Below are 144,179 nucleotides of genomic sequence, written 5' to 3' on the forward strand. Positions count from 1 at the left end.
GTTAAGTGGAGATGGAGTCTCTTGGACTTGTCTGCTTAAGGTAGCTTTGAACCATGATCCTCAAGGAGTCAGCTTCTAGAGTAGCTAGGATTACAGTCATGAGCCACTGGCACCTGATATCATGAAGCCCCTCCCACTGTGGTGGCCCAGGCCTGCATAACACCTGTGCTTCTGATAATGAATAAGGCCTGCTGCTCTGATGCGTGCACCAGGACAAAGTAAAGGCAGGGAGAGAGCGCCTCACCTAAGCGTTTGTGGGAATCCTTCAGGAATGAGATCCTTCTTCAAAAGAGGCATGTCAACTGTGCTTATCGCAGCATCATTCACCATAGCTAAGATAAGGAACCAACCCAGTGCCCCTCAGTACATGAATGGATCGTGTGTGTGTGTGTGTGTGTGTGTGTGTGTGTGTGTGTGTGTGTGTGTGTGTGTGTGTGTGTGTGTATGAACTCTATGCTTCCATCAGAAAGAATGACACCGCCCCATCTGTCAGGAAATGGAAAGACTTGGAAAAAATCATATTAAGTGAAGTCAGATGCAAAGAAATATAGGTCCCATGGTTTCCCTTATTTGCAATAACTAGTATGTGTCTAGGGTAATCTTATCAGATGAGCAGAAAAGCTCAAAAGCTATGTATATATGACCATACAAGATGACACTAAGTGAAATGAACCCCAAGATATGGACACTAGAGGTTTATCTATGTTGTTGTTTGTTTTTAATGTACTATGTGATTTTTTTTCTTTGTTTCTTTTGTATGTTCCTCCTCCTATGGTATATCCCTGTTGTCACTGTATTTGATTTTGGTACCCTGCATCTTGTGTATACATTTATCTAATTTGGGGAGAGGAAGGGGAATAACAAAATGCTGAAACAAGGACACAAGATGACCCATTGCAACAATGACACCCACAAAACACTATGTTGGAAATGATCCTTACAACTTGAGTGGGAGGGGAATGTGAGAGGTAGGAGAGAGAAATGATAGTGGGAGAAAAAGGAGGGGGTAATGATGCCTGACAAGAAATGTACTCATTACCTTACTGACGTAACTGTAACCTCTCTGTACAGCATCTTTACAAGAAAATTAAGAATTGAAAAAAAGACATAAGGAAATGAAAACAAAAAAGAGGTGTGTGTGTGTGTGTGTGTGTGTGTGTGTGTGTGTGTGTGTGTGTGTGTGTGTGCTCATGCACATGCACATGTGTTAGGCAACCCAAGGCAATGCAACAGTGAAGACAGAAGGACAGTTAGGGGTGAAGTTACATAGATATGAAAGAGAATGACAGCATCCAAAGGAAACCTAACAGCCAATGTTTGCTCTGTGTGTTTTGCTCACACTGTGTGTTTGGCTTTCCCCTCCCTCCTGATGACTCTATGACAGAACTTAATAACTGACTCATCAGCAAAGCTTTCTTGTTTGCCTCTACGTGAAACCTCACAGGGAATCCTGCACTGTGACAAGTTCCTTTCCTAATTCCTAGGTTTTGGTCATCCTCTTTCAACGTGGGTGCTATTCTCCAGAGGCAACCTCTAATTATGGGTAGAGAATGTGTTCTAGAGTCCTAAGATCTTGATACCCAATGCTACCAATTGTGGTGTGACACCACACTGTTTACTTAACTTCTCTAAGCTATACTTTCCTCATCTACAAAATGGGCATAATAATGTCTACTTAATAAAGGAGTCGTAAGGATTAGGAATAACATTTACAAGCCAGGTGTGGATGGCTCATGACTGTAATCCTGGCTATTCAAGAGGTTCAGACCTACGGGATCGCATTTCAAAGTCATCCCAGAAAGACAGAAAAGTCTGAAAGACTCCAGTTCCTAAATAACTAGCAAGAAGCTAGTTATTTAGAAGAGTGCCAGCTGAGCAAGCAAGCTGAGCAATCCCTGAGTTCAAACCCCAGTACCAGCAAAGAGGAAATAGCATTTTCAAAATGTGCTGCCCATAGCCATGTTAGATCACAATTAGCTCCCCAAATTGTGATCTGTGCTGTTCTACCGTGGCTGCCCACTGCTGCTTTTGGAGCATGGCTCTTCCCTGGTGAAGACCTTGGTGGCTTTCCTCACTGCTCTACCAGCCAGGACACTTTGTCACTTCCACAGAAACACATCTCCATGGAGTTTACCCTTTGCTCTTAGAAGCTTTATAAGACTAATTGTCATGCATGAACAAGCCCTTGGAATCCAGAGTCACCCCCTTCACAGTCAGAGCTGCTGCATGGATTTCAAACGTGCTCCCAGAGGTCAGCGATCAAGGTCAAAACTATGACTATCCTAGATTTAAAAGCATGTTCAATACACAGTTTTTTGGGTTTGGGGTTTTTTTTGGCAAAAGATTAAAAAATTAAGTTTTGCTGTCCTCTTCTCTGGTAAGAAAAGTGCCAAGAACATGACCTTGTTGGGCAGGAATGGCAAACCAGCTAACTCTTCAAAAGGGTGCCAGCCTGAGGTAGACAGCCCTAGGAGGGAAATAAGGGGGAGAGCGTCCTGGAGTCCCCTCGGTAATCACAGAAGTCTAGATGGACACCACTGCTTGCCACTTCAGTCCCTTGTGTCCAGGAGGAGAGCCCATAACTGGACCCTTTGTATGTTGGGTTCAAAACAACAGGAGCCCTGGGATTCCCAGGAGTCTGTGCTGCCCAGGCTACTGAGACCATCTGGCACCTGGACAAACACTGTGAAAGGAAACTGGCAGCAAAGCTCAGCTGAGCTGCAACCTCGTGAGCCCTAGGGGGTGTTTGGTGGGGGGGGGGTCATTCCTGGCCAAGGTGAAGGCTGCAGGAATGGGGTCATCCTCCTGGGAGAACTTCAGGACTTGTGTGTACACAGACAAAAGAAGCTTTGTGGAAAGCTGAAGGACCATCCAACAGTGCCACCTTGTGGCAGTGAGGGGCAGTGCAGGCAGCAGGCAAAGCACCTCTCTGCCTGTTTGTCTGGCTGTCTGGCTGTCTGGCTGGCTGTCTGGTCTGGCTGGCTATCTGGTTGACTCCCCTGATCTTAGACTTAATTGAACAGGTAAGGGAAGAGGCTCAGGAAGAAGCAGGTTTTCTGAAAATAGAGCACATGGATGCTACTTGCCATGCAATTGGAAAAGCAACAGGATACAGCCATACTTCCAGCTCATGTATGTGAACCATCCCTCACCATTATAGTTGATGACCTAAAGACAATCCAACCTGAATGGCCTAAGGACTACTTAAGCACCAGGAATGTCCAGTCCCTGTGATGCTTCCCATTTCCTGGCGCCTCTTGTGTGCAACAGGTGTTCTGTGAGTCCCAATCAATGAGCCAGGAAACGAGAGTGAAGTGAGGATTTTTGAACTGACATCCACCTCACCATGCCACGCTGTTAGGGAAGACCTGTCTCAGTTCCATGTGAGAGGCAGGCATGGCTGAATGCAAGATAGCTCTCGATGGGCAGGATTCACAGAGGACATGCCTAGAGCTGGGTCTGGTTCTGAGTACTGATCCTTGCTTGAGAATCTGGAAGGATCTGCATGAAGGAGAGAGAGAAGAGCTTGGGAGGACATTGTCACCAAGTCCTTGCATCATCTTCCATGAGTGAGCAAGGAGCAAGGGTGGCCTCCTTCACAAAAGCCTGGGGAAGGGGCTTCTGGAGAGGAGATCTTTGTGGTAAGACATCTTGACTTGTGCTCCATAGGCAGGGTGAACAGGAAATGGGCGCCTCACTCACATTAAACAGCTTGGACAGCAGAGGGAATAGGCCCTTCTCCCAGAATTCTTCAAAACAAGGATATACGTTTCCTGGACCTGGATGATGTAGGAGAGCCAGGCTAGAACAGTTTTCAGTTCTTCTGAGCATAGAACCTAGTGAGATTTGGTGCAAAGTGGATCACTATCAACCCTGGGACTTGAGGTGGAGGATAACAAAAGGGACAGGAGACACTGCCCACACCACAGGGACCTGGGTCAAAAGGATTGTTGGGACATCTCTGAAGAGCTCAGAAATGTAGCCCAGTCAGAGTCTGCTAAACATATCTGACTGACGAGGAAGCTACATAGACACAAGTCCCACTGCAGGAGGCACTGCCCTTGCTAGGCAGCCTGCTGGCATGAGAATAGAAATAGTTACCACCAAATTGCTATTACTTGAGTGAGAGCAGAAAAGACAAACGTTCAGGCCTAATATGTCTCAGAAGAATGATAGAAGACCCAAAACTATAGATGTGTTGTAGTCATGACTCATTGGGAATGGTTTGATTTGAAGATTGCAATATATGCAACTGTTGTGAACTGGATTTCAAATGTCTCCCTGAAGGCCATGTGTCGAAGACATGGTAACCAGCCTGTAGTAATATTGGGAGGCAGTGGAACCTTTCTGGGGTGGGACCAATTAGAAAAAGGTTAGGGGTGGGGATCAGAGCTTAAAAACCCTCTGTGCATTGCTTTTCTTCATGCACTAGTGAATGTGCTTCTGTAGGGGACTGTCTCAGGACATTGTGAATAAGTTTCTCACAGGTAACAGAGACACATGTCCTTTAAGGGTCCTATGTGCTAGCAATGAACCTGATGGCAGTCAAAAAATAGGGTGCCAGGTTGAGAAAAGAGGGAGCAGCAGCCCAGCTACGTTGATTTCAAGGTCACACCGCTGGAACTTGTGCTTACGTACGTGTACTAAGTACTCATGTTTATGTTGGAACCCAGAGAACTTTGTAGTGTTACATTACACAAACATAGCACTCTTCTGCTTATCTAGATTTAATTTTCCAAGAAAAAAATTACTGTTTGTTTCAAGGTGGCATTGCATTTCATGTGACTCAGCCTCAGGTGGATGCCAAGCCTTGTAGTCCCCCATCTCTACCTGCTCCTGGGGGCCATGTCAGTTAGGCTTTGAGAAATCAGTGCATACAGCCCATTTCTACTTGGCAAAGCTCCAAAAGATACTTCTGCTTATTTGTTTTTCTCACAAAACACCCAGCTTCACTTTCAAAATCGCAGCTAAACCTAAAGCAAATACATTACAAGGAAAGAAAGGACAGATCACTAAATAACCATTACCTGATTTGTCCCCCGCTGCTGCCTCTCCTTTGGCTGTATTCTCCAGCTCAACTTGGCAGAACTTTAGAGTCATTCAGCCAATGGCCTGAATCTCCAGCCCTGGGACCTCAGCCAAGTGAAGTGTGGAGTAGCCACAAGATTTCACACTTGGTGGACATTACAACGGATGCTGATGGAGCATGCTCACTGGCAAGCGAGACAAGAACATTCATCATGTCTTGTTTCAGGCTGTTGTATACTTGTTATGATAATGCAGGGAGAGGGGCTGGGAATAAACTAAAATCTTCGGGGTTTTCCCTTTATATAACGAGCTGAAATTAGTTGAAAACTGGTAATTTGAAAAAATTAACACAAAACATAGATGTTTAAATACATGTGCTAATTTGTTAATCACAACTCACAGTTACAGGTGCTCGAGTTTGGGGCAGTAGGATAAATTCCACCATGTGGCACCAGGCAAAGAGCCATCACCATTTCAAGACCAAATGCAATGGTTTCACCTTCAGGGATCCCTCCAGTTCAAGTCTGTGTGAGATGCTGTTCCTGAGTGTTCTCTTAGCCTCCTGTAGTCCAGCAACCACCCTACAGTATTGTAATGGCTTTCCTATACAAAGCTGAGACTTCTTTTTGGTGCTAAGATTGAATCCAGGACCTCATGCTGCCAAGCCCACTGGCTACCACTGACCCACACCTATAGGTCCCACTAATCCCTTTAAGGAAGTTATTCAGCATCTTGTTCTTAGGTCTACTGGCTGAATAACAGTGATGTGTGATCCTGGGCTCCTCTCTAAAACCTCAGTATTCTCATCATTAAAATGTGGATAAGTGTGCCCTTCCCTAGAGTAGCTATAAGGATTAAATGAATGCATTGTGCATTGACAAGAGCTAAGAGACAGTATACTCATAGAAAGAGTCTGTGTAATGATCAATCCTGGGGTGTACACCTCACCTTTCTTCTCCCACCCCTTGTTCTGTGCTATTTGCTAATGCAACAGGAAAGATATTTTTAAAGTGACTTTATACAAGCAACAAAGAAGACTTGCACTGCTGGTAATCCTAGCTACTCAGGAGGCTGAGATTTAAGGATCACAGTTTTGATACCAGCCAGGACAGGATAATCTATAGAGAGACAGAGACAGAGACAGAGACAGAGAGAAAGAGACAGAGAGAATCAGAGAGGACTGTGTGCATATGTTTTTGCCTTGCTGTGTTACATGAGAATGTGGCGGTGTTCAAGCTGCCCACTAGTGCTGCTGGGAGCCCCCTCAGAAGGCTGCCTACCCAGAGGAATTTCTGTCTTCCTGATTCCTGCCTTGAGAGGACCCTGGTCCTCTCTCAGTTACTACACAGTACTGCTTTCAGTAGCAAAACTTTCATTTTGGTTACTTTCAACAGAAAGCTTTCTCACCTCTATGTGTATCTCAGCACAGCATTGTAGAGTTTTAAACCAATTTCTGTCAGGTTGGGAGCACTATGTTTTATACTGTCAAGTCTTAACTTCAGATGCAAATAGTTGACACATGACAATTACTTGGACCTCAGGATGATCACCTTTCTGACTGTTGTACCGCACTTTCTCATTACATCTTCACAGCACTTATGGAAGAGGGGTGCTCTTGTTTCCCCATTTTCCTAATATGGAAACTGACACTGAAAGAGGTTATGCGAGGTGCACAGGGTCACAAAGCATGACCTAGAAGCCCTAATACCATTGCTCTGAGGCCCACACATTCATCCCTATACTACAGGTGCATGAGAAAGAACGCAGGCAGAGAGAAGAGCTGGGTATAGACTGCACTCATTTCTGAACATGGAGAGTATCCATTATAAAGTGAGCACACTCAGATTATAGGGCATATTGAAAGTAAAGCAGAAGAGAGGGGAGACCCAGATCCACCACCACTAACCGGCAGCAACATTCGTGATTTGCTCATAGTACCCAGTAGGAGAAGGTGGAGCAATTTTGCAATCCGTAAAGCTAACACTAGATGTTCCTGTGATAGTAAAATAATTATGTATGCCAGGTGCTGGTGGCCCATGCCTGTGATCTTAGCTACTCAGAAGACGGAGATCTCTGGTTGAGGCACATTGTATTCATCAACTGCTTTATTGAATGGCGACTCCTTTGTACAACTACTTAAAGATAACAAAATTAACTTTTTTTAAAAAGGGCTTAGATCTGAGAATTGAGGTTTGAGGCCAGTCTGAAAAGAAAAACCCCAATTCAGTGACAAAATGCCCCAAATAGAACTACAACTCAAGAAGTGGAGCATCAGACTTGAGTGAAAAAAGCTAAGCCAAAATGCCCTAGCCCTGAGTTCAAGTTCTAGTATCAGCACATAATAACTAACTAACTAACTAACTAAATAAATAAATAGAATATATGATAAGAAGATTGTTGTTGGGCAAAGGCCTGCAGAGTCTATTAAGATCTTAGCTAAACTGGATTAAACAAGGATCTATATATTGCTTTGCCTCTGTCCCTGTTTTCATCCTTACAGTGCTCTGAAGGTCTCTCAGACTCCTCCTCCTGGAAACAATGGAGAATTTTCTCCCAGTCCACATGAAGCATTCCTCCTCTTGGATGAAGCTACTTCAAAATGCCTTCAAATAGGAATGAGGGCTTGTAAAGTTATTAGAAATATTGAGGGTCTAATATACACAGTACTGAGATCATTTCTTGCCACCAAGTCCAGACACCTCACCGTGCTCCAAGGCACTCGGTGTTTGCTTTGGGTGAATTCATTCATTTCTCCATGTAGTGATTCTCTGAGTCATTACAGTGGGTGAGGCTCTTACCCCTCAAAGGCCAGGCATCTAATAATAGAAGAGTTCAACATTAAAAGCTGATGATATTGTACAGGTAAGAGCTACATGAAGGACCATGAAGGAAAAGCACAGGTAGCTCTGAGAAAGACAAAAACACTTACAGGGGAGCTAGATTAGACAAGAAAGAGGAGTGAGGCCCACGTGCTCCATGCCCTAGCTGAGGCCATGTGTGTCCTGAACTGCCTCAGGACTTCTGCAACCAAGAAACCCATTACCAGTCGCAACCCCTTCACCTTACATGCCCACAGCCATGAGTCATAGTAAACCTCTTTTCTTTATAATTAAAAACAAAAAAAGGAAGGAGAAACACTTAAGGATGGATGAAAGTTCTTGCAGACAGAAGGGAGCAGTCAGTAAGACTAAAAACATGGCTATTAATATACATATATATATATATACATACATACACATATATGTACATGTAAACCAGGCACTCCTGTAATCCTAGCTACTCAAAAGGCTGATATCTGAGGATCTTGGTTTGAAGCCAGCCCAGGCAAGAAAGTCTGTGAGGCTCTTGTCTCCAATAAACTAGTCAGAAAAAGCCAGAAGTGGTGTTGTGGCTCAATTTGAGTACTAGCTTGGAGCAACAGAGGCTCAGGGACAGCACATAGGCCCTGAGTTCAAGGCTCAGGACTGGCAAACACACACACACACACACACACACACACACACACACACGTCTATGTACATATATACAGGGTCATTAGTACTATGTACACAATCATGTTAACTAAAGCATATGCAGGGGAAGATTCCTGTGGTACAACTCCCTTGACTAACTTATAGTTGAACAAAATGAATACCAGGAAGCTTGGAACATGTGTGTGGGAGAGGTACTCAAAGAGAAGGAAGGCAGGCAAATGGAGAGAGGGTGTGCAGATGCAGTTAGAATTGTCAATGTGCATATGTGAAAATGGAATTACAGTCGGTAAATTGAGGGGCTGGATGAGGTTAGGAAACATGAGGGAGAATAGTGGATAAAATGACATTGATCAAGAGGCATTGGACTCACAAATTGACACACTGAATCAAAACCCCTTTGTGTAACTCCTTAAGGATAATTAGAAAGATTGAAAAAAAATGAAAAGGCGTGGCTATTGAGAAAGAAGCCTTGTCAAGAGGAGTATCTGAAATAATTGCCAAAGGCAGGCATTGGGTGGGGCAGGCATTATTAGGTGGGAGCAGGCGTTAGTCCCTCTACAGAATTTGGGATTACTGTCTAACTGCAATGAACAGTCAGTGAAAGGATTTGTGCAAAGAAGTAACAGGCAAAAGAAAACACCAGCCTTGCCCTCAAGGAATTCACAATGGTGTAATTAGATTAGGAGCTCCAGATACTTTAATTAGGCCCCAGTAAAAGGATGAGAACACAGAAATTGTGCTAATGCTTTACTAGAGGGCTTGGGAAGACGCAATGGTGTTGACATTGACTTCTGAGAATTCCCTGTTCTGTTTGGGCCATTGCTTTCCCTGGTGAAGAAGACCAGGAGCAAGCAGGCAGGAAACACTTACATTGTGGGACAACTGGAGCAGAATGAATAGAACAGAATGTCCAAATTGGGAGCAGGGAGAGGGAAGGTTCTCTTTAAGTTTAAGTGGACACAGGTTATTTCTTATCATAAATTAGTTTCTCTTTCAGTATTGATTGACAAGGATGAAGAAACTTCAGGAGATATTCCTTCTTATCTTCTCTTTTTACTTTTCAGTCATATTTGGCATTTGTCATTACCTCTGTTCTCTTAGGCCATTAGGTTAAAAGTCTACAGCCCGTGGGCCATGTCTGTCCCTATGCATTTTTAGACAGTCCCTGTGTGATGTCTATTGTCTTGTCTTGTCCAAATGATGATGCATTGGAATCTACAACCTCAGTGACCCTGAAGGCACGGCCTTTTCCAGGGTTACCTCGTTCCTAGACATAAGCATGCTCCAATACAAACCACCCAAGTCCAGAGCCTACAACGCCTACTACCTCCTCTATTGGACCCTTCACACGTCAGTCCTCTGTCCATCTGCCCAAGACCAGGAAAGCACTTACACCCTAGGGCACACTAAAACTATGAATACTAGCCGTATGCTAATTCTGCTTACCCTGCCCTGCCTAGTCTTCCCCATAAAGATTTCCATATCCTTCTCCACCACTGATCAAATCCTCTGTGTGGTACTCTATAATATGACATACTGCCTCCTTTGGGGAACTGTGGGTAACACCCTATCTTTGTGGTGGCAATGGTCTCATGATCTGTTGCCTTGCTAGACCTTCAATCTTCTATTTATATTGCTTGTTTATTTGTTGATAATTATATGTTTTGAGACAGAGTCCTACTTTGCATAGCAGGCTGGCCTTGCATTCAATATGTAGCTCAAGCTTATCTCAAGTTTATGATCCTCCTGTCTGAGTCTTCCAAGTATGGGGATTACAGATGTGCACCACCAGGCCTCGTTATTGTATGATATTTTAAAGCGCTAGGAACTAAGCATAGAAGTATGCAACTATAGCCATAGCTATTCAGGAAGATGAAGCGGGAGGATGGCTTTGGCCTAGGAGTCAAGACCAGACAGGAAACATAGTAAGACCCTATTTATACGAAACACCACAAACTAAGAATCCATTTTATATTCTTAAATGGTTGGAAAAAAAATCAGAAGAAAATAGTTCCTGACTGATGGAAATGATGTAAAATTCACATTTTACTGGAACTTAGTCACACTCATTCCTTGGCATACATGTGGTGTGTGGCTGCTTTGGGATTACAAATACAAAGTTCCCTAGCTGTAATAGAGAGGTTAGAAATCCTAACATATTCATTATCTCTACAGAAGTAATTTGCTGACTCCTGCCTAATCTACAGAACATGTGTGTTATTGTATTTGTTCATTTAGGTATAAATGTGTAGCTATTGCTTTCTGTATGTATGGTTTAGTGCCACTTGTAGCCTGAAAGTTTCCAAAACTCTAGGTCTCTCTGTCTTTCTTGATTTCTAACCCAAATAACTGAGCTTCTAGTTTCTTAATTTTATCCCAAATAACAAAGCCTCTATTGAATTTTTTAAGAAGAATATTTTACACTGTGACTCAAAACACCCATGTGAGTAACACAGATTTCATGCAACATTACTCATCCATAAAATGTGTGAGTCACTTCTATTGTCTCTGGTCTTTTCAAGTTTATTTTTAAATATACAAGTCAAAATCTACTCATTGTACAGCCCATTCATGGATTGATGTACTCATGACAATAATCCTGAACATACAGATACAAATCTAAACAACAGGAAATGTTTTCTTTTTCTGGACAATATAGTAAGGAAGACAAAGATAGAAACAGATTATAGGAATAAGCACAAAGGATAAAGTACAAGTTTTAAAGAAGTGTCTAGAAGCAAAGAGAAAGGGGAGGGTTTTTTTTTTTGAGATATTGAGTGATTTAATCAAGACAGTAAGACTTGAATTTAGCCTTAATAGATGATCAAAAATTCCAGGTGAAAAGGCCATGTGTCAATCATATCAGGTGACATGTCAATGGTAGAAAATCCACAAGACTAGAATCTAGTTCTTACCCAACAATGCTTTAGTTCCATGTCCTAGCATGCAGCTTGTTCCCAGTTTGGTGGTCAGTAATTTTCATAGTCTCACAAATTACCTCAGGACCTACTTGGGCCCAATGCTGCCTCTAAAAATATAAATCTGATGGAAATGGCAGTATGGCACAAGTGGTAGAGCACCAATTTTGAGTGGAAAAAGCCAAGCTAAAGCACAAGCCCCTGAGTTCAAGCCCTGGTACTAGTGCGCACGCGCACACACACACACACACACACACACACACACACACAAGTAAATTTTTTTTTAATTTAATTTTATTTTATTTGAGAACATACTGTACAGAGGGGCTACAATTACATGGGCAGGATAATGCATACATTTCTTACCAAGCATTGCAGCCTCCTCCCTTGTTTACCCTTCACCTCCTTTCCCAGCCTCCCCCCTCCCCCCACCCAATTATACCCCCCTCCCCCCCCACACCGACATTGTAAAGTTGGTTTTGACATGACATTTTGTACTTCTCATTGTTGCAACAGGTCCACCTGAATCCTTAAACGACTTGTTTGTCCCCATCTCCTCCACATGTTATACTGATATCAAATATAATGAAAGCGGGGGTTACATTGTGGGGGAGGGACATACAAAGCAACAAAGAAATAATCTTATAAATGCATTAGAAACAATTATTTGCACATTTTCTAATAAGCAAATTGGATAGTTGTTCAATGCATGAAAGAAATGAAACCATTAAAATACATATTTAAGGGTTCATTTTCCTAACATCACATTATCTGACCTTTTCCGCTTGACTCATACCTATACTAGATACTGCAAATAAGGGAAACCATGGGACCTATGCTTCTTTGGGCCTGGCTTACTTCACTTAATATAATTTTTTCCAAACCTTTCCATTTCCTAACAAATGGGGAAATGTCATTCATTCTGATGGAGGCATAGAATTCCATTGACACACAAGTAAATTTGACTTCCTGTGTTCCATTTGTTTATACTCTTAACTTCTTTTAGTGTCTTTTCTTTAAATTCACAAATCTAATGTAAACTCTAGTGCACTCTCCACTATTCCCGAAGATTCTTCATAGTTTCATTATCTTCACTTGGCATATTTGCTAAAGACTGGCAATCTTCCACTTGAGCCATACATACCTCCACTTGGGGCTTTTTTGGTGGTGAATATATTTTTTTTTGGGGGGTGGGTCCAGTCGTGGGACCTGAACTCTGGGCCTGGGTGCTGTCCCTCAGCTCTTCAGCTCAAGGCTAGAGCTCTACCACTTGAGCCACAGTGCCACAGCGGCTTTTTTCTTTTTTGCTTATGTGGTGCTGAGGAATTGAACCCAGGGCCTCATGCATGTAAGGCAAGCGCTTTACCACTGAGCCACCTTCCCAGCCCTATATATATATATTTTTTTTTTTAATTCCACATGTGTGAAATCATGTGGTATCGGTCGTTCTGTGCCTGTATTCTTCCAATAACAAAATATGTCTCATTCCATCTACATTGCATAAGTGACAGGATTTTATTCTATTGTGTATTTACACCACATTTTCTTTATCTACTCACCAGCTAGCAGGCACTAAGGATCCTTTCATTTCTTGCTGAATTGTAAGGTAGCTCTACGTTTAAGTTTTTGAGTAGCACCCTAACTGCTTTTCATAATGGCCATGCTAATTTACATTCCCATCAAATATATTCAAATGTTTTCTTGTCCCCCGTCCCCCCACATGCTTGGTAGTACTTGTTATCTTTAGCTATTTTTTAGGATAATAGCCATTGTTACCCATCTTCTCTTCACCACTACTTAGAAACAATGGAGCCAGACTGAAACCTCAGAAACAATGAGCCCAAATTGATCATTACCGTTTTTAGTTGATTTTCTCAGAGTTTTTGCCACAGTTTTGGAAAGCTGACAAACATACTATACTAGGTAGGTGTGTAAGTTCCATGAAGTTCCATAGAAGGGCATAAGATCTGGTCTCAAGATTTGGTTCAGAACCTGAGATGGTTCCAGGGGTTCTACTTTGCTCCTTGATAACTTGGGTCTCTGACCAGAATTTAACTCTGTTCTAACACTACATGTGAGAGAGAAAAAGAAAGAAAGAAAGAAAGAAAGGAGAGAGAGACAGAGAAAGAGAAAGAGAGAAAGGAAGGAAGGAAGGAAGGAAGGAAGGAAGAAAGGAAAGGAGGGAGGGAGGAAGGAAGGAAGAGAAGGAAGAGAAGGAAAGGAAGGGAAGGAAGAGAGGGAGGGAGGAAGGGAAATAAAAATGAAAAGAAATCATATAACACCAGAACAAATATCCTTGATGAACACACAATAGAAAAATCCTCAAAACATATTGGGAAACCAATTCATCAACAGATTAAAAAGATCATTTACCAGGATCCAATTGGTTTCATTTGAGGAATGCAGTGATGGTTTGACATATGCAAATCAATGAGCGTACTAGAACATATAAACAGATTTGAGGATAAAAAAATCACATGACAAATAAAAGGCTTTTGATGACTTTGAAAAAATTATATTAAGTGAAGTAAGGCAGGCCCAAAGAAATATAGGTCCCATGGTTTCCCTTATCTGCAATAAGTAGTATATGTCTAGGACAAGCAGAAAAGGTCAAAAGCTATGTACATATGACCGTATAAGCTGATGCTAAGTGAAATGAACCCCAAGACAGGGACACAAGAGGTTTTATCTTTGTTGCTGTTCTTTTTAATGTACCTATGTGGTTTTTTGTTGTTTCTTTGTATGTTCTTCCCCCATGGTACAACCCCTTTTGTCACTGTATTTGATTCTGGTGCCCTGAATTTTTTTTTTTTTTTTTTTTTTTTTGGTCAGTCATGGGCTTGAACTCTGGGCTAGGGCACTATCCTCAGCTCTTTAGCTTAAGGCAAGTTCTCTATAACTTGAGCCACAGTGCCACTTCCTGTTTTCTGAGTGTTTTATTGGAGCTAAGAGTCTCTCAGACTTTCCTGCCCGGGCTGGCTCTGAACCACCATCCTCAGATCTCAGCCTCCTGAGTAGCTAGGATTACAGGCATGAGCCACTGATGCCCAGCCTGCCTTGCATCGTATATATACATTTTTCTAATTTGGAGAGGGAAAGGGAAATAACAAAATGCTGAAATAAGGATACAGGTTGACCCATTGTAACAATGAGATGTACAAGACACTATGTTGAAAACGAACTTTACCACTTTGGTGGGGGGAAGGGAGGAGTTGGGGAGGTGGGAGGAAAGGGATGATAGGGAAAAAACAAATGAGGGGGTAACAATGCTGGATAGGAAATGTACTCATTACCTTACTCATGTAAATGTAACCCCAACGTACAATATCTTTACAATAAAAAATATATTTAAAAAAGAAAGGGCTTGGGGCTGGGAAGGTGGCTCAGTGGTAGAGTGCTTGCCTTGCATGCATGAGGTTCGATTCCTGGGTTCAATTCCTCAGCACCACATAAGCAAAAAAGAAAAAAGCCAGAAGTGGCGCTGTGGCTCAAGTGGTAGAGCTCTAGCCTTGAGCTGAAGAGCTGAGGGACAGCGCCCAGGCCCAGAGTTCAGGTCCCATGACTGGATCAAAAAAAAAAAAAAGAAAGGGCTTTGACAATATCCAGTATTCCTTTATGATAAAATTTCTGATGAAACTAGGAATAGAATAAATGCACATCAATAGGTTAAATGTATATACGACAATACTATATCCAAGTGGGGAAAACTATATCTAAGTGGGGAAAAAACTGAATGTATTTTCTCTAAAATTTAGAGGTGAGCAAAATATGTTTACTTTCTATGCACTTGGTTAGAAAACTTTTTTCAGAGCAATCAGCCAAGAGAAAGAAAAGGTGTAAATATGTTAAAGAAAGTAGACAAATTAAACATATTTGTAGGTGACATGATTCTATATTTAAAAGCTCCTGAAAACTTCATTTAAAAACACTTAGATCAAGGACTGGGAATGTGGCGTGGCTCAGTGGTAGAGTGCTTGCCTAGCATGCATGAAGCCCTGGGTTTGATTCCTCAGTACCACATAAACAGAAAAGGCCAGAAGTGGCACGGTGGTTCAAGTGGTAGAGGGCTAGCCTTGAGCAAAAGAAGCTCAGGGACAGTGCCCAGGTCTTAAGTTCAAGCCCCAGGACAGGCAAAACAAACAAACAAACACAAGACTTAGATCAGAGAGAAATAAAAAAAACTTCAACAAAGTACTAGAATATTAAATCAACATAAAAAATCAGCAGCAACAATGATACTCACAAGACACTATATTGGAAATGAACTTTACAACTTTGGTGGGGGGGAGGAGGAGGGAAAGAGATGGGGGAGGGGAGGGATAGTGGGAGAACAACAAAGGAGGACAATGTTTTTGACAAGAAATGTACTCACTACCTTATTCATGTAACTGTAACTTCTCTGTATAGCATCTTTACAATAAAATTAAGTTAAAAATACCAGCAGCATTTCTATATACCACTAATATAAATGTTGAGAGAAAATTACAAAAACTATCCCATTCACAATAGCTAAATACCTAGGAATAAATGTAAGGAAGTAAAATATCTCCAAAATTAAAATTATGAAAGAACTTGAAGAAGACACTAGACCTCCAGTATTTATGAAATAGAGAACTACCATATGATCCTACCATACCACTCTTGTGCACATATCTGAAGGAATGTAAGTCAGCATAGAGTGAGATGCCTGCAAATGTTGGTTATTTTTTAATCTTTAAAAAAGTTTTCTATTGTAAAGGTGATGTACAGAGGGATTATACTTCCATAAGTCAACTATTGAGTACATTTCTCTTTAAACAGTGTCATCCTCCTTCATTTTCTCACAGCTTTTTCCCTCCCAACCCCTCTTTCCCCCAAGTTACATAGTTCATTTTTAACATAGTGTCTAATGAGTCTCACTGCTAAATAGGTTCATCCTTTGTCCCACCATTTCTGTGTTTCCCCTTCCTCTCCCCAAATCAGATAAACTTATACACAAGACAAAGAGTACAGATCAGAAACAGCAACACAAACAAATACACCAAAGGAAAAAATAAAAGAACTGTGAACAGTACAATCAAAAGCCTTTTAATTCCATTTCTTGGAAATAGTTCAGCTGAACTAGCTGAACTAGGGTATTGTTGTTTGGATTTCACTCCGAAGAATGGAATCTTTACCCATTCTTTATGAATGAATAAAATAAATGAGATTATACATGCAAATACATTTGTAATTCTATAAGTTCAATTTGTACATATATGCATATATATACACACATATGCATATATGTGCTTATGGTTGCATTTATGGAATATTATTCAGCCATATTTGAGAATGAAATTATGTAGTTTGCAAAAAACTGAAGAAATAGATAGTCATGTTAAACAAAGTAGACTTCAAAAACCAAATATTACATGCTTTCTGTTGGAATCTTGACTTAATCTCTAGATGCTGGGGACTAAACCTAGGGCCAGGAACATGCTGCATATTCCTTATCCTTGATCACCTTTGTGTGTGTCTGTGTGTCTGCGTGTTGGTCTTGGGGCTTGAACTCAGGGTCTGGGTGTTGTCCCTGAGCTGTTGTGCTCAAGGCTAGCTTTCTATCACTTGAGCTATAGCTCAACTTCTTACTTTGGGGTAGTTAGTTGGAGATAAGAGTCTCACGGTCTTTCCTGCCCAGGCTGGCTTTGACCCATGATCCTCAGATCTCAGCCTCCTGAGTAGCTAGGATTACAGGCGAAAGCCACCAAACAGTGTCTGACTCCCTTATAATCTTTTTAAAAGGAAGAAACTATCCAGATTGAGCAGTTAGCTAAACAAGTTAATATAAAAACTGAGAAGAGCGTGATATAAGTTGTATTCTCTGCCTCTCACTTATCCAAAAACAAAAGAGAACAGCAATTTAGGAACTCAGTCTATCCAAGCACAGTAAGTGTTCTCAGTGCTAAAGCTAGCGGTTGATTTCAGGGACAGAATTACGTACCGGAATAATTTTTTCAAGTGGCAGATATCTAACTAAATTGCAAAAGAGCGATCCATTAAGGCTACTGTTAGAGTGCAAATATGAAACATCCCTAAGGGCTTGTGTGCTGAATGCTTGGTCTCTAACTGGTAGTGCTATTTGGGGAGGTACTAGAAAGTTTCAGAGGTCCCTTAGTTGGAAGCAATAGATCACCGAGGATGTAACCTACTTTGAAGGTTCTACTTGCTCTATGTCTCTTCCTGTCTCTACTTTCTGCTAAACCACCACATCTCCATCTCTACTGTTTTCTGTCTCACCACCATCCCAGAATCAATGCGGCCAAGGACTGTGGGTTGAAACCATCAGCTAAAATCAATCTGCCTTACCTTGGTCCATCCGATATTTTGGTCACAGAGATGCAAAAGTGTCTAACACAGAAAATTCCTGACTTCTCCTCTCCAGGAGAGACAGAAGCTGAGGGCTCCTAACTGATGGATCTCAGCCCCACCTTCCAGGAAGTTTCATCAAGTCAAAACTATGCTCCAGATGATTCTCTGTGTTAGATACAGTCCTTCCCAAACTATAGAAAGATCACTGCATTTAGTAGCTTGTTCAAGGTCCCTTTCACTCAACTAAGTGAGCAATTCAAAAACAAACAATGAAATCCTCTAATTTGTGTTTTTCAGGGCAGAGAAGAAAATTTGCTGCAGGCAAATATCTGCAGCTGGAACACCAGCTAACATTCTTTCCAACCTAGCCACAGCTGCTCTGATCCTGTCTATTTCATAGATTGACCATCTGGCTGAGATTATAAAATGTGTTTGCTGGTTTAAAAAAAAAAAGGAAAAAAGAAATCTGCCTTGTGCTTCTCTGATATTTGGATACTGAATTTAATAAGGGAGATGGTTAAGATGTTTATTATAAACATTCTCAGCCCATAATAGTGGGTCTCAATTCTTCTGTTCTTAATAATCTTAAATGTGGGTGCTCCTTTAATCTTGAGATTCCTAAACCTCCCTCAGAGATAAGATTGAATAGGTCTGGGCTGAGGCACAGGAATTTGTAGTTTCAAAAGGTACCCTGAAAAACGGGATGCAGGTGGTAAGAAAATTGCAGTTGTTTGGAAAACTGAGACCTTTTGCGGGTGTATTGGGGGGGGGAGGAATAAATGTTCTCAGGAAGCTGTAGATGTGGTTTAATCTTCCCCATTCAGCATAAAAGTGACCCTCCCTTTGGAAAGCCTTCTACGAATGATCTAGCCAAGTGATTTGTCTGAAATCATGGGTTTCTTCCATGTTTTGAAGTGGAAAGAGAAGATGGATCTTCAGACTGAACACTTAACATTACACCACAAAGTTCCTGAATGCAGAGTCTTACAGAGAACAGAGAGAGGTTGTTGCCCAGCCAGTAGAAGGAAACCATAAAGTAGAAGTTACAGGGTCAAAATAGAAAGAGAAATCACTCTCCTAAACGAGACTAAGAAGTTTAATCTAAGAACAACAACAAATAAGGCTTCTGATCTATAAGTCACGGTCTGAGAACTACCCATTGACCATTGGTTGCTTTTGTATCCCTTTCTGCTGTGAAGTCTCCAGAGTTATGGAATTGTGGAATCAGATAGTAGTATTTAGTTGAGCTCTGTGTGCCATGGCAGGTGTGCCATGTTGGTATGGTCAAGATCCTGGGAGAGGCCCACATTGAGAGTCAGGGTCAACTCCAGATTATCTGGGTGACGTATTTTGAAGGTCCTAAGATAGCTTCACTGGGGGGCATGGCTACTTTAGGATGACCTGACCGCTGATCAGTATATTTGATGGGACATCTCTCTCAGATACTACTAATCTAGAAATTTAGGCATGAGTGGCTTCTACACCCTAGAGGGAACAGCGCCATTTACTAGTTCCCTTATTTACTAGTCTTCTAGGTGGAGGTTTCGCTATACCAGTTCTTTTTACATATGTATAGGCTCCTGACTTGCTCCATATTTCCATGGTCTGTCCTAGCATCCTCAAATTCATTATGTTCTAAGGTGAATTATTAAATTACTAAAACATCTCATCATCTTTATGGAGGAACTAGACACCCATCTGCCTAAGCCACAAGTGTGGGGATCTTTACTGAGCCCTCCTTTTATCCCCTGGATCATCCCACCATGACCAACTTCATAAACATCCCTTACATACCTTGTTTCAGCCTTTTGCCCCTGCTCTAGTTCAGTCCTGATCATTTCTGCAGAAAATTCACAATACCTCCCTTGCCACTCTCTCCTCTAGGATTTTTCCTTTTTATTAGCATATGTTAGTTCCACACTGTAATGGATTCCTTCAGGACACTTTCTTACATACAAGCAGTAGTCTTTTTTTTTTTTTTTTTTGTCAGTCATGGGGCTTGAACTCTAGGCTTGGGCGCTGTCCTTCAGCTCTTCAGTTCAAGACTCTTCTACTACTTGAGCCACAGTATCACTTCTGGTTTTCTGAATGGTTTATTAAAGATAAAAGTCGAATGGACTTTCCTGCCCTGGCTGGCTTTGAGCCTCCATCCTCAGATCTCAGCCTCCTGAGTAGCTAGGATTACAGGTGTGAGCCACCGGCATGCCCAGCACAAGCAATATTCTTAAAGTGTGGTCTCCATCCCATCACCCTCTTTTGTCCCTTCCCTCTCTCCCACTGGTGTCACCTCCCCAAAATAGTTCTCTTCCTACTTTCATGTCTTGCTGTTTCTTTTTTAAGTTTAGATGCCAGCATCGTGCAGGACATGTATATGCACACACACACACACACACACACACACACACACACACACACACACACCAAGACATCCGATGATGTCGAATTCCTTGTATAATCATTGTTTGTCTTCTGTTACACTTTAAAGTCACAAATAAATCATTGTTAATAATTTCAAGGCATATAAATATAGTAGGCTTTTTAACCACTAGGCAATGTAGGCAAACTCCTATATTAACATACCTTCAAAGTATCCTTTCTTTTTTCAACTAAAACTTTCTGATGAAACTAGAGTATGACCAAAGGCATTCCTGTCTACTATCTTTATAACATAAACTGAACATGCACAGAGGTATTTCTGCCCACCATTTTAAACCTTTGGAACACCTGCTCCATGACCACAAACTACGCATGCCCAACAGTGTACCGGCCATCTTTTCTTCTTGAATTGTGACTTTAAAGTGAGTATGCTCAGGAATGTGTCTGCCTCTAAAGTGCTTCTTATGTAAATATGTATAAGTTCCCCTAATAAAACCCACATGCCTCATGTGTTTGAGGAAACATTGCTTTGCCAATAAATCCCATACTCTCTTTGCCTGCTGGAGATAATGTCTTCTTTCACTCATCTTTCTTGGTTATGCTTGTTTTGGCTTTGCTCTGACCAGAATGCAAACCCAGTGTGTTCAGTTACAGTTTCCTTCCAAGTGTGGTACACATATCAAGCAATCCTATTTTCCTGTTGGTTTCATTTTGAATGCTAATATGGGGGTTTCGTTAGCTACAGCTTTAAAAATGCACACAGGAACCACCTAATTAATAGTCATAGCAAATGCTGGGTTAGTTTCCATGCAACCTTCTGGTGTTCTGCAGAAAACACTTGCCTGAGATTTCCCTGAGTTTGATTTCCTGGGGGCCGTAGGTAAGTATACTCATTCTCTATCAGGTTGCTAGCCAGTAGCAACTCATTCCATATTCAGTAAACTAAGCAGAGGAAGGATTGATTAACCATGAATACGCAATGAAATAAAGTAATGAGACTGGAAACACTCTATAGCTTGAAGCCAGGGTTCTCAGCTTTAGACCTGAGGGTGTGTGTTTGCTGAGATCAGTCCTGATTCCAATCCATTTTTTTGTGACTTGCTAAAATGAAACAGCATACTGGGAAAGAGGCAAGAGCTTAGAAACAGACTATCTTAAATAGGCTCCGTTACAAAACATGTCACCATATTCATCTTTGACCTATGAGAAGGAGAGACATGGAAAAATGGAGGAATGGAGGCAGGCTTGCTAATTAACACAGCGTGACAGAATAATCCCAGCTGCAAGTAGTGGGTCCAAAAGTAAAAGGCTAACTTCAGCTAGCCAAAACAACTGTGTCACAGTTTAAAAAATATTATCACCTCAATTTCCAATGTGGCTCCACCACCTGCTCATTAACCTGGCTCAATTCTGCATCCAAGTTTTACAACATAACTACTTTCGCTTTCTGGGCCCTGTAAGTAAGAGGTAGGTTTCTTGGTAGTTATTATTAACTAGATTTACTGTAGTATGGTTAGGGAAGATACACTTTCATGGTCTGTTGAGCTCCTACATGCTTTGCTGGGTAGATGAAAAACATAAATCATGTCCAGAAAGGATGAGCTTTTGTCATTAAGTTTCGTTATTGCTTGCTATGAAGGCACTGCATTTCATGCCTAGGCTCAGTGCTCCTCAGCTAAGAAGCAAATGCATTGGTACCTGTGGTATCACCCAGGTGTGACTTGAAAACAGGAATGTTGTACAAACATAATGACATATGGAATAAACATTGGCCCAAGAGACTTAATGCTTTCTAAAACATACACAAACCAATAGGTTATCTTATTCTCTTTTAAGTAGCTTCAAATACAATCCCAGTTCCATCCAGTATGCATTTAGCATATATATATATATATATATATATACACATATATATGGTTAAATGTGAAATAAAATGTCTTTTTCTAGCAAATTGCTACGATTTTCTTGTTCACATGGTTTAAAATCCATTGATTTTTCTTCTCTCAATGAATACCTTAAAAGACAAAAATTGGGAACCTAAGTCGTTTGCTGCTGTGTACATCTCCTTTCAGATAAGAAAGTATATCCTCAGCATTCAACAAGTTGTTTTCTCATAAATATCATCCTCGTTTGGTGTGAGGCTGATCCTGCAGTGAGTCCACCTTGCTACTGGGATCAGCCTGGGTGTGACTCCACCTTAACTCCATTCCCCAGAACCCTGCTACTGGGCACCAATCCACCCCAGCTCTATTCCTCAGAAGCAGCTCTGCTCGGCCCAGGGGCAAGCTTGCAGCTTTAAACATCCATCACTGACCTTTTGCCTCCAGGGGAGAAACATGCTGTCCACATCCAAGTTCAGATCATACCTCATGGGGAGAGGAGGCAGGAGGGCTTCATATCCTGTAAACACAAAGGAGACTTGCCTAGAGTTTGGTGGGGAAAGGAAGTGTTCATTTTCTCCTTCAACAGGATTTCTCTAACATTTGCTCTTAAATATTGCCCATCCCTCAAGTCCACAGGCTCCTTAAACACCAACATAAACCATCAAAGCAATATGGCTTCTTACTGGACAGTTCTCCTACTGAGGTCCTCCTCACTCTACCCTCTGCTACTCTTTCTAAAGGCCACTTTCTGTCCATAGCCTTCTACATTTATTGACACTTCCAGAGTCCTTCCCACCCTCTCTGGCTGCTGCTTCTCTGAATTCTTGATATCCTGGCGTGTCCCCTAGGAGTTTTGCATTGGTGTCTCTTTCTCTCCTATCCACAGTCTGTACTGAGTGGCCTCATCCCATAGGTGCAGTAGCTGCAGACTCTGCCCAGTTCTGTCTCCTGAGTTCCAGATACTTCCAACTCTCAAGGACCTCTTGGCTCAGTTTCCACAGATCCTCCACCTATACCCAAAATGCATTCCTCTTACCCCTGGTCTCAGCAGACAATTCACAGGAAGGAATCTAGCAACTTCCCAAATGTTCTGCCACCAACCAGTTCTTGTTGGTTCTTGTTCCTCAAAACTCATGTATACTGCCACTACTTGTATCCAGAGCACTGTCACACATCTGTGTTCTTTCTGGATCCTCTTCCCTGCCACTAAATTCAGCTCCTTGAGCTTCAGCTTCAGCCTACTTACACTCCACAGCAACAGGGAACTTTGTGATATACAAGTCTATTCTTACCACTCTTTCAAGAAAAGGTTCTGAGCAATTGTCATTGCCTTAATCTTTTTTGTTTCAAGAAAACAGACTAACCTCCCACCATTATTTTCTGCTCAGGTAAAAATGCAAATGGAGACAAGCCAGTGTCCAGATTTCATGATGTGTAGTCTAGCAAAACACTGCAGACTCCGTTAGGGAGGATGGTCCCTGAACTTGGCCTGCTATGTTCTGAGATGGAAGCCAGCAGAGGAAGAGACACAAACTAAAGGGACATTATAATGTTCTGATTTCTTTTGGTACTAAGGCCATCTGTAAAGCAGTTTGAAAGTTCTTCTGGCTTGAAAGTGCTTCTGGCTTGAAATATATGTAAATTGCTCAAAGCAGCAACCGGCAAATTTGTTGATCAATAGCTAAAGGCTGCAGAACTGCCAAGGGTTGAATGTGGTATTTTGCATCTGGCTTTTCAGTGCAGTCTCCTGGGTACATTATTCTTTGATCTCTTCTAGTTAATCTTGATCTCTTCAGACTTGCTCCATTGAACATTTATCCTCAGGGCTCACTTCAATTTTCCTTTGGGGAAGGTTTCCAGGCTGCACAGATCTGGGAAAAATGTACTCCCATGTGGTATAACTGTAGTACACACATGCCCCAGCGATTGACACTGTGGAACACAATGCGGCCTTAGAGTGAGTTGTCTCTCCATGTCCATCTGTATGACCAGCTCATAGTAGACACATGACATTTGCTGACTATGTGACAGACCCAGGGAATGTACCATGAGGCGTTTGGTGAAGCATTGTTCTCTTGTGAACCTTGTGTCTGTCGGTTTTCCTCACTGTGACAAAATACACGAGAAAATCCACTGAAAAAGGGGAGGATTTGTTGTGCTTGACTATCCAGATATTTCAGTCCATGGCTGGCTCAGTCCTTCACTGTGGGCTTGAGGTGAGACAGATGCCTTGGCAGCTGTAATGTGTGGTACAGTAACCTGATCACCACAGGGAAGCCAAAAAAATGGGAAAGAGAAAGGTTGTGGATATGATCTACCCTTCAAAGGCCCTTCTTAAAGCCCATTCTGTCATGATCTCATAGCATTAATCTGTTAGTGAGGTTAGTACCCTCATAAGCCAATCATAGAACTTCTCTCCATAGAACTTCAGAGATGGGGATCGTCTTTAATACATGAGCCTGTTGAGGAAATCACTTCAGATCCATACCTAACATACAGATTTCTCATCTTCTTAGGATCATGTAACCGACAACATTGTGAAGGGGCTTACCAGTGTTTTATACAGGTTATCTCTTTTGATTTTTTGGCACTTTTGGATTCTTGTCTTTCTCCTTGCTGGGTAGTTGTAGTATTTGAGCATGGCTCCAGCTCCTTTTGCTCCCTCTCTCTCTTTTCTCCTTCTCCATCTCTTTCTCTTTCTCCATTTTCCTTCCTTCCCTCCCTCCCTCCCTCCCTCCCTTCTTCCTTCCTTCCTTCCTTCCTTCCTTCCTTCCTTCCTTCCTTCCTTCCTTCCTTCCTTCCTTCCTTCCTTCCTTCGGTACTAGGGCTTAAACTCAGGTCCTGCTGCCTTGCCAAGGTTATACGCTACCACTTGAGCCACACCTCCAAAACTCACCTCTTTTATTTTTTTTATTATATTTTTTGTTGTAAAGGTAATGTACAGAGGGGTTACAGTTACAGGAGTAAGGTAATGAGTACATTTCCTATCGAGCATTGTTACCTCCTCCTTTGTTTTTCTCCTACCATCCCTTCCCTCCCAACCTCCCCAACCCCTACCCCTCCTGAAGTTGTAAAGTTTATTTACAACATAGTGTCTTGTACATCTCATTGGTACAATGGGTGAACCTGTATCTTTGTTTCAGCATTTTGCTATTTCTCATCTCCTCTACAAATTAGAAAATGTATATTCAAGATGCAGGGCACCCAAATCAAATACAGTGGAAACAGGGGTTATAGCATGGAGGAAGAACATAAAAGAGAAACAAAAAAATCACATTACATTACATTAAAAACAACAGCAACAAAGATGAAACCTCTTGTGTCCTTATCTTGGGGTTCATTTCGCATAGCATCATTTTATATGGTCATATGTACATAGCTATTGACCTTTTCTGCTTGTCCTAGGCATATAGTAGTTATTGCAAATAAGAGAAGCCATGGGACCTATCTTCTTTGGGCCTGGCTTACTTCACTTAATATAATTTTTTCCAACTCTTTCCATTTCCTAACAAATGGGGTGGTGTCATTCTTTCTGATAGAGGCATAGAATTCCATTATATATAATATAATTATGTATAACATATAATATATATCACATTTTCTTGATCCATTCATCTACTGAGGGGCGTCTGGGTTAGTTCCATATCTTAGCTATGGTAAATAATGCTGCAATAAACATAGTTGTGCTGGTAGCGTTAGTATGACCTTGTTTGTGATTGTTTCAGTAAATGCCCAAAAGTGGGATTGCTGGGTCATAGGGGAGCTCTATGTGGAGTCTTTTGAGGTACCTCCATACTGCTTTCCAAAGCCCTACCTCTTTTTGGTGATGATAAGGGTTAGCTTTTTGCTTGGGCCAATTTGGACTGCAATTTTCCTACTTTATACTTCCTGCTGTAGATGGGATGACAGATGTGAGCTACTGTACCCTGCAATTTGTTTGAATGGGGTCTCTGTATATTTTACTTAGATTGGTCTTGAAGAACCACAGTCTTCCTGATTTTGATTTCAGCTTTTTGAAGAGCTAATATTACAGTAGTGAGCTATTGAATTTGAGGTTCTTTAAAAATGTTTTATTGTTATTATAAAGTTGATGTCCAGAGGGTCTACAGTTACATAAATCAGTTAAAAAATACATTTCCTTCTGGACAATGTCACCCCTTCCTTTGCTCTCTGCATTTGAGTTTTATGTGAATTACTAAGAAAAAACAGGATTACTATGCACAAATAAAAGCCAAACAAAGAGACCAACTTGTAGCATATCAGACCTTGCATCAATGCTCTAAAGTTTTTCTCCAGAGTGTCTTCTGGAGTGTTGGCAGAAAGTACAAAACATTCAATTATAAAAAGACAAATACTAAAAGGAAAAGCTAGACTGGATCTCTAAGGTCCAGCCTTGCTTTGTGGTACTGCGTCCAGAAGAGGGCAGAGTTGTACATACTTTTTGTGCAAAGCCTTTCACAGCCCCCAGGTGCCATGCTTTCCAGATAGCTGAGAAACAATTTTTCTCCCCAGGTTTCTAGATAAAATACTTTTATATATTAAAAAAAAAACAGTCTAGGGCTGGGAAGGTGGCTCAGTGGTAGAGCTCTTGCTTTGCATGCATGAGACCCTGGGTTTGATTCCCCAGCACCACATATGCAAAAATAAAAAAGCCAGAAGTGGCGCTGTGGCTCAAGTGGTAGAGCGCTAGCTTTGAGCTGAAGAGCTGAGGGACAGCGCCCAGGCCTAGAGTTCAGGCCCCACGACCCGGACCCAAAAAAATAAAATAAAATAAAAAATAAAAAAAACCAGTCTATTAGTTTTGGGTTTTGTTTCCAAAAAAACCCATGAATACTAGGAATGGGAGACAGGAGAATGAGGGGGACACACAAATGGAGGGATGCAAGGAGAGTAAATGCAGTCATTATATTTATTGTACCTTTTAATGTAATAATTGAACTGTGTAACCTGAGGGGGATGGGAGGGGGAATGTGGGGAGAACAATGGAAGGGGTGGCATGGATTGAGAAGCATTATACTCATAACCTGGCATATGAATTGTAACCTCTATACAACGCTTAATTTAAGAAGTATTAGATTGTCTCATAAGGGTTGCAACTAGATCTTTATCATGGTTTCCTTGTGAATTGGTCTTAATTTCTCCCTCTGTAGTATATGAATACCAATACAGCTTTTTAGTCATTTTGTGAAGAAAATTGTGTAAAGAAACTAGGAACTGGCATAGTCTCGAGTTCATGTGTGGAAAAAAAAATGAATGGATTTCTCAGAAAATGTAGATGGAAGGATAGAAAGCAGATTCCCTGAGCTCACCCTCAATCTGTGCCTCATCAGTTATTCATAGTAGCTGCAGGGAGATCTCAGCAATACCTTGGCACACCAGCAAAATCAGCTGCAGGGCAGGAAGTACTTTCAATGTAAGAGTTCAGAAGGGAGGGAAGGTTGAAGCTCCCCTAATGCTCAGAACTTATTACCCTGTTTTGAGATTATAAACCTCACAGCAGCCTTTTGAGTCCGCTTCTACCCCATTCACCTGCTTAGGGCTCCCCAACTTAAAAAAAGAAAGAAAGAAAGAAAAAGGAAACCCAAATGCTGCGTTCTAAGTCTTTTTCCATTATGCTCCAAAATCAGAATGGATCAACTTGTATTCCAGGGTTCCATGGGCCCTGAGATCACAGGGCGATATGTGTGAGGTTCAGCTGAAAGGAGGTGGCCACTTGGTTCAGGCAGAAAGGAGTTCATTGGGAGAATAGCATACTGTCAGCCTTCACAGGGGATGCAGGGGGTGCAAACGATGCAGGGGAAGGGAAAGAGCAAGGAAGGGGGGGGGGAAGGAGCAAGGAGCAGAACTAATGATGGAGAATGACTATATAGGCAGAGGGCAGGAAGGGTGTATGGCCACAGCCATACCCTCCCACTCCTCCCCCCACCTTCCTCCCTCCCACACACACACTGTATGCCAGTTACCTGGGTGGGAATGGTGACTTCTAGGAGAGGGGCCATGCATCCTTGCAAAGGAGAACAAAGGAAGGGACCATTTTTCTCAGGGGACCTAACAATATGTACACACATAGCCTAGAAGCCTGGCCTGTCAGCCCTAAGATCACTAAATCTACTTCAGTAGTTTGTTTAATCAATTAGAGCCAATTCTTCGGGCTTGTGGATGGGATACTGTGGTCCTGGGTAAAAACAATGTGGTTCTGCCCTGGACTAGCTTACAGCACTTAGAAGAAAGAGAATTAGAAAATTATCACCATATTGTGACACGGTTCTCCAAAGCCATGTGTGGGATGCTGTGGGAATGTGCATGAGGGAGGGCTTGGAGTCAGGGTGCTGTGGAGGCCCCACACATAAAAGTTCACAGCTGATCGGACACCTGGGAGTATAGCAGAAGAGAGAAGGGGCATTGCAGACAGGAAAATCTAAAGACTATCACAGTCTTGCAAGCCTGTATGGGAAGAGTGAGATGAGACAGGTGTGAAAGGAGAGATGAGCAGGGGAGGCCCAGAATCCTGGTCTCCAGAGCCTTCCAATAAGGTGTTAGGTTTTTGTTTTTGTTTTCTTTTCTCCCCTTTCTTCAAGTAGCCAGGAAAATGACAGAAGGGAATACCCAAGCAACTTTCCTCTGATTTCCATTAATTCCTGCAGCAGAGTGTTTTCTCCTTTCTGTCTGTGCTTATTGGTAGCTAAGGCTTTAATGTACCAAGGAAAATCAATAAGGTGCTGACCTTGCCTTCAGTGAGCGCTCAGGGAAAAGGACAAGATAGCAAATCCTAACACAATGGAAATCCTTAAGTGACTTAACGTAAATATATACACCGTGTCCTTTGAAAGCAGAGTGACTTAGTGAGATTGAATGATGAGAACTGGTTTTTGGAAGAAAGGCTGAATAAATTGGATTCATGAAATCACACACGTTGAGTGAAGAGTTCGGAAGCAAAAAAGGTCAACATAGCTTTTTAATTTTTTTTATTTTTACATATTCCCATCGACAGTCAAATTCAGCATGTGTATGCTTGGCACACGTAGTAGGGGCAGAGAAGTTAAATATACTACTATAAGAGTCCATTGCGTTGCTCGGTTAGTTGTGCCCTGTGTCTTCTTGTTTTACATATAAGTTCTTGGATCTGCCTTTGTCATTTTCTCTTTTCTACTTTGTGTTTACCTTTAGTGCTAGGGATCAAACCCAGGGCCCGTACAAGTTAAATTAAAACTCTACCATTGAGCATCACATTATCCTTCTATTGTCACTGTCTTAACTGTCCTAGCCTTCAGCATTCCCATTCATAGTACCCTGAACACACTGGATTCCAGGATTTCTAAGATCTCAGCAATGGCTCCCAGTAGTACATCCAATAGGACCTAACTTATGCTTTAAGAAACAATTCCACAAATTTCTGTAAGCAGATCTCTATCTGTGTGCTTGATAACTGTAGTTCTCTGAGATGTACAAGACATTATGTCGAAAAACAAACTTTACAACTTTGGCATGGGGAAGGGGGTGTGGGGGTGTGGGAGGAGGGGTGGAGATGGGAAGGGATGGGAAGGGAAAACAAAGGAGCAGGCAACAATGCTTGATAGGAAATGTACCATTACCTTGCTCATGTAATTGTAACCCCTCTGTATGGTATTTTCACAATTAAAAAAAAAAAAGAAAATTGTAGTTCTCTTCTACCAGATGTCTCCATGACCTGTGCCCTCACTTCATTCAGTTATCTGCTTACATTTCCCATACTATTCTCTTACCTCTCACTGCATTACTGCTGCCCAACACCATTGTACATACCTTATCTGTGTCCTCCACAACAGCTCTAGTTCAAAGAGTACAGTTGTCTGTGTGTAGTGCAAATACCAGTTTGTGAAACATAGGAGGTCCTCAATAATTATCAAATGAGCTGTCATTAACCTTAGGTTGACTTTATGCATTAAAAACAATGTGAGATTCAAGCCTTTCTACCAAATGTATGTGGGGTGTGTTTGTGTTTGTGTGTGTGTGTGTGTGTGTGTGTGTGTGTGTGAAGGAAATTATGAAGTAAGGTTGCTATAATGTTTGAGGACATTTTACTGAGACAGTTAAGAGCACATTCAACATTTTATTGGAAAACTTTATTAAGAAGATAAGAAATTTAACTGTTTCCATATATATGTAATTGGTAACCAGTCAGCTCACATTTTCTCCTTATTTATTCCAAGGAAAGGGAAGAACTAAATGGTGGTGATTGCAGACTTAGACAATGAAACAGGCTTATTTCTACCTCTTTCTGGCTCTGTCCTTTTCATAATTCTGCATGTTATGTAAAACCTAGAGTAATACAAGCAATTATTGTCCACAGAAAGTGTTTGGTGGAATGGACCAATCATCCCATGGCAGGCATTGTCAGTTTATTTCAGCATTTTATCTGAATGTAAATGTAGTACAGTTTGAAATTATATAGGATTCTATTGATTATGTAATATTTAAATGCTCTACTCATTCACCAACGAACTGGATGGAACCATTGACATGGGCCTTTTATATGTGTATGCAAGCCATGATTTTACTTTTCAAACAATTATCACTTTACATTGGTATCATTCTAGAAAAATGTCAAAAACATATTGTTATAGATTGCAATGTACTTCTTTAGCAGAGGAAATCACTTTAATTTTCCTGATGAAGTTAATTTTTCATCCTCTCATTTATTGGAAGAAAAAGACTCTACAAAACAAACTCTTCAAACAGGCAGAGATCAGCAAGGTATTCTTAATGTTGCTGGAAATTCATTCTTGCTTCCCAAAATTCAGGTATTTATGATTAACATGTTCCTGGTCGACAGTCACGGAGTAGTCTCTTGTTGATCCTAATGTTTGGCAGCTCATAGCTGTGGTTGGGCATTAGAACAAGAATGAAGAGACATTGAATTTGTTGGTAAAGCAGAGACAGAAGATAACGTTTTCCTTATTTCTTTATTTTTAGGAAATATGTGTACATATTTAAAAGCTGAAGAAGCTTAAAAGAATATACAGTTAAAAAATAAGATACCTTCCTGGGAAAAGCAAGAATGCATGTCATGAATGAAATCAGCTGGCCTTTGACTGAAACCTCTAACATTGCAAAAATAAATCTCCCCCCTTTACTCTGATTTTTCTGAGACATCTTGTCAGAGATGGAAAACTGACAAACATAACAAAACTTTATTTCTTTATTTTATTTTATTTTTTTTGAGAACATACTGTAGAGAGGGGTTACAATTACATGGGCAGGATAATGCGTACATTTCTTATCAAGCATTACAGCCTCCTCCTTTGTTTACCCTTCACATCCTGTCCCGTCCCCCCCCCACCCCCCGACCAACGTTGTAAAGCTCGTTTTCGACATGACAACTTGTACTTCTCATTGTTGCAACAGGTCCACCTGTATCCTTAAACGACTTGTTTTTCCCCATCTCCTCCACAAGTTATACTGACATCAAATATAGTGAAAGCAGGAGTTATACTGTGGGGGAGGGACATACAAAGCAACAAAGAAATAATCTTATAAATGTGTTAGAAACACATGCATGAAAGAAAAAAACTTTTAAATACATATCTAAGGGTTCATTTTCCTGACATCACATTATCTTACCTTTTCCGCTTGACTCATACATATACTAGATATTGCAAATAAGGGAAACCATGGGACCTATGTTTCTTTGGGCCTGGCTTACTTCACTTAATATAATTTTTTCCAAGTTTTTCCATTTCCTAACAAATGGGGCAATGTCATTCTTTCTGATGGAGGCATAGAATTCCATTGTGTATATATACCACATTTTCTTGATCCATTCACCTACTGAGGGGCATCTGGGTCTCAGGACCAATGGAATAGAATTGAAAACCCAGAAATGAACCTACAGACCTATAGCCATCTAATCTTCGATAAGGGAGCTAAAACAATAGAATGGAAGAAAGACAGCCTCTTCAGTAAATGGTGCTGGCAAAATTGGTTAACTACTTGTAGAAAACTAAAGCTAGATCCAGCCTTTTAATAATCATGAAATAGGGCGAGGATTCTCTCTGGCTACTTCCTGCTGACAAGGGGCGTCGACAATAGGGGTAAAAGGCTGGAATTTGGTCCCCTCCCAGATTAGGCAGTGAGCTGCAGCTCTCCCTTGGTGGCATGAGTCCTTAAATGAAGTCTGGAGAAGTCTCATGAGCATTGGGGGTCTGGAAAAAAATACTAGAGAGCAAATAAATGGCAAGAGGAAGGACTTGGGGCTGAAAATGTTGGTAGAAATGTCCCTAGTTACTTCTGACATCTGGCGACTAGGTAGAGAAGTTAGGTGACAAAGGCAAGAATATAAATTCCTGTTCAGTTAATAGGTAGACAGGTATAGACATTGACTGGGCAGGCTTCTTACTTCCACTGACCTCCCGGCTCTGGTTAATTTTGAAAGGGCAGGCACAAAGTAGCTGATGTGACATCATCTCCTCTTACTCCTCTCCATGTTCCCTTGTTCCCCAGACTGGCTGAGTCTAGGTGCTCGTTGCTGGGATGGCTTCTCCCAGTTGATATTCAAGATTTGAACTCAAGGCCTGGGCATTGTCCCTGAGCACTTCTGCTCAACGCTAGCACTGAACCACTTTGAGTTATAGTACCAATAGTATTCAAGGAGGTTTGAACTCAAGGCCTGGGCACTGTCCCTGAGCACTTTTGCTCAAGGCTAGCACTGAACCACTTTGAGTTATAGTACCACTTGCAGAGTTTAGCTGGGAGACGGAGTCTTAGGGATTTTTCAGCCTGGGTTGGCTTTGAACTGAAATCTTTGCCACAAAAGCCCTTTATTATTTCCAATTAAAGCAACAAGGAGATCAAATAGAATAAGTAGAGGTTACCTGGTCCTTATCAAGAATTGCCAGCAAATATTCTGCAATGACAAAACTCATTAGATGTGATGAGAATTTTAGCATAGATATGCCCAGTATTTTAGAACCATGTAGTCAGTAGTAGAATACACAACACAAAACAAAAAAGGCAAATCTCAAAACCTAAAATTTTGACAACGTTTAGACATCTTTGCTAACAAAGCACATCAGATGGTTGGGCCTCAGTTACCAGGGCCTGTGAAAAGAGCAACTTGTTAGCAAGGTACCTTAGAACAGATAAATGGAGTAGTAAGCTTGGTGGAAGGTTAAGGTCAGATGGGGCCAAACCCTTAACCCACCACGTGGCCAAGATGGCGAATTCAAGATAGCGAATTTCTGAAAAAATGCAAAGAAACACTGAACAAATAGATCAAGCCATTGGCTAGCCTTTGAGAGGGAACCTAGAGGGGGGTCCCTGGGACCCAGCCTGTGTCACATTCTTCAAGGCACAAGCCAAAAAGTTGTAGAAAAAAGGGTAGAAAGTTGGACATGAATGGCAGAGAGATCAAAGAGAGCCTGAAATTAAACAAACTTCTGACCATTTACCATTGCAGTAGCAAAAACTGTGTACTTCTGAGAATGGCATAAAATTAGGCTCTCTGGCTTTCCAGGGAGTGCAGGAGGCAATTCAAAGGGTTTCACTGCTCGGGTGTGACTCGTAGCACCCCATTAAATGTGTAGGAGAGTCAGTCTGGTGAGTGAAGGAGAGCTGAGCAGGCAGAAGCGGCGTCCCGACTTCCCCCAGAGCCCTCTAGAGAGAAATGGCCAAGCCCCCCAAACCAAGCATCCTTGGCTTCAGAGGTGACCGCCCTTTCAGCTAAAGGCCGTAGGAGCTCTCTGGCGTGGCTCTACATCTGGACAGAGACTGAGTGACAGAGAGCCATAGAGAGTAGTTTCACTCACCAGAGTAGAGAAGTGGTGTGGACATGGATGTGAAGGCCAGCAATGGTATCGATGCCCTGTGTCCGCAGCACACAGACCGGTTTGCAAAAGGCTGTCAAAACTGTGGGTATTCCTCAGAGCAAAAAGGGAAAAACAAACAAAAAGAAAAAAGAGGAAAAAACAGAGAGGAATCCCAGCTATCCTGACTTTAAGCCCTTTATCCGAGTCACGGCACCATTTATGTTACGTTTTTAAAAAGAGGTAGCCGAGTAAGAACAGCACCAGCACGCACGTGGTATTCAGGTAAGGGGTAGGTTTATTCAATAGACCTGCTGGGACCAAGCAAGGTTGGCACTCCATGTGGCTGGGAAAGGCCTGGGAATGAGAGAGAGCTGGGAAAGAGAGGAAAGAGCTAGAAAAGAGCAGAGAGAGCAGAGAGAGCTAGAAAAGAGCAGAGAGAGAGAGCAGAGAGGAACAGAGAGAGAGCTAGAATAGAACAGAGAGAGAGCTAGAATAGAACAGAGAGAGAAAACTTTATTTCTTAAAAAGTTAACTGTATGAGGGAATGGACATATTAACTAGCTCTAGTAATCATTTCACAATGTAGACATACATCAAATCACCATGCTCACTGTATACTTTGAGCATTATTTTTTTCCAGTCATACCTCAGTGAAGCTGGAAACAAAGAATTTACTATGATTCAGGCATTTACCCAAGAACTTTACTAATGCATTATCTCAATTTTATTTGGAAAATTCATGGGTGCCAGATCTGGTTTTGGAGGTAGAAGATGTGATAATGAGCAAAACAGACAAAAATCCTTATGTCACAGTAACCTGACACAAGAGTTTTCCTGGAACACTTCGTTCTCTTGGCTGAGCACCAGGGAATGATATCCATGCTGTCTTAACCACGAATGCAAAATAGGAAAGGAAATAATTAAAGCTTCGTTTCAGTAATCAGCTCACAAAATGGTTGAGCTCTATGCTCTTGATTTTGTAATGTGAAATTGTTTGGCGGAATAATTAAAACTCTGAATGCATGCTTCCCACTAAATAAACATCTGAATGAATATGGAGGAAAATGGTGATATAGGGTTTCTCAGGTGCATCCTGTTAGTTTTGTAAACCCGTCCCTTTGTCCTTTTAAGGGTGGGGCCATGAGGATGGTTTGGAAATGTTTAGAAAATTCTGTCCTCCTGTAAAGGTCTGATATTTCTCAGTTTTATCTAGAGGGTCCATTCTATCAAGAGCAAAGGCAGAGTTGTCTTGAGTATAATTAATATTCATCACTACCAATGGCAATTGTCCTCCCTTTTTCTCTTCCTTCAGAGTCTGGCATGTCTTTCTGACTGAGCAAAATAGCTAATGTTTTGCTAATTTCAAACTCCAGTTGCCTGATTCTTTGTTATTTACTGTATGGAAACGTATTAATTGTTCTAATCAGTAAAGCTGGAATTAAAACTACAAACTCTGACTCCTTTTAGCATATGAGGTCTACCCTCAAAACTGTCCTCTTTTTCAGGCTGATGTAAAAGCTTGCTTATATTCAGGATGGAGGGTGAGAGGATGTGGGACAGGATGCAGAGGTTATTTTTTTATAATTTTATTTTTATCCAAGGTCAACAGAAAATGACAGAAGGCTTTAAAATGAGAGTAAGACAAGGGGGGGGGCTATGAACTTCAAGCCGTCTTTGAGGGTTGCTGTGTGAATTGGAGGCAACTGGAGGTGGGATGGCCAATAAGAAATGCAATGATACTGGAAGAAAGGCAGATGACCTACAGTAGAACTATGGATTCAAAGATGAGAAAGTACAAGGGTTCTTGAGGTTCTTGGTGGTTTAAGGCATAATTACAAATTTTTTCCCCAGGAAAAGAGCAGAATCTAGAACAGTAGTGAGATTTTTGGCAAGAGCAGAAAGAATCTAGAATAGCAGTGAGATTGTTTTTGTTTTTGCTTTGTTTTGATTATTATTCTTTTTTTTTTTTTTGGCAAGAGTAGATTTTGAAATCATTCCTTGAAATAGTTAATATTTGGGAGGAGGCCCGAATATGATACCTTGTAAGGCTTTCCTCTGCCCTCCAGCGACCTGTCAATACCTTCAGTACAGACTTTTTATTTTCGGTCGGTGGTGGGGCTTGAATTCTTGGCTTGGGCACGGTCCCTGAGCTCTTCAGCTCAAGACAAGCTCTCTACCACGTAAGCCTCAGCGCCATTTCCGGCTTCCTTGGTGGTTAAAGTCTCACTGACTTTAAGCTTACAGTTGTGAACCGCTATTCTCATATTTCAGCCTCTTGAGTACCTAGGATTACAGGCGTGAGCCACCAGCGCCTGGCCAGGTTATTTTTTTAAAGGTAGCTTTGGGACATTAATTCTATTGGAACCACAAATAATCACACTATTTCAAGTGCTAAATCCTTCCAATAGCTTACAATTCCTGAGTATGAAGCCCAGTGTGTGTGTGTGTGTGTGTGTGTGTGTGTGTGTGTGTGTGTGTGTGTGTGTGTGTGTGTGTGTGTGTGTGTGTGTGTGTGTGTGTGTGTGTGTGTGTGTGTGCAAATGGAACCCGTGGCCCCAGTAAGACTACAGTTTGCCCTTTTCAGTTGAGTATCTCCCAGCTACCCAGCCCAAACTCAATTTCAGCTCCTGTTAGGGGTATTCGTTTTTGTAAGTTCGGGGAAACTGCAAGCTGTTGGTCAGCAACTATTTTGTTCTTTCTGTTCATTCAAGGAAGAGTTAGTGGGGGGCAGGTAGTAGGACAGAACGTAAGCAAAAGACGTCTCTTATTCTCTTGTGGAACTTATAATACAAGATTTAAATACTAAATTAGTAATTGCACAAAAAAAGAAAACCTGAAGTTGAGATCAGAGTGGCCAATAGAAGATACCAGCAAAGAATGAGAGCCTCTATTGGGCTTTTGATGTGAGGAAACTGAAGATAACAGCTAGTGCAAAGAGAAGGGGCATCGTTTCCTGGCTGGGAGAAAACCTTTTTTGTAGGGTTGTAACTTAGTTCATTATGGTGAAATAGGGAAGTAATGAAGCAGGCACCTAGATAACTAATTAAAGTAGCTCTAAACTTGGAGATTTGCCCCTTTTGTCCCCTACCGGCCGCCATCTGAACGCGACGGCTAACAACGTCGCCACACTGACTTCTGGGAGTTGTAGTCCCAACCTGACCCTGCAGACATGGCGGCCTGCATGGCAGGTGGCTGCAGGCGCCCAATGGGGCTGACCCAAAGCTTCAGAGCAGCGAGGGCGCTACTCCGCGCGCCAGCTTCCGTCGTCTGTCGTAAGTGGAGCTGGGCTGGTCGGCCCGGGTGCGGTCAGGGTCAGAGGCGGCGGGGTTTCGCGGGTCTCAGGGCGGGCCACGGTTTCTGACCTCCCTCCACGTTTGCAGGGCTGCGCGCGGAGCCGGGCCGGCCGCAGAGCTCTGGCCCTTTAGAGCCCGGCGCCTTCCAGCCGCCGCAGAAACCCGTCATCGTGGACAAGCGGCAGCGCCCGAGCGAGGAGAGGAGGTGAGGGCTGAGCGGCGCGGGGACGTCGGGGATTCGGGGTAGGGGTTGGCGGGATCTGGGAGCTTTGCGAGGGACGCGCATGCGCCGTAGCCCCGACTCGGAGTGGTGGGAATAGAGTGGTTAAGTTTTCCCTCCCCCAGCCTTAAGTTTGGGGTAGAAATCAACTAGTCAAAACTCACCGTGATTCAGGCGGGAATTCCTGGCAATTTAGTAAAGCCGAACTAATTTGCTCACCCAAACTGTGCATAGAAACCTGGTTCACTGCTAAGTGGATTTAAAGGCGAAGATGTGTAGAAAGTGTCCCCTCTGTCGAGCTGGGTGAAAAGCCATCCAGGCGACCACACTTAAATCCTGGCTTGACCGACTCATACCTTCAGCCTCTTCCTCTGTAAAATGAGATAACACTGGTAATCATCTAGTTGCTGAAGGAGCTAAGCTATGCTTCTGGGTTGGCTTTCTGTCATTGTGATTGACTTCCTAACATAATCAACTTAAAGGAGGAAAGGTTTGTTCCACTACCTCCAAGTGGCTGGCCACCAAGCCCTTAGCTTATATGGCATTTGGGGGAGGAAGATATTTAAGATTCATACCATATTAACGCCGTTAGGTGTTTTTAAAGCTTTTGACAAAATGCTGAGGAATTGTTAGCTATCTTCAGGGGCTTTAACAATAACTTTAGAACTTAAGTTTCAGAGATAACAGTGACTTTTTACTAAAGAGAACAAAGAATAAACACCATATTCCCCCATGTAAAGTGACATTTTTTTCCCCCATAGTAGCTTGAGTTTTTCGTTTTTTAAAAAATTTCTATTTTTCACAGGTTCTTGAGTCCTGAATTCATTCCTCCAAGGGGAAGAACAAGTCCTCTGAAATATTACCTGGAAAGAAAAGACATGTTAGAAAGGAGAAAAGTACTTCACATCCCAGAGTTCTATGTTGGTCAGTACCAGTGGGATGCTTTTATTAGTTGGAGGGTTAGTTTTCTTTTTATAAAGATCATTCCTTACATATCTGAGTTTTGTCTGTAGGAGGTATTTTTGCTAATATTAGACTATTAGGAAGGTAATTGGTCTGGACATGTTACCGTTTTTCTTCATTCCATAAACGCTGGCTTCTCCTTTGTAGGAAGCATACTGCGTGTCACCACAGCAGACCCTTATGCCAATGGGAAAACCAGCCAGTTCCTGGGGATCTGCATCCAGAGGTCAGGGGTAGGACTTGGTGCTACTTTTATCCTTAGGAATACTATTGAAGGACAAGGTAAGTGGCATTACATTATTTCATTTGTCTAGGAAATGTTATCTCAGGACTCTTTTTTGTTTCTTCATTCCTTGGATAAACCATTTGAAGCTTGATTGAGGTGGCATCTAGGGAAGATAACATGAAGCCTATGGACTTTGAATTGACAACTATGGCTATTGCTTAAGTGCCTTCTCTTGAAGGTGTCTTTTATTCTGTTTCTTACTAATGACCACAGTCATTTGAAGTAGTCTTCCCCAACCATGGCAGCACAGAAGTCTGCATAGCAGTGCAGGGATAATCCTTGAAGGAGCAGATAACCCTGGGAACATTAGACAGGTATGATATCCTTGTGAGTTACTTGCCCCTAAAATGGAATCATAGCCTACTTAAACTAGAAATCAGGTGCTGTTTTCATTTCCTTTCACACATCCAGACAATACATTTTCTAGATTTAGACTCCCAAGAGAAAGATTCTTTTATATTTTTCCACCCTCCCTATTGGCTCTTCCCTGACATCATTTTCACCCCCCCCCATTCCCCCCACTAGTGCCATCTCCATTTTCTCTTCCTGCTCTCTTTCCCATCTGTGCTGCTGTCACCAAGTGCCCAAGTTGTCATTTGTAAAGAACATTTATTTCTCACAGATCTGGAGGCTGAAGAGTACACAATCAGGACACTGGCAGAATCTGTGTCTCGTGGGGCCCATCCCTGCCTCCTGAGTGGCATCTTGTTGCCATGTCCTCAGAGGAGACAAGTACTAAGTCCTCAGCTCCTGTAGAGGATGAAGGCAAAAGATCTAAGCTGGTCCCTTCCAGCCCTTTCATAAGATACCATTCTACTCATGAGGGCATACAACTCCTGAGTTCCTTGCTTACCCAGAGGTCTCACTTCTCAGTAGAACCAGGCTTTTCAGCATGTGTCACGGAGGGGACACATCCATGCTACCCTCGCTTAGTGTATTTCTGTGTTTCTACCAAGTGATCTACCCTGTTTTTCTACCCTGTTTTTCTCAGCATGTCTCGTTTTTCATACCCCACAGCCTTCATATTTGCTCTTCCCTTTCCCTTCTCCTCTTCCTCCCCTCCTGTTTTTCTTTTTTTTTGGATCTTTTTTTTTTTATTGTGAATGTTTTCCTCTTTTCCTTTTCTTCTTTCCTTTCCTTGACAGTCTTGTGGGCTCGATATTCCCATACTCAGCCTTTACAGTAGCTGAGACTACAAATATGTGTCACTATACTGGCTTGTTCTGTCTGGGGCTTCTTGGCCCTATATAGTACCATTTCAGATATCATCTTATCAGTGAGACTTTCCCTGATGGTCTTTTTTAAGGTTGCTGTTATCTCCTAGGTAAACTTGATGGGAGGAGAATGATCTTGTTTTGCTTTGCTGTAGGCATAGTTCCTAGGTCAGTGTCTGGAATAGAATAAGTATACTGAATGGTAAATACTGGCTTTCATTTTGGTACCAAACACTAAGAGCTAATGTGGAGTGTATATCATATTATTTATATTTCTTTTGGAATAAACCTTAAATATACCTTTGCTCTTGAGTTTTACAAGTGTACCATATATAAAATGATGACTTACAGCATCTCATGATAGTTGCTGGTTGCTGGTCTGTTTCACATAAAGGATTCTAGTGCTAACAAAAACTGTCATCAGTTAGAATTCAAATGTTTACTTTTTTTTGTTTGCCAGTATTGGGTCTTGAACTCAGATTCTGGGCACTGCTCCTTAGCTTTTTTTTTTATTTTTTATTGAATGCTGGTGCTCTAACACTTGAGCCACAGCTCCACTGGTGGTTAACTGGAGATAAAAAGTTTCATGAACTTGCCTACCCAGTCTTTTAACGATCCTCAGATCTCAGCTTCCTATATAGCTGACAGGCATGAACCACCAGCACAGCTTTTTATTAATTTTACATAATTAGTTTTGTTACTTTAATAGGGATGATTATTTTGAATCTGTCCATTGGGAAATCAAAAAGGACAACACATGGAGAAGACATCACATGCTCAGTCTTTCTCTAAACTTACACATTACCAGAATTAAAGCACTCTCAGACAACATATTTGTAGAGAGCAAGTCTTCTTAAGACTTACGTCATTCTCATTTAGGGTTCCTTACTTTTTGTTCTTTTTAATCTTTTTGTAATTTAAATTTTATTGTAAAGGTGATAAACAGTGGGGGTATAGTTATATAACTTAGGTAATAAGTATACTTCTTTTTGAGCAGTGTTACCCTCTCCCATTTTCTCCCAGTTTTTCCCCTCCAGATTTCCCTCCCCCCTAAATAGTACAGTCCATTTTTAACATAGTACCCAGTGAGTATCACTGCTGAATTGGTTCACCCTTTGTCCCCCATTTTTGTGTTTTCCCTTCCACTCCCCAAATCAGATACTTACATACAACAGTTACAGAAATCAAAAGGTGACAAAAGGGAATAAACTGTACAATAAGAAAACACTTGTTTCCATTTCTTGGAATTCATTTCAGCATCACTTTATATGGTCCTATGCACATAGCTATTGAGCCCTTATGATCCTCTCCTAGGCAATGTAGGCATCTTTGATGGCAAACTCCTGTATTAACATACCTTCAAAGTATCCTTCACTTAATACCATTTTTCCAAGTCTTTCCCACTTCCATTCTTTGATGGAAGCATTAATCTCAATCTTTAATTTAGACAGATTTAGGTTTTTTTCAGTTTCATCTTAAAAATGGTAAATTTCTTATTTTCTTCTTGTAGTATCTTTATGCTAGTTGCTTTATGTATTTGAGGCATTTTCAAGGTGACTTGGATTGTAAGACTGTGTTTTTTTTTTGTTTTTTTAGGTGTTGAGATTTGCTTTGAACTGTATAATCCTCGAATCCATGAGATCCAAGTAGTCAAATTAGAGAAACGGCTGGATGATAACTTGATGTACTTACGAGATGCCCTTCCTGAGTACAGCACTTTTGATATGAACATGAAACCAGTAATAACAGAGTCGAACCAGGAAGTTCCTATTAATGAGGTATAAGTTGTATATTTGAGTTAGAAATATAAGTATAAAATACTAAAGAATCATCTCAGGGGTGTAGCCCTCGTTTCACATGCATGAAATCCTGTGTTCCATCTTAATGAAAGCTTCAGAAATTTATTTATTATGAAAATAATGTATAAAGGGGTTACAATTACATGGGCAAGATAATTAGTACATTTCTTATCAAGCATTGTTGCCTCCTCCTTTGTTTCCCCTTCCCATCCCTTTCAATCTCCCTCCCACCCCCCAAAGTTGTAAAGTTCGTTTTTCGACATAAAGACTTGTACGTCTCATTGCTGCAAGGGTCCACCTGTATCCCTATTTAAATGATTTGTTTTTGCCCTTCCCCTCCACAAATTATACCAACCTCAAATAAAGTGAAAGCAGGGGTTAGACCGTGGGGGAGGGACATACAAAGCAACAAAGAAATCCTCTTATAAAAGGTGGCTCAGTGGTAGAGTGCTTGCCTTACATGCATGAGGCCCTGGGTTCAATTCCTCAGCACCACATAAGTAGAAAAAACTGGAAGTGGCGCAGTGGCTCAAGTGGTAGAGCACTAGACTTGAGTTTAAGAGCTGAGGGACAGCGCCCAGGCACAGAGTTCAGGCCCCATGACCAGCAAAAAAAAAAAAAAAAGATGGAAAAAATTCCATTTCTTAAAAAAAATATTTTTTTTTATATTTGTATCAGGCTAATACTTAGTTGTTTACTGTCTTCCTTAGCTGAAAGTAAAAATGAAACCTAAACCCTGGTCTAAGCGCTGGGAACGTCCACAATTCAATATTAAAGGAATCAGATTTGATCTTGCTTTAACTGAAGAACAAATGAAGGAAGCTCAGAAGTGGAGTAAGCCTTGGCTGGAGTTTGATATGATGAGGGAATATGATACTTCAAAGCTTGAAGCTGCAATATGGGATGAAATCCAAGCCTCAAAAGCATCCTGACTTTGAGAACACAATTGGTAGCAGTAGAAGATGTGTTGTCTCTCAGAGGACTTATTGGAAAACTTATGAGAACACAATTATTAAGTAAACTAAGTCATTATTTTCTTAGTATTTTTTAAATAAATGAAATTTGCTCATGTTTATTATGCCACGAAAGAGAATCATCTCATCCCAGAATTGTGTGATCATTCTTTCATTGTAGGCAAAGCCACAGTTGGACCAATGCATCATCACCAGAAGGCTCTTCCTGAGCATGGAATCTGAACAAGGGGACTGAGGGAATTGTGTCTGTAAACTGTGAAATAAATCACAAATATGGAATATTATATGACTTGATCTGTAATGAACATTGACACGTCTACCATCATGTTTCAAAATAGAACCTTTAATAGTATCTAAATACATGGTGCATGCCTGTAATCCCAGGACTCTGGAGGCCATAGAAAAAAATTCTAGGTTAAGAATAGAACATTTACTAATTAAAAATTCAAGTCAGAAAGTATTTTAAAAGTAAAAAAGTTTACAAGTTTCGGGCTGGGAAGGTGGCTCAGTGGTAGAGCGCTTGCCTTGCATGCCTGAGGCCCTGGGTTCGATTCCTCAGCACCACATAAGCAAAAAGAAAAAAGCCGGAAGTGGCCCTGTGGTTCAAGTGGTCGAGTGCTAACCTTGAGCTGAAGAGCTGAAGGACAGTGCCCAGGCCCAGCGTTCAGGCCCCACGACCAGACCAAAAAAAAAAAAAAAAAGTTTACAAGTTTCATATACAACAGAGTATCTGCCATTTATTCTGCCTGGCATCTCTGCCATTAAAAAAAAAAAAACAAAACTTCAAAACAACACATACATTTTTGCAAATAATGAAAACATCAGAAAAGATAAACTCAGAATGAAGACAGCAGTCGTAGCTGGGTTTGTAGTTGTGTAGGGGTACAACATGCTTTCTAGCAAACAGCAATGGTTTGAATTTCTTACATGTGATTTTATAATTTGTGCGACTAATAGAAATTTTTAAAAAATCCTTAAATGAACTACAGGTCTTCAATGCAGTAGAGATAACAAGTTTCATGTAACTAGAAAAGTAGGCCACACATTCAGATCCTATAACGTTAACTAGTTTTTTTTTTTTCCAGTTACCTTTTGGAAGCCAATTTGTAAAGTATCTATTTGGGGTTTCCGTTGAATAATTTTACAAAAACTCAACTTAAATTTTTTTCTTAATTTTTATATCTTAACTCAGACTTATAAAATACTTTATCAGAAACCAAGTCACATGTTTTCAGTGTTTAAAATACTGGTTCCCTCTTTAATCCACACACACACACACACACACACACACACACACACACACACACACACACACACACACACACACACACACACACACACACACACACACACACACACACACACACACACACACACACACACACACACACACACACACACACACACACACACACACACACACACACACACACACACACACACTACACACTAATAACTTCCTAATAGTAATGACTTAGGGCACCAGAAAACATCTTACGTAGTATGAAAAGTGGCAATTAAGGAAAATTGCCAAGTAGAGAAAAACAGTATTTTGAAAATATAAAGGTGTCATAAGTCTGTAAGAAAAAAGTAATAGCCATTTCAAGAAGAAATTACAAATGGACACAACACATGCTCATTCTCAACAGCCCCAACAAATACCTAAGATTCTTTTTAATCATCTGCAATAAGTAATTTTTTTAAAAAAATTACCTGTTAAAACTGTTGAGGCTTGTGATTATATAACAAATTTGTAGAGATTCCTGAAGAACAGCTGGACTATCACTTATAAAATGTTTTAAAATGCCTTAAGTCATTTAACACTTTACAAATAATTCTAATTAACATTTCTTTATTTGCAAATAACTACAATAAAAAGCACAACTTAAGGGAGTTTTATGCTTAGCTAAGCCAAAATAGAGCTACATGCCACATTTCTCCAATTTCCCTCTTAAACTGGGAAAGAAGAATCAGAGAGGACACTCTTGAGGACATGGGAAGGTAGTGTGGAGAATGGGAGGGAGTTCTATCTACCCTTTTACAAATCCTACTTCCATTATATGGAGTACAGATGTGTCAGCTTTGTTGGCAAAGGATGTAACTGCAGTACTTTCTTAGAAAGTTTAATCAAACTTCTTTAATTAGAGGTGTAAGATGGTCTAGGTGATACTCTTCTATGATAGATTCTGCTTGATTCACAGCTTTTATTTTCACCAGAGTGAGAATTATGTCTTTCACTTCATTCCTGGAAAACAAACAAAACTTTTTAAAAATGAAAGTAATCAGGGCTGGGGTATAAGCTCAGTGGCACAGTGTATATTTAGCACCCCAAACCCTACAAAAATGGTATGGGAAATAAGGCACAGTAATCAACTCTGAATAATTCTTAATAATCTAGCAAAAGTTTTACCTTAAACTGATCATCTAAAATAGCATAAAATGAAGAGATACTTCCTTCACATACAGTAATGGAATGTGTAGTGATACTTTTAGTTAATAGGCAACTGCTGAAGTGTTTCTATCGCCTAGTGACATGCCGGTCATATGATATACAGCACTTAGTTATGTGTTTGTGGTGTGCTGGTATAAAGAAACCTGCTGGAGGTTATAAATAATAAAATAATGAAAAGCACAGTAATACAGTTATGTATAGTAGTACTAATATTTGATAAATGACTAGGTTACTGGCTCATGTATTTACCACAGTATTCTTCTACTCATTAGAGTGTGCTTGGTCATTTAAAAGACTGAAGCTGCCAACTGCAGCCTCATATGTCTTGTGGGTGCTGCATCTCTTGAATGCCTCCTTTTCCCTTATATTTGATTTATTCTTGTATGCTTTATTCAACAAGTCCCTAGGAATAACAGAGTACAACATACACACACACATGCCTAGGAGTGTAGTAGGTTATACTATCTAGATTTGTGTGTAATTACATCATTTGTCCAATAACAGAACTGCCTAGTGTGATACATTTCTTAGAATGTATTCTAGTCATTAAGTAATGTGACTATAATCACAAAGTTCAAAGACAGACTATTAATAAGTGCATTCTGGTGAATGCCTGTGAAAAGCAGGAAAACAGAGAAGTTTCAGTAGTGCTGAGTTGCTATAAGGTTGTTGGCTAGGCCAACATGGGAGGCCTAGTCATTATGGGAAAATGACGGGAGTATTTATACTAGGTATAAAGAAATACTACAATCTCAGCCACTTTCATTTTAGTTTCTGGACAGGTGGTTTATCAGAGCAGCGACAGGGAAATTCAGAGCAGAGACTGGCTACCACTGGGTAAAACACCAGGCTGTAGAACCACATCAATAACTGTTGAGTCTTTACAAATGAAATTAAATGAAATTGAAAAACAAAACAAAAACACATTTTAACATATTTTGTCTTTTAATAGTGCCTGCAATCAAACCCAGTGCCTTGGGCATGCTAGACAAACACTAGAGCACATTTTAAAATGTCTAACAAAACCGGGTGCTGGAGGCTCACGCCTATAATCCTAGCTACCCAGGAGGCTGAGATCTGAGGATCATGGTTCAAAGCCAGCCTGGGCAGGAAAGTCTGTGAGACTCTTATCTCCAATAAAAAGCACTCAGAAAACCAGAAGTGGTGCTGTGGCTCAAGTGGTAGTATACTTAGCCTTCAGCTGAAGAGCTGAGGGACAGCACCCAGACCCAGAGTTCAAGCCCCACAACTGACAAAATAAAAATTAAAAAAAAAGTCTAACAAGAGATTTTCAATTTAAAGTTTAAATCCACAAATTTTCCTGTGTTGTATAAGTGCTAAGTGCTTAGTTTGGAAGAGATTTAACAGAATATATATGCCCAGGGTATTATTATAAAATAGCTATTCCAAGTGTAATTCTACAGCATTACAAAATCTTGACAGATTTTTTAGTATAGAAAAAGTACAAATCTTTCTAAAACCTGCAAAAAAGAAATTCTTGTACTGTGCTTATGAAAGTAAAAATAATATATTACCTGAATTCACTGCTAGATAACTTGTGTGCAGATAGCGATAAAAACTGGCTGAAGTTTTCTAGTTGGGGAATAGGTGTCCCTGTAGCAGAATGCTCCAACCACTGTTCTGGTATGCAGGCTGCTACCTGTTAATCCAAACAATGACATTCTTGACCCTTGTTACCTGTCATCTCACAGTGATTGTGCAAGATGAGTATTCATCTCCCCATTTTATATTTAGGCTTCAGTAAAATTTTTGTAAAATATTCCTTTGTCAAAGGTAACAATATTTTCCTAAGCAAAAACATGGTTCTTAACACAACTGGCAAAACAAATATATGTGTACTACTCTGCATTTCTCTGATTCACAATACTGCTCATCTTTCCCACATATCGCAGACTATGTTTACATATCCTGTTGTGGTCACTGTATATTTCTGAGATTTGTAAAGAGCTTTAAAAAAATTAAGGTGGATCTTAATTCTTATGTATTGCAGCTTCTTTCCTAGTTTTGCAAATCATATCCTTTATAAAAGTGTTTTATTATAGAAAATTTCAGACTGGCAACAGGAGAAACAGTAGTATAGTGAGCCTACTCAACACTCCAGTTAACAACCATTAGTATCCACAGCTTTTTGGCTTATGTGTTTGATCCACTAAGGTTTTAAATTTCTATCAAACTGATCGCTTTCTTTTCACCATTTCATTTACTCCCTACTCCCAGATGATCATTTATCTTTTTAGTATATTTTGTAATTTCATTTTTTAAATTTTTACACCTAAAATGTAATTATTGCTTGACTAATTGCTATGCTTGGGATAGAAATCAGTGCCTCTGCATGCTAGGCACGTGCTCTACCACTAAAATATATCCAGCCATCAACAACCATGTGCTAGTATGTGGGCTAGAACACGTATGTGCTAGTACTGAGGCTTGAACTCAAGGCCTCAGTGCTGTCCCTTAGCTTTTTCACTCAAAGCTGGTGCTCTACCATTTGACCCACTGTGCTACTATTGTCTTTTTGATGGTGAGTTGTAGACAAGAGTCTCTTGAACTTTTCTGTCCAGTCTGGCTTTTGAGTAGCTAGGATTACAGGTGTGAGACACTTGTATCTGGATCTTTTGATGTTTGAGGTATGCTTTCACTATATACCCCAAGTTGTTCTCAAAGTTGCTGTGTTTCAGTTGGCAGCAGATTGACATCCCTACCTCGGCCTCTTGCATGTTGGGATTATAGGCATGTGCCATCATGGCTGGCTTTCAAAACTACAGGAATTCTTCAATATGGAAGAGTATCTTCTGGGTTTCTACTCTTACATAAGCATCACAGTTTTGTTTTGTTTCAAGATACATTTCAATAGTTAATTTGTTCCCAGTTTTTTGAGTCAAGGTCTTGCCATACCGAGCTTAAGCTGGCCTGGAACTTGTGATCCTCCTCTTTAACCTTGGAATTCTGGGATTTGGAGTCAATACTGCCTCACCTAACAGCTAATTTTTTTTTCACTTTATTTTAATCTGTTACCATCTCATTCTAATTAGAAGAAAAAGGCTATCAATTTATCCAAGCCACAAAAGTAGCAGCTAGCTGGTTCAGAAAATATAATCTTTCAGAAAGTTAAAATTTTAAAAACAGATAAAACTAGAATCATTTCCTCTGCAGCTTACCTGGCTGCACTTCTTTACAACATCTGGCCCAGAAATAGCATTAAGAAGAGCAATCATAAGGTATCGGTTAAGTAGCTTCTCTAGTCCCAGCTCTCGCAAGGTGTCGTCAGGGAGAAGTCCATTCCAAAGAAGAACATTGCGGAAGAGCTAACATAAAATGTCACGAGATTAATACACAGGCTCTCCATTAAGACTATTAAGACTTCTTTTTTTGTTTTGTTTGGTTTGTTTGCAGGTTGTGGGGTCTGAACTCTGGGCCTGGGCACTGTCCCTCTGCATTTCAGCTCAAGGCTAGTGCTTTACCACTTGAGCCACAGCACCACTTTCATGACTACTCAGTCTCTAACAAACAGTTGGTCAAACTCTTCAAGTCTCCCTACAATTAGCTCTATTGAACTGGCATTAATTCTCGCTCTTGGAAACTCGCTGCCTATTTCAACTCTGACAAACATCCATTCACTCCATTAACACTGCCTTCCAATTGTCATAGCAATGGCTATTTTCGGTGTGTCTCCTAATTCTTTTGGTGGCTATTTAACAACTTCACCTTTATTCTTAGCAACCACTATAAAAGTTCTTTGAGGCCATTCTCTATGGCCTTTCTAAGGTTTCTCTGAAGACTCCATTTGCCCCACCCTGCCTTCTGTCCTCTCTTCTGTTTGGCCTCCTCCTCAGAACCTGTTATTCATGGTCAAAGCTCCAATACTAACCACATGCAGTTAACTCTAAAATGCCCAGCTCAGCTCTGTATGGCTTCTGAAATTGGGACTCATACATAGCTGCTTCCTAAACCTTGGTATTTCCATTTTTGGCCCATCTTCACAGTTCTATTCAATTTACTATGTCTAAAAGAGATTTCCATTACAGGACTTTTCTTCTTCCGATATCTTCTACAGTGTCCCCAAAGAAGACCGTAAGCTGCCAGTCAGGAACTAAGCTATGATCCCATGTTGCTCATGTATAATTAATTAGTTGTGGAGTATGGAAAATGCTTCATCTGAAACATCTTTTGAATCTATCATTTCTTCTTTACCATTCCTTCTGCCACTGAATTAGCAATAACTTTATTGTTTAGATCAAGGGCTAGCCAGTTATTGCTAGGAGTTAATTTTAGCCTCCTGTCTATTTCCATAGGGCCTATGAGACAAGAATGGTCCATTTCTTACATGGCATTTCTAAAAATGAGAATATTTTTAACATTGTTTTAACTGTGTGATATACAAATTTCCAAATCCATGAGCAAAGTTTTCCTGAAACATAGCCCTTCATTTGTTAACACAGTCTACTTTTTTTTTTTAAAATCAGTGGTAGAGTAGAATGATTTGATAGACACTGTACGGTCTGCAAAGCTTAAAACATCTCCCATAATCTCCCATATATAAATATGGGCGATGCCTACTGTCTCCCAGGAAATTTTTAAAAGAAATTTTAGTGTTTATTTTTGCAGGTTTTTTTTTTTTCCTCACCTTTAGAGCTGACCAGAACTGTCTGTCTTGGAACTTTGAATGTGGTGACATTTTGTTTTCTACAGCACTAATTTAAAAGAAAGAAAAAAAGACAAAATATAAAGGACATTTCAGAGCTAATTTCAAAAACAGACTTTTTAAAAAAGCAAAGTAAATCTATGGAATACAAACTGGGGTACTCTGGTAACACCTCAATTAAAGATTACAAATATATCAACACTGTCTCAACAACCCCATTTCTGAGAATGCATCCTACTGAGATGCTTATGTGTACATACAGTATGTCAGTCAGATGGTTTACAGCATCACTGTACAGCTGCCCATTAGGCATAGGATAACCACATGAAGAGCTAAAGAATGAATGAAGGAAACTATGATGATATGAAATGATCTAAAAAATGAACTACATGAAAAAAGGTATAAAGTTCTATTGTTTACAATAGCCTTTTTTTGTACAAAGGAGGGAGTTACAAGGAAGATTATATCCTATGTACACATTTACTATTAGTATCAAGGAAGTATGGAAAGATTATGAAAATTATTTACAGTTGATTATTTTTACATGTATATATACTTACATATATATATATATATACATATATATATATATATATAAAATCTGAGTGGACAGAGGAGATCAGGGTGGAAATGAATAAAACTTTCTATTTTAAATATAAATTAACAAAAAATGCATATATGAGAACATACTGCTTAATTAAAACATTCTAAAACAAACCTTCCAGGGTATAATTCTTATCTGCAGACATATCTTCTTGGCTCAAAATAAACTAAAAAGCACTGAGATTCCTTTTCCCACCATCACTGGATAGCTGACTGGTAATGCTCACAAATCATTACTATGACTGAAGCTTTCTTGGCAAGGGTCTATCCATGTATCAAATCCCACTTGTTTCAGTGGAAGAAGGGAAAATTCAGTTGCAGTTGCTGGTCTACTGGTGTTCTAGGCTTATGTTATGTTTCCTGTAAAGGCACTACTGTGTTCTGAGCACCCTTTTCATCTTTCTAAAGTACTGTGCATTAGCCACCAACTTTACCCCCTTTCAGATAAGGATATCAGTACATGGAAAGGGCCAAAGCCAAAGACCTAGTAATGGTAGATCCTGGTTCTACAACCTGTGTTTTCACTACCTTATGCCACCTCTCATGTTCCTAGGCTATATATAAAAAACAAACAAACCAAAAACAAAAAACCAACAACAAAAAAACCCAAACCAAAATCATACAATGTCCAAGTGCCAAACATGGGATATAGCAGACAACTGAAAAATATTTAGTGATATATTAAGTTGCACATTAGTAGAATATGTGCACCATATTTTGAAAATAGTATAGTTTTACATTGCATTCTCAACAAATCTGTCTTATATGGTAAGCTATTTCAAGATATCTATAAATCAACAACTCTTACCTCTTTGGATATAAAGGAATAAAAACATCATCTTCTATTGTCTTCTTCATTCTTGAAATAATGGATTTAAGTAAATCCTATTTAAGAACGTGATAACAGCAAGAATATGGTTGGAAATATATTTACCAAAATCTACAATTTTTTTTTATTGTGAAAATACTGTACAGAGGGATTACAATTACATGGGCAAGATAACAAGTACATTTCTTACCAAGCATTGTTGCCTCCTCCTTTGTTTCCCCTTCCTATTCTTTCCCATACTCTCCCTCCCCTGACCAAAGTTGTAAAGTTCGTTTTTCGACATAACAACTTGTACATCTCATTTTTAACCATTGAAATAATTATCAATTGGGTATAACAAAAGCATTCATCCCAGTTGTTGTAGATGTTTGTAGTTGCATTATTTTCACTTTCTATTACAATTTGTTGCATGAATACTTCTAATGGGACACATCGTTTTCAGTTATGAGTCTATAATAGGTAATGATCTGTAAAAATTCTTACATAAGTCTTTCAGTAAACATAATAATATATTTCCAATGGGTATATACATAAGAATGAAATTGATGAATATAGCTTATAACCATATGTTCTACTTTGTACAAAAATAGCATACTGCTTTCCAAAATAGTGGTATCCCATTTGTATTTTCACTGACTAAGAAACCCTGTCACCCCTACTTTCTTTTTCTTTTTTTTTTTTTTGCCAGTCGTGGGGCCTGAACTCTGGGCCTGGGAGCTGTCCTTCAGCTCTTCAGCTCAAGGCTACTGCTCTACCACTTGAGCCACAGTGCCACTTCTGGCTTTTTCTGCTTATGTGGTGCTGAGGAATTGAACCCAGGGCCTCATGCATGCAAGGCAAGCACTCAACCACCGAGCCACCTTCCCAGCCCCTCCCCTACTTTCTTATTAAAACTTGTATTTTTGTTTTTAACTTTTGTTATTCTGTGGCTATAACGTCAGATTCTCATTGTTTTTTATTTCTCATTTCCCTGTTCTCATATTTGGCTCTTTTGTAAAGAATGTTAAGCTGTTTCTGAATGTTTATGGGTTGTGTTTTTGTGTGTGTTAGCTTTTGCCTTTTCCTTATTGATCTGTAGAAGCCTACAATTAAGCCTACAATTATGAGCAACAAATTGCTCATAAATGTAAAATCCAAACAAATTTATTTTCTCATCTCCTCTTGGTACAGGCAGGTGCAGTTTGTTTCACCATATTCTTTTACCCAGAGTGGTTAATTCATTTTGTTTATATGTAAAAAATTAGACCACAATATTCAATCAGGGAATTTAAAGCACTTATACTATATACATTCATGAAATTTAAATATTAGCTCAAGTTTTTGAAGTCTGCAGTGACATGAATGTAAATATATAATGATATGATTGTAATTGGAAAACTCAGGACTTACACATGCTCATTAGGATTCTAACTTTGTAAAAGAAGGCTGGATGAAAATCTCCTACAAAGAAACTGGTTCCTGACACCCTTACCGGGGGGAAAACACACAATGACTGTTTAAATATTTGTCCTGTATGAGAAATATTTCTACTATATGATAGTGTGCCTATTCTTAAAAAAGAATCCATATTTGAAAAATAAAAATGGCACATTTTATGCAATTACTTAAGCTGATGACAGTATATGTAGCACAAACTTAAGCTGTCACCTTATCCCAACCAAACTATTCATAAATGTACAATGCAAACCAGCACATTGAACTGAATGAAGTCTTATGTCTCTTATTAATCTCTTACTCAAGACATAATCATATTCAAGTGGCCGTCTACCAATAATTATATCATCAAAAGCCAAGCAATTTTATTTTATTTTTTTGGGGGGGGGGTCAGTCATGGGGCTTGAACTCAGGGCCTGGGCACTGTCCCTGGGATTTTTTGCTCAAGGCTGTGCTCTACCACAGCTACTTCCAGTTTTCTGGTGGGTTAATTGGAGATAAAGAGTCTCACAAACTTTCTTGCCTGGGCTGTCTTCAAATAGCAATCCTGAGGTTTCACTCTCCTGAGAAGCTAGGATTACAGGTGTGAGCCATTGGTCCCTACAGAAAAATTCAATTTCATCTTAGTCCATTTCTCAGGCATCCTGAATTATTTTAAGAACAACAGTGTTCTAAGGATGATGTTCTAGAAAATATCTCCACAAAATAGCAATGCTTATATAAAAATTATTTTATTCATTTACTGTTTTTTGCAGTGCTAAGGACTGACCCCAGAGCTTTGATTGAACCCTACCACTGAGCTATATCCCAAGTCCCCAGATATCATTACCTGTTTGCTTTTATTGACTTCATTTTCACAAACAGAATGTTCTTCAAGAATCTCTCTGCAGTGTGTTATTAAGCTTCTTGTCTGCGAAGTTGACAAGGGATCCCAAATGAATTCTACAAAGTCTGAAACCAACATTTCAGTGATACACAACTTATTTACTCCATTGTTTTGCATCTCATGTACAAATAACTGAGGTCTTCAGCATAGACTATTTTTTTTCCTTATGAAGTTAAAATTAATGGTGAATTATTCCAATTAAATATTTGCACATACTTTCATTCCTTTGTTCTCCAGCTTTGTTGGACTTCTCTGGTTAAGCTACAACTTTAGCTTAAAGCCTCCTTACCACTGAGTCTGTGCCTGTAACTATGCAGCTAAAATTTGAATTTTAAAGTATCATGTCACCATAAAACTGAAATGAGCCCTTAATGATGGTCAGAAATCAAATTCTCCTTCCTTGGTCTATTCACTTATTCTTTCATCTAGAGGATTATTTCTGACCTTCTCCTTGTTCTTATTCTCAGTTGATGAACCATTTACTCTTCTAAATGACTGTTTTGTTTTTTTGTAAACTTTTGTCTCCTCCCTGTTCTCTTTTATCTACTTAATTTGGTAGGAGAGAGGGGAGGAGAACAGAAGGAAGCAGAAGAGAAGTTCCTACCCTAGCATATATAGCACTAATTCATCTGAACCTGCATGTACTCTCATGTCTCCTATTTCTACGGCGGAAGAACTGACATGCCAGTCAAGGCCAACCTTTGACAGGTGAGTGAGCTCTCTATCCTTCTGCTTATTTGCACATTGCTCCAGGAATTTGGTCCTTTCACTTGGCATTGTCACATATTTTCTATCTTTTGCTTCACTGTGAAACACTATTCTTCTTGCACTAAAAACAACTCCTTAATCCTATTACATTTCCAATACTGCTTTGGTCAATTTTCTTTAAAACAAGTTCATCAAAATATTAATTTTAATTTGCCATTTGTTTCTGGATTCTTAGAGATTAGGTCTTATCATCTTCCACTGTATTGAAACTGCTTTATCAAATCACAAGGCATTCATATAACAATACCCATAGCAGTGGTAGTAATCTTCACCTGGCTTATTATCAGCAATTACAACAGCATATCATTCTTTTTTGCTGGAAAGTCTTTTTCTTCTGGGATGCCACTCCCCTGGTTGCCTACCTACTGCTCTGGTTTATGTTGACTGTTTATTAGCTCTTCTCCTTCTAAACCTGAAGAGAACATCCTTTTTCTTCCCCATTTGCAATCATTTCCTTAATACTTAAAGTCATTTTATCCCTTTAAATGTCATCAACTTGCTCATAAATTCCAAACATATACCTCCTGCTGGGACCACTCCTTTAAGATTCACATATTCAACAATCTACTTGACATTTTTGTTTATATGTCAGGCATATCAAACTCAACATGTCCTATTTTAAGTTCCCAATACGCCTCCCCACACCATAAACATTCATTTTAATAATTCTGGCTTTAAGAAATTCAAATTTTTATCTTTCTAGTTGCTTAAGGAAAAAAAATTAAAAAGGAACCATTCTTCATTTCTATTTCTCTGTTGCCCTATAACCTATAATTCACTAGCAAATTCTGTTAGTGCAACTTTTGAATTATAGCAAAATTCAACCACTAGAAACCTGTAACTATTAATTTCTTATAAAGCTACCTATCCTTGGGATTGTTTAATCCTAAGAATGTGGATTTCTCAGGGTAGTATTTAAAAACAGCTTTAAAGTTTTATCATGTTACTGAGTAACAATGTGAAGCTGGCTGTTTCATCTTTTATATGAAAGTTCATTCTGTGTGACCTGGTAAAACAGATGCTGACCAAGTACAAGAGTTTAAGGTATAACAAGAGCCTTCAGATGTTGAAGATTGAAACATTAGCATTAGAGTACTTAGAGATGCTGGCATGAAAATGTAATAATGTTTACAGAAAGGAGAATACAAAGAAAGGAAATTTAATAGGATAGAAGAAAGATAAAGAGAAGAAACCTAACAGAAACTAAGAAAAGCATTAAAAAAATAGTGTGGATGAAAGCATGTTGCTGACAAATGACAAGCATCACAAATAAAGCAATCATATCACAAATACTAAAGACGTAGGGAATTTCATACCCAGATATTTGTATAAATATTCTTTTAATTTTTTGTTTTTGTTTTGCTGGGGCTTAATCTTAAGACCTCATTCTTACTAAGCATGCACTCTGCCCTTGAGCCACAGCTCTCTAACCTCCAAACATCTTTTAATCAGCTTGAACAGAACAAGTGTTGATATTATTAAACATAGCCCTTCCTTTTCTTCTATTTCACAGTATCTAAATATGTATTTGTAATTACCACAGACATTAACGATCTTACACTCTGTCAAAGAACAATTTAATAGTAGCAAAATTATAAGGTACCTGTAAGTCGAGGAATAATGGTTTTGTTGATGACAGCAGATAAAATTTTTTGATCAGAACTATCGGCCTTCTTTGTGTCTTCCATACTGTTCTCCATGAATTCTTCTACAGACATGAACCATGGCATTTGTCTTAAACTTGTAGAATCCAACTTACAAATGAAATTAAAAGGTTATAAATCAATAATTAAATTTATAATAAAGTAAAAAAGGCAAATAAAAAATTCTTCCTTAAGAATTTTCCTAAGGACAAGGGAGAATAATTATATATTATAAAACTATGTATGGAACATTAGTCATCTAGGCTAAGCAGGATGACATGATTTAGGGATTCTAGGCAGTAACAAAATTGTACTTGCTACATTCATTGTAAAGCCAGTATTCTGCACAGACATTTGTTAGGTACTTGAAACAGATGTAACATTTACTTCTGTTCCTTAAGTATAAAATATGTAATGTATGTGGTTTATTTTCTTAGCGAATAGCAGATGGTCAATTAATACTTTGTCAGTGGCTAAATGGAATATTGCTAGCTAAGAACAGTACCCAATTCAACTTGAATGGGTACCAACTAAGTGGATACCCAACCAATTACCTAGCACATTCTTAGAAATAAGGGTGGTTGCTACACTATGAATGCTGTGTGGTACTGACACTAACCTGGAACTAACAGATATACATGACTAAGTCAGGGAAGAGTAGAATGTGTTTAACAAAACAGAAAGAGAAGGTTATGGTCCTATTGTTTGCTTAGTGAAATGTTTATCTTTTGCTTTGCTCTCGTCCTTGAACCTCATTTTCCCATCCCTGTTTAGCAGGCATCTCTACATGGATGTAAAACTTCCTTCAACTCTCTCTCTGAAAAGTCCACACTCCCATTAATGCGTGGAAAAAGCTGCAGTTTAGAATACAAATCAGGATGATGTTTGAAGGTGGAGGCACAGAACCCGATGTTATTCTCTACATTTTACCAATTCTTACTTCCTGACAACTGCTGTAAAATCCATTTCTTTGTCACTATTATCTACATGATGAATCTGTCCCCTTGAACCTGGATACATCAAAAGCTTTTCATGTCTTATTTTCTTCCCTGAAACATTATTTCCAAGGTGTCATTTCTATACTTTCAAAGTAAGTTCTTGCCTCTCTGTTTAGAGTTAGTACATTAGTGTGATCTCTGGATTCTGAACTAGTATATGTGTCTTTATACCTTTTTAAATCACCTTTCTCCTCTCCTCTTCTGATATATTATACATCTTTCAAAGCTTTAAATTCCTTGTCTTATTCTTCAATGTGCTTTGATTTTTTTCCCCCTCCCTCCCTTCTCCTTCTCTCCTTATATGAAAGTCTGAATTTTGTACTTGCTAGGCAGGCAGTGATACCATCTATACTCCTAAGTTCCTTTCTGTGTTTTTCTAACTATTTCTATTGTGTTACTTCCAACTTCAAAACTCTTGAAACAAAGCTTTTATGTCTAATTTCCCAAACAAATATTATGTTATGATTTGGGTGGGAGACTTTCAAACAACACAGAAAAAGCTTCAAAATACGTTTACTGATGTTTAATGCTGCTCAGTATTAAAAGTCAAATAGGTATAAAGAATATTAAAAAATGTAATCAGCTCAAATTTTTAAGGGTATGGTGTTTCATAGCTAACTTGACAGTAGATTAACACATGTGACCATAATTAGCACCTGTTAAGCACAAATACCTTAAGAGGGTTCCAATCAAGCAACTGGACACGTATCAGAGGACTTAAAAGCTTTGGTATGCATAAACCAATGAAAGCGTCAGAGTAGGAATCAGGAAACTTTTCTCGCCATTGCTGAAATTTCAGTAAGATATTCTGAATGTTACAAAAATCATCATGTACGTCTTCAAAAACTCTCTTACAGTCCTGTAAAAGGTCACCTGTAAACAAAGTAAGTCTCTTTATACTATGCATTTGGAGTTTGCTTCCTTATAAATACACTTATATATAACTGTGTAGCCAACTGAGCCAAAATCTTTCCTTTGATATTAACATATAAATTTATTTTACTAAAAAAATCACTTTAGGAACAAAAGTGATAATATAAGCAGTAATAATGTTTGTCATTTTTTTTTTTGGGGGGGGTCTGGTTGTGGGGCCTGAACGCAGTTCCTCAGCTCTTCAGCTCAAGACTAGCGCTCTACCACTTGAGCCACAGCACCACTTCTGGCTTTTTTCTTTTTGCTTATGTGGTGCTGAGGAATCGAACCCAGGGCCTCATGCATGCAAGGGAAGTGCTCTACCACTGAGCCACCTTCCAAGCCCATGTTTGTCATTTATTGAGCCTCTGGCTGTAGGCTAAAAAAAAAAAAAAAAAAAAATCAATCTTTTAGCTCAATTTTTCATCGTTACTATTTCCCTTCAAGGCTAGTATACCCAGTTACTTACAGACAACAAACAAACTGAATTTAGGACCCTTGGTCGCCCCTTCAACTTCAAGTCTATTTAATTGCAAAAACTCAGAATCCTTTAACTGTAACTACCATATTTGCATAGCACTCAAAACAATTCCATTAAATTCACTTGTTTTAAATAAAAAATGATAATACAGAAAGAATGAAGTTAAAAAAATGAGAAGAAAAGTTGTAATAAAAGATTAAAGGGTAAAGGAAAAAAACTATACAAAGGTAGCTTAAAGGGACAGAAAAAATTTTCTAGGAATTATCCCAATGGTTTCATATAACATATATTTAATGCAATCATAGAAAGCATTTCTCATTACTTCAACAATTCAAGTCAAATCTACTAGAAACTGACCTCGGCTCTTCTCAAAGTCAGTTATCTCTGTAGAAGACAATTCCTCATCACTTGATGTCCCTTCTTCATGGTTACAGTTCCCAGAAAGTAACCTTGCTTGTCTTCTTTGTGCCCTATATTTTGGAATAAATTGAAAATAAGTGAAAAGTAAACAGCTCTTGCTGGAAATAAATGCTTTCACAGAAAGCAGAAGTGTATTATCCATCCATATGATGATGGTCACATCATCATCATATTAGCACACAATTTCATGTGACTATTTTTGACACTTTTCATTAGAGTTGGTAAGTTCCCCTTTTTTCTTTTTCTTTCCTTTTCTTTTTTTCTGGTGGCAGGGGTGTCTTATAAGACATTCCCACTGAGCACATTACTGTGGGCTAGCAAGTTTCTGAAGAGGAAGCATCAATGTAATTAAACTAGTTTCCAGTTTCCAGTTAGAAGCAATTCCCAGCTTGATCAGTGCCACTTTGTCCATTTCTTTCAACTGAAGGAAATACAACAGTAGATATAAAGTGGCTAAGGATTGTTGAACTGAACTTCAGCTTCACATTATACTCACAAACTAACACATCAGATTAGGGCTATATATGTCATAGAGTTAAGTGTATTTAAATACTGAAAAGTACTTGTGCAATGATGCTTTAAGTCTTCCCTTTACATAATAGGTACCTTCGAGATTCAATCTGTTCCAAAATCCTTTGAGTTTTCTCATCTACAGCCAAGCTTCCATTTGTTAATGCCTCAGTTTTACCTGTTAGCGAACAAATTGAGTTTGTATTGTGAATTCAAAAGAAAAAGTGAAACTTGGAAAATGAAAATGGTTTCGTGGACGAATATATGCAATATACTTAGACACACATTTACTTTAATTGTATATTTCAATATGAGTTAAATACAAATATTAACTCTCTATTATAATATTAACAGGCATCAAGTTTGCTAGAATAAAATATGTACCTCTGCTCTTGAATGTAACCTAGCACCTGAGAATAGCAACAAAATTCTACCACAAAGTAGCTGTACTGTCAGCTATTAGAAATATTTTTATTACCAATAGTTTATCTGAATTGTTACCATTTACATTTTAACATTTACCATTCTTTGTGACTATAGCAGTATTTTGAAAGTCACTATGCTAGTTTTTCTCAGATACTTAGTTATGGTCTTATACCTTTTACTATCCAATAGCACTTGGTTAAAAGAAGGCATTACTGAAATCACAAAACCTGTGCTAGAACTTGAAGGAAGCATACAAATCTTATAAAATGAGATCTAACATATGTGTTTCTATTGAAAGCCACCAGAACCAATCTGTGGAAGAACCTCTGAAATACCACATTACATTTCTGACCAAGCCTGTAGATTTATGAATACTCATATCCAAAATAATAGCCACAAAATATTTTGTCTCAAATACTTAGTGATTAGGAGTTACAATATTTAATTTTTAGCCTTGGACTTTACTGAAGGTATTTTGAAACGTCTACCTTTAAAGGTTTGGGGTTTGGAAGAGGGGCTAGATGAAAGGTTAGTGTGAATATACACAAAAATCATTTTTATATATAGGAATAAAAATATTTTTATTCTCCAGATGATAATTTAGCTAAATGAATAGTAAGTTGTATTGAACAAAAAAATCACTAACGTGATAACTGTTGTAAATACGTTGATTCATGTTTTAATTCATCTTGCCTGCGTTTCATTAAGGTCATGGCTTGTTTTAAAAGAAGTGCATGCATGGATGATTCTATTTCCTGGATGCTGATAATCTGAAATACATATATAAGTCACACTTTGAAGATTATGGATAATATTAAATAGTATAAAAAGGAATTATTTATAAACAAATTATATCCTCAATTCTTCAATAACCATTTCCAATACTACACATTTCAATTACAAAATACTTGTGAGCAACAAATTTGTATTTCAAAATTAAACAACAGAATATCAACTGTGATAAATATAACTATCAGATGATGACACCAAATGTGATGGAGTCAGAAACATGAACATGAGTGACAGGTAAGAGCAAGTCTTCTTAAGACATAGGACAAGAAGAAGAAATGAGAGGGCAGGCGTTCCACATAAGCCAAGGGGGCAGAGAGCAGGAGGGACACAAGAAGAGGTCAAATCTGATAAACTGACAAAAGGTTTAAGGGAGGAAGCTCAGTGTTAGTGTGCTTGCCTACTATAAGCAAGCACCAGGATTCAATTCTTAGCATTGGATGAGGGGTGATGTAGAATGGGAGAGACAGAACCAATGACAACACAAACAGTAAGTGAAATGAAACAGCTAAATCTTGGGCAACAATTGCTCCCACTTCAATGATGGGGGATGATGAGGGGCATCAACAGCCACTATTATGGATAGATACATCATTATCCAAACATGATCTTAGGTTATCTAAGATTCTAACTAGAATTCTTCAAGGATGAATGAAGAAAAAGTTACAATGTAACTATAACACTGTCTTAGAGAGGAAGTACCAAAGGTTATTAGAATACAGCCTATTCCAAATAAGATAAATTATATAAACTATAAAAAAATTATTCTTCATCAAGAAAGCAAAGAAAAAAAGAAAAATCCCTCCTGAGAATCTAAGTGATAACAAGGCAAAGGTGGCAAGTAATTCACAGGAAGAAAAACTACATGAAGGTAATAAAGAGTTTGTTTGAGATCAGCCATTTTTTTAAATTAATAGATTGTCATAATTTTTGTAAGGTACAATTTGGAAGTATATTTTGTGAGCCCTAAACTATTTATAAATAATTCATTTTATTGGATTTCATTTTCTTAGAATTTTTCTTAAAATGAAATTTTGACACAAAAAGTTATCAATAAAAAAAAAGTGGGGTAGGGGAATAATACTGGTATTTGAACTTAGGGTCCCATGCTTTCCATTTAAGCTGCATTTTTAGACTTTTATACTCTGCTTTTTTTTTTTTGCCAGTCCTGGGGCTTGAACTCAGGGCCTGGGCACTGACTCTGACCTTCTTTTGCTCAAGGCTAGCACTCTACCACCTGAGCCACAGTGCCACTTCTGGCTTTTTCTGTTTATGTGGTACTGAGGAATCAAACCCAGGCCTTCATGCATGCTAGGCAAAGCCACATTTCCAGCCCCATGCTCTGCTTATTTTTGAGATAGAGCCTTGCTCTTTTTTATTTTTATTTTTTTTGCCAGGCCAGCTTCAACAGTAATCCTATTTTATGCTTCCTGTCAAAACTGAGGTGATAGGTACATGCCACTGTACTCAGCTACTTTTGAGATGTGAGTCTCATGAAAATTTTCATAGGCTGGCCTTGACTATGATCCTTGTAAATTCAGCCTCACAGATAGGATTACAGGCATGAGGCACCAGCACCTGGCTTATAAACAAAATTTTATACACTGTTAAGTATGGCAGCATAATAATTACAAAAAGTTATGCCCAACATTAAGGGAATGCTTGATCTCATATGTTAAAAATGTATAGAGCTGGATGCTGGTGTGTTGTGCCTATAATCCTTACTATTCAGAAATCTGAGACCTGAGGATCATGGTCCAAAGCCAGCCTATGCAGCAAACCCAATAGATTCTTATCTCCAATTAGTCAGCAAAAAGCTAGAAGTAGAGATGTGGCTCAAGTGGTAAAGAACCAGCCATGAGTGAAAAAGCCAAATGAGAGCTTGAAGCCCTGAGTTTAGTGCAAGAATGTGCAGGTGTGACCCTTCTCCCCCCAAAAATAGACAAACAAACAAACAAACAAACAAACACAGAAACAAGAAAAAAAATACAATCTTTTTAGCTGGGCACCAGTGGCTCTCATGTATAATCCTAGCTATCCAGAAGGCTGAAATCTGGAGGATCTTGGTTTGAAGTCAGGTAGAAAAGTCTGTGAAATTCTGTCTCTAGCAAAAAGTCAATCTTGAAGCATGGTGCATATGGCAGAACACCAGTCATGAACAAGTAAGAAAGCTGAACAAGGAGAGTGAAAAGAGTGAGAGGCCCTGAGTTCAAGCCCCAGTACAAGGACAACAACAAAATAGAAAACAGGCTGAGGCTAGATGTGGTGATACAAACATATAATCTCATAACTTGGGAGGTGGAGAGGGGAACTGTGAGCTCCGAGTCAAACTGGGCTACATAGTGAGATCCCCTCTCCACCCAGAAAAGTATGTGGACAAATACTAGAGAAAGATTAATGAGAGATTTACTCCTTTCTTTTTTGAACTGGGTAGTAAAGGAGTGTCTTTCCAAAAAGAAAACAGTATAAATATTTAATCTACCTTTTCATTAAGACAGTCAATTACATTTTCCACATAAACTTTCATGCTTTTGTAGAACTTGTAGTTTTGAGACTGATTTGAGGAGTTCTCTAGGTTCAGGATGGTACTTTTTGAGCTCTTGACACCTTCTACATATTTTTCATATTCTCTCTGGTGTGAGCGATGAGTATCCTGCAGTAATGTCAATCTAGATAAATAAAATAAACATTGCCCAATTTTTATAATTTTTCTTTAAAAGCAGAATTTTATGATGACTGCTTTTTAACTATGTTATATATATGTGTGTGTAGGTATGTAGTAAAGATAAAAACAAATCATTTTGGTTGGCATGGTAATGTAAGAAATGCTATTTTTCTATAAATCTGCTTAATATTAATACTAATTAAAAGCAACACAGCACTTTTTGATATTAAATGTTGAGGACAAATTTCAAAGTCTACAGGACTCACCTAGTATTCAGCTGCTTCTTTATCATTTCTAAGGTCACAGATGGAAATGACAGAGAGGTATCAAACTTCTTTAGCATTCGAGATTCTCTTTTATCGGAAAGGTCTCTTCCCTAAAACCAATAGTAAAATTATTTTCTCATAAAAATAGATTTTTCCAAATTTTATTAATTTAAACTTTTGTAGTTTTTAAATTTAATTTTATAAAATTACCAAATATTTTTATTAAAACTTAAAAGTTATTTTTAATAATTTGTCAAAAAAGAGCTAGCTCAAAAATTAGATACTTTTGTAATTCTGATGATCAAAATAAAATGTTTAAAAAATATTGTGTCAAATTTTAGACAGTAAGAGGCAAATTTTAAGAATGTGACTTCTGAAACCAGGTGCCAGTGGTTTTTATATCTGTAAGTCTAGTGACTTGGGAGCCTGAGATTGGGAGGATCATAGTTGGAGACAAGCCTCACTCAGAAAAGTTTGCTCAATGGAGACCTGGGCACAATAGCTGACACATACTTGTTAATTTATCTGATGTGAAGACAAAGAAATGTGTATTGCACCCAGAAAAACAACAGGACTAGAGGTATCTGCAGAGGTAAAAATCCTGCCTAGCAATTGTAAGGCCTTGAGTTCAAGTCCCATTACCATCAAAACTAACTAAGTATATTTGATTATTTCTCTTCTTTCCTTATTTTTAATTTAAGAATGTGATTCTTCACAAAGTATAGTTCCTAAAGTTTCCACAGCTCATTTTGTTTATAGTCTAATGCACTCTCAGGATATCATGGCATTTTTGAAGGAGCACCAATGAATAAAGCCACTGTTATTTGGGTTTTTGGGTACTTTCAGAGGAATGTATTCCTGAGTAACACATGGCATAGTTCACTTAGTAAGCTGAGTCCTCTGGCTAGACAAGCTCATACACATGGACCATGTACTGAACCAACTCATTGATTTCACTGTCTTTTATGTTCCAAAATTTACTATCACAGGCTGACCTTTGCCTTTTAGTTTAAATAACATGAAGATCTTACAACATATTTTTTTGTCTAAAAGAACAATATCTCAGAACATCCTTATCAAAAGATTCAATTTTAAAAACCCTTGTATTTGTATAATTTTATACTGCTTGTAAGTATTTTGAAACATATCATTATAAGTTTGAGCCTTCAGTCATTAAGAGTCAGGTATTTATATTATTATCTTTCCCATTTTATTGATGAGAAAACTGAGACTTAGAAAAATCAAGTCTTTTAATACTGACTAAAAGCTCCCAACAAGACTGGGCACCATTAGATATAAAAATGGATAAAGTAGTTATTCATTTTTGACTTAGTGGAGCTTATAATCCTAGAATGAAAGTCCATGACTTTTATCTCCAATAGTGATTTTATATATATATATATACTTATATATATATACACACACACACATATATATATATACACATTATGTATATAAATAATCCCTCACCTATATATGTATATATGTGCATATATATAAATATGCATATATATATATATATATATATATATATGTATTTTTTTGGTGAGGGGGCAGGGGTTGTGGAATGAACCAAAACTTTGCATATTGCTATGGAAATATTCTACCAATGAGCTGCATTCCTGATTCATTTTTGTGTGTGTGTGTGTGTGTGTGTGTGTGTGTGTATAGTTTTATGTGTAATAGATCTTTCCTCTTGAACTTGAAAACAGTAAGAAAGTCTCTTCTCTGTGACTTCTAAAGACACCACTTACATTTTCCATTTCCATTTGTTGATAGTTTTAGTTTAAACCTCACCATTTATTAAACATTACTTTTAAGTATCTGCTCCAGATAGCATAAACTATTAAAGATTTTTAAAAAATGGGTTCCTTAAATTGGAAGGAATGTACAAAAGAATAGGAAAAAACAAAACAAAACAACCCTGAAGACAAAATCCATCTACCCAATGTAGGGGATTGGATGGTGGTCCTCCAAGAACTATACATTCCTATGTCTTAATCCCTGGAATGGAAGACTGTGGCTTTATTTGGAAGGAGGTCTTTGTGGTTGTATCTAAGGGAAGGATCTTGAGATGAGACCATCTTGGACACTCTGGATGAGCCCAGTAAATATCCTTACAAGAAACACAAAGCAGGGACTGGGAGGGTGGCTCAGTGGTAGAGCGCTTGCCTGAGGCCCTGGGTTCGATTCCTTAGCACCACATAAGCAAAAAGAAAAAACCTGGAAGTGGTGCTGTGGCTCAAGTGGTAGAGCACTAGCCTTGAGCTGAAGAGCTGAGGGATAGTGCCCAGGCCCAGAGTTCAGGTCCCACAACTGGACCTCCCCCCGCCCCCACCAAAAAAAAAACACAAAGCAGAAACACAAGAAGGCATGTGAAGACAGAAGCAGGAAAAGGAGACACACTATCACAACTCAAGTAACACCTGGAGTAAGCAGAAGTGTAAAAAGGAAAGGGATGGTTCTCCTACAGGGCCTTCAGAGGATGCACAGCCCTGCTGATACCCAGATGTGATTTCTGGCCTCCACACTCTGAGAGGATAACTATCTGCTGTTTGAGGTCACTATGTTTGTGTTAATTAGTTACTATCATTTGTGTTAGAATAAAAATGATTACCTCTATGAGTTTAACTGCTTTCCTCATTTGTTGTTGTTCCCAAATATCTTCAGTTTCATCTTCCTGACTCCCTTCACTTGTTTCTTCATTTCTGCTTGCTTTAAATACAAAAGAAAAAAATTCCCACATAAATATTTTTCCATTCCAATGGCAGAAACAAGCATTTTGGGGATTCATTTATTTTATAGAAATTTAGGAGTAGTTTAGAAGTCATTCATTCTTCATGTGTTATTTATTCGTCTCTAAGGAGAAGATACCATTATTAACCTCATTTTAAAAATGAGGATACTCACATGCTAGAAAGTTAAATGCTAAGGATTATATTAAAGCTAGATGCAAGGGAGTGATCTGACTCTGGAACCTGTCTTCTTATCACCAATCCAGCCCACCTGAAATACTTCAGTCTACACACAGAAAAAAATAGAAATGTCTGGTGATTTTCCTTGCTAACGGTATCTAATTTCAACTGAGAATTCAAGTATCTAAAAATAATTTCTGATTTATAAGAAGCCAAAGTCTCATGCTGAAAGAAAAATCATTTGAAGTAACAAAAATCTTGGGAGAACATATATGTCATAAATGAGAAATGTAGACAGCCCTTTGAGCTTTAGCAAATTACTGAGGAGAAAACTTTTTATTATAGTAGGGAAGATTTTAATATATGACACCTATAAATCCCTGGAGAGTCTTCTATGTTAAAAAGATAGTTTATAAAAGTTGATAGTAATAATTTCCAATGTTTCAAAAATAAGACATCGTATAAATTTTTTAACCTGTCAAAATCAAGGAGCCAAGGAGGGGACGGCATGGTGACACACACCTGTAATCCCAGTACTCTAGAGATGGAGGCAAGGAGATTGTGATTTCAAGACCAGCCAGAGCTACAAAGCAAGACCCTGTCTCAAAAATGAATAAATAAAAATGAAGTGAGGGGATAGGTATTATTAAATATTATTACATTTCCTTTGATAATATTTTGATACAAATGTATCTTTTAGAGGCCACAAAATAATGAACCAAATTGAGAGTAAACTAAAACAAATTTCAACACTCAACACAGTTAGGAAATTTTGTCTTAATATACTAATTAAAAAAAGCCTATGGGGCTGGGAAGGTGGCTCAGTGGTAGAGCGCTTGCCTTGCATGCTCAAGGCCCTGGGTTCGATTCCTCAGCACCACATAAGCAAAAAGAAAAAAAAAGCCGGAAGTGGCGCTGTGGCTCAAGTGGTAGGGCACAAGCCTTGAGCTGAAGAGCTGAGGGACAGTGCTCAGGCCCAGAGTTCGGGCCCCACGACCGGACCCAAAAAAAAAAAAAAAAAAAAAAAAAAAAGCCTAAATCACTGGGTGCCGGTGGCTCACGCCTATAATCCTAGTTTCTCAGGTGGCTGAGATCTGAGGACAGTGGTCCAAAGCAGCCCAGGCAGGAAAGTCCATGAGACTCTTATCTCCAATAAACCACTAGAAAACTGGAAGTGGCGCTGTGGCTCAAGTGGTTGAGCACTTGCCTTGAGCTGAAGAGCTGAGGGACAGTGCCCAGGCCCAGTGTTCAAGCTCCACGACTGACTGACCAAAAAAAAAAAAAGAAAGAAAATAAAGCCTAAACCTTCTCACATATTGTTAAATAAAGTAAATGTGTAGTACCTGTTTCTTCAGCCATCCTTTGCCTAAGAGTCTGAGGCTTGGGGGCAAATGGTATTGTCTTCTGGTAGTCATCAGGCTCACTCTCAGGATCCTCTCCACTGTTTCTCTTCACATTACACGTGGTGGAGCGATTGTTTACAGTCAAAGAAATATAGTCATTCTGCGCCCTGGCTAGCTCACGTCTTCTGCGGGCTGCCTGAATAAAAGTTGCATCAGGCATCTTAACTGAAAGAATCAAACAGGAGGACAATGAAAAGCAAGCACCAAAAGAACATATATTACTCACATTTAAGCAAAGGAATAAAGCACCATGTTCTAGATTGTTTGCTACTTTCATGTATGTACACAGCTGTAATAAATAGCTCAAATGCTGTATCAGTAAAGGAAGAAAACTAATTTGTTAACTCTGAACTTGATAGGTGTGGCTCTTTGCTGAGGGGTACTTCTCAGCTGCAGAAGCTCTGGGTGTCAGGGAGCACAGGTGGAGGGGGCTTGGTATGGAGTTCCTTAGCCAGTGAGAACCCCAGAAGACAAGTCTGGCTTACAAAGTAAGAGACCAAACTATTTCACAGTCCTCTAAGTGGGAACCCACACACACAGGGAGAAACAGACTATAATCCGCACAAAGACAAGCCAGATGCAAAGTCATGTGGTAAGTCCTATGAATAAATGTAAGAAGTTAAAGGAAAGTGTAAAGGAAATAAATTTCCTTTATGTTTAACCAGTAACTAATTAAGTAACTAATTGGCAACAAAGTTTAATAAAGCCTTAGTTTTTAATTTATATAGTGTAAACCTCATCAATATGAGATTTTCCACTTAAAATAAGTTCATGCATGATCCAAGCTAAAATTTATCTTTACACTTGAGAAAAAAAAAAGTTTTTCCAATAAAAATACCATCTCCAGGCATGGTATTACAGGACTGTAATCCTAGCTCTTGGGAGCCTGCAACAGGAGGATGAGATTTTGAGGCCAGCCTGGGCTACACAGTAAGACACTGTCTCAAAAATAAAATAAGCAAAACACTACCATACCTATACGAAAGAAAGACAAAAACTAAACCCAACAACCAACCAAACAAGAAAAATCCCAATAGTAAGCACAACAGCAAGAGAAATTCTTATTCTCTCAAATGCAGCAGACTATATTAGCAATTTTTAAACTCTTATACATTAATACCCAAGCTCCAGTCCTAGAGATACAGATTTAATTGATTTGAGATAGAGCTAAGTTTGTTTTTATAGCCTCCTGGGAGACTAATGTTTAACATAATACCTGGAGGTTCAAATAGGCCAATGTATAAATATGGAAACAGAAACACATGAATTGGAAGTGACTAACATAAAATGACTTAGTAGTGCTTATACAATAAGTCAACAGCAATGACTACATTCTCTCATGAGCTTCTAGTGCTACAAAAAGCCAATCCTCTTAAGCTACAATAAAGCTGTAAAAGTGGGATTGGAGGCATGGCTCAGATGGCAGAGCACTTAGCCAATGTGCAAAAACATCACGTACCAAGTTTGAATTCTGGTATCAATCAAAAAGAGAAAAGAAAAAAGAAATAGAAGTTCAAGGAGGAGAATACTTTTTTGGTTCTGCTTTTCTACATCCAACATCTAAGTGGTTCCTATAGAGCAGATGCTAGGCATTGGATGAATGAATAAAGCCAACATCAGGTTTTTATAAATAACTCATAAATAACTTCCATGTACATCATTCTGACACAAAATCGTTTAAGATTCAGAGGTCTACTAACATCTCCCTTTGGTAACAAGTAGAATTTGCCACATTTCAAGGCAGATATTCCATTACTTGTTCATTCTCCTCACAGTTCTAGCATCTCATCTGCATACAAAATTAATTCATTCGGGCTGGGAAAGTGGCTCAATGGTAGAGCGCTTGCCTTGCATGCATGAGGCCTTGGGTTCGATTCCTCAGCACCACATAAGCAAAAAGAAAAAAGCCGGAAGTGGCGGTGTAGCTCAAGTGGTAGAGCGCTAGCCTTGAGCTGAAGAGCTGAGGGACAGCAGCCAGGCCCAGAGTTCAGGCCCCAAGACCGGACCCCTTCCCCCCTCCCCCCAAATAAAATTAATTCATTCCTTCCATAAGCTCTTCAAGTTATCACAGTCTACTATTCTGGTTTGAGACAAGGTCTCATTATGGAGCCCAGGCTGGCCTTGAACACATGATATTCCTGTCTCTGCTTTCCAAGTGCTTGGACCATAGTGTTCCTCACCATACCAGCTCCCTTCATCTTTTCTTCTACAGACAAATACATCAGTGTTTCTCAACAGGGAATTGGTGAGATGGACAATTCTTCATTATGTTAAATTGTCTACACTCTAGAACATTTATTTGCCCTTGTCTCTGAGATACTATATGCCCACATTTCCCTCATTCTAAGCATTAAAAACTAGTTCATACATTTCCATATACTGCCCTCTCCTTGGTGGACAGTGCAGCTGATAATTTATAAGAATTTCCTTATATTGGTTAATCCACCATAATCTATAGTGGTATGGTTTGATAGCCATGTGATTATATAAATTTAACTAAGTTAAAAATACAATTTCTTAGTTGGTCAACAGCCCCATGTGGCTAGTAGCAACTGTACTAGATTGTGAAGATGTAGTATGTTTCCTTTATAACAGAAAACTTTACTGTTCAGTACCATGTCTGAATCACAGAGGCTTTGCTGGTTCACCACTCAGTGCTAGTGTTGTCTTCAACACTTTCTACTTCTATGCCTTGTAAACTCGGATAAGAAAAACCAAGGTTACAAGGCTACAGGGCTACTAGATATTTAATAGGCTAATAAATAGGTTAATAATAGTTTACTATATTACAAATTCTTTAAAATGTATTTAAGAATTTCTTTTCCTTTATAAATTTTTTCTTTTATAAAAGAAAAATCTTATTTCCTTTATAAAGCTAAGCATTCTACTCTACTGATCTTCTTAAAGGGGTCTTTGTGTTGGATGGAATGAAAAAGAAATCTATAACATAGAGCATGTTATAAACACTGGGGTTGGAGGAAAGGTGAGTCAGATCTTCTCAACTCTGCCACTGTAGCAGAAAATCAGTCTTAGATAATAAGTAAGCAGAAAAACTTTATTTACAAAAACAGGTAGGGGGTTTGATCTAATTTCTAAACAAGTGGATGACACTGATCCTTCTAAAAAAAACATAATTGTCCTTTATTTGCTTTGTCTGATTTAATGATTTTATTGTTATCTGAATGAAGACTAGCCAATTTGTCTTCATGAAATTATAAATTACTTCATGAAATTTTTTATATGAGTTTCCTGTTGCACCCTATATATTTGACAAATTCTTAACCACTCTTCAGGCATCAGAGTGAAATCAGCCAGTACAGGGCTGTGGTTAAGACAGGCTTTGGAGCAGCATGTCTGGGTTTGAATCTTACTGGTACAGAAAATTTTTGCTATGGGTTTAACACAGTGTTAGAACATATGCTCAGGATTATACACAAAGACTTCCAGTAAAATACCAACCTATTGAACATTCTTTTTCTTCCAGAGAGCTAGAACTGTCAGAGGAAGAACTCTGAGCCTCCTCTTCATCTGAGGAATGATGTACTTCATCCTCTTCATCTGTTGGAAGATCAACCATTCCGGATTCTAACAGGACATCTTGGGAGTACAAGAAGAAAGTATCAAAGACTGGCATCAACAACAACACCTGAGAAACAAATGGCATAATATATATTATGGTTTTAGTAGGCTCATAGATGTCTAATTTTTAGTCTTATTGAGACAACTAGATGGCACAATAAATGTACAAAGACTTTCCCTATTTGTATAATCTACGTATCTATTAGGATAGCTCTCAATCAGAAGAGGAACACTGAAGTAGTATCTTAAACAATAGACATGATTAAGTAGAAGAAAAAAATTGAAGTGTATGAAAAATTGTATGATGTGCTAGGCACAACAAAACAGAATTTTTGAATACTCATAGTTCTATACATTTAGTTCTATTACTAAGAACTGGGAAGATAACTTAAAGGAAATGCAGCAATGGGACTTTCATCCTAATTCCTTCCACCTCTACAATTAAAGCTTTTTAATAGGCCAAATTACAATGGCTAGTGGCAAGAAGTGTACAATGAACACTGTGGTTAAAATTAAGGCACAAGTCTCTTTTCAGTGTGTGATTTTGGAAGGCCATTTGGTCTGCTAAGCTACATAACAATATAAAGAAAGAAAATCCACGAAATTTTGGAGGAATAAATTTAATTGACCGATTGTCCAAAAACTATAGTTAATAACAATGCATGGTATAATTGAAGCTGCTGTTAAATGGTCTCACTACAAAAACAGATAAGGCACTTTAGTTTAGCAATTCCACAATGTGTAGATATTTCAGATTGTGTTCTACTAAGTGTACGTTTTTATTTATAAGTAAGTACAGAGGAAATCACGAAAAATGTTTTCATGGAACTTAAAAAGGAGAGACAGGGTGCTGGTGGATCACGGCGAGTATTACTATATTAATACTAGCTACTGAAAAGGCTGAGATCAAAGCCGGTCTGGACAGAAAAGTCCCTGAGACTCGTATTATCTCCAATTAACCACCAGAAAGCTGGAAGTGGACCCGTGCGTGGGTCAGGTGATAGTGTGCCAATCGTGGGTGAAAAAGAGCCTCGTTCCGGTTAAAACCCAGAACTGATGAGAAAGAAAAAAGAATTGAAAAGTCTGGACTTCCAAGACGAAGGAAAAAAAAAAAAACACAAAACGGTCCCTTAGTAAAATGCTAGCTTGGAGCAGAGACATTTGCTGGAAACTCGTATGCAAGAACCCCAGGTCCTCCACAAGGCTTGGTGCAGTAGCGCAGGTCGGTCCCACGGTTACCGCCTCTGGGTGTGTGTGTGTGTGGGGGGGGGGGTGACACGGTGACACAGTACCGCCTATGTCACCTCGGAGGTCCCTCCTCGGGGACCACCTAGCGCTCCTCCTTCCACCCGTGTTACTGGACCGCCGATGACCGTCGCAGAGCCACCGGGAGCCAGGGCGGTTTCCACGGCCCCCCGCACCGCTGCGCCCCGCGGCCTGGCGCGGCCTGCGGGCCTGTCCCGCTCCCGGCCCCCGGCGACCCCGGGAGGCTGAGGGGAGTGGGCAGCGGCCACACGAGCCCGCAGACGTGACCCCGGACCCCGCCCCGGCCGCCCACGTCACCTCGGGCGCCCGCGCCGCCTTCCGCCCGCCCAGCAACTCCGGGCCCGGCGCGCCGGGAACTCGCCCACACCCGACCGCGGCCCCGAGCACCCCGGGCCCGGCGGGGCCGCGCCGCCGCTTCCGCTCGGCCGGCGGCAGCACCGTCCTCCATCCGGCCCGGGGTCGCCGCCTGACCCTTCGGCACGGCGGCGGGCTCAGTAGACTGGTCGTCGGCGCCCTCGCTGTCGCTGGAGTCGGCTTGGCGCCGTCGGAAGGTGCGAGGCGGCCGGTGAGCCATGGTAGAGGCTGGACAGCGGCCAGCGCGCTTGCCAGGCCTTGGGAAGCCAGGTGGCTACGGCGCGCGCGTGCGCGCCTCTCCTCGTGGCCGCGCGCATGCGTGCGCCCCTGCCTCGCGCGCTTGGAACTTCCGTTTTGCCCTACGCGACGCGTGCGTGGTTGTGCTTTCCCAGCCTGGTTGGCTGTTGCCTCTGCTTCAGGCAATCGGTCCATGCAAATTCTTTGCCAGGTTGTGTTTAGGAGTTGAGGCCGCTTCTGAACTCTCTCAGACCTGAGGCAATCTGCAGAGCAGCCTTTCTCATTTTACACTGACCGTACATCTCATTTTGCTCATTTTGTTCAAGTCCTATGTCGGAATCAGACACTATGTATGCTCTGTGGTCTGGGCAGGAACTGTCCTGTGTGGTCTTTCTGGAGCTCCCTCTCTCTGGTCAAGAATGTAAAAGCAGGACTGTGAGCATTGGACACGCGGGAAACATTAAACAGGGAATATAGATTTCAGTGATTAGCCCACTCTGGCCACAAGACTTAAAAAGAACCTGGGTAAATGCTTTGGCCCAACAGAGCAAGTAGATTGCTTAGAAAGAGAGAGATAGAACCTTAGCCCCTGGCTTAGGAAAAACTAATTTTCAGGGAAAATGAATTTCCCAGTTACGATAACTGATGCCCACACCTAAACCTATTTTATACAAGTTTCTTGTTTCACCTTTTTTTTTTTTTTTTAATGAGAATTGTTATTTGCTATGGGCAATGTGGATGGAGATAGACTGAGAATTTTGTGTTCCCTAGTTTTGGCCAAAATTACTTTTTCTATGTTAATATATATTATGTGATTTTATCTTAATGCCAATGAATGTTAGGACCTAGAGCAACCATCTATATGGATGGACGGTGGTGGGGAGGGGGCGAGAATGGATGGATGGATAGATAATAGGTAGATCGATAGATATACATTTGTTGCCAAGGAAAGCACACTGGTTCACACCTGTAATCTTGAACTTGGGTAGGAAAGAAAAGCGAATCACTCAGGCTAGCCTGAGCCACATAGATCCTGTCATTCATAGATAGATAGATAGATAGATAGATAGATAGATAGATAGATAGATAGATAGATAGATAGATTTGTGGACAGAAAAAGAAGGTTCTAGGTTCTACCGTGAATTTGCAGTGATTGGTTCCCTTGGCAAACCCTACTGTTAATTTGGGTTATAGGTTAGATGACCACCTGCATCTGAAGCACACAGACTTTCAGTCCATTCAATTCCTCTTGCTGGATTGGTTCTTCCCCTGGGCTTCATGGAAGGAGTTATTGCAAAAGAACTTCCTTTTCTTTTTCTTTCTTTCTTTCTTCCTTTCTTTCCTTCTTTCTTCCTTTCTTTCTTTCTTTCTTTCTTTCTTTCTTTCTTTCTTTCTTTCTTTCTTTCTTTCTTTCTTTCTTTCTTTCTTTCTTTCTTCTTTCTTTCTCTGGTCTGGCTGAAAACCTTTGGTTCTCTCTCATTCTAGGTCTCCTCCAAATAGTCATCCTTTCTTCCTGCCCATGTCCTTACATAATTCTCTTTCAAAAAAAAAAAATCTCTGCATCATTGACCTTTTGTTGTCAGGATAAGAAAATAAATAGCCCAGTGTTGTTTAATCATCTTGTAAGTCAGATGAGTTCTATGTCTCACTTAAAATTAGAGAACCAAACACAGATGTTGGTGATACTAAAGAAGGGCTCGTAGAAACCAATACCAAGGCTGGAGACGTTATTGGAAAACAAAACAACAAAAAACCCTCGATTACTTGGCCAATTGGCAAGGAAAGCAGGAGATCCACCTCCATATGGTGTTGGGCAGTGGGTAGGGATTTAATAGAAAGAAAAAGGGAGAAGCTATTTGTTATTTTGATGATGAGAAGTGGGAGTCCAGGGATTCATTTGTACATGCCAGACCGCCTATAGGTTTATTTACAGTTATGTTTCTTTTAGGCAGAGTTGTTCCCTGATGGGATTTTGAGCAGTGTATGGTATCAAAAAGCCATTGGCCTCAGGAGCTGTCTGTTGCTTCTGCTCTGTTCTGGAAAACCCAGCTTCAACCACCCATCAATGGATTCAAGAGGTTTTTTTTTTTTTTTTTTTTTTTTTTTTTTTTTTTTTTTTTTTGTTTTTGTTTTTTTTTTTTTTTTAAATTTTTTTATTGTAAAGATTCTATACAGAGGGTTACAGTTACATGAGTGGGGTAATGAGTACACTTCCTCTTGAACATTGTTACCCCCTCCATTGTTTTCTCCCTACCATCCCCTCCCTCCCTCCCTTCCCCAAGGTTCTTTTTTTTTTTTTTTTTTGATTGTGATTAAGTGATTACTTAATTTCCGGAAATTCACAGTATTGTGGAATAATGATGCTCATTTAAAGTCACACGTTCATTCTAACTTTCCTGGAGCAAATTGTCTATCACAGTCTGTAATATATAACGGTGTTCATATGTTATATACCATACACGTGATCAGAAGAGGTTTTTTTTTGAAAGACAGCTTGGACACTTCTTATGTAAGGAACTCATTATTGTGGTGATTAGTGAATTTCATCAGCTGAGCATTCAAAATAAATCTTGATGGTGGATCACTGTTACTTTTGCATGGAGTTCAGCAGTGATGTTGAATTGACTGGCAAATAACACATGGTTTCTTTCACATGTAGGATGTTTTCTCAGAACATCCACAGTATAAGATTTAAATGTAAAAGTGCAATTGACAACAGAAAAACCCATTTTAGCACTGTATCCTTGAGTTCTAAGCTAGTGAATCCTAGAGGTTCCAACGCTCAGATACACCATATTGGAATGACCCAATACATCGATAAGAAGAGATGAGCCCTGGAGAGGATGAAGCTGGAGAAAGGAGGTGTGATGTGCAGCAAAGGCACATAGAGGAATTGCCACAAGCTGGCAACCAAACTTTTAACACAGGACTTGGGGGAGATATTTGAAATCCAAGCCAATGCAGGGACTGGGGTGCAAACCCTTTCCAATCACCAGGGAATTATGTGAATGTATATATGGTGAGATGAGCAGTTTTATGGTGGGACCTGAAACTCTTTATTTCTAACAAGCTTTTAGTGATGAGAGGGCTGTTTCTGTGATGACCATGCTTTAAATAGCAATATCTTAGAGCAGATGCTGTGAAAGCCTAATCACCTTTAAAAGATATAAAAAAAATAAATACTGAGTAACTTGACCACTGATAAACGACCTATAGAATTGTAGTAGTAAATAAATGGTATTACATAATTAAAAATTAGAAACTAAGTAGTTCTTTTTGCTTATGTGGTGCTGAGGAATCGAACCCAGGGCCTCAGGCTTGCAAGGAAAGAGCTCTACCACTGAGCTCTACCACTATATATATATATATATATATATATATATATAGAATATAAATGTGTATATACATATACACACATACATACAGAGATTGAAAATATCTAAGTGTGGAAATTATTCACCTCACCTGTCAACATCTTTTCATTGATTCTCTGCCAGTCTCCAAAATTGCTTTAGGCGTTTGTTTCAGTTTGAAAGGTTTATTGGCAGGACAGAATTCACTCCCAGTTTTGTTTAAAAGGAGCAGTTCATTTAGGGATAAAGTAAGTGTGTTGATGTCCCAGGAGATTGCCATATTTCTTCCTTGTCTTATCCCATACTTATTTACTATACTAGTTTATTGGTTGGCTGTGCATTATTTGTCTCATGTAATTTAAGATCTTGGGAGTTAATAATCGAACAAAATTGATGTATAAAACTTCCTAATGTCCGCAAATTGATGTCTTATTTCCTCAGACTTCTCTCCTAAGCAAAGTGACATATTAGTTAGCTAGTCCTGTTGGTGGGTGTTGTGCTCCCTCTAGTGAAAATTGTCTCAAACAACCTCCTGGAAATAGTCTCCATAAAAAAAAAGAGAGCTATTTTTTTTTTTTTGTCATTCTTTTATGAGTGATGGATATATACTTTTTTTTTTTTTTGAGTTGGTCGTGGGGCCTGAACTCTGAGCCGGGGCGCTGTCCCTCAGCTCTTCAGCTCAAGGCCAGCACTCTACCACTTGAGAGTCAGCCCCACTTCCGGCTTTTTCTGCTTATGTGGCGCTGAGGAATCGAACCCAGGGCCTCAAGCATGCAAGGCAAGCACTCTACCACTGAGCCACCTTCCCAGCCTCATATATATACATTTTAAAGCAAACCTATTTCAAATTTTCTCTGAGATAAAATGTTGGAAGTCTTAACATTGCTTTCCTTTGGGAACTGTGCTGGGATCCGAAAATCATAAAACACATGGGGTCCTGCTTTGAAAGAATAGATGTCAGTAGCTTATCCCTAAGAGATGGATCGTTGGAAGTACTTTATGATATGTTGGAATCTGAAAATATTGAGACTTTTCTCAATTATAGATTTTGACTTGCAGAATAAGTAGATATCTTCAAGCTGTCATTCTAATGTGCCTGGACTAATCTATTGATTAACTGTCAAGTACCCCAAGGACTATCAGAAAAACTATTGATTGGGCAAAGTGAAGTTAACAAGATTAACTGTGGTAGGGAGAAAGCCATCTGGACACAGACTTTTAAATGTCTGAAAAAGAAAAATAAGACAGGACATTAACAGGGTTTTAGGGTAAGGGTTGGGTGACTTATAATTTTTTATTTCATTATGTTAAGTTCTCTTATAACCACATTTCAAGTGCATAGTACAATATTGTCAATTATAGGGATAATTATATAGCAGATTTCTAGAACTTATACATCTTGCAAAAATGAGATTTTTAAGCCCATTAATTAGCAGCTAACCCCCTATTTTCCTCTGTCTAGTTAACTCTCAGCCTTATCTTCCAGAAGCAGGAACTTGTGAGAAGAAGTACCTTTGTTGAATCTCCATGGTATAAATAAAACAGGAAGTTATGCTACTTGCCAAAATTGTTTAGTATAGGACAAGAGTGTAAATAATGCTGCAATAAACATAGTTGTGTTGGTAGCTTTATATGTTCTTGTTTGTGATCATTCGGGTAAATGCCCAAAAGTGGGATTGCGGGGTCATAGGGGAGCTCTATACGGAGTCTTTTAAAGAACCTCAATACTACTTTCCAAAGTGGTTGAACAAGTTTACACTCCACCAACAATGCAGTAGGGTTCCCTTCTGTCCACATCCCCTCCAGCATCTGTTGTTAGAATTCTTGATTATAACCATTCTAACTGGGGTGAGGTGGTATCTCAGTGTTGTTTTGATTTGCATTTCTTTTATGGCTAGAGAAGTTGAGCATTTCTTCATGTGTCTATTGGCCATCCTTCTTTCCTCTTCAGAGAAGTTTCTCTGTAAGTGTTTAGCCCACTTATTTATTGTGCAGTTGTTTCTTTGAGGATTTGTTGTTGGGGGATACTAAAGCTACCAGCACAACTATGTTTATTGCAGCATTATTTACCATAGCTAAGATATGGAACCAACTCAGATGCCCCTCAGTAGATAAATGGATCAAGAAAATGTGGTATATATACACATGGAATTCTATGCCTCCATCAGAAAGAATGACATTGCCCCATTTGTTAGGAAATGGAAAGAGTTGGAAAAAATTACATTAAGTGAAGTAAGCCAGGCCCAAAGAAACATAGGTCTCATGGTTTCCCTTATTTGCAATAACTAGTATATGTTTGAGACAAGCAGAAAAGTTCAGATAAGTTGATGTTTGGCGAAATGAACCCCACGATAAGGAGTCAAATGGTTTTTCTTGCTTACTATCGTTTCTAATATATTTATAAGGTGATTTTTTTTGTTGCTTTGTATGTCCTTCCCCCATGGTATAACCACTGTTTTCACTGTATTTGATGTTGGTATAATTTGTGGAGGGGAAGGGAAAAAACAAATTGTTTAAATAGGGATACAGGTGGACCCATTGGAACAATGAAATGTACAAGATGCTATGTTGAAAAATGAACTTTACAACTTTGGCAGAAGTCGGGGGGTACAGTTGTGGAGAGGGATATGGACAATGAAATAAAGAGGAAAAGGAGAAAGAGAGAGATCACAAGTTTTTAAAAGTTTAATAACATGTGTCTGTTATATTTCCACATTATTCTGTATAACTTTAATCTGTTTTTATTTGTATGATAGTCTGTTGTCTTAATGTTTGTCTTAATGTTATTGACACTTATTTTTAGTTTTATAACTTACAAATAATGCTAAGGTGAACATGTGTACACATGTTAGGCATACATTTAGGAAAGAAAATTGTTGAATCATAAAGTGTAGCATCCAAAGTAATAGTCACCTAAAGTCACACTCCCATTACCAACATATTACATTTCCATGGCTTCTTATTTTTGCCAACACTTGTTATCAGTTCCACTAGTTTTAGCCATCTTTGAATATATTCTCATACTCTGAACTAGAATTTCCTTGATTACAAATGCAGATTATTATATATATGAACAAGCTATGTACATTTATATATAATTACACACACACACACACACACACACACACACACACACACACACACACACACACACACACACACACATATATATGTATATGTATGGAGAGAGGAGAGAGGCTGGCCACTGTTCCTCCTTTGTGATTGTCCATTCATACTACTTGCCCATTTTTCTAATGAGTTTACAATTCTTTTCATAAATAAGTATTTCTCATTTATTGTTTATCTGTGGGTCAGCTTACAGTCTTTTGAAGTGATACTTTTTAGTTTCTTTTTTTTTCCAGCAAGGATTACCAAAGTATAATGCTGGAAGTACCTTCCTTCCTATTTTTCTTTAATGATACAGTGACTCTACATTCTAAGAATGAGACCTTTGACTAATACATGGATTACTAATGTTTTCTCCCACTTTGTGGTTTGCGTTTTCATTCTCTTAATGGATTTTACTTTGTTGAAGAGAAATTCTTAATCTTTAATGTTAATGTAATATAATTCATTCAACCTTTTCATTATCATTTATACTTTATTTGAAGCATCTTTTCCTACCCCAAGGTCAAGAGGATACTCTCTGCCATTATGTTGTAGATACAGATCTGTACTACACTTGTAATGCAATTTTTATGGAACACAGCAATGTTATACTTTGAATTTTAAATGTTCTTTCAAGGCCCCTGTGTTAAAGGTTGACCCTTAGCTTGATTCTCTTGGCAGGTGTTGAAAACTTTTAAGAAGTGGAGCCCAGTTGGATGTTTTAGGTTAGTGATGGTGTGCCCTAACCAGGGATTGTGGGGTACCAGTCAATCTCTTCCTCCCTCTCTTATCCTTTCCATAAGATGAATGGGCTTCTTCCCCCACGTGCACCTGCCAGGATGCAGTGTCCCACTATAGGCCCAAAGCAACAAGGCCAAGTGACTAGGAGACCTCAAAAACATAAATTTAGCTCAAGGTGGGTTGTTACCCTTCTTTAGCTGGCAAGGATATAGAGAGAAAGATACAGAAAGAGAGGAAAGAAGAGGAGAAAGAGAAAGAAAAAGAGAGAAAGGACTTGGAGGGTGGGAGGGAGAGATGTGAGAGAGAGAGAGAGAGAGAGAGAGAGAGAGAGAGAGAGAGAGAGAGAGAGAGAGAGAGAGAGAGAGAGAGAGAGAGAGAGAGAGAGAGAGAGAGAGAGCTCAGATCTAGTAGTGTTTGAGCTAGCAAGTAATAAAACACAGATTGAAACAGATCACCAGGCTGGGTGGAGTGGTGTGCCAGCTACACAAAGAAGTAGGAGGCTGTCCCTGGACAAAACCTGAGTTCCTATCTGAAAAATAGCTAAACTAAAGGAGCAAAACTCATTTCTTACTTGAGTGGTAAGCTCTTGCTTGGCTCTGTTTAAGGTTGATTTATATTAGGTATTGTTACCGTGTGGAAAGTTGATGGACACAGGTGAATTGTCAGTCAAATTTACTTTTATTCATATGGTTATTCAGTTAAACCAGAGTGATTAAAATTATACCTTCTTCCTCTCACTTGTAATAATTAGTATATGTCGATCACAATAACTCAATAGCTATGTACATATGACCAGATAAAATGATGCTAATTGAAATGAACTCCAAAATATGGAAACAGGAATTTTTTCTGTTTTGTTGTTTTTGTTTTTTAATGTACTGTATGAAGTTATTTCTTTATCTTTCATCCCCACCCCCTTTGGTTTATCCTCTGTTGTCACTGTTTTTGATTTTGGTACCCTGTGGCTTACATATATGTTTATCTGATTTGGAGAAGGAAAGGGAAATAACAAAATGGTGAGACAAAGGACAAAGTGTGAACCAATGCAACAGTGATACTCACAAGAAACTAGGTTGGAAATGAACCTTACAACTTGTGGGGGGGGAGAGATTTGGGGAGGAGAGGAAGTAGGAGAAAATGAGAAGAAGGCAATTCTGTTCAACAAGAAATATACTCATTACCTTCCTTAGGTAACTGTAACCCCTCTGATATCACCCTTATGATAAAATAAAATACATTTAAAATGGTTATGAATTTATAATAAAAAACTGTATTTATATCCATTACTGTTGGGGATCCCTATTTGTAGAAATAAATCACAGCCAAGTTTCAAAAAAAAATTATACCATGGAGAGGGGAAGGGGGAAGGGAGAATGAGAGAGGAGGTGAGACTGATTGGAATGCATTGTATACATGAGTGGCTATGTCACAACGAAACCCCATGCCTGGCATAACTGATACATGTGACTTAAAAATTGTATCATAGAAAACACTTATAAAACAGGTAAGTGGACTCTCACCACTCAGCTTTGATAATTCGCCTCTCACAGACAATGTGATTAGTCTTAGCTCCCATCCAATCCTCTCTTCACACATTACTTTGAGATGAATCATAGATATTATATTTAATACATGACTTACACTTACAGATCTTATACTTAATATATAAACCACAGATATTACATTTAATTCATAAATCACAGGTAGTATATTTAATATGTAAGTCACAGATACTCTAACTCAGGCATACATAGAGATCATATTTATAATTAATAAGGCACAGGGCTACTTAAAATAACATGATCATATGATTATCACACAAAAATAATAATCTTCAAATCAGAAAATATCAAATTAGTGTTTACATTTATCATTTTCCCATAATCATATGTTTTTAGTGTGTTTGAATCAGGATATAAATGAGGTTGATAGACTTTTTAAGCTTTTTTTTTAATCCATAATAATCTGTTTCTGTAATGTCTATCTCTCTCTGTTTCTCTTGCTTTTTCCCTCTTGCATTCTTGCAATATATTAAAAACCAAAGATATTTCCCACAGTGTGATTTTCGCTGGTTGTAGTCACACGATGTCATTTTAAATGTGCTTCCTCATCTCTAAGTAAAGGCTTCCTTAGATTCAAGCCCAGCTTTTATAGCAGAACTGCTTCATGCCAAATTACCATATGCATTCAGGAAAATTGTTAGAGAGTTCCCAATATTTAAAAGTAGCAGCACACCGCATTTCCTTGAAAAGAATGCCAGTGCATTCCACAAAGAGGCAAGAACTTGAGAAAATTCCCTGTAAACAAAAATTAATTTTCTCTTTATGCATTCTAAATGATTTACACAGTAAACAAAGAAGCCAGAAATGTCTAAAATGTCTAAAAACTCGTACTTGAAGACCTAGAGGACCTTACAAATTATATAAATGAATCTCTGGAATCTGGTTTAAACTGAAACTGAATAACAGGAACTGTCATGACTAGTCATACAGCTTTTGAAATTTTCTGGACAAGCCAAGGAAAAACGGATGCTGTCATAATCCCTTCTTGATATGATTATATACTAGAGGGCAAGTAGAAGAATCCATGAATAAGCTAAAATGAAAATCTACCTGACTGTCTAAAATAGACTAACGTGGATTTGGAGATGTATTATCATTATCTGGGTTTTTATCTTTTAGGCTCCTGGCTTTGAGACTTATTGCAAAGGGGAAGGGATAATCTTTTTTTTTTCTTTTTAGCTTATTGCCTTTTTTGCATCCTCTCTAAAGTTCTCAATATTTCAGAACAGCCCTTGCCATGGCAGATAATTGACCAACTCATCCCAGGGCAGAGTCTATCCAAGTATAGACTGTTCTCTGGATATTATTCTTAAAGATAAGAAGATCATCAAACTTCCAATAAATCTGAAGGTCTAGATATCATCTGCCATTGAAACAGAAGGGGACTGAGGAAAAAAAAGTGATGTTTGATGGGCAGCTGGCTTGATATCAAGTCATCTACTGTCAGGCATGGGCTACACAGCCAGACTGTGATAAACATAAGCAGATTCACAGAACACCAGAACAAACAAGGCCATCCAGTGGCCACCATGGATCAAGACACAACCCAAGACGGCTGAATAATCACATCTATGAGCATTGTCTAAATCACAAGACAATCATCTTTCATTTATCCTGGCTGATTGGGATGACTGCTGCTGCTTTGTCAATTACAATGTTAACTTAAAACTCTTAAGTCTTCATACCCTTACCTGCCAGGTGAGATGTATGAAGATACCCAGGGACAGAATTGCTTCTGTTACTTGACTGCATCTGATTCTGAGCAAAAGCCTGCTTCCTTAACTTCCTTCATCAATCATCTTAAGACAAATTCAAACACGACAATGTTTGCTAACATCTTCCCACTGCGGCATCCCGCAGTTCCCAGTGCTGTGTGTTCTTTCTCATTGCAATGAGCAATAAACCCAACCTCCACAACAGTGGGTGTGTTCTGGCCGTGAGTCTGTGGCTGGAGGGTATTGACAGATTGGTTGATTTGAAGTTGCCACTTGTATAAGCCAAAATTGGTAACGTTAGCCATTTCATAGACGAGTCAACTCAATATAATACACACCAGCTGTCTATCTTAGTTCGGTGGCAATTCTAAGAAATGAAGTCCTGTGACTACTTCTCTTCCTCCAGGCTATATTAATCATTAAGCATTAATAGGAAAATGGGGCAGAAACCCATATCGTAGCTTTTAAATCTGATAGAGGGGGGAGGACAGATTTCACATAGGCTTGAGAATGTTTATATGACAAGACAGAGATGAAAGAGAAGAGTCTAGCATACAGCACAGAGACAATACTTATTGAAATCCTAGAAGCATGGAAAAGTAACCCAGGAAATGCTCATTGCAAACAGTAGCAAACATGGTTTAAAAGTATTTCTAGTTAAAATTTGAAAACACCATGCTAAGTGAAAGAAGCCAATCACTGAAGGACACGGAGTGTATATCCCATTTATATGAAGTGTTGAGGCAAATCTAAAATAACAGAAAATTCTTTAGATGTTACCAGGAGCCGTGGGGAGAGAGGAGGGGAAATGGAATGTGACTGCCAATGGATGCGAAGTTCCTTTTGGTGGGCCAGGTGAAAAATTATAACACTTTGTCCATACACAAAGAAGGAGGCAACAGTGCTTGACAAGAAATGTACTCATTACCTTGCCCTGTATTTTCACAATAAAAAACAAAAAAACAAAAAAAATCATTTATGTATATGTATTGTATGTGGATTATATCTCAATAAAGATAATTTTATTCTACTTTATTGTTTTAGAGGTGATATACAGCAGGATTACCTTTACATATGTCAGGTAATAAGTACATTCATTTCCTTTTGCATAATGTCATCTGTTCCCTCATTCTCTCCCATTCCCTCCCTCCCCTCTCCATGCACGAGTTGCAGAGTTCAATTTCATCAGTGTCCAGTGTGTTCCACTGCTGCACCTTTTCACCTTTTCCTCTGATTCTATGCCCTCCCCCTAACCTCCCACAGATGTGTGTACGAGTATACCATATATAAGGTAAAGAATATAGCATCATCAGAAAAATAAAAAAAATGAAGAAAAAAGTCCTTTGTTTCCATATCTTTGGAGTTTGTTTCAGTATGTATAATATTTTATACACATATGAGGAGGCACTGGGGTATTGCACCTTTGTGATTCTCTCCTAAAATTATCCTCTTTTGGTCTCACTGTGTGTGAGTATCTAGAATCCTGTGTAATTTGTCATATCCCTGTGTGTTTAGAGCTAACTTCCACGTATCAGGCAGAAGATGTGCCATTTGTCTCTCTGATCTTGGCTTACCTCATTTAACGTCTCTTTCCCTGCAAATGACATTGTTTTATTCTTTCTAATGTCTGTGTAAAATACCATTGCATATAGGTATCACATTTTCTGGATCTAGTCATCTATGGTGGGGTTGTTTCCATATCTTGGCTATAGTGGACAGTGTGCCAATGGGCATATATATCTTTAATTTATCACATAATTTCTTTACTACAGCTGAGATCAGTATTAGTACCCCTATTCTATGGAGATAAAGGTGCAGTGAAAAAAAAGAAGAAAGGGAAAAGGGCAACTTTTTCACTGGAATAAGAAAAGATATATGATGATGTGGGTTTAAACTGTTATGCCAAGGTCGCAGGACCCCCTCAAGAAGACCACGGAGAGTCAGACTCTACAGCTGTTTTATTTAAACGGGCTGCAGCTCGGGCCTCCTACACTCCGACACAGCGGAGCCCAGGAGGAGAGCCCCAAGCTAAGGATTTACAAGTCTTATAAAGGCACACAACGAGGTGGTTTAGCATCACGTGTTGCTCTGCTCTGAAACAAGCAACAAATGGTCTCTGCCTCAAATACTCTAACCTTTCAAAACACTTCCTTTTGGTGCTGCCCTCCTAGAAGCTGAGAGAGAATTCCTCTGCCATGGCTTCTATTTTAGTTTTTCTTTCTGAAGGAAAAGGTGAGGTGACATGCAGAAAGTGTGTAGGGAATGGTGGTCGAGAATATCAACTTCGGGAAAATGAGAAAGTTTGCGAACAGCTAAACTGGCCAAGCACAGTCTATGATTCTTAAGAAGTCCTGGAAAGACTGTAAGCTGAACACCACAGCCTGAAATGATGTCCACACCAGGGCCACGAGATTGTTTCTCCAGCACTGTAGGGAGCAAAATGTCATTGATGGGATGCGTTCGTGGTCGGGGAACCAGCAGCAGTGCAGTCTACCGAGGCAGAAGGAAGCGAGATCCCAAGAGGGTCCCGGACAGAGAACTCAGGTCCGGAGAAAGCAAGGAAGCACTGAGGCGGAGGGCAAACTTACTAGTAGTAAGAGGGAGAGTAGATAATAAGAGTCCGCATGTGGGTGAACATTTCAATCTAGCTTCCTGGTGAAAGCCCTGCTTTGTAGGGTGTGCAGTTTCCCGTGCTTACCTGGATGGCAGTGCTCTGCCAGGTGCCTGGAAAGTGTTACAGAGCTGCAGAGATACAGGGCAGATTCCAGTAGACTTTTAGGCCTCTCACATTCAACGTTGTTTCTCCTCCCACAGAGGTCTTCTCATCCACATTAGGGGTACCATGTGCAGGGGATTGAGCAAGAATCTGACTCAGTGCTCAGTGTATCCTCCAAATCATTGTTTCTACTAATCCAAGACAGAAAATCACTAGTGATTTTATAAAATGATGCTACTCTGTACTTGATGATGTCTTAAGTTTTAGGACCTAGTGGAAATCAGCAGTCTCTCAGGGAGTATCAATAATTAAATATCCCTCCAAGCTATTTTTGTAAAAACAATCACCTGTATTTAATGGAGGGCAGGGAAAGTTGATTTTTTCCTATTAAAAATAGAAAATAAGTTACTAGTTTGGTTGAACCCTAGACTGCTTCTTGACTTTTGAACTAGTAGGATACAGTTAAGCATTGTTCTTTGCACATAATGTCTCTTGTAGAATCTGGCACCAGAATCTTAGCCCTCTTGGTTGGTGAATGTTTGTCAGCCAGCTCTCCTTGGTGGAGTATAACTCACTTCTTACATATTTTTGGAATTCTGTATTTGTGTTCTTTAAATAAATTTGAATTTGTATTCTTTGAGTAACTTTTTTCACCACATGAGGGCACTGTCTGCTTTGGCTTTGCCAGTTCTATTCAGATGTGCTTTTCATGGTAGTGCTATAACTCCATTTCTAGATCTGTTTAATTTCAATGCACCTAGTCATTTCAGCTTCTAGTATCATATGGAAACCAAAGCCTGGTGTGAGTCCTTTTCTGGCAAAAAACACAGAAAAATTAAAAGGAGAAGGCATTACTATTTCACCTCCTGTCTGCTATTTAAAACAACCTGGATCTCCAACCTGATCCAAGTAATCTTTAGTGGCTTGGCCTCTGACAGATGATGAATGATGATGCCACTCACAGGCCCTATAAGAGCTTTGGTGATTAACAATCTTTATGGGAAGTTGCAAGACACACTGGGTAAAGTGCTTGGTAGAGTTTCTGAGGCCTTCATGATTTCCGAACAGGTGTTTTTACTGCAAATGGTCAGACATATCTGGTACCTTGTCTGTGTTTTCCTGTTGTACTATTCTGAGATGCTCCCATATCCTTTCTCTTGCTTGGTATAAAGCCATAAGGCTTAATAGCCACATTCTAATGGGTGTCAGTTCTTCCCAGGATGCTAGATCTTTGAGTGGATGTTCTTCTGTTGCAGAATGTAACTTCCAGATTTTGTACCTCACATCCTGAGTTCTGGTTACAGGAGAGTTATACTTTATAGAATTCTTAGGTTTTGGTTTTCATAATGAAATGATGAGGGATGGAAGCATGGTGTAGCTTTTTTTTTGTCTCATGGTACATATGTCAAGTTTTGAGAAGCTGGCCCCATTTAAAATCGGTGATCTCAGAAGGAGTCAGCTGCTATTGACATCAAAGCTGCCTGAAGTCTGGTGTGCCACAATCAAATAGCAGCCCCCTAAAGCTTTCAACAGCCATCCAGGAAAGACTGGGTGTCAGTGCTCTAGGGATATAGCATTTGCGTGTCTCACTATCTTTTACCCATGCCTGGTCAGGCATGTTCAATCCTAGATCACAGCTGGCTACAGGACAAAGCAGAGACAGTCTAAGACATACTCTAGTCTGAGAACTTGTGGTTTGCCAGGAGTAACAGGTACAATGGTGCTGTTCTGAGAACTTGCCTCAGAGTTGGCAAGTTGGCCAGTGCTATGCAAAGGGGGGGGCTGGTATCAGAGGTGTGAGATGCTATCTATTCTAGAGGTACTTTGCACAGATTCTGTAACTATGCCATAATATGACCTGGTCAGCTAAATCACTAAAGACGATCCAATCAAGAGTGTTTTAGCTGTTTGCATTGCAGATTGTTTCAAAAACATTTCTTCTATTTGTAGCAGGCCTAAGAAAAAGACATCTGTCTCTAAAAGAACCACTGATGGCCTCGAGATGGCCTTGCCTTGACAGAGCATTCTTTTTCACATTCCCATTCATGTCATGCTTTGGGAGTGATGAACACTGTCTCAAAAGTGGCACACACTATTGATCCTGAGCCTGGTGCCCTGGCATCTTGATGTCAACCTTTGATCTGCCTTTCCAGGCTGCCAATCCCTTTGGGATTGAATATAGCTTCTTATTTCTGGCCTGATTGTGCAGGACATTATACTAAAATCAGCTCCTAAAGACAAATGGGCAAACAGGACAAATCATCGGAATATGAACCAGTCAATGTCAAAGGAAAGAATACAGTACCTGCTGTAATTCTAGCTACTCAGGAGACTGAGATCTGAGGATTGTGGTTCAAAGCCAGCCCAGGCAAGAAAGTCCATGAAATTCTTATCTCCAGCAAAAAGCTGGAAGTGCAGCTTTGACTCAAGTGGTAGAGTGACAGCCTTAAGCAAAAAGTTCAGGGACAACATCCAGGCTCTGAGTTCAAGTCCCATGACTGGCACAAAAACAAAAACAAAACCAGATTTATTGTTTGCTATTGGGCATTGGTGATTTATTCCTATAATTCTAGCTACTCAGGAGGCTGAGGTCTGATGATCACAGTTTGGGGTCAGCCCAGGCAGATAAATCCAAGAGAATCTTATATCCAATTAATGATCAAAAACCTGGAAGTGGAGGTATGGCTCAAATGGTAGAATGTCAACCATGATTGAAAAATCCAAGTGAGAGCATGGGTCCCCAGAGTTCAACCCCAATACTGGCACAAAGAAAAAAATACCAGGTCCCAATAAATACCATTTCTAAGTTGATCATGAATGAGCGAGACAAAGAGATAGGGAAGACAGATGTGCATCAGAGGGAGCAGCAAGAGGAGAGAGGCATGGGGCATTCAGTGGGCAAGGTGAGGCTCATTGTGACTGGAATAGAGAGCTTGGAAGAATGGAGCAAGGTGCTGCAGGAGAGACATACCCATGAGAAAGCACAGAAGGTCTTACAGCTCTTGCTAATGATTTTGAGACTTCTTTATAAATGCAGTTGGACTAAAAGGTAACTTCCATTTTTATTCCTTCTAATGACAATAGGTTCTTATTGTACCAAGAATCTATGTTGGAAAGGAACACTGTTATTTGTAAACAGAATTGACAGTAGCAACATTTATACTGTTGGACAAAGGTATAATCTTAGGGAATTTTAATGGTTGAGAAAGTATTATTATGGATGTTGTTGTATTTTGGAGTAGAGGAATTGGAACCTCCTTTAAATTTAGATTGGAGGGTTACGGGAATGTAAATTGGCCTGGATAATAAACAAGAAGGATTTTCTGACCATATTTATCTAGAATGCAACTGCTGGGTAGTGAAGTCTGTTCATTGTCATTTCCTACATACTGTTCAATTGCCTTCCAAAGTAGCTGTTCAAATTCACACTCCCATCTGCAGTGCTAAGAATTCTTGTTGCTTGCTCTTCTCACTGGTTCCCAGAATTGGCCAACTCTGAAATTTCACCAATTGGATGAGTATGAATGTTATGTTGTTATTGTTTTCATTTGCATTTGCCTGATTACTGGTTAGAATCAAACAATTATTCATGTACTTGATAGCTATTTTTGTTTCTTCTTTTGCTGGGTTTTTCTCTTTATTTTTACTGTTGCACTTTTCAAAATTAATTTTGAATATTCTTGAACTTTTGATAAAGACCAGCATGGGCAACTGATTGAGATATTGTCTCAGACTTTTTTAAAAAAAATCTTGTCTGATTGAGATATTGTCTCAAAATGAAAAAAAAAATCTTGTTTAAAAACCTCTACCACAAATCACATTTTTCTTATAGAATTTTGTTTTATTTTTTATATGTAGTCTTTAAACAATTTAGAGTAGTTCTGTGTAGAGATCTAATTCAATTAAAATATTAAATAAACTAATTCAGACCATACATTGAATAGGACAGTGTTGCCTTCTGTTTTATTTGTTGTTGTTGTTGTTGTTTGTTTGTTTGCTGGTCCTGGAGCTTGAATTCAGGGCCTGGGCACTGACTTGGAGCCTCTCTGTTCTCGAGGATAGCACTCTTCCACTTGAGCCACAGAGCCACTTTTAGCTTTTTCTGCTTATGTGGTACTGAGGAATTAAACCCAGGGCCTCATGCATGCTAGGCAAGCACTCTACCACTAAGCCACATTCCCAGCCCTGCTTTCTTTTTTTTTTTTTTTTTAATTGTGAAAATACCATACAGATGGGTTACAATTACATGGACAAGATAATGGGTACATTTCTTATCAAGCATTGTTGCCTCTTCCTTTGTTTCCCCTTCTCATCCCTTCCCATCTCCCCCCTGCCCCCTCCTCCCCTCCCTCCTTCCCCCCTCCCCCGCCACAGTTGTAAAGTTCGTTTTTTTCCACATAACGATTGTACATCTCATTGTTGCAATGGGTCCACCTGTATCCCTATTTAAACGATTTGTTTTCCCCTCCACAAATTATACCAACATCAAATACAGTGAAAGCAGGGGTTATACCGTGGGGGAGGGACATACAAAGCAACAAAGAAATCATCTTATAAATATGTTAGAACCAATTGCCTGAAAGAAAAAAACACTTGAATCCTTATCTTAGGGTTAATTTCCCTAACATCAACTTATCTGATCTTTTCTGCTTGACTCAGACATATACTAGATATTGCAAATAAGGGAAACCATGGGATCTATGTTTCTTTGGCCTGGCTTACTTCACTTAATATAATTTTTTCCAAGTCTTTCCATTTCCTAACAAATTGGGCAATGTCATTCTTTCTGATGGAGGCATAGAATTCCATTGTGTATCTATGCCACATTTTCTTGATCCATTCATCTGCTGAGGGGCATCTGGGTTGGTTCCAGATCTTAGCTATCCCAGCCCTGCCTTCTGTTTCACAGTGCTGTGGTTTTCACCTGCATGTTCTCTGTATTGTGCCTTTTGGTCTGTTTGTCCACTGTTGTATCAATGTATCACAATCTCATTATCATAATTTAGAATTATTTTTAATATCTGGTAGAGCAAGTTCAACCTCAGTTTTTTCAAATTCTCTTGGATTGCCTCCCCTCCCCGCCTCTCCCCTCTCTCCACTCCTTTCCCCCTCTCCTCTCCTCTCCTCCCTCCCTGCTTCCCTTCCCTCCTTTCCTCTCCTCCCCATTCCACTCCTTTCACCACTCCTTTCCTCCCTCCTCTCTCCTTCCTCTCCCTGTGAACTTCCTTTCCCCTCTCCCCTCCCCCTCCTCCTTCCCTCTTCTCCCCTTATATTCTATAAAGATTGTCCTAAAAAAACTACCAGCACTAATTTTCTTAACTAATATGAAACAACTTTAAACTAATTTAGATGGTATGTTTACTACTAGTCTCCAGATCTATAGTATATTTGTGTTGCTACTTCACTTTAAGAATGAAGTTATATATTACCATTCACCATGAAGTCATAGCAAACATGTGCAGAATGCTTACTCAGTGCCTGACACTTTGCATATATTGCTTATAAAATCCTCAGAGCAACTTCACAGAGGGACCTGGGGGACTTCTCCTTAAACACACTCAGACAGTCTTTCTATTTGCAGTATGATTTTCATTATTTTACCCCACTCCAGAAATCCCTGGGGCCATCAAATCCTATGCCTTTGAGTCTGTAGTATAAATCATGTTCTTTTTTTTTTTTTTTGCTTTCAGCACTACTCAATTACCAAGAATCCATTTATATTATAGTTAATGTCTCCTTTACCATCATTGTCTTTGTTTCTCTAAGTCTAAACCTAAAAACTACTCATTGCTACTTTAGTAGCATTTCAAAATGAATAATTAGTAAATTCACATTCTCTCTTACTTTTTTACTTTGTGTGTGTGTGGATGTGGGTGGGTAATGCGTGTGCCAGTCCTGGGGCTTGAACTCAGGGCCTGGGTATTGTACCTGAGCTTTTGTGCTCAAGGCCAGTGCTCTAGCATGTGAGTCACAGCTCCACTTTTTGGTAGTTAATTGGAGGTCAGAGGCTTTCCTGCCTGAGCTGGCTTTGAATCAAGGACCTCACATCATAGCCTACTGAGTAGCTGGTATATATCCACACAATCATTTTCAACATTTCTGTGTGGCCTTTGGTTAGGCATATGTCTTGGATATAAAGTTGGATTAAAAAATGCATTTGTTGTTGGATGTTTGTGGCTCATGCCTCTAATCCTAGCCACTGAGGAGTCTGAGATCTGAGGATCAGGGTTCAAAGCCAGCCTTGGCAGGAAAGTCTGTGAGACTTTTTATCTCCAATTAACCACCAGAATACTGGAAGTGGTGCTGTGGCTCAAAGTGGTAGAGTACTAGCCTTAAGCTGAAAAGCTGAGGGACAGCACTCAGGTCCAAAGTTCAAGCCCATGACTAAAAAAAATATATGTTTGTCAATCACATTTATTTATATGCGTATGAATTGTTCTCCTGCTGTTTGAAACAGAGCATCACTATGTAACTCAAACTGGTTTAAAATCTGCAGGCCTAGTGCTCTAGTCTCCTGAGTCCTAGGAATTACTACAATGCCACATTATGCTTTCTCTCTATTACTCTTTTTCTGTGTTCTGGTTCCTCCTGAATATTGGAATGTGAATCTTCCTAGCCAATCAGTGAATAGCACACATAATTGACAAAAATATTTTGGTAAAATACAAAGTGGAAGGCGAGCAGCTTTGCAAAGGAGATTCACTGTAAAGGTGGAGCTTCAGCACAGCCCTGATGAGAGGGAGCAGGATGGATTTATCTGGATGTATCTGCTGAAACAGGAGGCTAAATAAAGGTCCAAGTGCAAAGGCTTCAGAAGGAAGGGCACCTGATATCTGATATTTTCAAGGAATATCAAGAAAAGTACTATAGCTAATGCAAGGTGAAATCAGAGGAACCTCGTTGGGAAGCATTGTTTGAGATGAGATCAGAGAAGAACAAAAGCCAGCATATATAATTTCCTGTTGTTCAATGAAAGGACTTTGGTCTTTATTCTATGATATGGGAAGCCACTTAGGATTTAGGGCAAAGAAGTGACATGATTCAATAAGGACTCAAATGTTCTTTCTTTCTTGCTATTGTGTCTAACATATTTATAAGATATTTCTTTGTTGCTTTGTATGTCCCTCCCCCACAGTATAACCCCTGTTTTCATTGTATTTGATGTTGGTATAATTTGTGGAGGGGAAGGGAAAAAACAAATTGTTTAAATAGGTGGACCCATTGCACCAATGAGATGTACAAGATCTTATGTGGAAAATGAACTTTACAATTTTGGCATGCGGGAGGTGGGGGGAGGTGGTGGTAAGGGGGGATTGGGGGGAGGTGGGAAGGGATGTTAAGGGGAAACAAAGGAGGAGGCAACAATGCTTGATAAGAAATGCAGTCATTACCTTGCCCATGTAATTGTAACCCCTCTGTATGGTATTTTCACAAAAAAAAATAACTCTAGAGACTGTGTTGAAAATATATTCTAAGACTTAGTGACTTGTTTACTTATAGTACATGGCAGAAGATACTTTCATGACAAAGTTATAAAACTTCTTGCAACTTTTGCCTGTTTTGAATATTCACTGAGCACCAGCAACCAGGTAAGACTATCTGTTGCCATATGATTACCTTGCTACCATCAGATAACCAGATGCCTGTCAGTGGATGAATGGATCAAGAAAATGTGGTCTTGAGGCTGGGAAAGTGGCTCAATGGTAGAGTGCTTGCCTTGCATGCATGAGGTTGGGTTCGATTCCTTAACACCACATAAGCAGAAAAAGCTGGAAGTGATGCTGTGGCTCAAGTGGTAGAACACTAGCCTTGAGCTGAAGAGCTGAGGGACAGTGCCCAGGTCCAGAGTTCAGGCCCCACTACCGACAAAAAAGAAGAGAAAAAAAAAAGAAAATGTGGTCTATATATACAATGAAATTCTATGCTTCCATCAGAAAGAATGACATTGCCCCAGTCAGAAGAAAATGGAAATATTTGAAAAAAAGATATATTAAGCAAAGTAAGCCAGACCCAAAGAAACATAGGTTACATTAGAATGTGCCTATAAATCTACAAGTAAACACAATGGATGGTAAAAGACAAAAAAAAATTACACTTTGACATGATAAACAACAGGACTCTAAACATTCACACAGCGAAACTAAAGGAGAATATACTTTTTAAATTTTTTTTATTGTGAACATACTGTCCAGAGGGGTTACAATTACATGGGCAAGATAATGAGTACATTTCTTATCAAGGAGAATATTCTTAGGAGAGGATCACAAAGGCTCAATAGCAATGTATGGATGATCATATAAAATGATGTTTATTGAGATGAACTCCTAGAAATGTTAGTTTACTTTTTTTAATCCTCTCCTTTATGGATTTTTTTTATTTCTTTCCTGTATGGAAGTTTATCTGTTTTGGGAAGGATAAAGGGGAACACAGAAATGGTGGGTCAAAGAGTGAACAAATACAGCAGTGATACTGGACACTACTTTGAAAACAAACTATACAACTTGTGGAAGAGGAGTTTCTGGAGAGAAAATACTGGGAGGAAATTAGGGAAGAGGTGACACTGATAAAAATGAAATGTACTCATTACCTAACATATGTAACTATAGCCCCTCTGTATATCACCTTTACAATGATTTTTTAAAAAAAATTACTCTGCTGTGATCTAGAAGTCAAAATCCTTTCTTTTTTCTTTCTTTCATTCTCTTTTTTTTATTATTATGGACCGGTTCACGATCTTGTGTGTTATCCTTTGTGCGGGGGCCATGCTATTCTTCTCTATATTGTTCCAATTTTAGTATATGTGCTGCCAAAGTGAACACTCAAAACCCTTTCTAGAAACAGAAAAGCTCATACGTGCTCCAGCCATTTAACCCAGGCACCAAACCCATTAATGAATAAGTCTTCAGCCTCAGCCATAGACACACTCCAACCATGTGAGAGATTCTAAAGCACAGCTGACCAGCTGAGCCTGTCGATCCCTTAAAATAGAACAACAGTTAAAAGTAGATTTTCTAGGCACTAAACTTGTGCATGGTTTGCTGTGCAGCACCAGGCAATAAACAAAATTCTTGAACGTATGGATGCCAGGTAAAATGTAAGGCTGGACTTATGAGAGAGGGAAGAGAGCTAAAGCAAAGCAGACATCTAAGAGCTGAAGCCTGAGCTCTCCCGTCATTTGGCTATTTGGGATATTGTGAAGAACAAAACGAAGTAAAGCAAAGCAAAACAACAAAAGCAGGACTGGGAGTTATTCTCCGTGCTTTAAAGATTTTTACATCTTCTAAAATATTTTTCTGCAGAAAAAAAATCTGCTATTCATCTCAATAATTCTTTTAAGTGACCTTTTTTGGGTAGCTTTTAAGAATTTTCTCTTCTTTCCTAAGTCAACTAAAGTTTTAATCTGATGTAGTGTATTATAAACTTATTTTTATTTGTCCTGTTCAGGAGTTGAAGATCTTGTTAGTATGAGGACATGTGCTTTCTACAATTCTAGGAAACCACTCTTAACTACTGCTTTATCAAAAATGAGTGCTTAGAGCCAGGCACAAGTGGCTTATGCCTGTAATCCTAGTTAGTCAGGTGGCTGAGATCTGAGGATAGCAGTTCAAAGCCAGCCCGGGCAGGAAAGTCCATGAGACTTAACCACCAGAAGACTAGAAGTGGAGCTGTGGCTTAAGTGGTAGAGTGCTAGCCTTAAATGACAAAGCTCAAGGACAGCACCCAGGCCCTGAGTTCAAGCCCCATAACTGACAAAAAACAAAAAACAAAAACAAAAGCAAAAACAACAAAAAAAGAGTACCTATACTTCCCTCTAGTCTGAGAAATTCCTTTTACATATACACTGCTATTTTCAAATTTTTTATCATCTCTTTTTTTTACTCTATTATATACATAGTCACATACATATATGTAAATATATATGTATACACATGTATGTAGTTTATTTTCCTGTTTTTATTATTGTGCTTTAGTGAGTCCTCAGAATACTGTCTGATTCACTAATTTGTTCTTTTACAATGACTTTCTGAGTAAAGCTCCAGTGGCTCAGCAAATCAAAGAAGACTTGATAAATGCATCAAACTAAAAAGGCTTGCATGGCATAGACACAGCTGACAAGCCAAAAAGGCAGCTTGCAGAATGAGAGATTTTTGCCAGTTACGCAATGGCCTAATATCCAGAATATACAGTGAGTTTAAGAAACTAAACCCTCAAAGAATCAATTAAATATAGTTAAATCAATTAGATATAAATGGGCAAATGAGCTGAATAGAGACTTCTCAGAAGGGTAAGTAAAAATGGCCAACAGACACATGAAGAAATGCTCAACTTCTCTGCCCATAAGAGAAATGCAAATCGAGACAACATGGAGATTCCATTTTACCCAGTTAGGATGGCCATCAACAAGAATACAAACAATAACAGATACTGCGTGAAAAGAAAAAAAAAATAGGACACTGTTGGTGGGAATTGAAACTTGTTCAATCTCTTTAGAAGCAGTATGGAAGTTCCTCAAAAACTAAACATAGAACAATCCTATGGGCCAGCAATTCCATTCGGATATTTATCTAAAAGATTATAAACTAGGATATAGTAAAGCCACTTGAATAACCTTGTTCATTGCAAAATGATTCACCATAGCCAAGGTATGGAATCAGCCCAGATGCCCCTCATTTGCAAGAAAATGGAAGGACTTGGAAAGTAAGTCATTCCCAGAAATAAGTCAGGCCTAGAGAGACAAAGGGTGCATGTTTTCTCTCATAAGTAGAAGCTAGAATTAACTTATAAGACTATAAGTAAACACTTCGGATGGTGTACAAGTGTACACAAATGTATTAACTGAAATATGGTAGATTCAGGGGAGACTCTGTAATTCCTTAGGAAGGCTAGTTAACAGTTCAACAAAATAAAGCCAGGAAATAGCTGTTCATAAAAGAGGGATCAGGGAAAGGGGGAAAATTCATAAAGAGAGGAAGTGGGGAGATGCAGTCATAAACTTCAATGCCTACTAAATTAAGAAAACGGAGGGGAACAGTGGGGTTAGGAGGATAGGGAGAATGTTGAAAGGGGTGACATTGATCAAGATGCATTATATTCAATAACTACTTTGTTAAATGGCAGCTCTTTTATACAACTACTTAAAGATAATAAAATATATGAAAACTATTTTATTGATCATTTTTCTTCATTTATCACATTTTTATTTAAAAATATTTCTAATTACTTATTTTCCATATCCACCGGTCCTTTTTTAAAGTTTCTGCTTGCTTTTATTTATATAATTTTGTTCTTTCTTTTTCCCTGTCATATAGCTTTCTTTCATATCATTGGAGGATCTAAGGTGTTTACAGTCTTATTCTGTTCTGTAACATTAATTTCACTTGGCATGAATTCTAGTTCAAATTGCTGTTTGTTGAATTTCTTTCTTCAAATTAGGTATTGCCATGTCTTTTTTTTTTTTTTTTCAGTTGTGGGGTTTGAACTCTGGGCCTGCGTGCTGTTCCTGCGCTCTTCAGCTCAAAGTGAGTGCTCTACCTCTTGAGCCACAGTGCCACTTCTGGTAGATCAGTCTCAAGGACTGTTCTGCCCTGGCTTGCTTTGAACCGCCATCCTCAGATCTCAGCCTCCTGAGTAGCTAGGATTACAAGCATGAGCCACTGGTGCCCGGCTAGCCATGTCATTTGAAATTTTGTTTTGTCTATGTATTTTGCCCTTCTAAAGTCTGCAGCCCTAGGGGTAGGGCTGAATGAATTATCAATCTTCTCCAAGCCTTCTTCAGATCCCCTAAACCAATCTGTGGGTCATTTCATTTTCCATTTTTCCACAAGGACTCTTAGCTCCTAATTGTTCTTCTTTGCTTCTTGATCCAGAACTTAGATTCTATTTCTCATTTCTTTTACCTATCAGGTCCATGGAAGTGTTTCTTGTTTTAGATCACTTCATTCTTGTTTGTTTTCCTTTCATATTTTATTTGCATCACTGCTATGTATTTGGTGTAGGAGTTTTTTCAAGTGTGGATTTACAGCCCATTCCATTCTGAGCTTTTGCTTTATTACCTTTTGTTGTAAGTTTCATGAAATTTGGTACCTGGATCTTTCTAATCACTCCTGTTCCCCATTGGGATTCCTCCACGTTAGAAATGGGAGTTAAAGACTCAGGCCACTTGAATTCTTGCAGGTGAAGTAGAGCCACATTGAATGAGGGAGTGCAAAGTGTTCTGATGTACCAGTGCCCAAGCAAACCCCATTGGGGAATTGGGTGGAGGGGGGGTTTTCTTCTCCTTTCAGTCTCAGACTAAGAATTTCAATCTTTAGACTTCCTCCTTCCACACTTTACTTGGGTTGAGAGGCTTTAACCATTCCTCCTTGGGAAGCTGCTGGGACTCAGCAAATGCCAGGAGATGAAAGGATGGAATGTGTTTCACAGATGTTAGAGGAGATTAGAGGTTTCAGTCACTGTCAATATCAGGCTGAGAGATTTCCCAGGGTGTTGGGAAATTTACACAAGCTTTCTCTATACCCCAGAGAGACATAAAAAGCTGAGGACACAAGAATTCCCTGCTTTCTCTGGCTCTGGTAATTGTTTTTCTGGAAATCAGTTCTAGGGAAATAATTGGATATGTCTAAGTCTTATGCATAAATATACTTGCTCTACCCTTACTAATAATCGTGAAAAATTGGGAGGAATCCTCCAAAATCTTCAAATTATAATCATCATCATGATAATACGTAATTACAGGTTTTCAGATTTAAAAATTTCCAGATGTCATGGTGCATGGTCACAATACAATCTTCAATGAAAGAAGCAGTATTAAAATCATACCATCGACATAATAATTTTAATTCATAAGCTAGAATAAGAAATATAAAAATAATCTTAGGAGAAGAGAATTGGGAAAAAATCTATCAACCTATTAAATTTATATTAAAAAATTTTAAAATAACTATATGTTACTTTTATAATCAGAAGATATGTCATAAAATTTAAAACATCTGTGTCTCCTACATGTTTGCTCCCTACACACAACAAATTTTAATATATAAAATGATATTATTTAAGCTAATATCAAAACAAAATATCAATTGTATGTAATGCTCCTTTCTAAACAGCTAATGTAGAGATAAAGAAAGAATATGAGTTGTCATGGATAATTTTAAAATTTTGCTTGCAGGCCTATTAAAAAAAATCTTTAAAAGAAAGTAAGATCACATGCAATCTTTTTAGAGCAGGGTGACAAATGTCTCATTAGGTAAAGTGCATGTTGGCATAAAAATGAATGTAATTTATATTTGAATTTTTGGCTAATCAAATGACATATGTTTTATTGTCTTGCAGTTATATTAATGAGCAATATTTAATTAAAAGCTAATTGAATATTCAAGGCAGCAATTATCTTGCAATAGAGATGCCAGATCTGACAGGAGGAGGCAGGTGAGCAGAAAGCAGAACTTGTGTAATTATTCCTCTGGGAGATGGAAGAGAAGAGACCACACCAAGTGTGGCCACCGTGAGAGATTTGTAAAATTCTGCCTCAAGTTGAAACATATCCATTGCTGAGTTTGCTCTAGACTTTCTCCATTAAGCAAGCCTTGTGCTACTAAAGCAAACACAGAAACGTTCATGAGCTCATAGTTGCAAATCCACAGACTTCCTTTCAATCCAACCCAGGCAGAAGAAGAGAGTATCTTGCTGACTTTCATTAATTCAAGTACAATTTTGTATGATTTAGCGTGGGAAGCCATCCTTTAGCATATGAGGTAGAGAACAAAGAACCAAAAAGGTTTTTAAATATTGTAAGAAAGTAGAGCAGAAGGCATCATTAATTTTATTAGCTATCTTTAAATATTTGTACAAAAGAGTCATGTGTATAAGGCAACTTGATCAGTGTCACCCCTTCGATTGTTCTCCTATGTGGATTTATTTTTGGAGACCTTTCATTACTATAACACAATATAATGCACACACATATATGTATGCATGTCTATTTCTCCTGATTTACTGAGCATAAGTTTGTCTGTTCCTTCTCCCTCCTCCCTCCTCCCTCCTCTCCTCCTCCCCTTCCTCCCCCCTTCTTTGTTTGGTGTTACCAGAGTTTGAATTTATACTTTCATATTTGCTGGCAGTACTCTACCTTTTTCCATAGAGTTTTGTGCTTTTTTTTCCCCCATGGCTAGCCTGTGCCTACCTATCTCACATGGCTGAGATTATAGGCCCACACCACCACACTTAGCTTGCTTTTTTTTTTTTTTTTTTTTTGCTGGTCCTAGGGCTTGAACTTAGCTCCTGGGCTTTGTCCCTGAGCCTCTTTGTGCTGAAGGCTAGAGCTCTACCACTTGAGCCACAGCACCACTTCCAGCTTTTTCTGAGTAGTTTTTTGGAGATAAGAGTTTCATGGACTTTCCTATCCAGACTGGCTTTAAGCCATGATCCTCAGATCTCAGCCTCCTGAGTAGTAGGATTACAGGTATGAGCCACTGACACTCGCACTTGGCTAGCTTGCGTTTTTGAGTGGAGGCTCCCTAAACTTTTTCTTCCTCGAGGTCCTCAAACTGATTTTTTCCTTATCTTTGCCTCCTGAGTATTTAGGATGATTAGCATAAAACACTGTCTGTCTCACACATTTTAAGTATATAATTTAAAATGCTAAATGTTGACAATTGAATATGATTATGAAACAACATATACAATCAAGAGTCAGAATATTTCCAACTCCAAAATGGTCTTACCCAGGCTCCCCGCACCAGGCCACCATCAACGTGTTTTGTTCCTACCTTTGTGTTTTTTCTAGGATCTTTTGTGTGTTTGTCTTTTGTTTTTAATTTTGTTCGGGATTAAACCTGGGCCTCAAACATGCTAGGCAAGTGTAGTCTATCATTGAGGTGTGTCTTTTCTATTTTTGACACTCACAAATCATATTGGATACTTTAGACAAAAATAAATTGTTACTAATGGTACTATTTATTTGTCCATTAAGTAGAATTCAATGTTAGCCACCTTAGGAGAGTTAATTATTGTATGAACGAATCCTCTCCCCCATCCTGCCTTCAACAATTCATAAAGCTGTGGTTTTCAATATTGATATTTTGATGTGGGCCCTCTAGAAGTAGTTTAGTGTAAATGTGATCATGAGGATGGGCTCACATGAAGGTATTCATTGTCTCATGAGAAACAGAGAGACCAAAGTTTTTCCCTGATGCAGTGAAAACCAACTAAGAGGCAAGGGCCTGGAACACAGATAGAGTTTCACTTGGTTCTAAGTGGGTTATTACCTAGATCTTAGTCCCAGCCTCCAAAGCTGAAGATTTCTGTTGTTGAACTTACCCAGTCTCTGGTACTTTGTTATGGTGCTGAGAAAATTATCTTGCAGACTTATACTTTGCTTACTTCTGTGATAGAAGATTAGGAAAATCAAAAGTTGGAGACAAAATTATAGAGGAAGAAAGAAAAGAGGAAGTCCCAGCCAGCCAAGTTAAGATGATCTATATTAATTGTTCTTAAAGACAGATCTCTAGACCATCAACATAACCTCATAGCATGCTAGAAACACAAATCTGTGGACAATTCAGACTCCTGAATCAAAATCCCAAACTCTGGGCTGGAGCTTATCGATCTTTGACCTTGATGTCAAAGCAGGCACCCTGGAACATTACAGAAAGGAATAAGAGAAACTCTAGGGCTCCTTGGCACAGGCCAAAATTTTCTTAATAACGACGCAGAAACACAACATATCAAAGAAAGATTGGATAAATGGGATTGCATGAAATTGCAGAGTTTCTGCATGGCAAAGGACATAGCTAGCAAGATCAATAGAAAATCAACAAGTTGGCAATGAGATGTGCAAGTCGTTATGTGGAAAACGAACTTTACAACTTTGGTGGGGGAGGAGGGGGAGTGGGGAGGTTTGGTGGGGGGGAGGGGGAATGGGGAGGTTTGGGTGGGGGGGGCAGTGGGAGGATGGAAAGGGATGGGAAGGGGAAACAAAGGAGGAGGCTACAATGCTTGATAAGAAATGTACTCATCTTGCTCATGTAATTGTAACCCCTCTGTACAGTATTTTCACAATAAAATAATAATAATAATAAATAATAAAAAAGAAAATCAACAAGTTGGGAGAAGAGCTTTACTAGTCATACATTGGACAAGAGTCTCATATCTAAAATATACTTAGAACTCAAAAAACTAAATCCCCAACAACAAATCCTCAAAGAAACAACTGTCCAATAAATAAGTGGGCTAAAGACTTACAGAGAAACTTCTCTGAAGAGGAAATAAGAATGGCCAATAGACACATGAAGAAATGCTCAACCTTTCTAGCCATAAAAGAAATGCAAATCAAAACAACATTGAGATTCTACAGTTAAAATGGCTATAATCAAGAAATCTACTTGTTAGGTTTTTAAAAAGAGGTAGCCGAGTAAAAACCACACCATGCATGTGGTTTTCAGGTAAGGGGTAGGTTTATTCACCAGGCCATGTAGGCACTCGGCTGGGAAAGGCAGGGGAAAGAGGGTGTCTGGCCCTGGGCTAGGCCTTATATAGGGTAGGGATGGGGAAAAGTGTGGCCACATTGAATTCAGATGTGACCTCAGCAGATGCAGATGCAGATGTGACCTCTTCTAGGTGCGCCAGTTGTCTAGGTAATACGGAGACTTTGCTGGGAGGAGGGTGGAGTCTGCTGGCCATCCAGGAGTGGACCTTACACTACTAACAGCAGATGCTGGAGGGGATGTGGACAGAAGGGAACCCTACTGCATTGTTGGTGGGAGTGTAAACTTGTTCAACCACTTTGGAAAGCAGTATGGAGGTTCCTCAAAAGACTTTACATAGAGCTCCCCTATGACCCAGCAATCCCACTTTTGGACATTTACCTGAATGATCACAAACAAGACCACACTAAAGCTACCAGCATGACTATGTTTATTGCAGCATTATTTACCATAGCTAAGATAGGCAACCAACCCAGATGCCCCTCAGTAGATGAATGGATCAAGAAAATGTGGTATATATATATGCCTCCATCAGAAAGAATTACATTGCCCCATTTGTTAGGAAATGGAAAGAGTTGGAAAAAATTATATTAAATGAAGTAAGCCAGGCCCAAAGAAACATAGGTCCCATGGTTTCCCTTATTTGCAATAACTAGTGTAAGTCGGGGACGAGCAGAAGAGGTCAAAAGCTATGTACATATGACCATAAAAGATGATGTTAAGTGAAATGAACCCCAAGATAGGGACACAACTTGTTTTTTCTTTCTGCTATTGTTTTTAGTGTATCTAAAATGTACTATGCGATTTTTTGTTTGTTTCTCTTGTATGTTGTTCCCCCATGGTATAACCCTTGTTTTCACTGTATTTGATGTCGGTGCTCTGAATCTTGTATATACATTTTTTTTTATTGTGAAAATACTGTACAGAGGGGTTACGATTACATGGGCAAGATAATGAGTACATTTCTTATCAAGCATTGTAGCCTCCTCCTTTGTTTCCCCTTCCCATCCCTTCCCATCCTCCCCTGCCCCACCCCCACTGAATCCTCCCCCCCACACACCAAAGTTGTAAAGTTTGTTTTTCAAAGTTTGTTTGTCTTGTACATCTCATTGTTGCAATGGGTTCTAATTTGGGGAGGGGAAGGGAAATAACAAAATGCTGAAACAAGGATACAGGATGACCCATTGTAACCATGAGAGGTATAAAACACTATGTAGGAAATGAACTGTACAACTTGGGGGGGAGGTAGGGGGAGTTGGGGAGGTGGGGAGGGAAGGGATGGTAGGGGAAAAACAAAGGAGGAGGTAACAATGCTCGATAGGAAATGTACTCATTACCTTACTCATGTAAATGTAATCCCTCTGTACACTATTTTTACAATAAAAATATTAAAAAATAAAAATTAAAAAGTCCTTCAGCTGGTTCTTCTCTCTTCTTCTTTATCTTCTTCTTGCACTGCTAGAGCTTGAACTCAGGACTCAGTGCACTACCTCCATACAGCTATGTTTTCAGTACCTTTTTGCTCTGTTATTTGTGAGATAGAGCCTTACTATTTTGTTTGCTGTTTGTTTTTGTGCCTGTTTGGGGGCTGGAACTTAGGGCCTGGGTACTGGCCCTGAGCCTTTTTGCTCAAGACTAGAGCTCTGTCACTTGAACCATAGCTCCACTTCCAAAAAAAATGTTTTGTTTTTTTTTAAGTTTATTGGTCTCACAGACCTTCCTACCTGGGATGGCAGCAAACCCACTGTCCTCAGATCTTAGCTTTCTGAATAGCTTGGATTACTGGATGTAATTACAGATTAATTACAGATATAATTACAGATGTAATTACAGATGTACTAACACCCAGCTAGAGCTTTGCTTTTTTTCAGGGATAATCTGGACCACAATCCTTGTGTTTATTATTTCTGTAATAGTTAAGGGACAGGTGTGTGTACCACCATGCCTTGCTGTAGGTTGAGATAGTGATTCTCAAACTTTTTTTTCCAGGCTTGACCTAGAACATCCGTTCTTCTGATCTCTGTTTTTGAGTTGCTAGGATTACAGGCATGAAGCAGCCTTGCTCATGTCCTTTCAGTTGGTTCTGATGTGCATTAAATAAGTTACATAGTAAAGAACTGGGAGAAGGGAAAAGGAGAAAGGTATATAAACCTTATTGGTTTAGGAAAAGAATTTTCAGAGCAAGGCTCAGAAGGACTGTAGACATATGAAGGCAGTGAGGATTTAAATTTGCATTCTTCCTTTGTTTTTTGTTTTTTGCTTGTCATGGGGCTTGAACTCAGGGCCTGGGCACTGTCTCTGAGCTTCTTTGACTCAAGGCTAGCACTGTACCATGTGAGCCACAGTGCCACTTCAGACTTTTTTCTGTTTATGTGGTATTGAGGAATCAAACCCAGGGATTCATGCATGCTAGGCAAGCACTCTGCCACTGAGCCACATTCTTAGCCCTAAATTAGCATTTCTGAAGATGAGGTACTGGTATATTTTTCTGGTTTTCAATAAATAACAATGTTGACATTTTGCAAATTGGTGGTGGTGATGGTCACCATGGTAGAAGTGTGTTTACACGAAAACTTTTTAGAGGCTGATGACATATGACATTGATTTATGAGCTATATTCACTATTTATTCTCCATTCCTTAAATGCAATTGTCCAAATGAGAAAGTGCAGGTATTTGGAGCTCAGGCAGGGACACACCAGCCTGGATTCAGAGTCAGGTAAAATAGGCCAATGCTAGACACTTTTAGCTGATACAAAGTCACAGAACAAGGTCTTTGTTAGCTGTGTTACTGCTTCGAGACAGTCTCTATTTAGACTAGGCTGGCCTGGAACTCATGATTCTCCTATATCAATCTCCTTCTAAATGCTCAGATTCAGGAGTGTACAACCATACTTAACCTCAGGATTTTCAAGTAGTTGTTTATGCTAAAGCAAAAGTCTTTGCTGTATTTCTCTGAGAACAACTTTTGTGGCAGTGAAGACTGAGACTTGCTTATTTAAAGTCTTGCTGAATTTCCCTTTTTAGTTTGCTAAATTAAGTTCTCATTTCGCAGCTTTTATTTCTCATAAGAAACCATAACAACAGCTATTTTAAAATTTTCTCTTTCCCTTTCTTTTTCTTTCTTTCTTTCCTTCCTTCCTTCCTTCCTTCCTTCCTTCTTTCTTTCTTTCTTTCTTTCTTTGCTTTTTTATTACAAATCTGCATATCATCTACAGAATGATAAGTGTATGTTAAGCCTATTTTGTTCTGAGTTTTGACAAATTTTAATTTGGGATTAACAATGACCTTCATTCTTCTCCAATCAGCCTCTTTTAGATCAGAATGTAACTGTATTTTAGACGTTCTAAAAAAATCTTTAGTCATTATACTCAGGGCTTTTTTAAATTTTAGAAGCTTTGATTATATTATTTTGTCAATCTTTGCATTTTGAAATGAAATACAAATAGTTTCCCAGTTCCCATTTTCTTTGTCTTTTCTTATAAGGAAATTGCCAAGCCTTTGTTGTTTATTTTACTCATCTTTGGGCCTTTAAGAGATCTATGTACAGTGGCAGGTTAATTAACATGCTTCCCTAGCTGATTTAGTATAAACTATACCAATTTTCTCTGACTTGAAAAGTGCCTCCTAAGATAAATGTTGGCCGTATTTTGCAGTACTGAGGGCTTGTCCAAAGAAATTAGCAGCTAAACCAGCATTCAGTATTTAATCTAGGGATAAAGCCAAGAATTAGGCAGAAAAGCTTGCAAAGCAGATTAGATTTGCAATCTGAAAGCCCACATTGCCAGCTGGGCAGAGAACTATTAATGGTGTACTGAAATGTGATTTCTGACATTTCTTTTAGTCCTAGGGATGAGCAATAAAAACATGATCCTCTGAGTTCCAGAGGAGCTTATAGTAAATTCCAAACTATGAAAGGAAATGTTTTTTTTTTTAATTGCCACTATATCATTATCTTGCTTTAACAGCTGTAATTAGTCTGAGCCAGACTATGATCTACTATTGAAATATTTGAAACTAATTAGACATGAGATATGCTACGGGAACAAGATTGGGAGCCTCAAAATTTACATGAATGAAGCCTTCTGAAATGATGAACATAAGTCATCATAATATTGCTGAAATAAATTTAAAAAAAAAAAACAAGACAAAAGAGAGAATGAAATCAATCAGGGGGATAGAAACCAGAATTCTACCACTTGAAAAAGTTTACTAATTATCTTGCAAAATTCAGTTGTGAATAGGGCCACTGCAATTTACATGCAATGATCAGGAGTCTTTGTAATAGGACTACTTATGATTCAATTTAAATCACAGAGAAGATCTGTTAGTCACCTCCCCCTCACTGTGACAAAATAACTTAGATACTCAGCTTAAAACAAAGAAAAGCTTGATTTGGTTCATAGTTCTATGCTTGCTTAGCTCCATTGTTTTTGGGCTTGACAATTGTGAAATTGCCTGAACCAATATATTCAAAGATTCATCTCACTGCTAAAAAGGAGAAGATTCCACAGGAACAGGTAACCCACAGGACAGACATAATCCAGATCATTTTAGAATTCCTTTACTATGATGTTTAGGAGGAACAGTTGTATGCTACAAAGTTTAGATGGTCCAGGTAGGCTCATTTAATTGGATAAGATGCCATGGAGAAAGATATAGCAGATACATGGAGTTTAGGTGTTTATGTGTGTTAAAAAATTTCAGCAATGATGAGGGAAGATCAAAGTATCTTGCTTGGGAGAAATCAGAGAGTGCACCTACCACCACACCTCGGACAGGTAGCAAGTTACCTGTTAAGCTATCTTCTTTGTACTTTCCTACTTTGAGCCATATTTATCTGGACGGTATCTTTTACTGTAGTAGCAAAATTCCTCATTTTCAGCCATGTACTTAGCTTCTTAGAATAAAGGCTGTATTTCTCAGTTTTCCTCATAGGTATTTCGGCCACATGTCTAAGTAATCACGTTCTTCCCAGAAGGAATATAAACTGGTGTGTGTGTGTGTGTGTGTGTGTGTGTGTGTGTGTGTGTGTGTGTGTGTGTGTGTGTGTGTGTGTGTGTGTGTGTGTGTGTGTGTGTGTGTGTGTGTGTGTGTGTGTATGTGTGTGTGTGTTTTAAGAGATACAATATAGCTTTTTTTCTTCTTGCTATTGGCTACAATGAAGACAATATCCGTCAATTTTGTAGCAATAAGTGAACCTTGATACAGTGAGGAATACCATATAAGGCTGCTATTTCCAAGATTTTCGCCTATAGTGGGGGGGGGGTCTCTGGAATGTAACTCCCCTGATAGGTGAGGGATTACAGTACCTAGGAAACTATGCATGATAGAGCAACAAAAATAAAGGTATGTGGGTCTTCACCACCATGAAATATCATTTCAGCCTTGGACTACTTTTGTACTTACCAAACACGAGAAAAAAAGAAACCTATTAAGCCACAGTTATTTCTAGTTTCTCTGTTACTTGAAGCTGAATCTAATTTTAACTGAACTATTTATTTTTTTAAAGCTTATGGGAATAACCAACTGAATTCAAGCATATAAACTACTAAGAGAAAAAAATATTTTTAATTGTACAAGTCAGGATAGTATTTTAAAATAATAATTCAGAGCCAGATGCAGTGGTGTGTACCTGTAGTCTCAGGTACTTGAGAGGCTGAGGAAGGAAAATTGTTAAAACAGACACTTTGGTCCAGTGTGAATAATATGTTAAGATCTTATTTCTTAAAATATCATTCAGAAGCATGGCACAGGTGACTCACACCTGTAATCTAAGCTACTCAGGAGGCTGATATCTGAGGATTACTGTCGGGAGCCAAAAGTTGAGTCTCTCAACATAATAGGCTTGACTATCTCACGGGAACATCTTGAGGCTGAGTTTACAGAATCCTACCCTCATCCTGCCCTAAGTAAACATCCTGCAACTGCTATGGCCAATGAAAAAGCTTCCTTAATGGCCAATGAAAAAGCTTCCTTATTCCAAGCATATAAATACCCCTGTGTGAAAAATAAAAATTTGCAGCTTGATCAGAACCCTTGTCTTGCTGTCCTTCTTTGTGTCTCTTGTCCCTTCATTCCTTCTAGCTTAGGTTCACTGCCCTCGTTGACGTCCTGCGGGTCGGGACAACTGGCGCCCAACGTGGGGCACGAGCCTCTGACTAAGGAAGGAACGCAGTCCTCCTGGAAAACTTGGCCAAGTACAGTCCGAGATCGCGAGATCGCCTCGACAGACCCTGCCGAGAGACAGATCCAGGAGGAGAGTGGGGACGGCGCATGGTGAGTGACCCACTATGGGACATGCAATGTCGTCACATGATCTATTTCTGTCAGACCTCAAGGAGGCCTTCAAGACACGGGGAACGCGGGTTAAGAAAAGGGATTTAGAATTATTTTTCTCATTCACAGAGGACTTCTGTCCTTGGTTCCCCTTTGAAGGAATCATAGATGCAAAAAGATGGCAAAGAGTAGGAGATTGTTTAAAAGATTATTATGAAATCTTTGGTTCGGAAAACATTCCTCTTGTCTCGAGGCTTAACTTGGCTGCAGAAAGGCTTCTTGGGCTGAGTGTTTAAAATGTTCTCTCTACCACCTTTTCCTATTGGAATTTGATTACCACAACCCAGGGGAAACCCCCCCAAGGATGATGCCTTTTCTCTTACAGATGCAGCTAGAACTCCAGATGTGGACCTTCCTGTTTGAATTTATTAAACAACAGATTGATCTCTTGGCTTCTAAGCCCATACAGGTTCATCACCATCACCTTGATATGGCAGACCGTGGCATTCAGATCTAGGATTTACTCCAGGCTTTTAATTAGTGTTTTTCCATGAGCTTGTTCCAGTGGGAACCCCCCTTCTTTTTTCTTGTTTAGAAAACCCTTCTCCTTATTCATAACTCCTGACCGTTCAACGGGCAAGACCTATTGCCATAAGGGATAGGTTTGCCCCTCCTCCTATAGGCCCCTCCGCTTGGGGGAGGATGCACCCATGGGAGGAAGAAAGAATGCTCTACTCAAGGGTGCAGGTAAGACTGCAGGGGGATGGATCCGCGAGATCCCAAAACCCAAGACCCCTGAGTGGCAAGCTCTGGTGCATGACGGTTGGCATGCACACCCACAAGCCGTCTCCTCAAAAAACATGCCAAGGCCTGTAAAACTCCCCTCCCCGAGTGAGGACGCTCGCTCCGGAGCGGAGAAAAACCCTGGGCCCTTAGAGGAACAAAGCCTCTGTCACCTCCTTAAAAAGAGCAGCCAGTATATGACAAACCTACAGCCAGCATTATACGCAATGGTGAAAAACTAAAGCCATTTCCTCTTAACTCAGGAACAAGACAAGGATGCCCACTCTCTCCACTTCTCTTCAATCTAGTATTAGAATGCCTAGCTACAGCAGTAAGAGAAGATGCAGACATAAAGGGGATCCAAATAGGGAAAGAAGAAATAAAACTCTCCCTCTTTGCAGATGACATGATCTTGTATTTAAAGAATCCCATAGACTCCACTCCCAAATTACTCAAGCTGATTCAAAACTTTGGCAAAGTAGCAGGTTATAAAATTAACCCCCCAAAATCAATGGCTTTTCTGTATGCCAACAATGAGAAAAGTGTGGCTGAAATTAGGAAAGCAACTCCATTTGTAATAGCCCCACAAAGAATAAAATACCTAGGAATTAACTTAACCAAAGAAGTGAAGGACCTCTATGATGAAAACTTTAAAATCTTGAAAAAGGAAATCAACACAGAACTTAAAAAATGGCAAAACCTCCCATGCTCCTGGATTGGCAAGATTAACATCGTGAAAATGGCAATACTTCCCAAGGCTATCTACAAATTCAACGCAATACCTATCAAAATTCCACCCTCATTCCTCAAGGAAATAGAAGAGGCAATCCAAAAATTCATATGGAACAATAAAAGACCCCGAATAGCAAAAACACTTCTCAACGGAAAGAACACTGCTGGAGGAATATCAATACCAAATTTCAAACTCTACTATAAAGCCATAGTAATCAAAACAGCTTGGTATTGGCATAAGAACAGACTTCAGGACCAATGGAATAGAATTGAAAACCCAGAAATGAACCTACAGACCTATAGCCATCTAATCTTCGATAAGGAAGCTAAAACAATAGAATGGAAGACAGACAGCCTCTTCAGTAAATGGTGCTGGCAAAATTGGTTAACTACATGTAGAAAACTAAAGCTAGATCCTTATATATCACCCTGCACCAGAATCAACTCCAAATGGATCAAAGACCTTGAACTCAAAGCAGACACTCTGAAAACATTACAGGATGGAATAGGAGAAACCCTAGGTCTCCTTGGCTCAGGCCGAAATTTTCTGAATAGAGACCCGGAAACACAACAAATCAAAGAAAGGTTGGACAAATAGGATTGCATAAGGTTGCAGAGCTTCTGCAGGGCAAATGACATAGCTAGCAAGATCAATAGAAAGCCCACGGATTGGGAGAAGATCTTTACTAGCCATACAACGGACAAGGGTCTCATATCTAAAATATACTTGGAACTCAAAAAATTAAACCACCCAACAACAAATCCTCAAAGAAACAACTGCCCAATAAATAAGTGGGCGAAAGACTTAAAGAGAAGCTTCTCTGAAGAAGAAAGAAGGATGGCCAATAGACACATGAAGAAATGTTCAACATCCCTAGCCATAAAAGAAATGCAAATCAAAACAACATTGAGATATCACCTCACTCCAGTTAGAACAGCAAAAATCAAGAACTCTAACAACAACAGATGCTGGAGGGGATGTGGACAGAAAGGAACCTTACTTCATTGTTGGTGGGAATGTAAACTTGTTCAACCACTTTGGAAAGCAGTATGGAGGTTCCTCAAAAGACTTCACATAGATCTCCCCTATGACCCAGCAATCCCACTTTGGGGCATTTACCCAAATGTATACAAACAAGACCACACTAAAGCTACCAGCACAACTATGTTTATTGCAGCATTATTTACCATAGCTAAGATATGGAACCAACCCAGAAGCCCCTCAGTAGATGAATGGATCAAGAAAATGTGGTATATATACACAATGGAATTCTATGCCTCCATCAGAAAGAATGACATTTCCCCATTTGTTAGGAAATGGAAAGGCTTGGAAAAAATTATATTAAGTGAAGTAAGCCAGGCCCAAAGAAACATAGGTCCCATGGTTTCCCTTATTTGCAATATCTAGTATAGGTATGAGTCAAGCGGAAAAGGTCAGATAATATGATGTTAGGAAAACGAACCCTTAAATATGTATTTTAATGTTTTCGTTTCTTTCATGCATGTGTTTCTAACGCATTTATAAGATTATTTCTTTGTTGCTTTGTATGTCCCTCCCCCACAGTGTAACCCCCGCTTTCACTTTATTTGATGTCAGTATAACATGTGGAGGAGATGGGGACAAACAAGTCGTTTAAGGATTCAGGTGGACCTGTTGCAACAAGGAGAACTACAAAATGTCATGTCAAAACCAGCTTTACAATGTCGGTGTGGGGGGGGGGAGGGGGGTATGATTGGGTTGGGGGAGGGGGGAGGCTGGGAAGGGAGGTGAAGGGTAAACAAAGGAGGAGGCTGCAATGCTTGGTAAGAAATGTATGCATTATCCTGCCAATGTAATTGTAACCCCTCTGTACAGTATGTTCTCAAATAAAATAAAATAAAATTTAAAAAAAAAAAGAAAAAAGAAATGTACTCCTTATCTTGCCCATGTAATTGTAACTCCTCTGTACGGTATTCTCACAATAAAAAATAAATATTAAAAAAAAAAAAAAAGAGCAGCCAACAATTGATGGTCAATTTTCTAAATAAGAAAGGGGGAGATGTCGGGAGCCAAAAGTTGAGCCTCTCAACATAATAGGCTTGACTATCTCACTGGAACATCTTGAAGCTGAGTTTACAGAATCCTACCCTCATCCTGCCCTAAGTAAACATCCTGCAACTGCTAACCACCACCCTTTCCCCCTGCCCTAAGTAAACATCCTGCACTGCTATGGCCAATGAAAAAGCTTCCTTAACGGCCAATGAAAAAGCTTCCTTATTCCAAGCATATAAATACCCCTGTGTGAAAAATAAAAATTTGCAGCTTGATCAGAACCCTTGTCTTGCTGTAATTCTTCATGTCTCTTGTCCCTTCATTTCTTCTAGCTTAGGTTCACTGCCCTCGTTGACGTCCTGTGGGTCGGGACAGATTACGGTTCAAAGCCAGCCTGGGCAGTAAAGTCCATGAGACTCTTATCTCCAATAAATCACCAGAAAACTGGAAGAGGCCCTGTGGCTCAAGTGGCAGAGCACTAGCCTTGAGCTGAATTGCTGAGGGACAGAACCCAGGCCCAGAGTTCAAGCCTATGATCAACTATATATATGTTTCAGAAGAAATTTTGTCACTATGTTTAGGCAACTCATATGCAAGCATTTTTCTCATTGGAGAATTTCCTGGCTTACAAATCTCAGTGGTTGGTAGTCAACCTGCTCAAAAGAATGGCTTCTAGGGTGCTGGTGGCCCATGCCTATAATCCTAGCTACTTAAGGAGGCAAAGCTAGCCCAGGTAGAAAAGTCCCCATTAGACTCTTATCTCTAGTTAACCATGCAAAAACTGAAGTAGAGCTGTAGCTCATAGTGGTAGAGTGTTATTCCTGAGTGAAAGAGCTCAGAGACAGTACTCAGGACTTGAGTTCAAGCCCCAAAACTGCCAAAGAGAAAAAAAAAGAATGGCTTCTACCTTTCCAAAATTCCCTTGCATCCAGGGTAAAGATGTATAGTCTTAGCTTCATTAGTAAGAAACATCTTCCCCAGACTCTGGGCTGGGTTTGATGAAAGATGGTCTTGTTCTTGGATGATGGTGGAATTTACAGGAAAGTCTGATTCCCAGGGTAGATGAAGTTGTGTGTGGGAGACACTTTTCAGGATCCAGAGGGATTATTATGAATGATCATACCTTCTAGGACTAGTTAGTGAAACAATGATTGCTTCAGACAAATAAGATACAGAATGTTCTGGATCTGATTTTTTGCTTGATAACTCTGTAAGTTACCCAGTATCCTTTTTAAAAATTAAAAAATTGTGCACACATTTAGTTTTATTGTAACAAAGGAACTTGTACACTTTTAACGTTTAAAACTCAGCATCATCTTTTCTTTCCAGTGAAAACAAGAGAAAATTTAAAAATAAATGAACACAATTATAATAGAGAATGACAATTCCGAATAAGATCCTACAGTCTGTGGATTCTCCGGTAGTGGTAGGGCTCAAGTCATCATTAGGAGAGAATTTCATTTTTGAAGTGTCATCTTAAACTGCAAGGATGTCCATTAAACATCACAATTACACATGCCAAAGGAGAAGCCATGTTGTCAAAACGCCCACTTAACCCATCCAAATATCGTAAACCCACCCTTTACTGGTTTTCTAGAACTCCATTTTTAAAAGTTTTTTTTCTTTTTTTTTAAACAAGAGAAAGTAGACACATACATGTTGGTAATGTTGTCCGTATTCACATAGACACAGTGTAATCTCAGCCCAGTATACAGAGAAAGGAGGAGAAAAGCTAGAATCTATGCACTACTATACAAGGCCTGGTGCCTCCAGCAGAGCAAAGCAACTGGAAGCTTTTGTTTCCCACAGAGCAATTGGTGGTGGTAGTGGTGTTGATTCCATACAGTTTTGTTGAGACAGAATGCGATAAAAATGAATTTAGAACAAAGGTGTGTGGAGATTCTTTTCCCATTTTATTCTGAGCAAGGTATTTCCCACCAGATAAGTTGAGAACCATGGTGTTGAGAAAACAGAACTCAAGAACAGGGCAACTGAGCACAGAAAGGGAGAAGACTGCAACTTGTACCCAGGGACTGGAGAAAATTAAGGGAAAAAAGTTGGAATCCATCAGTATTTGCTATTAGTCATCGTCTTCATCCTCCTCCTCTTCCTCTTCACCATCATCTTCCTCCTCTTTCCCTTTATCCTTATCTCTTTCTTCAATATCTTACAATCCCCCCTCCCCGTCCCTCTCCCCCTCCTGCTCCTCCTCCTTCTCCCCCTCCTCCCCCCCCCCCCCATCATCCTTTTCGGGAACGAGGTAGCACTGAAATGGGTTTGGCCAGATATCGTCTTTGATGATCTCTCCCAACTGGTCTGCACTAGTGTCTGAGTGGTCAGCGAACCAAGTGAAGAAACTCTCTGGTTCTTCCTGCCACCACTTCCTGATGGCTTTATTCTGAGTTTGTTTGGAGCGCTTTGTCCAGTCCTGTACAGATTTCCATTTGATTTCAGTGGACTTTGAAGATGGATCGCGGCTCTCATTCAGGTGAAGTTCTTTGGAGAGAATTTTATTTTCAAAATAAGGATTTTCATCTTCAGATTATGTCACTTCAACTCCGGTCAGGTAATGCAGCACCTCTTCTTCGTCCCGCCCAACCCCCCCAACAGTGCAGACACTTGTGGATGGTTGACAAATGTCATTACCCCCAAATTTGGGATTTGGCAATCAATTCTGACCTCTTATGAAAAAAATGGCTGGTGGAGTTTATTATATTTCTGCTCTACTTTCAAAATCTCCTCACTGGCTTATGTATTAAGTCTGTCTATTTCATTTTGTACTTCATCGATATGTTTAATTGCTTCTTGCTGTTCTTTTTCTCCTTTGGGTAAGCTGCAAGAGGAGGAGGAGGTGTCCGCCGGCTTTGGGCCAGGACTGTGTTTGGTTTTCTTTGGTTGAGGCAGGATGAAGGATTGGCTGGGGGTCATGGTACCGAGAAGATATAAAGGTTGTTATTAATTTATAATTTTTAGTTGTATGTATTAATGGGGGTATAAAAGGATGTTATGATTTGTGAATAACTTACATTCTATCACTAGAATAAGTCAAACCAATTAACACACCCTATCCTTTAGCTAGTTGTTTTTGTATATTGAAGTGCTTTGACTGATAATTCACGATGTGCTGTATTCAGACTGAAATCACTGTTTTTCCAAGAACATCGAAGGTAATCCTCCTAGTCCCCTAGACAGTGAAGCATATTTCACTGTCCAGTTCATTGGCCTTCATGAGAATGATTACTTGTTATCAAGGAATAGGAGATAGATTGCTACATTTGGGAATGTGGGCTAAGTTTCCTGGGATTGAAATCTGTGCATTGAAGTTACCAGCTAAATGGTTCCATCTATGCTTTATCTATATGCAGACAAGGCAAAGCATTTCACAGGACTGGAAAGGGGAAGAAAGAGATACAAAGATAGAAAACTATAATCTTGGAGACTGTGATGAGCTTCCAGAAGAGAAAAGAGCCATTACCTATACCAGGACCCAGTGAGGCTCAGTTACACTCCTGTCATTCTCTGCTAGGACTACTAAGCAAAAATAGCTGATTTGTAGAAGGACTGAGGCATATCTGTGCTCCAACATGTGTTTAGCACTCCATCCTTTCTATTCACATTGAGCCTCAGCTGTTCATTGCTCTGATACATTTGTAAATGTTCAAAGAAGCTATAATGGATCCTCAACACTAGAGATGAGAGCGTGGTTGCGCCTCTTCTCCAAGTGTAGGATTGCATAAACTCATATTTTTCACTGAATCAAAAGAAAGAGGGATCTTCATTGCAGCCATGATTCTAAATTTCGTAAGTATCATCTAATCCATTTGTAATGATACTTTATTATTTTAGTTCTGGTTCCTTTGTGGTACAAAAAACATCATTAGGGCTGAGTATTCCAGAAATATGAAAAATAAGATTACTGTGTCAGATTGCTTTTCAAACAGTAGGATAAGCTAGAGGAAATGGAAATTTGTCATGAGGCTATGGTGTTGCACAGACAAGAATTTGTCCTTAGCGCTTGAAGCATGTCGATTCCAAATAATTCATTTCTTCAGAACTACTGGTATGATCAGAGATTATAAAAACAGGAAGGGAAAAAACAGTTTCCTAAGAGAATTTGAAATCAATGTCTTCACATTGCTCCCTGGGGTTGAATGGTGAGCAATTCTTACTTTCATGATATAGAAAATTTACTCTGTTAAAAAGAATGACATTATACTTCTTTTCTCTTTTGGGTAAGGGGAAAAATCAGAACTTAAGAATGAGAACTATATATTTTTTTGTAAGTATGGGAAGTAGGAATTAGTTTTGGGTTCAGACAATTAGTAACCATTCCCTCAGTTCCCTGCAAAACAATAGTACAAGCAAAAGGACAAGGTTTGTGGCTCAAGTGACAGAGCACTTGCCTAGAAAGTACAAGGGCCCAAGTTCAAGCCCTGTATTGCGTAAATTACTGAGCAAGAAAAGAAGCAAATAAAGAAATGGAATCTCCTCTCCTGGCTTCCAAATTTAAGAATGGGTTTAAGAAGCAAGGTTGAAGACAATATTTGTAAGAAGTCTTTTTGATAATTCTGTGATCTGTAATTGATTATTTTTAATGCCATTATTGTCTATGAGAATATCTATTTGCCCCCAAATTTCCATTACACCTTAAATACATGTTCTTAGTCAGTCACAAAGAACATTGGCCTTCATGAAAACAATTACTTATTGGCAAGGAAGAGGAGATAGATTTCCAGATTGGACCTTTGGGTTAAGTTTCCTGGGATTAAAATCTGCACATTTAATTTACTAGCTAAATGACTTTGAAAATTCAGTGTTTCCAAGCCTCAGATTATTCATTTATAAATTAGAGATAATTATATCTTTTCTTCATATAGAACTTATGAGAAATAAAAATACATAGAGGCCAGCATTGTGTCAGACCCAGTGGAGGTGTAGCTATATTAATTATTTCAATGAAGTTAGTGTTTTCTAAAAGCTTAGCTAATTACTTTCTTGCTTTCACTGAGAGAGAGTTTTTTTTTACAAAGTTCTTTATGTCTTTTCATACCTTTGACACAGTCTTTTTTCTGACCAGTTGAAATTCTATAGGTTATAGTTAAAATGAAAAAGCAAAAAACCATAGAAGCAACCAGAGCAATCCTCTTATTAAATACTGAAGAGTAAAAGAAGGAAAGAAGCTATCATTTGCATTGATTACGTTTTTTTTTTTTTTGGGTCCGATCATGAGGCCTGAACTCTGGGCCTGGGCGCTGTCCCTCAGCTCTTCAGCTCAAGGCTAGCACTCTACCACTTGAGCCACAGCGCCACTTCAGGCTTTTTTCTTTTTGTTTATGTGGTGCTAAGGAATCGAACCCAGGGCCTCATGCATGCAAGGCAAGCGCTCTACCACTGAGCCACCTTCCCAGCCCCTTGATTAAGTTTTTTATTTCAAGAATGTAATCCTAGAGAAATTTGGATCCAAGTTGGAGATGAGAGTTATGGATTCTGAATAATAATTGTTTTTTATTGTAAAGTCAATGCACAGCAGTATTACAGTTACAGAAATCAGGTAATGAGTACATTTCTTTCTGAACAGTGTTATCCCTTCGCTCATTTCCCCCCAATTTTCCCCGTGACTCCCCTATTCCCAAGTTGTAAAGTTCATTTCCAATATAGTATCTAGTGAGCATCATTGCTGCATTGGTACACCCTTTGTCCCTCTGTTTCTATAATTCACCTTCCCTTCTGCAAATCAGATAAACATATACAAGACAAAGGGTACAGACGTAAAAAAAAAAGTGACAGCAAGGCATAAAGATTTTCAGTGTATTTAATAATCATTCCATTAACTTCTGTTTTTTCTTAAATAGAGTTCCAATGAGTCCTTCAAATAGCATAAGTGACCAAGTACTCATTGCTGCAAAAAAACAAAAGAAAACAAAAGAAAAAATGCTCTATTTCTTTCTCCACTCAATGTTTGTATTTAATTCCTGCTTGTCAAAGTTAATAGGACTTCATGACCCTGATTCCTGTGGACTAGCTTTGGAGTGACATTTTTCATTCCTATAGATCCTTTGGTTCCAATAGAATGAAGAAATCTTCATGAGTCTTACTTATATAGTGCCCTCCCCCATCCCCACAACTTGGAGATGCTCATTTGGAACTAGTTACAGAATAAGGTAATGTTATTTCTCATGTGTGCCCAAGACACAGACTGTGAAGCTTGGTTGCTGATTTGATCCAGATGTGCTTGACATCTGCAGAATAACTCTTCTCCACCCCTCCTTCCTACTAAACCTACTAAACCTAGCCTAAACCTACTGCCTAACAGCAGCCCAGAGCCTTCACTGCATTCTATGTGGATGTCACGAAACTCCAGGCATTCCACAGTAATGACTCTAAAGTCACATTTCTTTTCAATGGATTCATCTCCGAAATTCATCTTTCTAATTTCTGCTGCTCTGAATCCCAGCAGAGTTATGATGAGCTTAAGTGTTCATCAATTAATGTCAAAACTCAATGTAACACCTTCAGAACGGCCTTTCACAACCACTAGAATACAAAATGAATTCACTAATGATCAGTTCCAGAGCAGAAAGAATCTTAGGAATTTGTGATGATGGGACATTTAGGCTCAATTCATAAAATATGCATGGGTTTTTTAAAATGAGGATTAAAAAAAAGGAGCCAGAGTAAAACGAGGGCTCAAAAGAATAGTCAAAAGTTGTAAGAACCCTAAAACTCAATGGAGAGCTTTTCTTTCCTTTGGAATAAATGCAGTTAACTCTGGTACCTATTGGAAAGCAGATTTAGAAGCATTTGTGAAATCTCAGCTTTCTCTGATGTTGTATTTTGTTAGTATTTATGTTATTCTGACAGAAGGCAGTTTTTCAAAATGAGTCTACATTATTACTTTTCAGAGGAATGAAGTTATTTTCTTCTGGAGACAAGACAATACTGCCCATGCATTCCTGTGAAAATTCCTATATGTTGCATTTCTGCTTATTACATCCATGTCTTCAATAGGTAGGGCCTTACAAATGTCGGCTTGGGTAGCATCCACTTATAAGAGATATCCAGTGCTCCTGTATCTAGTTGGGGCTCAGTTCCAAGCAGACTGCATGGTTCTTCCTCTTATACAGAGAAGTATGTGATTCTTGGTGTACTCTAAGGATCCTACTGGTACCTGCCCTTTGCTTGTCTTCAGCTAGTTCAGCATGAACTGTGATTCTAGATGCTATGAGTAGTGCCAGCCCTTTGTATCACACTTGCTAACTGTCATACCTTGCTCTTTCTGCCTAGAATGTCTTTACCTCTTTTTCTTCTTAGTACTAAGAAAAAAATCAGGCCTTTTCTCCTCTGTGTTCTTGTGGCACTTGATTCTGTCTTACAGCCTTTATCACATTCGTTTGAAGTCGTTTCCATATCTGAGTCTTGCATCACTTTATCTTTAGCCAAAAAAAAAAATCAGCGCATTGAGAGAACCTGGTCCTTCCTTGTTAGGTGAATGAATGGGCCAATGAATGCTGGATGATTGAGAACTGGTATTATATAAGCCATGCCTCTCTTGTATCAATTCCCGGTTTTTCCCCAGCATCACCATGAAAAAATTGAGTTCTGGTGAAGATGATATAAACTCAAGAGTCCTATGTCAGGAAGAGGGCTTAGAGTTTCACAAAACACATCAGGGGTCTAAATATCAATAAAGTTTATTTAATAGGCCAGATAGGTCCACTCCTCTGTGCTAAGTTTGGTAGTTTGTATGCTAACTTGAGGTAGTTGTGCTAACTTGAGAATTCTTCTGCTTTTGTCTCCTCTCCTTTATAGTAAGTGATTTCAAATGTGCCTCTTCTAACAGGCAAAGTTATCAACAGATGCATTTATTAATTTCCCAAAGTGAGTCATAGAATGTGCTCCATGAGAAACGCTTCTGAATAAGGGACTCCATGGACAACTTATTTCATGATCTTGGCCCCACTATACCAGGTCATGCCAGTTCAGGTCTTCCAGGAAGCAAAGGTCAAAATGGGATCAGACCATGGATATTCCTGATGAATACAGAGGAAGAAGCAGGTACAGACAGAAAAGGAACAGGCAAAGAAGGCAAATTGGGTAGGAAGGGTCTCTGGCTATAGTCAGGATGAGAATCCTAGAAACCATTAGAGGAGTGCTTTGTCTAATAGGACAAGTTAGCATGGGTGCCTATATTGTGCACTGCCAGAGAAAACATGATATCAATACAGACACTGGTGGACTTCAGGGTGGCAGATACTCATTCAGACTCAGTCACATATACATGTCGTCACACAGATTATATTCAGGAGGTTCTCTGTGTATGTTATTTTGGCTAACCTGTGTGATATACACATGAATGTGGCAAGTTTTCTTATTAGCTCTACTTTAAAAACTTAGAATAGTGGATAACTAGAAATAATAAGTGACTCAACCTTTGAACTTAATCTAGTCCCACTTTGGAGCATTGTACTAGTCTTTCCCAATTCTTTTTTCCATCCTATAATTACATAATTTTCTTATTTCACAATGCACATAATCATAATCAAGGGTCGAAGAAGTCTTGCAATATAAGCATCTACTTATGTTTGCTTAGTTTAGTGTTTTCTAAATCTATCTGCTTATGGTATTCACAGTGCCTATGGGAATATAGTACCTATGCCTACAGGAATATATAACTGCATTCTTGATGTTCTTGATATTCTTGGAAAATCCACGGGGTTATATACAAATAACTGGAAACAAGTCTTTCTATAGAGCAAGGTTCTGAGGAAGTGAAGGAGTCATTGGGAAAGGTGAGCATAGTTGTGTAGTAAACATGTCTTCTCATGAATGAAAACGACAAAAGGATTGCAGTTTAGCACAGCAGAATCCAGACCTCATTCCCAGCACTTTCTCTCAGTGTGGCTGTTTTGGTGACCACATAGTTTCAATGTCTGAGCTATCAATCACAGATTATAGTTCTGAATTCCCAGGGTTGTTATTCAAATTAATCATGAATTTATATAAGGTTGCTTATCTGAGTGTCTAACACTTAACAGCTGCCATCAATTATTCATTCCTTTTTTTTTTTTTTGGTCTTCCCTCAACGGGCTAACTGTGCCTAATATGCTCTTTTACTGATGGTGAATTCTTTCGATGACAATTGTGCCTGCCTGCCCAATGTACAGTGGCCCTTTGATCCAGAATGTTTGCTGGGAAAATTAATTAGAACTAACATGTCTTCTGTTAAGGAATGAATTAGGAAAAGATTTGAATTTGAGGAAATATCCATATTTGATAATAGTCTAAGGGGATGTCTTGTTACTTAGGGAACAAAGGAGCATGAGGGATAAGTTTTATGCCATTTTGCTTTCCATAGTAAGAGAAAGATTCACCACTCAGGAGTGCTAGGAAGGAAAGGTGAAAGAGCAATCAGCCATGGAGCAGTGTGGGGCCAAGAAAGGCTGCATAGTCTTATTCCTTGGGAAGCAAGCAGTAAGCACATCCTTGTGTTCATCATTCTGGCCGTCCTCTCTCCTCTCAGCCTCTGGGATCCATGGGCAGCTCTGATCAAGCAGCTCCTTACTTGTGTGTTAGGCATGAGGAAGGGTGGTAGACAGGCCCTGAGTTTTAGGACATTTAAACACATTGGGGGAACTGGGGAGCTAGAACTGAAGCCATGACCACTTTACAACCTTTTGTGTAATCCCTACATGATAAACTAGTCCATTGTCCTCTTTGTTCCTTGGGAGACTTCGTTGCTTTTTCCCTCCTGGGTTCCTGAAGATCTCGCAGAAAGGCTTCTCCTTCATTGGCCTTTCCTCATTCATTCAGCCTTTCATGTTTTCTATTATCTTTAGTGGTCTTAATTTGGTTCAGTGCTCACTTGTGACACCTCTTCTTTGTCCCTTCTCCACTCCTTCCCACAGGGTATTCATATGGCAGTTTTATCTTATATCCCCTTATAGGACTTTGTGTTTACCTAGGTTTCCTCTTGCTGCATTTTTGCTGCTATAAGAGAATTATAGTCTTTAAGCTAGTCAGGGACAGAGATGGCCATGCTGATAACTTCCAAGAATGGACTAGTGTATATCTGAGTCTTGTCTGGAGCTCCTTCTGGTACAAAGAAGCAGAAACAATGAAGAACAATAGACAGGTGGCTATGGCAGTTGTATGTCCAGTCCTTTCTCGCCAATCTAAAAAGGCCAATTCTTATTTCGGAGTTCTTTAGAATGGCTTCTTGATTACCATTCCCCTCCTCCTTTTTTTTAAATAGAACAAGCATGTTTATCCCACTTTTCCTTTTTGTTTTCAAATATCACTGATCCTTCCAAGTTCAACGTGCATGTTGTACTATCTGGTTGCCTTTTGAGTACTCATCAGAAGAGATTACTCTCTCCTCACTATTTCTCAGGGCACTTTGTTTAGGCCTCCTTTATGACTCTCTGCCTCAGTGTGATTTACACGACAGGTAATCTTACAGCCATTTTTCTCCATTAAACCATCAGTGCCTGAGTGTACCATCTTTAAATCTGCACCACTTGGCCCGTGTAGGTATTTTGGAAAGAACAATGGTTTTCTAGTTTTAGTAGGTGAGAGGAAGAATATACAACCAATGACAAAACTACATAGAATTCTAGCTAATACTAGATTTCAATAGAATCTAACTTTAAATCTTTGCAGCAGTCACCTGGAGAGACCAAGCCACAATCTTGGCAGAGCTATTGAACCAAAGTACTCAGGAGATTCCCTTCTTTCTAATTTATGTTTATTCTACTTCCATCTCAGGACCAACCAGAGAAAGACAAACACTTCTAAATCAATCACACAGACTATCATTCTAATAGCCTTCCTCTAGCGTCTCATGTCAGTAACCCCCTCCCCCTCCACTCTGCTGGTGAAACTCTGCCAAGAATAAAAGTTATGGAGGCTTATTGCCTATCCACAGCAAGCTTTCAACAAGTAGCCTCTGTTATTCTGATTTGGATGGTATTCATTTGTTTATAGAGGGTATATGAATCATTTCGAGCTCTTTTGAAAATAGACAAGGCTAGTTCTAACCCTCAAAGTTCTGCTTCAGTAGGTATGAATGGGGTCTATGATTTTGTATTTTTATTATGCACCAAAATAACCTCAGTGTACACCAAGATACAATGAAGAGACATGATAGGAAATATTAATGTGTGACTTTTCTACTCTGGAAAATGGTTTGAGTAGAAACTTCTGCAAGAACAATCAATTTTTCAATAGCAGCATCAACAGTGTATCACAACCTAAGATCCTTTAAGATTTAAAAAAAAATCTGTATGCAATTCCTGGGGCTTGAATTTTGTCTCTAGGTGCTATCCCTGAGCTTTTGTGCCCACGGATTTACCACTTGAGCCCACTTCTGGGCTTTTTGATGGTAAAGTCTCATGAACTTTCATGCCTAGGCTGGATTCAAATCCTCAGATCTCAGCCTCCTGAGTAGTAGGGTTACAGGCATTAACCACCAGTGCCTGGATTGACCTAAGATTTTTTTTTTAACTTTTTAATTTAAAACATATTTCTGGGACAAGAACTTCAACTCAAAGGCTGGCCCTTCTACTGCTTGAGCCATGCCTTTTCTTCCCCCCCCCCCCCCACCAATATTTTTTTTTAAACCCTTCTGAAAAAATCTTTATCTTATTATTCTGCCAATGTTGTACTGTTGATATGGACTCAGTGTTACCCAAATTCTCCCTTTAGTCCCTTTTGATTGTTTGTTTTTTGTTTTTGGGTCCAGTCGTGGGGCCTGAACTCTGGGGCTGGGCACTGTCCCTCAGCTCCTCAGCTCAAGGCTAGTGCTCTACCACTTGAGCCACAGCACCACTTCCGGCTTTTTTCTTTTTGCTTATGTGGTGCTAAGGAATCGAACCCAGTGCCTCATGCATGCAAGGCAAGCGCTCTACCACTGAGCCACCTTCTCAGCCCACCTTTAGTCCCTTTTGAAATGTTTGCTTTCAATCCAAACTTCAGATTTTTATACATGTTGATTTGTCATCTACCTTCTCAGACATTGCCAAAGCATTTGGAGGTAACTGTGGTAAAGCAATAGACTTAGCTTTCCTTATTAGCAGGTTGAATTGGTGACATTTGGGAAGCAAAGTTCCAATACTAAGTAGCAACCATTGAACGATGCCACCTTTGCCCTGGCAAGTTCCCTTTCTCTCAGGCTACCGTGTCCCCTCCTGCGTCCTGGTGTGTATATCAAATCACACTTATTACTCAGGGTCTCTGGAATGCTAGGAATGGGTACAACTTGCTTAATGCTCTTTCTAATTTTGCAAAAGGCATCCTTCATTTGTCTGGAGACAAGAAGCAATGAACAGGAAAAGCACAGTTTTCTTGCTCTGGCTGGGTGCTTCTGGGATTCATAGTATGTTTAGGTCAATTGATTATTGTCAGAGAAATACATTTAGAAAACAAAATCTACTTTAGGCTTCCAGTCATTGCTGGGATAATAGTTGCATGCCACTTTGTCCAGATTTTCTTCCATGGAAAAAAAATTTGCATGGAATCACTTAAAACGGAGATTCATCCAGTCTAAGCCTTCTATACAGTTTGGAATGACAGGTAAAGAAACATGAATTACTTATGACTAGACAAATCTGGTGACTAAGTAGTCATAAAGTTCAGGATATGCTATCCTGAAATATAGCTACTTGGTATACTACATACTTTAGGATGGAGGAATTTGAGGATCAGCATGCATAGGAGGGATTCTCTGCCTTTAGCTCCCACCACCTTTTCCCTTGAAGCACACTATCAAACCCTGATGTGAGAGGTATTTCATTTTTTTTTTCATCTTACTGGTTTCCTCACTGAGCAATGGGGGTAATTAACAACTTTAACATGATTTATGGTAAGAGTCCGGATTTAATTTTTCTAAAACATTAAAAAATAATCTTTCATTACTTGTACAAAGGAGTTTCAATTCAACATATCATTTTGTGAGTGCACTGCATCTTTATTAGTGTCACATCTTACATGTTCTCCCCCTCCTATCTGCCTCAAAATTATCCTTTAACATCTATCAGAGATCCAATCTTATTTGCACTCCCAAATCCATGGTCATCTCTAAATATAGCTGTGTGATTTTGGAGAGACCTCTGTGTAACCACTGATTATGTTTTTAAAGCTTTAGTTATGAAGTAAAAAGTAGAAATGGACACTGATCATCTGTGGAGACTATCCAGATGCTCTGACAATTTCATGGGTAACAGTTTTGAAGAAGAAAAAAATTACTTCACTTAATATAATTTTTTCCAAGTCTTTCCATTTCCTAATGACTGGGGCAATGTAATTCTTTCTGATGGAGGCATAGAATTCCATTGTGTATATATACCACATTTTTTGATACAGTCATCTAATGAGGGGCATCTGGGTTGGTTCCATATGATAAATAATGCTGCAATAAACATAATTGTGCTGGTAGCTGGTCTTGTTTGTGATCATTTGGGTAAATGCCCAAAAGTGGGATTGATGGGTCATAGGGGAGCTCTATGCGGGCTCAAAGAAACATAGGTCCCATGGTTTCCCTTATTTGCAATTACTAGTATATGTGTGAGACAAACAGAAAAGGTCAGATAATATGATGTTAAGCGAAATGAACACCAAGATAAGGACACAAGTGGTTTTTCCTTTCTTGCTATTGTGTCTAACATATTTATAAGGTACCACATGATTTCTTTGTTGCTTTGCATGTCCCTCCCCCACAATATAACCCCTGTTTTCACTGAATTTGATGATTTGGGGAATAGAAGGGAAAAAACAAATTGTTTAAATAGGGATACAGGTGGACCCATTGCAACAATGAGATGTACAAGACACTATGTCGAAAAATGAACTTTACAATTTAGGTGTGGGGGGGGGTGTAGTTGTGGAGATGGGAGGGAAGAGAATGTAGGGGAAAAACAAAGGAGGAGGCAACAATGCTTGATAAGAAATGTACTCATTACCTTGCTCATGTAATTGTAACCCCTCTGTAAAGTATTTTCACAATAAAAAAATTTATTTTTGAAAAATTACTATTTTGCCAATCTTATCAGGTTTATTGGCTGAGTCTCCTGTAATAAGAGACAAATCAACAAGAGAAAAGAAATAGAAGTCTTACATGGCACAAGCATTTTCATAAGACTATGAAGCACTGATGAATAGTTGGACTTGAGATTAGTTGTCATTGATTGGTGGGAGGTCCGATATTAAGATATTGCCCTAGGGAGAGCCAAAGAGCCTCAAATAGCAGGAAGAGAGCCAAGTGTGAGTTACTAGTGAAGGGAAAGTACACCTCCAGATGATGTGTGACAGGCCATTCAGATAAGGACCTATTGCATGGAAGCTATTGGGGCTTGGGTATTTATTATCCAATAGGGAAGAGCTACTGAATGGGGAAAACTTGGGAGTCTTTCCTTACTGCTCTCCGCCAAGTAGTTTGGTGACTGCACAATGTGCTTTAGAGAAGAGCTTGCCTCTTTGATCCTTCATTCCCTTCCTGGTGTCTTGCTCTCAGTGGAAGGTCATAGTGCTGTTATTTTGGCTCTCTGCCCTTTGAGGAACATGCATGCATTGCCTAGATAAGAGAAATGTGCTAGAGGATCTAAAGTTGTTGTCTTGATTGCAGATCCTAGATATTTGGCCAACTGGGGTTTCATGATTGTGGAATGGAATCTTGTAACCAGAGGCATTTCCTCATTCCTGCCCCAGTCGACCTAGCGACAAATATTTTGATGAAGCATGTATTTATGGAAGAATATGCTAGGGGATAGAAGTATGGGCTGAGTGCAGTAAGCTGGATGAAGCAGTAGTGCGTCCTTATTCACGCTCTTCTCAGCACCTCTTGTCTTAGAGAATAAAATGGTTTTTTTCCTAGGAATAGGCAGATATACTCACATCAAGGCTGGATGATGTGCTCTAGGTGAGAAGGGCAAGAGGAAGGGCAGAATGTCCTTCCTATACTTGCCAATGTTCAATTTCTTTCATCTTAAAATAGTATAGACCAAGGTGCTGCATTTTGGGAGATCATATCCAGAACCCTATGACTCCTGAGTCATCTGGTTTATCCGGTCAAGAGTAGATTTAATTTTCTTTACCTGTTTTCCATCAGTAGTTTCCTGTGTCCTTTATATTTGATGGTCAGCTTTTTATTTATCTTGTGCACTTTATGCTCATATTCAGGAAGAAGGTGATATTTGTTCATCTCCTTGCACTATAATGTTATGGGTTGTTTGCTTTTTACTGTTCTCAAAATGGCATCAGGATTTATGGTATGATTCTTCTGGCACAGTGAGCCTTGTATCTACCGTCTTTGGCAGAGCTCCAAAGCCGTCCAGGTTCAAAGGGAGCCAGATCATGATAATAATGGCAATAACGATTTGCTCAGGCATTGTAAGATATTGTACGTGATAAGGGGAGGTTTTTTCCTACCCTGACACCTTCCAGGAGAAGCATCCAATATAAGCATGGAATGTGACTAATTCACCAGTGTAAAGATTGAGGATGAATGTCCTATTGTTTCTATGGGCTCTGCCATGACTGGAGTGCTGGTAGTGCACCTATCTTTGACTCCTAGCTTGCTAGTTATTGGCTGTATTGTCTTAGGAAAGGTTAGTTAAAATCCATGTTGCCTATGCTCTTCTATCTCTGCAATGTTCTTTTCCCCACCAACTGCCTGTTCTTAATTCAAATGACACTTTCTTGGGTAAGATTACTCTTCTCTCTCCCAGTTTTACTCTTTCAGACTGTCCAAATATTTTTTTAATCATGCTGTTCACAGTCAGAAATAGCACAGTATGAGTTTGTTTATTCACTATCAGCCTCCCCTTTTAGGGTATATAGTCTCTTGGGGTGTAGGTGGTGTGGGTTTCTATCACCCTATGCCTGATGCCTCATACTGTGCCAGGCAATTCATTAGTGCTTAACAAGGAGTTGTTGAACAAATGAGATTCTTTTCAAAGATTACCCCAAGCAGGGAAGTGCTTTATAAATGATAGTTGCCATTATTTCTAGATTCAAAGGAAGAAATTCAAGACATTTAAATATCAGAGATTGAACCTGGCCTCTTTGGAAGGTTCAGAAAAGCTAGGCACACCATCTAGCATTATCTTATTCTGCATACCATGCATTCTCTACTTTTGGGTACCTATTCAAGGATTGTATTCCACCTCAGAAAGTTGTAAAATGCTTAGTGACATTCTGCATCAGTTTCTATTATGTTCTATATACTGAGCATTTGGTGTGCTGATGACATCCAGCTTATCATCAGAGTGCTTTCTACAACAAATTGCGAGGGAATTGAATTTTCTTGCCTGAGACTTGTAAAGTTCAGTACCACGGCAGTACTAATTCTGCAAATACTATTTGGTGAAAAGAAAGAAAAATGATTTCTTAATAGGGGTCTGTATTTTCTTCTGCGACATCACATCCCAATTTATTATCATGTGATGGAACTGGCCATACAGTGAAATAGGAAACACCTGGGACCACAGGGCAGTCCTTTGTCTTTGAGACCTTCATTTTAAAAAGGAGTCTGTATAAATCAAAGTTTCTAATTTTATTTCCCCTGTAAGGTGACACATAATTGTTCTCAGAAAGATAATGAAATTTGGTCATTTTCTTCTTTCTAAGATCGAGTTTGGTGTGTTCTAAAGGTAAGGCTTAATTTGCAGCCTTGGCTCCCTCTTGCAGGGCTTAGGATGTGGACACAGCCTCCAAGTATGTGACAGTCATACAATTAGTAGGAAAGCAGCCAATCTGGGAATTGAAGCCTTTAGAACTTGCAGGGGGCAGGATAAGGGGAAACACCAAAGCTTGGAAAGGACATGGGGACAGGAGGCTACAAAAGAATGAGGAAGTAAGAAGGAAAAAGAACCAGGAAATAGGAGTGGAGCAGTAAACTTTACAGGATACAGAATGGAGACGCACCTATCAGAACGCCATCCAATTCTCACTATTTAACCCATGGCCAAGTTCTATAACAAGGAAGACAGTGGAAGATGGCTGATTTGGACTTTTTTTTCCTCATGTTTATGCAATATGCTCTCTGTCTCTCTCATATTTATCTTCTAATTAACTTTCCTATTATCTTTACTTACATTTATGTTTTGCTTGAATTCTCTTGCCAGACACGAGGACCAAGACTGTTAAGTATTCTAAACTTTTTGGTAATATCTTTGGCGTATCTTTTTCTGAGCTGGACACATCGAATGGTTACAATAGGCTTAGATGTATAGGTAGAAGCTCAGAATTGTGGCTCAGATATTGGCACATGCCTGCCCCATATGTAAAACACAGGAGAAAAAAAATATTTTTTTCCAAGTCTTTCATTTCCTAACAAATGGGGCAATGTCATTCTTTCTGATGGAGGCACAAAATTCCATTGTGTATCTATACCACATTTTCTTGATCCATTCATCTACTGAGGGGCATCTGGGTTGGTTCCATATCTTCCCTATGGTAAATAATGCTGCAATAAACATAGTGGTGCTGGTAGCTTTAGTATGGTCTTGTTTGTGATCATTTGGATAAATGCCTGAAAGTGGGATTGCTGGGTCATAGGGGAGCTCTATGTGGGCTCAAAGAAACATAGGTCCCATGGTTTCCCTTCTTTGCAATAACTAGTATATGTCTAAGACAAGCAGAAAAGGTCAGATAAGTTGATTTTAGGTAAAATGAACCCCAAGATAAGTATTCAAATGTTTTTTCTTTCTTGTGATTGTTTCTAATATATTTATAAGATGATTTCTATGTTGCTTTGTATGTCTCTCCCCCACGGTATAACCTCTGCTTTCACTGTATTTGATGTTAGTATAATTTGTGGAGGGGAAGGGAAAAAACAAGTTGTTTAAATAGGGATACAGGTGGACCCATTGCAACAATGAGATGTACAAGTCGTTATGTCAAAAAACAAACTTTACAACTTTGGTGAGGTGGGGGGGGATGGGAAGGGAAGGGGAAACAAAGGCGGAGACAACAATGCTTGATAAGAAATCTACTCATTATTTTGTCCATGTAATTGAACCACTCTGTACGGTAATTTCACACACACAAAAAGTCTACCAGTGTCTTCAGTGCGTGTGCTACACACTGCTTTCTGTCATTTTTGTCCATTCAATAGGAAGCCCACCAAACCATTACTGTGCTTGAAAGTCTCCATGTTTGAATAGAAAAGAATGAATGTACTGGTTATTTGCTTGAATGCTCTCATTTTGCCAGATGGATGGTGTGGTTTGCAGGGAGTAATACCCTGCCAGAGTCATCTGCATACTTTGTCTGTGCTATACTGAAAGAACAGTCTAGATTCTTTGACTCTGCCTGTCTTCTGCTACCATAACAGCTACTACAGACAGGGTAATTTATAAAGAAAAATATAGTTCTCATAGTTCTAGGGTCTGGGAAACCTAAGAGTATGCCACTGATATTTGGTGAGGGGCTCCAGGCTGTGACAAAGGGTAAATAAGCACCCACTGCACAGAGAGAAAAGTCAGGTAGAATATATCTGTTCTATCAGGAACTTACTCTTATGATGCTAGCCTAAATCCAGGAGAAAAGAGCCCTCCTAACCTCTTAAAGGTCCCTCTTTCTCCTACTGTCCAATGTCAGTGAAGTTTTATAGTGAACAGAGCAGACATTTAGATCACAGAGACGGATCTAATTTCTGGGTAAAAGTTCTAGCACATAGCATTACCTTTGCAGATGAAGGAGGGTGCCTTTTGTTTTTACTTCTGTGCAGAAATGTGTGCCATCAGATATATTTAGAATATTTATTCTTTATGCTTTGAATTTGGAACCTACAGAAAGGAGTGTTTCATACCCCTTTACAGTTATGAATTATACGTGAAAAGTCAGTTCTGTTTCCAAAACAGCTCAAAACAAAATGACTAAGAGCCTTAAAGAGTGGGGTAAAAAAAAAGATTAAACATTTTTTTTCTTGAGAGTGTGTCCATTCTTTTTTTTTTTGGGGGGGGGGTTTCTCGTCGTGGGGACTGAACTCTGGGCCTGGGCGTTGTCCCTCAGCTCTTCAGTTCAAGGCTAGCACTCTATCACTTGAGCCACAGCGCCACTTCCTGCTTTCTTTTTTCTTATGTGGTGCTGAGGAATTGAACCCAGGGCTTCATGCATGCAAGACAAGCGCTCTACCACTGAGCCACTTTCCCAGCCCCTGAGCCACTTTCCCAGCCCCAAGAGTATGTCCATTCTTGTATGGATGGCTTTGATCCTTTACAGAAACTCTAATGAAAATTGCCAAAAGGTTCCTTTCATATCATTAATACTATTTATTAAATTAAATTGTAAAGGGAGATGGTATAGAACTTCCAGAATGAGCTCATCCAATGTCACTTTCTGGTGAACTGAATTTTTGTAATTTATATATTTTTTCCTTATAGTATAAGCAAGTCTCTCTCTATATATAAGTGTGTGTGTGTTTTGTTGTAAAAATACTGTACAGAGGGATTACAGTTACATGAGTAAGGTAAGGAGTATATTTTCTATCAAGTATTGTTACCTCCTCCTTTGTTTTTCTCCTATCATCCCTTCCCTCCCCACCTCCCCAACTCCTCACTGGGCTTTTTTTCTTTCAATCCTTCCTTCCTTCCTTCCTTCCTTCCTTCCTTTCTTCTTTCCTTCCTTTCTTCCCTTACTTCCTCCCTTTCTCCCACCCCCCTCTCTTTTTTTTTTTTGTGCCAATCTGAACCCAGTGCCTGGATATTGTCCCTGAACTTTTTTTTTTTTTTCTCAAGGTTAGCACTCTACCACTTGAACCACAGATCCAGTTCTGGCTGTTTGGCTGTTAATTGGAAAGAAGAGTCTCATGGACTTTCCTGCTCGCCTGGGTTTGAACCATAATCCTCAGATCTAAGCCTTCTGAGTAGTTAGGATTATAGGCATGAGCCACCAGTGCCTTGTTCTTTTCAGTATTTCTAATGTGAGCTTCTATGTCAGATAATAGGCTGCTACCTTGAGTAAACTTCAGTAATCTTCTTGTTCATGCCATTTTCACTAGCTCTATCTCAAGTAAACAGGACTTTTGAGAAACCACCTGAGTCTTGGCCCTTTAAGGCAAAAACAAGTCTTCTGTGTTATTGCAAACAGCATGCACACAGCATGTGGACTCTTGACTTATTTAAAACACATCAGAAATATATCAGAACACTAAAGAATCCCTGATTCCATGGGTTTCTGAGAGGGTTGGTTTCATATGTGCGCACACACACACACACACACACACACACACACACACACACACACACACACACACACACACACACACACACACACACACACACACACACACACACACACACACACACACGTATATATTTTTTTTCCCAGAAGATTTTTCAGAGGCAGCTAAGCTTGAGATATTCCTGAGATATTCCTTCAGGTGTCTTGGGAGTGCCCCACACTGAATTTCTGTGAAGTAAGCATCTTCTACTGATCCATTACAGTTTGGAATTATACTTGCCCTCCCTTTTTCAGATCCTCTGATAGTAAGATTTGTCATAATGGTATATTGACATGTAAAGGAATCCTAAAAAGTTTGTGTTTCAAAACATAAATTGTGAAATGCAAATGCGATCTACTTTTTCTTAAATCAAATGGCATTTTAGGTTCTCACTCATGTGGTTTTCTGTAAGTCTAGTTAAGGGAAGGCACTCTATTGCTGAAGCTTTATAAAAAAGAAACTAATACTGCTGCTCTGGAAACAGATGATTGCTTTTTTGTCTGTGTTCATATCTGTGGTCATAAAAGGAGTTAAACATTGATTTCTTTATTTCAGCTTGTCAGTATTAACTTTTTTTTTTTTTTTTGCTGGTCCTGGGTTTGAATTGAGGTCTTGGTTCTATCCTTGAGGCTCTTTGTGCTCAAGGCTAGTACCACTTAAGCTATCGCACCACTTCTGGCTTTTTCTGAGTACTTTATTGGAGATGAGACTTTCACAGACTTTCTGTTTGTCTGGCTTTGAACCATGATTCTCAGATCTCAGGCTCTCAAGTAGCTAGGATTACAGGTGTGAGCTCCTGGCTCCTGGCAATATTAACATTTTGAATCCACCATCATCTAGAATTTTTCTCCAGGTATGAACGTAGGCTACTTTTTTCTTCTCCAGCTTTTATGTACATCCTTTTGTGTCACTTTGCCTCCTTTTCTAGCCACCTGAACCCTAAGTCTTCCAGCAGTTCTTACCAGCATCAAAATGCAATGATTAATGGCTACATATAATCCATATACTTGTTCATTGTTCAATGAACAAGATGTACACATTTTGCTGAGCATATGACTCATTGGTTCTTGGGGTTGCTTTCTTCTATCCATTTTCCTTGTTTCTGAACAACAAATCAAACTAAATTACTATTTTGATTTGTTTCCCTCTTCAATTTCTTCTTTCTGATCTTAGTACATGACAGTCTCTTCTTGATTCAAGGTTGATTTTCTCACATCCAGTTCTTTCTGGCCAGATATCTACACTCAGAAGGGATGTACAATCTGACTTGTCATTCTTCAAGTTTTTTCTTCAGAACTTTTTCTCAAGGACAGGCAATAGCAGACCAAGTCCTCACCAATATTATTGTTTTTATTTTAGTTTATATGGGTTGCTTCCCAGTTAAGGACTACACTTCCCAAATGCACTTGCATTGGACAGGGTCACATGACCTGTCCTTCACCAATGGAATGTGTACAGAACTAATGGAATCACTTCTGGGCTGAAAGACTTAAATGTTCTTCCCTGTCATTTGACTAAAACTAAAGAATTTTGAGGTTCTGTGATATGAGATACAATATATGCAAGGAGCTGTAGTCTTTGAACCAATATGAAGAAGGTTGTCTAACTGAACAATGGGTTGAGCTATATGTGAGTGAGAAATAAAAATCTATTTTTGCTGCATGCCACTAGCTACTTAGGAGGCTGAGATCGGAGGACTGTGGTTTGAAACCAGTTCAGGTAGGAAAATCCATGAGACTCTTACTTCCACGAGTAAGCACCAAAAAGCCAGTAGTGGAGCTGCAGCTCAAGTGGTACAGTGCTAGCCTTGAGCAAAAGAAGCTCAGAGACAATGCCCAGGCCCTAAGTCAAACCTAGGATCAGTGCTTGCTTCCTTCCGCCCTCCCTCCCCCACCCCCCCAGGCACCCCTGGGATCTCACATACATTCACAAATCAATGGCTAAATATCTAATATTTTGGCGTTTATTCTCTTACAACAGTTTTTCAGGAACATACCATGGTGTGAAGGATGTGGAAGAATGAAGCCACTTCTCAATCTGCTGCCTGCTGGGAACTAAAGCCTTCCATATTCCAGCCTTTTGGACGAACACATCACATTGAAACCATTGGAACTATAACATTGGATTTATTTTTTCTTGCATAAAGAAAGAGATTTGTTATGAGGTCTACTGGCAAGGTGGTCAGGAGCTGGTAAAACAAACTCAAACTTAGCTGCTCAATCAGCTGGTACTGAGGGAGAAACATCCTGTTGAGCTGGGAATCATTTTAGGGTTCTTTATGCAGGCTGGACTGTCATCTTGCTTCTTCTCCTCAGATTTCAAGTTTCTTTTCTTTGGGAGTTCTGAGCAGGGGCTTTTGTGTGTTTGTGACAGCAAAAGGTCATCAACCAGATGTGTTGAGCTGGTTTCTTCTGTGCGTGTCTACATTGTTCAAAGATAGTTTTAAACCAACTTGGAGTGGATTCTGGAGGCCTTTCCTGGAAAACAATTTAAGCACTTTGTTATTTAAAGAATTTATGTCCAGGTGTGTCCAGACCTTTGCTGATTTCACTTATGAACATACAAATAGTTACACAGGATGTGGAAACAACTAAAAATAACCACCATACCCTTTGCTTTGCGTAGTTCTGTACTGTTTGAAAAAGAACTTTCACGGATGCTAGTAGGCCTTGATAATGGACTGATAGTTGTTAAATTAGGTATGGCAAGACATCCTTAGGTATGCTTCCTAGGATTCATCTCAAACACACGTGATTAGGTGTTCCTCTTACTTTAGCTTCCTAAGTAGCTGGGACTATATTTTTGAGTATATGTCTCTTAGGTTATATGATAACTTAAATAATCTCTGTATAGTAAATTCAGCTATTGTAGGGTATTAGGGCTGTCATAACAAGATACCATAGAGTGGGTTGCTTAAAAAATAAAAATCTTATTTTTTACAGTTTGCCTTTTTACTGTGTCCTCACATGGCCTTTTCCCAGGGGATATGCATCCTTGATGTCTCTCTCTCTTATAAAAGCACCAGTCCAGTTTTGTCATAGTTGGGACCTACCCTTTGTAAGGAAACGCCCACCTCGCAGGCCTAATCGCTGCCCTCTGTGGCAGCGCCTGCGCAGTTGGCGAGGCACGCCCACTTCCGCCTCCAATATAAAAGGGGCCTCCAAGGAGCCAGATGGCTCCATTTTTTCCCTTTCCTCATGAGAACTTGGCCTTGTTAGCTCTGCTGGCAATAAATCTTTCCTTCTACTTAACTTCTGTCCACGTGGTCTTTCGGGTTACTTTCTTTTGCTACTTCCTACCTAGGTTTACATTTTCTCTTTCACCCTTATAACCTTATTAACCTTAATTACCTCGTTAAAGGCTTGTCTCCAAACACAGTTGTGTTGGGGTTCACCAATTCAACACAAAGAGTTTTGGGAGTGAGGCAGCATAATATAGTCTATAACCAAGAAAAACTAGCCAGGTAAAAAAAGAAGTTACAGCTATCCTGAGAAAAATCTATATATTTATTTGGTGCTAGTCATGGGGCTTGAACTCAGAGCCGGAATGATGATATCCCTGAGATTTTATGCTCAAGTTTAGTACCTTTCCATTTAAGCTACAGATCCATTTCTGGAAGTGTGTGTGTCTGTGTGTGGGGGTGTTTGTGGGTGTGTGTGTGTGGTTAACTGGAGATAGTCTCAGGCTTTCCTACTGAGGCTGGCTTTGAACTTAGATTCTCAGAGCTCAGCCTCTTGAGTAACTAGCACAGCACTCAGTTTTACTTTGCACTTTTAAGCCTTGTTTTATATCATTACAATTTGATAAGGCCTCCAAAATTTTATTGCTGCTAAGAATAATGTACAAGAAGGGCAAAGGTATGCTCCCCGGTGGCTTGGAGATTTTTCTAGGCTCCATTGCTGATAGCACTCTGGTTTTTTTTTCTTTCTCTTGGGTACCTGTTGTCTGGTTGCTGGAGCCTAACTCTTTGTACAGATATTTTTTCATGAATGTCTTAGAAAGCTTTCCTTCTTAGCTTTTAAAAAATGCTCTGAATACAGGACTCTAACACAGGGCTCCATATTTTCCTCCTTGCAACCTTGGGTTACTGGGGTGTTCACATGTCAGTTTTGGCTCTGACTCATCTGGGAGATGCATGGACCTCACTCAGATTGTTAATAAAATACAGCTATTTTGTACTTACTATAGGAGAAATAAGTTTGAGTTGAATTTGTCAAAGACTATATTATAGGTCATTCATAGAAAAATACCATCTTATTAATTTGAGGTTTGCATAATGAATGGTAAATCAGTGCACAGTCCTTGTCATTTCTGGGCAAACTGTAGTCAAGAACTCCAAATGGTCTTGTTTGTGATCATTCAGATAAATGCCCCAAAGTGGGATTGCTGGGTCATAGGAGAGGTCTATGTGTTGTCTTTTGAGGAACCTCCCTACTACTTTCCAAAGTGGCTGAACAAGTTTACACTCCCACCAACAATGCAGTAGGGTTCCCTTCTGTCCACATTCCCTCCAGCATCTGTTGTTCTTGATTATAGCCATTCTAACTGGGGTGAAACCTTGCACATTGTATGGCTAGTCAAGAGCTTCTCCCAATCTGTGGGCTTTCTATTGATCTTGCTAGCTATGTCTTTTGCCATGCAGAAGCCCTGCAACTTCATGCAATCCCATTTATCCAACCTTCCTTTGATTTGTTGTGCTTTTGGGTCTCTATTAAGAAAATTTCAGCCTGTGCCAATAGGGTTTCTCCTATTCCATCCTGTAATATTTTCAGGGTGTCTGCTTTGACTCCTAGGTCTTTGACCCAGGATTCCCATTTTTGGGCATTTACCCAAATGATCACAAACAAGACCATACTAAAGCTACCAGCACAACTATGTTTATTGCAGCATTATTTACCATGGGGAAGATATGGAACCAATCCAGATGCCCCTCAGTAGATGAATGGATCAAGAAAATGTGGTAAACTATGTTTATTGCAGCATTATTTACCATGGGGAAGATATGGAACCAATCCAGATGCCCCTCAGTAGATGAATGGATCAAGAAAATGTGGTATATATATACACAATGGAATTCTATGCCTCCATCAGAAAGAATGACATTGCCCCATTTGTTAGGAAATGGAAAGAGCTGGAAAAAATTATATTAAGTGAAGTAAGCCAGGCCCAAAGAAACATAGGTCCCATGGTTTCCCTTATTTGCAATAACTAGTATATGTCTGAGAAAGCAGAAAAGGTCAGATAAGATGATGTTAAGTGAAATGAACCCCAGGATAAGGACACAAGTGGTTTTTTTCTTTCTTGCTATTGTGTCTAATGTATTTATAAGGTACCACATGATTTTTTTTTGTTGTTTTGTATGTCCCTCTCCCACAGTATATCCCGTTTCCACTGTATTTGATTTTGGTATACTTTTTGGAGTGGAAGGGAAAAAACCAAGTGTTTAAATAGGGATACAGGTTGACCCATTGCAACAATGAGATGTACAAGATGCTATGTTGAAAAATGAACTTTACAATTTAGGCAGGGTGGGGAGGGGGTGTAGTTGTGGACATGGGAAGGAAGGGATGGTAGGGGAAAAACAAAGGAGGAGGTAAGAAATGTATTCACTACCTTGCTCATGTAACTGTAACCTCTCTGAACAGTATTTTCACAAAAAAAACTTATTAAAAAAAAGAACTCCAAATGTTGGGTTTATCCTGTTCACTAACAGCATCAGAGGCTGATTTTCCTGAATGAATACTCAAATAAATGTTTTTCTACTACTTGAAAGTAGAATTGAGTTTTAAAAAATTATGAGATAAATTAGTAATAGACTTGAGGGGCATATAGAAAAGAATTATAAACTTTCAATTCCATGACGGTCTCACTTGTCTGTTGCTGAATAAATAGAAGTACTGCCTAGTTCATGTAGCATGGACATACAGACATTACTTCTTGCTCCTGGAGACAGGAAATGAGCTAATGTTTGAAATATCCATTGAAGTTTTAGAGAAAGAGCTGGCTATGAATGTGTGGTATTTGAACTTCAAAACTGCTTGAAGAAATGTACTTGTCTCAAGTGTCCAGAATTAGAGATTTATCTTAGAGAAATCGGTAGAAATGTGACTATTTGTAGTTCAAGTAGTTCCAGACAGATTTGATATTAACTGTAAAGTAGTTGCTATTTAACATATAAGTTAAACCATGATGGCCATCTCTTTAGATAAGCTTCGTAAATTTCCAGAAATATTAAACTCTAAGATCCTAAAGGCCTAAGAAAGTAAAATCACTAATACAGTTACAAGGTTTCACAGGAAGGTAAGTAGATTGTTAATATTCATAAGAAAATTTCCAAATTAATGACCCAGAGAGAATATTTGGGTTTAATGACTTTAACAAAAGACATCTCCCATAATGAGTAAATAGTGTCCATTTGATTTTTACTTTGTGCTGGGCCTGAGTTCTGGTGAAAATTTAAAGTAATTAACAGTTTGTTTAACCTTGGGAAAGCACTGCTTGGAGTAGCTTCATTATATTCGACTTTAATTTCTGCCATATTATGGAATAAAATTCTGAAAGGGAGTAAATGGAGTGTCATAGTGTGTAATAGTGATCTGTGAATCACAAATCAGAATATGGAAAGAAGCAACTAGTTTATATTACCAACTATTCATTTTTTTTCTCTTGAAAATAAGAACCAATTGTCTTGGGCAAATACCTACCAGTGAAAGTTGTATTCCAACTTACACACCCAACCACTAGCAAAGCTGATGAGCTTCCTTGCTCAGAGGAAGTAACTTCAACAGAGATGAAACTGCAAACTCCAGCAATAGACTTAAAAAAAACAGTTTAAGGATAGAATTGATTTTAGTGCATATTTAAAAATCTTTCCACTTTTTATTTGACAGAATAAGAGAATTGTATGCGCTATCCAGAAAATAATCACGATATTTAAAAATTGGGAAGGTTGATATGGTATTAAGATTGTTCGACTGTAGAATATTCTATTGAGTGAATTCATATGTAATGTCTCATAATTTCATTGTTTGCTTCTCCCACATCATCATCATCATCATCATCATCATCATCATCATCATCATCATCATCATCATCATCATCATTCAGGAAGCCGCATCCACAGAAATTCTGCTTCATGAGCAATAGTTGTTCCTATAAGCTTGTTAGGGAAATAGAATCATTTCATGGAAAATGGACCCTTTTGGAATCACTTAGAAGAAAGAGGGGGACAGAGAAAGAGAGAGAGAGAGAAAGGGAAAGAGAGAGATGAAAAGGAGAGGAAAAAGGAGAAAGAGGGAGGAAGAGAAGAGAGACAGAAAGAGACACAGATTTATCAGAATTACATGCATGTGAAATAGTAGAAAACAGACTGCAAAGACTGGACAGAATTTTACTCTAATTTTTTAAGAAAAATAAATGGTAGACCAACGAACAGTAATCTGACTTGCTTCAGAGGTCAGAGGCTGCAGCTGGAGTTGATTATGTGTGCTGTGTCAGGGAACCCTGCACCAAGTCTGGAAATGTTAACAGCTTCAGCGGGGGAAAGGTCCACGTACTTGCACTGTAATCTGAAGAGGTTGAGCTTCTGCTTCTTAATTATGTCTTTTGCATAGTCAGAAAGACAGCCCAAAGAAAGAACATGAAGGATAGACAGGCATCAGCCTTCCTCCTGAAAGAAAATGCTACCATTGCCCACCTTGTAAGTTTTAGTGAGAGTGGTAACCTCTGGCTATATTTCTAGAGATCACTTTGACACTGTACATTACAAAATTAAACTCATTCATAGCTTTTGACCCAGCATTTCAAGTTCTAGAAATGATTTTTCTGTGACAAATATTTACATGTCTTATTTGTGTGCAAGGAAGCTCATTTTGGTTATAGAGCTATAAGGGAAAGAAATTTAGAAATAATCTAATGTCTGTCAATAAATATTGTTAAATTAAACAGAGCGCACTATATAATATATATTCGTAATTTAATGACACAAGAAGATACTTAATATATTGCTACATGCTGGAGGTATCGCTGGGTTTCTCCCTGCCCAGCAAGTGTGAAGCTCTGAGCTCAAGCTGCAATTATTGCCCAAAACATTAATAACATTTTATTCATCAAGATCCCCTCTGAGTAAAGAGTTGGGCATAATTTGTGGGTATCTGTAACCTCAGCTACATGAGGAGCATAAATAGGAGGATTGTAGTCCAGGGCAACCTCAACCAAAATGTGAGACCATATTTTAAAAATAAAGCATAGTGAATTGTAGACGAGAATCAAGTGCCCCCCTAGCAAGCCTGGTGCCCTGAACTTAAACCCCAGAACTGCCGAAACAACAAAAGCAACAGCAACAACAGCATCTGCAAGAATAACAGTATCGTTAAGTGAAAATATCCCTTGCATATATATGATCCTAATCTTTATTCCTAGGCATATGCAGAAAAAAATATTTACAGGATTTTAATAGGCCCATTTCTACAGGATGAATGAGGGATAATGGATGCTCTACTTTATGCCGTTGTTTATGTTATTCCAGTTAACATTTTTATTCAAACAAATGAATGTTTGCTACCACAAAATGAAATGGGTTATAGTGAGCTAGCATTTAATACTAGCTGCTGCCCAAGGACATCCAATCACTTTTAATGAAAATTCCTTTTGAACTCTCCATTTGTGCTATAGAAGGGACATCTGTCTTAGTATTTCCTGGCAGTATTTCATCTGTACATATTTTCTGAGAGTATGTGGAGTTTACTTTTTTTTTGGAGTTTACTTTTATAAGTGCATTTCAACCATGACTTCCTTTTGATCTTGAAGAAGCAGCATAAAGCCCATAGATTGTAGTTAGAAATAGAAACCAGAACCCTAATCCTGTAGAATCTGGTGGCAGATTTCTAGACATTTCCTTTCCTTGGCATGTCTGTCATTTTACAAAAAATACTCAACTCATGTAACCATTCAGTAAATTCTCCTAAGTACAAGTATTAGGGCCAGCAGATTCTAAATCTAAGGAGGGGGCATATATTGAAGTCTTCTGTGGGTAGAGGAGAGAAGGGAAAACTCATTACTTTATTTACCCTATTCTCCAATAGATTAGTAGGTTTAGTCATCCCACCCTATCTGTGGGACTGGTTCTAGTATCTGTCTTAGCTACCAGAATCCAAGAATGGTTAAGTGCCTTGGGTAGAATGGCATAATATTTACATATCACCTATACACATTCTATTATATACCTAAATATTCTGTAGATTATAATGCCTAACAACACAGGCTGTTAAAATGGTTGTTATAGTGTATTGTTTGGGGAATGACCTGGGAAAATCTGCATATGTTTGGTACAGATACTATTTTATTGAATGTTTTTGACACATAGTTAATACACAGACTTGAATGTCTGCAATCTGGTGGGACAACTGTGATGAGATTTTTACCTTCCTGTGGAATGGAACCCTGTTACTGTATTTTTCCATGTTGGAAGACATGGGTGGAGTTGCCAAAGTGAATAGAAAACAGGGATGGAAACCTCTCTTTCATGTTGAAAATATGTAAAACACTCCAACTCATCTCTAACACGTGATAGAAAAATTCATTTTAAGCATTTGTCAAATGCTTTCGTTTGAGAAGTTAGCAAAGGATTTTTTTTTGAGGATGCTCAAATTGATATGCACAATTAGTTGAAAAAAGGCATTTATAAATCTGAATACTGGTAATTTACATATAGTTGATCCGTGGTAATCTCAGGTAGTGAGATGATCCTATCATTTGGAGAGCATATATGTTCTGGTAGTCTTTGTTTTGAAGTTAAATTTTAATCACATTTTGATAAGGATTTTTAAAATTGTACTGTTTGCAGTTCTTTTTTTCTTTCCTTTTTTCTTTGGTTTGTTCCCTTCCGTTGCAGTTTTTTTAAATTTCTGTACACTTTGTCTTGTATATAATTTTGTCTAATTTGGGGAGGGGAAAGGGAAACACAGAAATGGTGGGACAAAGAATGAACCAGTTCAGAAGTGAAACCCACTAGACACTGTTGGAAATGAACTATACAACTTGAGGGGAAGGAAGTCAGGAGGAAAACACTGGGAGAGAATGACACTATTCATAAGGAAATGTACTTGTTGCCGGACTTATGTAACTGTAACTCTTCTTTACATCACCTTACAACAAAATTAAAAAAAATTAAATTACATTATTGAAATCTTAAGATTACCACTAGATGGCGCTTAAAATCCATGAGACTCAGGGAAGCCTCTCCTGGGACGAGAGAATAGGATGCAACTTTGAGTTCTCAGAATATCTCCTTGCCACCAGACAAGGGAAAGCAGGCCCAAGATAATTTTGAGACAATTGGGAGGGCAGAATGCTTCAAACCAACAAACGTTTCTCTCCACCTATAATTTCCTTTCACCTAAATTGTTATCGATGAACAGGTTTTTAAGTATTAAGACAAGAAGCTGTTGGACTAATGACAGTTTGGTAGATCTTAAAGGGCTGTATTGTTCTGTTATGGAGAGGTTTGAAGTGTGCCCAATGGAATAAGAATGTGGTTTTAATCTCAGCTCAGTGCCTGCTCTCTCGTCTGGGATCAGGCTCAGGCTCTCAGGGTATTTTTTTTTTTGCTTATGGTTAATTTGTTTCTCTTAAGTATCAGGGGAGCAAGATTAGGTCTAAGAACAGCATGCACACAAAAATCAAGCAGCAGAGTGTAATGACTGCTCTCAGGGACAAAGCAGTAGCTGACCAGCCTTAGTGGATATGGTCATCAGGTATGGATGACATGGAAGGTGGGCATGGAGGAGTAGAGACGTTCATTTATAGCTCAGGAATTATGTAACACCATCAGGGGAAAGCACAGACAAGTAAACAACAGCCAGGCCTGCAGTGCCAGCAACCAGGCAGTAATGCAGCCAGAAGATAGAAAAGGGGAAAATGTGGCTAGGATAGTCAGGGTGCGGAATTTAGTCTGGCCTCTCTAGCTAACCAGCAGCCTGCCCTTGGAGAAGTGAAGGCATCTCGGGACCTTTGTTTCCTCTTTTAAACATTGGAGAGTTTAGCTGATATAATTTCTGGAACCCCTTGTGATGCTTGGAGATTATGTCAGGATATAATTTTAAAAAACTTTTTATTTAGTCATCACAACCGTTCCTGATGTGGGCACAGCAGGGATGTTATTATCCTCCTTGAGTTTCTCCAGGAGGATGCGGAGGCTGAGAAAGCTGGTGATGTCCTGGCTTCAAGTCTAGACATGGTCTACCTGTCCTGCTCAGACAGAGTATGACCTGGACCTGCATCAGCTTCATTTGGAAATCTGTGGGAAGCACAGACTCTTCGGCTTCATCCTACACTTAGTGATTCAGATCTGCATTTTTAACATGATTTCAAAGTGATTCATATACACAGAGAGCCAGAGGTAGTCTCAGGTTGCTGGGA

The 144,179-nt window shown here is 39.2% G+C and overlaps 2 protein-coding genes, 1 non-coding gene and 1 pseudogene across 6 annotated transcripts; 1 reads left to right on the forward strand and 3 right to left on the reverse strand.

The window, feature by feature from the left end:
* The first annotated feature begins 36,950 nt into the window (after positions 1–36,950).
* Positions 36,951–42,824, forward strand: Mrpl19 (mitochondrial ribosomal protein L19). The gene is made up of 6 exons (XM_069989094.1): positions 36,951–37,063; positions 37,172–37,289; positions 38,110–38,228; positions 38,415–38,549; positions 41,364–41,545; positions 42,277–42,824. The coding sequence occupies exons 1-6, from the start codon at positions 36,961–36,963 to the stop codon at positions 42,496–42,498; spliced, it is 879 nt and encodes a 292-aa protein (XP_069845195.1). The 5' UTR covers positions 36,951–36,960; the 3' UTR covers positions 42,499–42,824.
* A 1,074-nt stretch (positions 42,825–43,898) lies between these two features.
* Positions 43,899–73,062, reverse strand: Gcfc2 (GC-rich sequence DNA-binding factor 2). Of its 4 annotated transcripts, none has more exons than XM_069989090.1 (17): positions 72,746–73,062; positions 71,063–71,200; positions 67,544–67,768; positions 65,903–66,000; positions 63,286–63,395; positions 62,837–63,023; positions 60,212–60,335; positions 59,236–59,317; positions 58,567–58,679; positions 57,490–57,689; positions 55,779–55,929; positions 53,351–53,472; positions 51,067–51,143; positions 49,638–49,704; positions 48,172–48,318; positions 46,528–46,652; positions 43,899–44,785 (listed from the first exon to the last, which is right to left on the reverse strand). In XM_069989090.1, exons 1-17 carry the CDS (start codon positions 73,020–73,022, stop codon positions 44,668–44,670), a joined length of 2,361 nt encoding a protein of 786 aa, XP_069845191.1. In that variant the 5' UTR covers positions 73,023–73,062; the 3' UTR covers positions 43,899–44,667. The 4 variants fall into 4 exon arrangements, with proteins under 4 accessions (XP_069845191.1, XP_069845192.1, XP_069845194.1 ...); XM_069989091.1 differs by having other exon boundaries at positions 71,063–71,249; positions 72,746–72,756; XM_069989093.1 differs by lacking the exon at positions 72,746–73,062 and adding an exon at positions 72,487–72,695.
* Positions 73,063–94,945: 21,883 nt separating this feature from the next.
* Positions 94,946–95,053, reverse strand: LOC138804725 (U6 spliceosomal RNA). The gene has a single exon (XR_011365322.1). It is a non-coding gene; the product is annotated as a U6 spliceosomal RNA (small nuclear RNA).
* Positions 95,054–114,623: 19,570 nt separating this feature from the next.
* On the reverse strand, positions 114,624–115,471 carry LOC138804571 (protein SET-like; annotated as a pseudogene).
* Positions 115,472–144,179: the final 28,708 nt, after the last annotated feature.

This window comes from Dipodomys merriami, unplaced genomic scaffold (assembly GCF_024711535.1).
Source record: "Dipodomys merriami isolate MVZ:Mamm:240054 unplaced genomic scaffold, mDipMer1.0.p SCAF_37, whole genome shotgun sequence".
NCBI classification, from domain to species: Eukaryota; Metazoa; Chordata; class Mammalia; order Rodentia; family Heteromyidae; genus Dipodomys; species Dipodomys merriami.

Excerpts from the sequence above, each read along its gene's own strand:
- Gcfc2 (XM_069989090.1), bottom strand. The coding sequence starts at position 73,022 with ATGGCTCACCGGCCGCCTCGCACCTTCCGACGGCGCCAAGCCGACTCC. Across the intron at positions 60,336-62,836 it reads TTGACTGTCTTAATGAAAAG|ATTATCAGCATCCAGGAAAT; the intron begins GTAGATTAAATA and ends TATGTATTTCAG. Across the intron at positions 55,930-57,489 it reads TTGATTGGAACCCTCTTAAG|TTGGATTCTACAAGTTTAAG; the intron begins GTATTTGTGCTT and ends TTCATTTGTAAG.
- Mrpl19 (XM_069989094.1), top strand. The coding sequence starts at position 36,961 with ATGGCGGCCTGCATGGCAGGTGGCTGCAGGCGCCCAATGGGGCTGACC. Across the intron at positions 37,290-38,109 it reads CGCCCGAGCGAGGAGAGGAG|GTTCTTGAGTCCTGAATTCA; the intron begins GTGAGGGCTGAG and ends TATTTTTCACAG. Across the intron at positions 38,229-38,414 it reads CATCCCAGAGTTCTATGTTG|GAAGCATACTGCGTGTCACC; the intron begins GTCAGTACCAGT and ends TCTCCTTTGTAG.